Below are 129,231 nucleotides of genomic sequence, written 5' to 3' on the forward strand. Positions count from 1 at the left end.
GGAACTTCTACATCTGGACCTACTGCCCCCATGTCCTAATAGGGCAATCTTTGAAGGCGGCTAATGCAATTTACCCCATCAAACCATATATTTTTGAAAACTAGACACCTCAAGGTATTTCAAATGCTGGTATTTTAGCCCTTTCCCTGCATGAGATGTTACCACCAGCCTTTGCCAAAGTTTATGGTAGTAATTGTTTTGGTATTTTTCTCACACAAATTGTACTTCAGGTATGAATTTATAGCTCCAGATATACATCACTATCAAACACCACCTCAATATGTGTTCAGCAACATCTCCCGAGTACAGTGATACCACCCATGCATGGGTTTGTCTGGTGTTTGGGAGCTAAAAGGCCACATTTGGGAAGTGCGCTTTTTTCCCCCTCGTTTTGGTCATTCTGTGCCTATGCCCTATCTTTGAGCCCGGCCACTCCAATTTACCCCATGAAATTTCTTTTAAATTAGACACCCCTTCGGTATTTGAAATGCTTTTACTTTAACTATTTCCATGTCAAGATTTTTGGGACATTGACATCGAGGCATTACAGCAACACCATCGTATATCACTTCCTAAGCATGTTTAATGAAATGACGTGCCAGGCACGTCTGTTGGCTGAATTAATGGTCAAATTCTCCTCAGAAGAGTTTTCATTTATTTAGATCATCCGCATAATCGAGACAAGGCACACAACACACATACATCGAAGAGTTGTCTAATTACACGTTTGGACTGCATGGTTTATATAACCTCTTATCTACTTCTAATAGAATGCATCATTCTGATTGGTTACTTTTCAAGCAGGTTACACCTTCTAATCTGCATAATTAAGAATGGTCTAGACTAGAGTAGATGTGTTGGAGCGAACTCGTGCATATATCATAGACTAGACATTTTCTGCTTTCTTATGTCTTTGTCAGCAATAATATTTCCGATAACATAAGCATTTTTCTAACAACATCATTGGACATTAAGGGGTTAAACTGATTGATGATCACTGGAACCCAACTATTCTCCTGCAGTGACATACAAAATCAATTCTCCATTTGTAAATATTCAATCTAGCACAACCTTCTTCCTTGTTGGCTCTTCCACAAATTGGCTAAGACATAATCCCTTTAAAGAACATTGGATGTGTCTACCCTGGCTGACCCAGTTGTTTTTTCTACCTCACCTTTCATTGACATCTTAGCTATTTCTTCAACTTGCAGATGACCACAAGCCCTGTGCTTGCAACTATTTTAACACGGGCACCTTGCAAGATATCAAAGGTATTCAATTTAATTTGGACTACTTTGGCAGACCTACAAGCAAGTTAGTTATTTAATAATTTGTCTTATGCTTGTTTTCCTGTATTCAGACCAAATATGTATTTTCGGGACATTGGTTTTTTTTTTTTAACAAAATGTTGTTGCATAGTACTTTCCTCCTGATCCCCTCTGCCTCTGGCCTCCTACAATCATAACTTTTTAACCAGGGTTCCATTTGTTTCTGCCAATGCTGAGCTAATGTCACTGCTGGACAATTCTGAAGGGTAGAAGCATGACATGTCTTTCATCTACTGCACTAGGTTTGCTTGACTGACTACTGTGTCAACGTTTACCAACTTTGTGCTTCTTCAACAGAGCTTGAACAGAACATCTAAAAAGCCCTGCCTGCATTAAAATCTCTGGGGGGGACCTTGCTGATGCAGTATAACTACCGTGTGTCTTGTTTCTGTGCTCAGTCCTGCCACAGTATATGACTTTTACATTAAACTGTCTTCAGCAACCTCATCTTGTTAGTTCGGCTTTCCCAGCAAATGGATCTAATAACTACCTAACTTTCCAGGACAGCCCCAGGCTGACCCGCTAAGGATCTAGCCGGGTCTGTCGGACTATGGGTCGGGGTGAGTTGTCATAACCCTGGCTTGCAGCGATCTATTTATTTTGTTTATTGTTATGTGGTTTCTGTTCTCCCCTTACCTCACCACCATACTCATATCTCTAACACTGGAGCACAGTTTGCACATACTCTTTTGCCTGACCGGGTCCTGGCCATAATCCTCTAGAACTGTTTCTCAGCTAGGACCTGAGCTTTAACCCCTAATAACCCGGACACCATTGACCCCACCAGAGCGCTCTTTTGTAGGGTTAACCCACAGGTGGTTGTGTATAGGCAAGGAGTGGTTCGGAGAGGGAGCCCCCCATGGAACCCCACTTTGTACTACTTCCAGGAGAATGGGGGTCCCACCCGCGGACCGTGTCACTTTTTGGACAGAATACTCTATCCATCGGTAACCGGGTATTGCCGCTGCTCCCTTGAGATCACCACGAAAACAGCGGTTTGGGGTTATACTGACATTGCTGGGCTTGGTGGCTTGAGTATGGAGCCAGGCTGTCTGGGCAGGGTATTGTTGGGTTTCTCAATAAAGTGTTGGTGTTGCTGTTCACCTTGACCTTGAGGGACCAGCTATATCACTCATTGTCTTTTTCAAGACAATTAGAACACCGTATTGGCTACAGCTCAGCGGGCTACCGTGTTACTATACTGAGGATACAGGGTCAGTTCCCAATTCCGTCCTCGCAGTATCGTCTAGCGCTGGAAGTGGTTAACCCTTGTGGTTCCAGGAGGAAGCAGCAAACAGCTGACGGGTGTACCCAGTCGGGATACAGGGCGTCCTGTCACACACTTCTTTCCCAATGGACTAATTCTCCCAAACACACTGAAGTACATTCACTTGATCGGATTTTCTATCTGGTTTCTTCTCTTCCTACCCAGTTTCTGATCACCATTTTCTCAAATGCCCTGCCTCACTGGAACTTGTGCTACCTTCTATGTAAACCATTTTCTGTCCAAAAACAGCAGCCTCATTTTACAACATACTTACCTCATCTTTTTTTTTAGTATTGCTCCAATTACCATACACTACTCCCGAAGACTTAGATGTTATTGTCAGAGTCATCATCTGTCAGCCCTTACTGGATGCTGGAGTCCAGAGTGCAGGAGTGTAAGGACGCACACAGTAATAGACACACACACTTCACAAATGAGACAAAAGCTGAATGTTTGAATATAGGTATATTAAACAAAGCAGACACGTCTCACCCTAAGTAGAAGAGTAGGAGGCATATCAAGTATACAGACTGCTGGGGAGTATGAAGTTAGAATAATCCGGGTAACAATCCTAAAGAATTTGGGACTGGTAGCAAACAAAAAGGTAAATCCAATAAGCAACCCAGGTCCAAAAAAGGTAACAGGTAGGCAAAATGGTAAATCCAAGCGTTAGATCCAGAGTTAGGTATGAAATATAGCTTCAGACAAAGTAACATATTGAACTCACACCTGCATTATTGAGCGGCAGAGATATAAAGCCTGATGATTAGGTAAAGTGTGTTAATAACATAGGTTTCAGGTAAGGGAGGCAGGGTTCAGTCATATGAGTTAACCAAACAGCGAGCTGTGGACAAGAGTTCAATTTCAGGCTTTTTGCAGGGCCGAATCCTGACAGTTATACTAATGACATGTACTTTCTCCAGAATTACTGATGCTCTTTATTCTCTCCTAAAGTTATTTTAAACTCCTACAACATTCTACTGAAAAGACTCTACCACTATTCACTTCTCTATTCTAATACTCCTAATTTATGAGAGATGACATAAGATGCAGCTGTCTTTGGATCATATCCTTCTAATCATTCCTTTTTTGTCACTTTCTCCAAATAAAAATCTCTTTCAAGGATGTTCCTGTATTACTCATTGCTTGTCTGCTATTTCCACTTGACTGTCACAATGCTACCTGAAAATTAATCTCCACCCTAGTATCTGAATTCATAATATCCATTAACACGACTATCTCCCCAACTAAGCAGGCTAGATGACTTGGTCATTTTTTATTCAGCCATCACCTTCATCCCTCACATGCAATCCTTTGCCACATTCTGTCACTTCGCACCTAAAAAACATTATTCGCATCCATCCTTTCCTCACGTAAAAAGTCACTGGCTTCCTATTTTGTATAGAATTACATGGAAAATCCACACAATAGCAACATACAAAGCCCTTCATGGTACTGCTCTACCATATCTTTCTGCCCTCATAAAAAATATAAATAGGAAATGTATATATTATTTAGCGGAATGTAGAATACGAAATTATCTTAAGGGGAAACATGTAGGCATAACAGTGGATCATCATTGCCCCTAAACAAGAATCGGTCCTTCCCAGAGTTTAGGGGGGATTGGGAGAGAGAACACCTAAAGAAGGAAATCAAGGAACGTCAGTTAAGTAGGCCTTGGAGATGCATTTGCTTTAGGTGGAGGTGCCACCCAACAAGCTAGGACCAGAGTGCTTGGGACTCAGGGTACATAGTTACATAGGCTGAAAAAAGACATGTGATCATCAAGTTCAGTCTTTCCCAAATCTGTTAATTGCTGTTGATCCAAACGAAGACAAAAAAAATAATAATCCAGTTTGTATCTCTTTCCAATTCTGCAACATACTAGGACAACAAATCCTTATTGATCCCAGAATGGCAGACCTCTCACGGATCAAGTCTCATTAGTTGTTATCCTTACTTCACTACCGTTTAGAGGGTGTAAGTTGCTTGTACATTCCTAACCCCAAAGTGCATAACTTTGCACTTATCTACATTACATTTCATCTGCCATTTGTGTGCCGTCTCTCAGTCTATCTATATCTGTTTGCAGCAAAGTAATATCCTGTCCACATTGTATTACTTTACAGAGTATTGTGTCATTTGCAAACACGGAAAGTCTGAACCCAGGCAGTAACATGGAATATGAAAGCAAGTTGTGAGGTTTAAAATTACCAAGGAAAGATAAGGATTAATGAGGATACTTATTTGGAGTGCTTTGAAGGCTCATGGGTGGTAGTGGGGATAAACTCCCACTATCCATAAAATGGCCCTAAGGCATGCACCTTCAATACGCCTGGCCTTCACGTGTGTCTTAGCTTCTAAGTGAGAAGAGGGCAAAGGTGGGTGTCTGGTGCCTCAAAACTAGTTGCTTCGGCTAGGTGGGACTCATCAGCTGGGAAGGCAGCCTACCTAGTAGAAGGAAACTCTGATTTAAACCTCCTCTGCCTTGCAGTAATACTCACTCATTAATGGAAGGACTAGGAAAAAAACAGGATTCGAAGCCCTAAGGTGGTCTGAGAGTCTTTAACAACATTACGGCAACTCCTGCGTCGCTGTTGGTGCCAAGGTGTTTCAACATTGTCTTTCCCTTGGAGACCTCAGTCACCAATAATAAACTAGCACGACTCCAAATCAACATTGTCTCACTGCAGGAAGGGACTCTCACAGATAAGGACTACACATTCTTCTTGCAAGAAAACATTTCTGAAGAAACTATCTGCTGGGGATGATCCATGCAAACAGGGAACCGTGTGTAATTTCTTTTGTTTTTTACACCCAGATAAATATGCTCATCAGCAGGATCCCCACTCCCGGAACTATGCTCATACAACCTCAACATCTTCTCCCAGAAGAAGACCCAGCACAAAGTGTCCTAGAGACACCCTGATCATCATCAAGTGGTCTGAGATGCCGAACCCCTCCCACCTTCATGAACAGCCTCTCACTGGACTCAACCAGAGTCTGAATCTTGTTCAGACTATCCAAAAGAGTGTGGGGCAACAGTTTGATGACAACCAACACAAAGGTCACTGTCTATCGTGTCTGTGTGCTGAGCACTCTCCTCTATGCCAGTAACCCTGTATATCATACAAGAAAAAAAGACTAAATCCCTTCCACAAGCGCTGCATTCGTTGCCTACTTGGGATTACACGGAGTGATCATGTGACAAACAACAAGGTGGTAGAACATGCTAAGGTCAACAGCATGTTCGCTCTGTCAGCGCTGCCTCAGATGGCTAGGCCGCAAAAGTCATATAGACAACGTGGAAGACTTGTGTGCTGAGCTTACCTCCAGAAACTCTACATGGTGTCGGCAGGGGGGCCACAGAGGGCCATGGCCCCTCAACATCATGTTGTAACCCCCTGTGTGTCCCAATTGAAACGCCATATTTTCATTTTTGGTGCAGCAGCAAGGGAACACTGACTGACGCGGAGGAGAGAGAGAGGGGAGCCAAGCGGTCGCTCTCCTCCACGAGGCCTTTAGCTCAGTCGCAGTGCCTGCGTTTCAAGCTGAGCACCGGAATACAACATCATATAAGGTCAGTTGTTTTACAGTAAATTAATAGTAGCTAAAGAAAGCCTTGTCCTAAAAAGACAGTATATAATTTGTGTGGGTACACTAAATGAGTAGGAAGAAAATTATAGCTAAACACAAATACCACAAAAGAGGTAAGAGAGCCTCCGTCATGGTCCATAAGTGGTTAATATTAAACTCTACCTTGCTCCTCTTGGTTATTACATTGTGATACATTCTAAAAAGGAAGTATTTTGCAAGACTATATTTGCCTCACCTGTAATATTTTATATCAGGAGTCGTGCAAGGTTTGCGCTTCTGCAAGATTGTCTGTTCTGTCCCAAATGCTGGCCACGTAGAAATATGGCCACTGTGGCATTCATTGATGAGCTGCAACATTAAACAACTGGTTAGTATTACCCCCAAACATGATATTTACACTTCTATGAGAATGGAGATACTAGTTTTCTAAAAGCTACTAAAATTTTGGTAAATATGATATCTTTAATAGGTAACCGAATTGCATGTTTCAAGACTACTTAGGTCTCGTCTTCAGACTTCTTCATGACTACCACAACTAGATAAAGGGACTGAAAATTAAAATTAGATTAGCACCAATATCTCAGAGGGAAATGTAAGTTTATGGTTAGACTCTTTATCAATGTTTAATTCAGTATTAAGGGGAACATTTTGCATGCATTTATATTCCATATATTCTTTCCTATCTGTATTTGGAAATTCCTCTGTAATGCAGCGTACTGTGTACAGTTTTCTCACTTTTTATTCTTCACATATTATCTATGCAAGATCACCTACTGTCTTAGGGTCAAGCCAGTTTTGCCTACATGTGATCCTACCAAAATAGTGGTTTCAGTTGGAATACTTCTAGATTTTGTAGAAGTAGAAGTCTCCTAACTCAGCGATCTAGGCTCTCCTTGGCTCCAGTTGCATAATAACAACACTGACTGGGAAACAAGGGAGCACGGCTAACTAAATGTTCACATTTTGTTTATCTTTGGCAAAAATACTTCTTGTTTGGAGGTACTCTCAGTGGATCCTAATCAATAGTATCTATTACAGTGGGGCAAAAAAGTATTTAGTCAGCCACCAATTGTGCAAGTTCTCCCACTTAAAAAGATGAGAGAGGCCTGTAATTTTCACCATAGGCACACTTCAACTATAAGAGACAGAATGGGGGGAAAGAATACAGGAAATCACATTGTAGGATTTCTAATGAATTCATTGGTAAATTCCTCGGTAAAATAAGTATTTGGTCACCTACAAACAAGCAAGATATCTGGCTCTCACAGACCTGTAACATCTTCTTAAAGAGTCTCCTCTGTCCTCCACTTGTTACCTGTATTAATGGCACCTGTTTGAACTTGTTACCAGTATAAAAGACACCTGTCCACAACCTCAAACAGTCACACTCCAAACCCCACTATGGCCAAGACCAAAGAGCTGTCGAAGGACACCAGAAACAAAATTGTAGACCTGCACCAGGCTGGGAAGACTGAATCTGCAATAGGCGCTTGCCTATTCAAGCTGCTTAGCTTGGTGTGAAGAAATCAACTGCGGGAGCAATTATTCGAAAATGGAAGACATACAATCTCCCTCGATCTGGGGCTCCACGCAAGATCTCACCCCGTGGTGTCAAAATGATCACAAGAACGGTGAGCAAAAATCCCAGAACCACACGGGGGGACCTAGTGAATGACCTGCAGAGAGCTGGGACCAAAGTAACAAAGGCTACCATCAGTAACACACTACGCCGCCAGGGACTGAAATCATGCAGTGCCAGCCGTGTCCCCCTGCTTAAGCCAGTACATGTCTGGGCCCGTCTGAAGTTTGCTAGAGAGCATTTGGATGATCCAGAAGAGGATTGGGCGAATGTCATATGGTCAGATGAAACCAAGGTAGAACTTTTTGGTAGAAACTCAACTCGTCGTGTTTGGAGGAGAAAGAATGCTGAGTTGCATCCAAAGAACACCATACCTACGGTGAAGCATGGGGGTGGAAACATCATGCTTTGGGGCTGTTTTTCTGCAAAGGGACCAGGACGACTGAACCGTGTAAAGGAAAGAATGAATGGGGCCGTGTATCATGAGATTTTGAGTGAAAACCTCCTTCCATCAGCAAGGGCATTCAAGATGAAACGTGGCTGGGTCTTTCAGTATGACAATGATCCCAAACACACCGCCCGGGCAACGAAGGAGGGGCTTCGTAAGAAGCATTTCAAGGTCTTGGAGTGGCCTAGCCAGTCTCCAGATCTCAACCCCATAGAAAACCTTTGGAGGGAGTTGAAAGTCCGTGTTGCCCAGCGACAGCCCCAAAACATCACTGCTCTAGAGGAGATCTGCATGGAGGAATGGTCCAAAATACCAGCAACAGTGTGTGAAAACCTTGTGACGACGTTTGACCTCTGTCATTGCCAACAAAGGGTATATAACAAAGTATTGATATGAACATTTGTTATTGACCAAATATTTATTTTCCACCATAATTTGCAAATAAATTCTTTAAAATCAGACAATGTGATTTATGGACTTTGTTGTCTCATTCTGTCTCTCATAGTTGAAGTGTACCTATGGTGAAAATGACAGGCCTCTCTCATCTTTGTAAGTGGGAGAACTTGCACAATTGGTGGCTGACTAAATACTTTTTTGCCCCACTGTACTTATTGGAACTTATTAAATGCCTTTTCATGTAGGAGATGCACTCACCCACACACAAACAGACTGCTTGATTGACTTTAAAAGTGTATAATAATCTTGGATTATGTTTTATCCACTTTTGGTTTGAGTATGAATCCCAAGAAGGTGTCAGCACGTACCATTTAAAGCCTTACAATGATGGTGGTTTTCTATTACAGATTTATTAAGGGCTTTTCCAAAACAGTGCCACTTATTACCATTTTGACCCATGAAGGCTCCAATCCACAGAATTGGTCCATCGAGGCCACGTGCAACCTTTAAACATTTTGGAAAGTCTTTTGACTCTGTGCACCTTTTGATGCATCGCTTTTAGCAAGGAGAATCTGACGTGAAACAACATGAGATCAAAGGCTGGAATCCTTGTGTCACTGTAACCCCGACACTGAGGACACATGGGTGTAGGTTTGAGTTTGGTAGGGGGCCATGACGGATTCATGGAGTGACTTCCCAATGCTCTCTTATGTCTAAGCTACCCTATCCTCATTGGGTTACTGGGTGACTGGGAAACCTCCGTCTGGTCGGCCCTAACCAGACCTTCATGGACTACCCGGCTACGGGGGCTCTACATGGCCGGAAACGCTCCATTCGCCTGCCTGGATCATAGCCGCAAATCAATGGAACCGTGCGGCGGTTAGGAACAGGAATTATGCCTGACAACATTGGAACGTAGTCGCTACGGACTTCCGTTGTCCTACCACATCCCACTTTTATATCAGCGGTTGCATTGGACCCACTGGCCAAACCACAGGATTCCAGAGGCATGACTGCGTCCGCTACCGTACCCCAGCATTATTCAGGGGACCCTAGTGAGTGCAGTGGGTTTTTGAATCAGGTTGGCATTTATTTTGATATGGTCCCACAAGCCTTCCCTACTGACAGGGCAAAGGTACAATTCTTGATTTCCTCCTCACTGAGAAAGCCTTGACTAAGGCCAATTCCCTGTGGGAATAAGCCTTAATAAGCCGATAGTTTAAAATTACACAGCATTTGAGGCCTTTCAGCAGGGTTTTTGATGTTCCGGGCCCGGTCCACCTCAGATGCCAAACAATTAATGCCCCTCCGACAGGGTACGAGACCAGGTGCCAATTATGCCATAGAATTCTGTATTCTGGTGGTGGAGGTGGGATGAAACAAGTCTTTTGTAGCTGCCTTCTTCCATGGCCTCTCCGCTTCTATCAAGTATAAGGTAGCAGCTAGGGATCTCTCATCAGACTTAGAGGAGTTAGTGTTATTTCTCCTGTTGATTGACACCAGAGGTCGGAAGAGGCACTCATTTAGGGAGAGCCTGTGGAGGCCTTCCATCTGATTTGCTCCGTCTTTTTTTTCACCCCCCCCCGTTCCTCGCTCTCATCCCACACCTCCTGTGATTGGTGCTCGTGATGAGGATGAGCCTATGCAGCTTAGAGCTACCCGTCTCTCCGAGGCGGAGAGGGCCTTTAAGAGGAAGGAGGGCCTGGAAAAATTAAGATGCTAAGTAGCAGACAGATACTGCTAATCAAATGCCCTTGATTAATTGATCAGTTACAAAAAAAAAAAAACCTCTCATTTATATTATGTTTATATATTTGTTGCCAACTTTATTAGGGTAAGAAGCGCAGACAGTTTTTGTTTTTTGTATACATTGTACAGCCAATACACTGTTTCTTGCTGCATGCTTACACCTGTTTGGTAGGCCTCGTATTACATATTTGTATTATTTGAGCCTGTGACTAGCTTAGCGCACCGACATTTTTTCTTTTCCCTGTTTGCACATATTTGAGGTTGTTGGCTCCTCATCAGTCTGGTTGCAGCTTGCTGTCCAGGGGTTAATGGGGAGGATGTTTAATTGCACCTCCCCCAACACATTATTCTGGTTTTGGTAGCAGTATAAACTGCTTTGTGTGTCCACTATGTAGGAAGTGAGAGTAGGTTCTCACCCTATTGAGAGTGTGCCTTGACGTGGCGGGTGAGCTTAATTATGCTTTGGCCAATTCATATAACCAAAACCTCTCATTTATATTATGTTTATATATTTGTTGCCAACTTTATTAGGGTAAGAAGCGCAGACAGTTTTTGTTTTTTGTATACATTGTACAGCCAATACACTGTTTCTTGCTGCATGCTTACACCTGTTTGGTAGGCCTCGTATTACATATTTGTATTATTTGAGCCTGTGACTAGCTTAGCGCACCGACATTTTTTCTTTTCCCTGTTTGCACATATTTGAGGTTGTTGGCTCCTCATCAGTCTGGTTGCAGCTTGCTGTCCAGGGGTTAATGGGGAGGAGGTTTAATTGCACCTCCCCCAACACATTATTCTGGTTTTGGTAGCAGTATAAACTGCTTTGTGTGTCCACTATGTAGGAAGTGAGAGTAGGTTCTCACCCTATTGAGAGTGTGCCTTGACGTGGCGGGTGAGCTTAATTATGCTTTGGCCAATTCGTATAACCAAAACCTCTCATTTATATTATGTTTATATATTTGTTGCCAACTTTATTAGGGTAAGAAGCGCAGACAGTTTTTGTTTTTTGTATACATTGTACAGCCAATACACTGTTTCTTGCTGCATGCTTACACCTGTTTGGTAGGCCTCGTATTACATATTTGTATTATTTGAGCCTGTGACTAGCTTAGCGCACCGACATTTTTTCTTTTCCCTTAATTGATCAGTTTCCTGGTCTGACGCATTTATCAGCAATGATCTTAGGGAAGCAATTGTTGCTGCCCATCAATCTAGGAAGACTGATAAGGCCACTTCCATCATCAAGTCTATCATACTACAGCGGAAAAGATTATTCAAAAGTGCAAAACATTCAAGACAGTTGCAAATCTTCCCAGGAGTGGACATCCCAGAAAATTCACCCCAGGGTCAGACCGTGCAATGCTCAGAGAAATTGCAAAAAAACCTCAAAAATTACATCTCAAACTCTACAGGCCTCAGCATGTTAAATGTTAAAGGTTTGTGACAATACAATTAGAAAAATACATGTATGGTTTGTTTGGAAGGGTTGCCAGGACCCTCTTTGCAATGTTGCATCTGAACAAACCACAAGAATTATTGAACAATGCCCTTTGACAGACAAGACCAAAGTGGAGATGTTTGGCCATAATGCACAGGATCAGGTTTGGCAAAAACCAAAGACAGCATATCAGCACAAACACCTCATAGCAACTGTCAAGCAAGTTGGTGGAGAGGTGATTTTTTGGGCTTGTTTTTCACCCACAGGACCTGGGAATGATGATAAGTATTCTAGAGTCAAATAGAGGTCATCAGTCCGACAGCTAAAGATTGGCCGAAATTCAGACATGCAACAGCATGATGATCCCAAGCACACCAGAAAATCTTCAACTGAATAGCTGTAAAATAGAAAACTCAAGGTGTTGCAAAGTCCCAGTCAAGCGCCAGACCTCAAACCTATTGAAATGCTGTGACGGGACCTTAAGAGAGCTGTGTATAAACAAACGCCCATAAACCTCAATGAACACAAGCAATGTTGTACAGATGTTGTACAAGGCCCAATGCCTTGCGGTCATCCTTGACTCTAACCTTTCCTTCATCCCTCACATTCAGTCCCTCGCCAGATCCTGCCGCTTGTACCTAAAAAACATCTCTCGTATCCGCCCATTCCTCACCCAAGAATCCACAAAAACTCTGGTTCATTCACTTATCATTTCCCGTCTTCACTACTGCAACACTCTTCTGGTCGGCTCTCTCCTCTACAGTCTATCCTAAATGCTGCTAGGCGTATCTTCCTTGCACGCTGCTAGGCTTATCTTCCTTGCACGTCGCTCCTCTTCTGCTTCCCCACTCTGTGAAACCTTCCACTGATTCCCAATTACCTTTATAATTAAATTTAAAATCCTGGTACTGACATATAAGACCATCCATAATACTGTTCCTCCATACATTTCTGACCTTATTAGCAAATACTCTCCTACTCGATCCCTACGTTCTTCCCATGGGCTAAGGCTCTCTTCCTCAGTTATCACCTTATTCTTTTCCTGTCTACAAGATTTCACTCGAACTGCCCCATATCTCTGGAATCTACTCCCAAGGAACCTTCAGCATTCACCCTCCCTCCCGACATTCAAGAAACATCTCAAAACCCACTTCTTCAGAGAAGCATACCATCTTAGCTGCTAGAACTTCCTTGTCATCGATACAACCACCACACTACCTCTCACCCTTTCTCTGTGGCTTATGTTTGTCACCCCATTCCCTCAAGATTGTAAGCTTGCGAGCAGGGCTCTCTCCACCTAATGTATCGGTTTGTCTTAGTCTGTCAATTCTTGTCTTTTCATACCCCTTGAAAATATGTATTGTATTAAGCGCTGCGTAAACCATTGGTGCTATATAAATAAAAGATAATAATAAGAGTGGGTCACAATTCCTCCACAACCATGTGATAAAATCATACAGAAAACAATTACTTCAATTTATTGCTGCTAAAGATGGTTCTACAAGCTATTTTTCACACATGGCTTCTCCATTTTGGCTTTATTTTTCTTTTTGAATAAATCATGACATAGTTTAATATGTCATGTGTTGCTTTCATCTGAGGTTGTATTTACCTAATTTCTAGACCTGGTGATGAACAAATGATTGTTGTTATGCCCTAGTATGTAAAACCATATAATTCAATGGGGGGGAACTGTCTTTTTCACACTAATGTAGACTTCTAACACAAAATAGAAAGAATAAATTCAATTAAGTCTATATTTTATACCTCCCATTCTATCCCTATTTGCTTCTGTGGTTTCTTTTTTATACTTTCCTTTTCAGCCCTCTTCTTTGAACCTTTTCAAAAGGTAGGCCCTCTTTTCCAACATAGTTGATTATGCGTGTTGTGGCATACCTCAAACAAGTTATTACCTACTCCTGGGTGTCTTCCATTACCACCCACAGACAGTTACCACAAGTAGTTATTTTAAATATGTATATGCTATACACAATATACCTTTATATGTATACTTACTAGGTTGTTCTTAAAACGGACATCTCCTGGCCTTGATAGTTTTTCTTCCTGACAGTTTCCAACATGGTAAGACCTGCTAACAGATTGATGTAATTTTAAATTTATTATATTATTTATTTATCATCACAGGTAAGTAATGTGTGTATTTGATGCCTGTTGCTGTCTACCCGTTAATATATGCACATACAGTAGATAATGATTGATGAATAGTGTATTCAAACATACAGTACCATATTTCCCCATGTATAAGACGCACCTTTTTTAGAAAAAAATGGGGTCTAACTGGGTGCGTCTTATACAGTGGTTTGCTCAGCAGTGTCTCTTGTTCCGTCGAGGCGACAAAGGAACAAGTGGAGTAACGTGAATGAACATCACATCACATGACTCCGCTTCGTTCCTGTTCGAGCAACGCAGAGGGAAACAGCGGCCCCCATGGAAGTCTGGAAGCAGCACCAGAAGATCTGCAGTTCAGGTAAGGGTGGGTGTTAGCGTAAGTGTGTATGTATAGCACTACAGTCAATGTGTATATTTTTATATACAGAGTGTTACAGTCAGTGTGTTGAATAATGTGTGCATGTGTGTAAGACTGCAGTGTTAGAATATGGTGTTGCTTGTTACAGTATGTAGTGTGTGGGTATTAGTGTATGGTGTTTGTGTTACTATAATATATTAGTGGTTGTGAGTAGATGATGTTAGCATGTGTGTGTCCGTAAGTCTGTAAGTGTATGGTGTTAGTATGAGTCTTTTTGACTGTTAGTGTGTGTATGGTTGGGAGTAAGGATATAGTGCCATCATGTGTGTTGTTGGTTGTATGGTGCTGGAGTGTCATGTGTGATCTTAGGGTTAGTTGCACCTGGGAGATGAAGAGGAGGAGCAGGGGAAAAATGTTTATGTGTAGTGATAGAGTGAGTTTGCATGTTAATATGTATGCATGTTATTTATGGTGGGGGCACCAAAGAAATACCACACCAAGGTGCCATTAACCCTAGGCTCACCCCTCCTCTGATAAGGTGTGCTTACGGGAGGACCATAAGGCAGGGCAATGGGTGGAACATGGGCGGCACGATGGGTTGATGAGAGAGGCATTAGGACCCAGGCTTTACGCCTGTACTGGGCCACAAGATTTCTGATGGCGACCCACTCATTCTCTTGGGTGCTGTTTGCATTATATCAATCTACCGTTAAAGCTTAATTAGCACTACTTATTTGCATACCAGGGAACTCCCAAGTTTCACAAGGAATTTCTGGGTGAAGTACTTGTTGGCTTCTTTGTTGTCAATGTGGGAGAGCTGCTTTTGGTCACACCAACTCACCCACTTCCACTAAAGGCTATTTGTGGATAGTACTGCAAAGAACCCAGATATGCTTACGTGCTATGTTAGAAGACTAAAGTCAAGATACTGGCATATTATTCATCAATATATTTAATGTACAAATACATCTAGCTGAATTTCACTTGGTGACATTATTGGACCAGAGGATACATTGGCTAAACGCCAATTAGTGTATCAGAATTATTTCATTATTATATTTGGGAAGGGTGTTATTTATTAATATATTTGTCTGCATTGTGCCACTTAAGTTTTGTTTTAATGCGCATTTTACCTTACAGTACGATTCATATGCACAGAAATCATTACGATACCATTAATTAGATAATCTTGGATTAATCTTTTCAATAATTTTAATTTAATCAAATATTTTATCATGCTAATGGTCATCACTTAAACACTATGGCTCTATTGTTTTCAATCATACTTTTCTACATAAATGACAATTTTTTTTATGGACAAAACCATGATTTAGTATGTAAATAATTTCTAAAAAAATTGGAATTATGAAAAGCTGTTCACCTATAAAAACTATACACAGAGAAAGCAAATTATATTTAGATATATATATATATATATATATATTTAGATATATCTATCTATCTATATATATATATATATTTAGATATATCTATCTATCTATATATATATATATATATATATATATATATATATATATATATATATATATACACACACACATATACACTCACTGGTCACTTTATTAGGTACACCTTGCTAGTACCGGGTTGGACCCCCGTTTTGCCTTCAGAAATGCCTTTGTCGTGGCATACTTTTTACAAGGTGCTGGGAACCTTCCTAAGAGATTTTGGTCCATATGGACATGATGGCATCACACAGCTGCTGCAAATTGGTTGGCTGCACATCCATGATGCAAATCTCCCATTTCACCACATCCCAAAGGTGCTCGATTGAATTGAGATCTGGTGACATGTTCAAGAAACCAGTTTGAGATTATGTAATCTTTGTGACACGGTGCATTATCGTGCTGGAAGTAGCCATCAGAAGATGGGTACACTGTGCTCATAAAGGGATGGACGTGGTCAGCAACAATATTCAGGTAGGCTGTCGCGTTTAAACAATGCTTAATTGGTAGTAAGTGGCCTAAGGTGCGCCAAGATAATTTCCACCACACCATTACACCACCACTACCAGCCTGAACCATTGATACAAGGCAGGATGGATCTATGCTTTCATGTTTACTCCAAAGTCTGACCCTACCATCTGAATGTCACAGCTGGAATCGAGACTCATTAGAGCAGGCAACCTTCTGCCAGTCTTTCATTGTCCAATTTTGGTGAGCCTGTGCGAATTGTAGCCTACGTTTCCTGTTCTTCGCTGATAGGAGTGGCACCTGGTATGGTCTTCTGCTGCTGTTGCCCAACTGCTTCAAGGTTCGATGTGTTGCGCATTCAGAGATGGCATTTCCGTCCACACAACTGCCGCTCACTTCATATTTTCTCTTTTTTAGACCATTCTCTGTAAACACTAGAGATGGTTGTGCAGGAAAATCCCAGTTTCTGAAATGCTCAGATCAGCCCATCTGTCACCAACAACCATTCCACGTTCCAAGTCACTTAAATTCCCTTTCTTCCCTATTCTGATGCTCGGTTCGAACTTCAGTAAGTTGTCTTGACCATGTCCACATGCCTCAATGTATTGAGTTGCTGTCATGTGATTGGCTGATTAGCTATTTGTGTTAACAAGCAATTGAAAAGGCAAATATATATACACACACACACACACACCGCATTTGCTCGATTATAAGACGACCCTCCAAAATCTAAATATTAATTTAGGGGAAAAAAAGCTTGAATATAAGACTACCCTATAGGAAAAAATGTTTTACTAGTAAATATGAATTCATGTAAACTATTTTTTGATATTTAATAAAAGCTATGATTGAGAAAAATATTTCCTTTTATTTGCCAACCTGCCCCCCCCCACAGTTATGCACATATGTCCCCAGGCTTGCCACTCTGCCCCCAGAAATGCCTTATACCCCCCTATATGCCACTCTGCCCCATGATGTGCCTTTTAACCCTCTATATACCACTCTGCCTCCAGAAATGCCTTATACCCGCCTATATGCCTCTGGCCCCAGCAGACATTTTTTTCCATTTCCATCTATTTGAGGTCTGATTATAAGATGACCTCGATTATAAGACGAGGGGTATTTTTCAGAGCATTTGCGGTATATATATATATATATATATATATATATATATATATATATAAAAGCGCAGTCATATTCCAAGGATGTTTGGTGTGAACGTCTCTTGATGTCAGTCCAAAGCATCTCTAATGGGTTATGGTCTGAGCTCTGACTGGGCCACTCCAAAAGGCAGATTTGTTTTTAACCATTACTGTAGTAGTAGTGCTGCACGGAAATATCGGCGGCCGAAACATATTGGGAAAAATGGGAAAATGTATTGGGAAAATGCAGAAATAATCGTCTGCAGGGGCCCTGCTGCTTACCTGCACCGTACCACAGTGTGTGCGAGCAACATCTCTTGTTCTGACCCTGCTCCGTTATTGCTTCCCTTAGGCGTAACAAGAGAAGTTGATTGCACAGAGTGCGAGAAACACAGAGGAAGGCAGCAGAGGGCCCCTACAGAAGTCTGTAAGCAGCACCGAGATCTGCAGTTCAAGGGGTGGGGTGTATGTGTGATTGAGTATCTGTGAATGAGTATATGATTAAGTGAATTAATCTTTGTGAATGAGTAAATGAATGAATATGTGTGATAGCATGGATATGCAAGGGGGGCACATGGCACAGGGATGCTGTAAGTGATGTGCAGACCCCATACTGCTAGCAGCATCAATACACAAGGGGGGGCAGCTAGCCAGGTTTCATCATGTATTGGCTACTTGTGCATGACAGTAGTGTGATTGCTATATTAAATATAATATTAAATGCTAACAGCAATCACACTCCTATCATGCCCAGGCATACCCAGATTCCAGCATGTACTGGCTGACTTACCATGCCCAGGTTCCAGGAGTGTGATTGCTGTTAACAATAATCTATATTAGTATTGTTTTGAATTTTTTTTTATTATGGTGTGTGGTCATTTTCGGTTTGGGCCAAGTGAATCCTTAATTTTCGGTTTCGGTCCAGAATGTTCATTTTGGTGCATCCCTATGTAGTAGATTTCAGGTCATTGTCCCATTGCATTAAACAACTTCTACTGAGCTTCAGAAGGCGGACAGCTTGGGAATTCATTGTCCCCTTGACAATGGTAAGCTGTCTAGGCTGCAAAGCAGCCATAAATCATGATGCTCACTTCACCATTGACATGAGGTTTTCATGTGGGTATGTGGTTGCCTTTTAAATTCATCCTTAGTTTAATCAGTCCACAAAACATTTTCCCAGTAGCGTTGTGTAGTGTCAAGGTGCTTTTTGCCAAAATGTAGGCAAACTGCTAGGTTACATTGGACTCTATACCTGTTGAATGTTTTGCATATGGTAGACTGATGAATAGAGATGTTAACCAGTTCCAATGATTCCTTCAAGCCTTTAGCTGTTACTCTAGTGTTCTTTCTTTACCTCATTGAGCATTTTGTGTTGTGCTCTTGGAGTCATCTTGGCTGGGTGTCCACTTCTAAGGAGAGTAGCCACAGTACTCAACTGTCTCCATTTATAAACAATGAATAAGTGTTTACATTTTGCTAAGATGGACAGTTTGTTTGTACAGTCCCTAATCAAACAGTTGGGCTACTAGGTTGTAGCTGCCTAATTTCTATATATATAAAAAAAATATTATATGCATATTCTGATCGGAAATGGGTCAAATGTGTTACTTAGCATGTGTAACTATAATATTCCACCCATAATCCCCATGAAAAAATAATAAAATGCCCATATTCTTATCAGAAACAGGTCAAATGTATTCTTTGGCATCTGTAACCATGATATTCTGTCCATAATCCCCCATGTAAAAAAAAGATTATACCCATATTCTTATCAGAAATGGGTCAAATATGTTATTTAGCATGTGTAACTATAATATTCCACCCATAATCCCCATGTAAAAATTATAAAATGCCCATATTCTTATCAGAAACAGGTCAAATGTGTTCCTTGGCATCTGTAACCATGATATTCCACCCATAATCCCCATGTAAAAAGAATATTATTATTATTATTATTATTATCTTTTATTTATATAGCGCCAACAATTTACGCAGCGCTTAATACAATACATAAGTTCAAGGGGTATGACAAGACGAGAATTGACAGACTAAGACAAACCGATACATTAGGTGGAGAGAGCCCTGCTCGCAAGCTTACAATCTAGAGGGAATGGGGTGACAAACGTAAGGCACAGAGAAAGGGTGAGAGGTAGTGCGGGGGGTATCAGTGACGGGTGAGATGTAGTGGGGGGGGGTATAAGGCACAGAAAAAGGGTGAGAGGTAGTGCGGGGGGTATCAGTGACGGGTGAGATGTAGTGTGGGGGGTATAAGGCACAGAAAAAGGGTGAGAGGTAGTGCGGGGGGTATCAGTGACGGGTGAGAGGTAGTGTGGGGGGTATAAGGCACAGAGAAAGGGTGAGTGGTAGTGTGGCGGTTGTCTCAATGACAAGGAAGTTCTAGCAGCTAAGGTGGAATGCTTCTCTGAAGAAGTGGGTTTTGGGATTTTATACCCATACCCATATTCTTATCAGAAACAGGTCAAATATGTTCCTTGGCATCTGTAACCATGATATTCCACCCATAATCCCCATGTAAAAAAAAATATACCCATATTCTTATCAGAAATGGGTCAAATATGTTATTTAGCATGTGTAACTATAATATTCCACCCATAATCCCCATGTAAAAATAATAAAATGCCCATATTCTTATCAGAAACAGGTCAAATGTGTTCTTTGGCATCTGTAACCATGATATTTCACCCATAATCCCCATGTAAAAAAATGAGTATACCCATATTCTTATCAGAAACAGATCAGAAAAAGGTCAAATGTGTTCCTTGGCATCTGTAACCATGATATTCCACCCATATTCCCCATGTAAAAAAAATATTATACCCATATTCTTATCAGAAACAGGTCAAATGTGTTCCTTAGCATGTGTAACTATAATATTCCACCCATAATCCCCATGTAAAAATAATAATATTCCCATATTCTTATCAGAAACAGGTCATGTTATTTAGCATGTGTAACTATAATATTCCACCCATAATCCCCATGTAAAAATAATAAAATGCCCATATTCTTATCAGAAACAGGTCAAATGTGTTCTTTGGCATCTGTAACCATGATATTCTGCCCATAATCCCCATGTAAAAAAAAGATTATACCCAAATTCTTATCAGAAATGGGTCAAATATGTTATTTAGCATGTGTAACTATAATATTCCACCCATAATCCCCATGTAAAAATAATAATACTCCCATATTCCTGTCAGAAAAAGGTCAAATTTGTTCCTTGGCATCTGTAACCATGATATTCCACCCATAATCCCCATGTAAAAAGAATATTATACCCATATTCTTATCAGAAACAGGTCAAATATGTTCCTTGGCATCTGTAACCATGATATTCCACCCATAACCCTTACAAAAAAATTACTGCAGTTTTTCTGAAGTAATAATGCAGTTTTTTGGACATGAAAAAACTGCAATACTGCACTTTTACTGCAGTATTACTGCACATTTACTGCAGTATTACTGCATTTGTACTTCACTGTACTGCACATTTACTGCACTTTTTTTTTTTATATTGCAAACCTACAGTTGTACTTCAATGTACTGCAGCTTTATTGCATTTGTACTTCCGTACAAAAATAACTGCAGTAAAACTGCAGTACAGTGAAGTACAAATGCAGTACAACTGCAGTAAATGTGCAGTAATACTGCAGTAAAAGTGCAGTATTGCAGTTTTTTCATGTCCAAAAAACTGCAGATTTACTTCAGAAAAACTGCAGTAATTTTTTCGTAAGGGAATCCCCATGTAAAAAAATATTATACCCATATTCTTATCAGAAATGGGTCAAATATGTTATTTAGCATGTGTAACTATAATATTCCACCCATAATCCCCATGTAAAAATAATAAAATGCCCATATTCTTATCAGAAACAGGTCAAATGTGTTCCTTGGCATCTGTAACCATGATATTCCACCCATAATCCTCATGTAAAAAAATATTTAAAGCCATATTCTTATCAGAAACAGGTCAAATGTGTTCCTTAGCATGTGTAACTATAATATTCCACCCATAATCCCCATGTAAAAAAAAATATGATACCCATACTCATCAGAAATGGGTCAAATGTGTTCCCTAGCATGTGTAACTATAATATTCCACCCATAATCCCCATGTAAAAATAATAAAATGCCCATATTCTTATCAGAAACAGGTCAAATGTGTTCTTTGGCATCTGTAACCATGATATTCTGCCCATAATCCCCATGTAAAAAAAAGATTATACCCAAATTCTTATCAGAAATGGGTCAAATATGTTATTTAGCATGTGTAACTATAATATTCCACCCATAATCCCCATGTAAAAATAATAATACTCCCATATTCCTGTCAGAAAAAGGTCAAATTTGTTCCTTGGCATCTGTAACCATGATATTCCACCCATAATCCCCATGTAAAAAGAATATTATACCCATATTCTTATCAGAAACAGGTCAAATATGTTCCTTGGCATCTGTAACCATGATATTCCACCCATAATCCCCATGTAAAAAAATATTATACCCATATTCTTATCAGAAATGGGTCAAATATGTTATTTAGCATGTGTAACTATAATATTCCACCCATAATCCCCATGTAAAAATAATAAAATGCCCATATTCTTATCAGAAACAGGTCAAATGTGTTCTTTGGCATATGTAACCATGATATTCCACCCATAATCCGCATGTAAAAAAATGAGTATACCCATATTCTTATCAGAAATGGTTCAAATATGTTATTTAGCATGTGTAACTATAATATTCCACCCATAATCCCCATGTAAAAATAATAAAATGCCCATATTCTTATCAGAAACAGGTCAAATGTGTTCCTTGGCATCTGTAACCATGATATTCCACCCATAATCTCAATGTAAAAAAATATTTATAGCCAGATTCTTATCAGAAACAGGTCAAATGTGTTCCTTAGCATGTGCAACTATAATATTCCACCCATAATCCCCATGTAAAAATAATAAAATGCCCATATTCTTATCAGAAACAGGTCAAATGTGTTCCTTGGCATCTGTAACCATGATATTCCACCCATAATCCCCATGTAAAAAAATATTTATAGCCATATTCTTATCAGAAACAGGTCAAATGTGTTACTTAGCATGTGTAACTATAATTTTCCACCCATAATCCCCATGTAAAAAAATGAGTATACCCATATTCTTATCAGAAACAGATGAAATATGTTATTCAGCATGTGTAACTATAATATTCCCCCCATAATCCCCATGTAAAAATAATAAAATGCCCATATTCTTATCAGAAACAGGTCAAATGTGCTCCTTAGCATGTGCAATAGTATAATATTCCACCCATAATCCCCATGTAAAAAAAAGAATATTCCCATATTCTTATCAGAATAGGTCAAATATGTTCCTTAGCATGTGTAACCTTGATATTCCACCCATAATCCCCATGTAAAAAAAATATTATACCCATATTCTTATCAGAAATGGGTCAAATGTGTTATTTAGCATGTGTAACTATATTCCACCAATAATCCCCATGTAAAAATAATAAAATGCCCATATTCTTATCAGAAATGGGTCAAATGTGTTCCTTGGCATCTGTAACCATGATATTCCACCCATAATCCCCATGTAAAAATAATAATATTCCCATATTCTTATTAGAAATGGGTCAAATGTGTTCCTTTGCATGTGTAACTATAATATTCCACCCATAATCCCCATGTTTAAAATATATATTCCCATATTGTGCCAATCAAAACAGGTAAAATATGGTGTTGCACATTCATGTACCATATTAAATCAATATTTTGATTACATAACATTTTTCTGTTATTTCTATAGAATTTACCATGATTCCGTTATAAAACTGTATATATTTCAGCAAGTAAATAGTTAAACATTTGCAGCTTCTTTTTGCAATGTATTCGTTGCAATTTAGTATCAAAAACTACCTAAAAGAACATACTTTGATTTACCATGAGTGAAAAATGTGTACTGACACCTATTGATAGTGTTGAGCATTGCAGCCAATCATCCCATCATCCCATCATCCCAATATGCTGTTTAGTACGTCCCAATATTGACAAACGTTTAATGTCAGAGACTGTAAGGAAGGTTAAATAATCTGGTAAACCATCATTTTTTACGAAACAAAACACAAAGTTTTGGTGTTTTTTTATGGTAGAGTTAGTTAAAACTAGGAAGTGTGTTTCTAACAGCGGGTGAACGTACAATGATAAACAGTGTAAAAAGGAGGCTAAAATATGCAGTGACACATATTTGTAATGCTCCTAATATATATCTAGTGAAATAACGATTACCCGGCTTGTGTCAACGACGGTAAACGGTCCGCTCGATTAGCAGCCATCCCACTCAACTCCTTCGCTTGTTACAGACCGTTTGTTTACAACCCAGTTTCCACGGCTACCAGAGGGGTCACGTGGATTTTTGTGAAGTTGGGCCATCTTCCAATCCGGTTTAACGATCGTTTGACGTCAGCAGGCCATGTGACTTCTGCAATCTCACCATAGAGAGAATTTAATATAAACGAATAAGAGCGAGCTGTGCATGTTTTTTTGCGTGAAAAGTGGGGCGATGTAAACATAAAAAAATAACTACACTTTATCATTTTATATTATTCCTATCTTGCTTTCCTTTGAATCAAGCAGCACTGAAATGCAGCGCGAATGCGGGCTATAGAGCTTACCTTGTTTTCAGAAATGTTGGGGTCCTCCAACGTTGCATGCACGTCACACATATCCCCCTCTGTAATATATAAGAAAATTGTATGATTTTACTGTAGAATTTAAAGATAAAGAGCACAACATATCAGCTTATTTCTTGGATTTTACATTTCCCAATATTTCTGCACAGGCTAAGAAGAAAAATCTCACAACGGACCACATTGCATGAACTTCTTACACTTCCCCCTCTATATTAGCAGATAGTATGACTTCACTGTGGAAATTTTAATATATAGAGCCTCAAATACCAGTCTATTGGTTAGAAACGGACATTTTGCAAGGCTTCTGTATGGGGTAAAAACAAAATCTTCTATTTGACCAATATGTTTACAATGTAGATATGTCAAACGTCAAGATGTACTCAATTGGTACTAAGGGGGCCAAAGTGTGCCAAGAAAAAATCCCCCACACCATTGCACCACCACCAGCCTAAACCATTGATACAAGGCAGGATGGATCCATGCTTTCATGTTGTTTAGTCCAAAGTCTTACCCTGCCATCTGCATGTTGCAGCTGGAATCGAGACTCATCAGACCAGGCAACGTTCTTCCAGTCTTCCATTGTCCAATTTTGGTGAGCCTGTTTGGATGGCAGCCTAAATGTTAGGCTGGTTAGAGAGGTCCGTGATGCCCCCAACCAGTCCTGGAGGATGCAGCTGCCGATCAGGCAGCTGTGCTCCCCCTGGCCGCACCATTCCTATGGCACTGATCACGGTCACTCAGAAACATTATTTGTGATTATATTTTTTATATTTTTTATTGTTTATTTTTTACTTTATATTTTGTAGTGGGTCTATTATTATTTACTATTGCACTTTATAGCACGCTCAGGGGACCTCCAGTCTCTGAGCCTGCTTCATTTTGTCACTTGCGCAACTACACTGTAGTTTTGCACTTTAAGACACCAATTTATTTCGCAGTGTATATATCGTTGCATGTTTTGTTTTTAATAATATCAATGTATTTTTTAGTCTACTCAGAGTGTGCACTTTATAGCTCACTATTTCTAATATATCACTAGCATACCATTATTGCCACTTGTTTAGATTTTTGTGGTGTGTTTATTACTCAGTGCTCAGTGGACTTTTAGACACAGAGCCTGCTTTATTTTGTGACCATTTAGACTTTTTTGTTATTTTACTATTCATTTATGTTTTAGCGGACTGTGCGCTGGAGTTCACTTTCTTTGCATCTAACTACTATAACTGTTTAATTTGAGACCTGAGTGTGTACAGTATATCTCTTTATATCCTATTGTATGATTTATTGGGACGCGAGTTATCACCCACCCTTAACTTTTACCTTCAAGCCTTAAGCAATGATGACCTAGGATGAATCCAATAGTGGCAACCCATTTTTCCCCATGAGGGAAGCCAGGAAGAGGTAGAGGCATTAGACAGGCATCACATTGTTTCTTTCCATTTGAAACTGTGTGACAAACTTACCATCTTTTCTTTAGTTGCCTTATATCACAGTTTGCTGGGTATTAAACACTACTTTACAAAACTCAGGTGCAGTTAAATATCCCTAGAAGCAATTAGCAATCTTTTTTTTTTTTAAATGATACATAAATAAATTTAGAATTTTTAAATTCACCTTAAGTACTAAATTTAAATAAATATAAAGGTACTGAACTTAGAGGAAAGTTGAAAATAATTAATAAGGAGATGTGCACAACTGTTACGAAAGATATGGTATCATTCAGGCCATTAACAAAGATGGTGGGTATGTTCCCAGTGTCCATTTGGGCCATCTTTCGAGGTCCTTTACATTACTGGGCTTCTTTAAGACTAAAAATGTTACATATACAAAAGAGCTTAAAATATTTAGATTTGATTCCATTGTCAGTGGTGGAATTCACACTTCATTTCAATTGTCTAGAACTGTAAGCAGATCATTGACTTTGAAGACCTTTGTAAAAGACAAAGTGATTTTTTGAGAACTGTTTAAATGGACAATATTTAAACACTGAGATATATCAGTCGTTTAGGTCGGGCCAGATCCATATAAATGGCTGATCTGGTGAAAGACTTTTTGGCATTTTTTTTCGTGGATCAAGGAATCACTTTACAGTTAGAATATTTCCTAGGATTACTGCAGATTGAATCTCCAGACATCTTGTGCATTGCAGAGATTGGAATTTTATGGAAAATTGGCAATAGCCAATTACAGTCATTTTCAAGAAGAAGAAGCAAATCACATGCTGGTTGCCAAGGACAATATTTGTAAACACTCTGATCAGTCGGTGTCAGAGATTTATTGTTTCCACTGCTAAGCGCTCTTAGAGATTTCTGTTTGTGAAAAATTAAAATAAAATTATTTTTTTTTGTGCCTGATCAGTGATCACTCTGTTGTAGAGTGATAAGCAGCCTTTGTGCATATTGCATATGCACTTTTTTGCTCAATAAGGTGCTTATTGTCCTATTGTAATAAGAACAAGTGGTAGTGAGTTTTTACATTTGAAACATTATATATATATGTATACATTATTTTTTAAGGGTAAATTGGAAGACAATGTGTAATCATAATGTCAATGAGAAGATAATTGTTTTTTGTATGTCAACTTTAAAGCAACCTCAGACATATACAGGTTTTGAAATGTAGCAGATACTCCACTTCAATCTCAAAACAACGCAGAGTAAATAGTTCTGAATGGGTTGCACAAATTCGGCATATTCTATACATTTCACAATGTTGGTACAATATGCAATAAGTATACATGCAGTATATTCATGATGCAGGGTATTTATGTCATACATGACCTACATGTCGTTTGTTGGTGTATAAATATTCACGTTCTTTGCTCTATATAGCCGTAAACACCGAAGCATGACAACTTCGCACTTCTCAGTTATACTCATGTGAACTAAAAGCCCCAGAAGACGCTAATAGAAAACAATTGACTGCCTCCCGAAGGACGCACTGTATTGTGGTAGTTGTAGTTTTGTCGTAAACCAAAAAGCCTACGCTGAATGTGGATTACTTGCTCTGTGAACACTAACTCCCGAGTGTCCATAGCCAATGTGACTGTGTTCACGGCCCGGTCATTGGTTAGTAAGGGAAATCACACTTTTGGTCATTGACATAATAGTATATCCAAGATGGCGGAACGGGGGTCTGAATGCTTACAAGGAATAGATCTGCTTCAAAATTTTCAGGAGCAGGATGTAAGTGAGAGATTGAAGCGGCTTTACCCGGCTGTTAACGAAGATGACACCCCTCTGCCTCGTTCGTGGAGTCCTAGAGACAAATATAATTACATCGGTCTGTCACAGAACAACCTCCGGGTGCATTACAAAGGTACATGAAGTGTTTATTTTTTTCAGGATTTACGATTAAAATAGATGGCAGGTCGGTTTAAGTGTTCAAATTAAAGATTTATTTTACGCTACTTAACCACTTTGTAAACCATGATGTTGTTTTTTTTTTAACGTTGTGTGGTAAACCAACACGGTTGTGCAGACAGCTATTTAATAATAACGGTAGATCCGGATTACATTCGCTGGTCTGTGTAAATCCTTTCTTGGTATGAACTAAAAAGCTCATCCAAAAGAACGCCGTAGAAAATCTTTTGTATCACTCTGAATACGTAGTTTTATGGGGGGGTTTTGGCTTGAAATTTGTTCCTAAGTATAGCTCGTTAATTGAGCCATTCGTACCATTTTAGGTGCAGCTTGTCGGAAGGCTAGTGTTTTAATGGTTCTATACGTGTATGGCTAATAATGTTAGTAAACCCTTCCAAAATCGTCATGTGATCTCTGTATTTAGAAACTGGCAGTAGGATTTTTTAGCGTCTTCATGCCAGATATAGTACTGTGTACAGTGGCATAGGCCTCGATGAATTTAACTAGACACCATACTGTTTTGTCGCCGTACTAATGAGGCAGGTAGTATATAACATGGATGTAACATTGTTCATAGCTCAAATTATGCGGTTATGCAATAATCTGGTTCTGTTAGGTGGCTAACAGTAAAGCTGTTTATATGAAACCGTATCTTTATTAGTGTCTAAAATTCTGGGCCCTGCTCAAGGTTTGTCGGTGTGAGGGAACGTTGAAGTGTTTTGTTTTAGTGAGCGGTCTGTCAAGTGAGCCTCTTTAATCTCACGGACCCGCCTACACTCCATCAAAACGTTCTAAACGGGCGGTTACTGTTGTGTGTTACAAATCATCTTCTAGCTGAGCGGTCCCGTGGACATTTGCGGCAGGTGCAGCTATTGATTCGCGACTCTGTTCGAATCAAAGACTGAATCTGGACTAATGTAGGCCATTCCGCAGTCAGTGCTGCGTCGTATTTGTGTGTCGCTAAATCTGGCATGTGTGAGGGGACGTTGTTTGCCTAATGTGTTTCATTTGCCCTTTTCAATAAAGTTTTATGCCTGTGTTAGCAAATAGTCAAACAGTACAAATATTTTTTTTCATTTTCCAGTGTCAAATATAAGACATGAGGGGAAAAGTTGAAGCAAAGCTTTTATAAGGAATAATCAGTATTGTCCCTTTTCTTCTGGACTTCAAAGTATCCCTATAGGAAAAAAGTTTTAGTAAATATTAATGTAAAGTATTCTTTTTTTCTACCTGCCCCCCCAGTTATGCACATCTGCCCCCAGGCTTGCCACTCTGCCTCCCTGATATGCCTTATACCCCCCCCCCCCATATGCCACTCTGCCTCCCTGATATGCCTTATAATCCTGGTGACGGAACGACCAGGGACCTCAGGTTGTCCCTCTCCGCCAAGAGCGACTTCTCCTTTCGGGACAATAATTCCCCGCAATCTGTCGGCAATAACCCCAAGCAAAGTAAGGGGATATCGCTATCCAGTACCCAAATAACCAGGCAAGACTAGTCTTTAGGTGCAACAGGTGAAGAACTGATTTATTTTAGACACAGACTGCTGGATATATCCAGCAAAACGCACGTTAACATAAAACAAGATACTGGAATACAAACCGCCCCCTTAATCTGCCTCCCAGAGACAACGGGCAGTGAAGGGATTAACAATACAATAGGGTCCCACTGCCTATTACTGGCCCAAATCAGTTCCAGAGATGGCTGGGGTAAATTTCTCTAGTGGTGGAACTGGAGGAGGGTGGGGGAGACTGATTTATACAGCATTAAACTAAAACAATGGTGGTCACTCCCTGGTTGCAGATCCTGGCTGTCTGCCAGAGATAATCCCCTCAGCAAGAAGTCTTTGCAAAATCAGGGCCAATAGTCAACAGGGAGGAGGCTGGCTCTCAGGTCTCTCCAGTGGCCCCAGGGATGGAGGGTTCCATCATGCCCCCTATATGCCACCCTGCCTCTCTGATATGCCTTATACCCCCTGATATGCCACTCTGGCTCTAGAAATGCCTTATACCCCTATATGCTACTCTGGCATATAGGGGGTTAAAAGACATATGGGAAAGAGTGGCATATAGGTAAAATTATTTACTGTACGCTTAAGTCGTGATAACCAAATAAGTGCATAAATTTGTTTTAATATATTACAATAAAACAGTAAAAATAACTCATGGTTTTTAGAATCTCTGGCTTCATTATAAAGAATGTCGCACAGATTTGCTATTTTAACCCCTTCATAATTAAAGTGCTAGGCACGTCATGGATCACTTTCTTGCGTTGCTGTAATGCCTTAATATCGAGGCATGTAGCAATGCTGAAAACTGTCAGGGGGCACTGTGTGATCGCCAGGGCTGGTGCATGGATTATTGTTACCCAAGACAAAAACTAATTTTGCTGCCTCCCCTTGTATGCAGCTTTTGGGAGCGCAGTCTCAACTGAGTGCATCATACACGTGACCCCCCCCCCCCCCCCCGGTCGCACTCTAAGGCCAGGCCCAGCACCAAGATCTCCTCCTATCTTTGGTTCCCTTTTCTTCCTCTATTTTCTTTATCCTTATTTCTCCACCTCATTGTCTCTCCCCATATTCATTATCTCTGTTTTTGATTTTCTCTGCAACTTTTCATTCTCTCCTTTTTCACCCAATGTCTCTTCTTTCTCATTATCTCCCCATCTCTCCCTTATATCTTTCTCCCCATTTTCTCACCAGAATCACAAATAATCAACATTAAAACTCTCCAGTCCCCCTGCGGGTTATATAGGTAGTGCATTCAACCATGCGAGCCAATAAAGCCCATCTTACTAATCGCAATATATTTAGTAGACTATCCTTTTAAGGAGCAGCTTGTGAATGAATCTTTCTATAGACTAGAATTAATATGGATGAATTAAAAATACATTTAGCTTAATGTTTTACCATTCTGCAAAGAGGTATTATAAGTTTACAGGAGTGTGGAATAATCACTGGTTTAGGGCAGCAACTAACGATTATTTTCATAATCGATTAGTTGGCCGATTTATTTTTTTGATTAATCGGATAAAAAAAATGAATGTACATTTTTAATTTATTTAAAATTTAATAAACAAATGATGTTAAATACAAACAGCAGAGTAAAAAAAAACTTTGATAAAATGCATTTCTTGTTTTTATTTCCCAACCTGCCGCCCCCCCCCCCCCCGTTATGCACATTTGAGCCCAGGCTTGCCACACTGCCTCCCAGATATGCCACTCCACTCTACCCCCAGATATGCCTTATACCCCCTGATACACCACTCCGTCCTCCCCTGATATGCCCCACTGACTCCCAGACATGCCACACTGTCCTCCCCACATATGCCTTATATACCCTTTATGTCTTATATGCCCAGATATCACTCAGTCCTCCCCAGATATGCCTTAAACCCCCCAGATATCCCATAGTGTTCTCATAGATTCACAGACCCGTTCACAGCACACTGATACCATACTTGTATAAATAAATACATTAATAATCTTCACTGCCCCCAGGATATCGATTCCCCTCAGTTTGCCCCCCTTTACCTCTAACCGCACCTTAAGTTAACCTTATTAAATTAACCCTCAGTCCTCATCATTAACCCTAAACACCCCATTAACCATAACTGCCCCTAAATTAACCCCCACCTCCCCTAACTTTCAGCAGCCCAAATATTAATTTTATACTCAGATGAGTGTCACAGCCATGTGGGCCTGGGAGAAAGGAAGGGGCGGGGCCATTTGTCAGACTTACTGCAGGGAGGGACTGTAAGTAGTAACTGCTGTTAGTCACTGAAACAGATTATATAATGAGGGATATTTTTCAGAGCATTTGCTCTGAAAAAAACGTCATTTTATAATTGGTTCAACTTATCGATAATGAAATTCGTTGGCAACGATTTTCATTATCGATTAGTTGTTGCAGCCCTACAATGGTGCCGTCACTAGCAGTCCCAGTCAGGTGCTAACGACGGCACCATGTGGACCCCCATCACCACCTACCTCGGCAATCTGCCCCTCACATTGAAGGGCATCACCGGGGCCATCCGATCCGGCCGGTGACGGCATGCGCAATGACACGATGACGTCACCGCGCAACTTTATTAATAACTGACAATTGTCAGTTAAATCGGTATGGGGGAATGCTGCTGTATCTCAGGCATCTAAGCAGCTACAGACCCCCAACCTATACAGTTGGAAAGGTAATCGCCTTTTCTTGTGAAAAAAGAATAAAACATTTTAAGTTAAAAAAATAAAAATGTACAAAAAAAGTAAAAAAAATGATTTGGGGGTCTCTAAAGGAAGATAAAAAGGCCTAGAGACCCCCAAATTAAATTATCTAAACATAAACTAGTTTAACTTAAACTTTTTTTTTTTTTTTTAAGTATTCTATCTAAATGATCACTGTGGTAGCCAATGTTACCACAGTGATATAGCTATGAAAAGTCACATTCCCTTTTTAAAAATGGCCGATATTAAATTTTAACCCAATGATCCCTTTGACCATGGGGTTAAATTTAGCCTATGGTAGAGGAAGGCAATTTTTGAAATCCTGATGAACTGTAAATATTATTAAAATCAGCCATTTAGCCTGTGCGGTACGTGAGTAACCATCTCATCCCAGGAGCTCCTTGCATTTTTACTGCAAAACTTATTTTTGCTGTAAAAGTTAATTTTTTTTTTTTTTTTCTCCCTTTACCATCATTTCTTTCGGATTGTAAGGGGAAAGAATGGTGTGTGCTTCTGTGAGTGAATGTATGGAAAGTATGGTGTGTGCTTCTGCGAGTGAATGGAGATATGAAAGGCGTGTGAATGGTCAGTAATTAGGGTTGACGCCTTAACGTGGCATTACTGCTCACCTAAGAAGTTAAATTATGGCACAAAAAGTACATTTGTAAAAACTACACCCCTTGGCGCATCAAATGAGGGCCTGCATGTGTTTCTAGTCCAAACCTGGAGTGCGCAAGACACAAAGGAACATGTCGCTATGGTTAGAAAAAACATATTTTCTAGCCAAAGCGACACATTCCATCATTATTTGTGCACTCAACTTTTGTCCTAGAAATACATGTAGCCCCTCAATTGAACCGTCAAGGGGTGTAGTTTCTTGAAATGTGTACTTTATGTACCGTAATTTAACTTCCCAGATGTCTAGACCAGGGCTCGACAAATCCCAGGCGCCATGGCGACTCAGAATTTTGTCCTGGCGCCTAGGAGTTTGTCAGCCTCTTACATCCAAAAAAAATCCCCCGCGTCACCACGGGGGGGCGCTGCTGCTGCTGTCTGCCCAGGAGTCTGGGCAGACAGCACAGCCACTCAGAGCCCACCCCCGAGCCTGAGATCACTCCCACGGAGTGATCCTGTAGGCTGAAACCGCGATTGCAGGAAAACCTGCAATAGCGTTTTCAGCTGTCACAGGCAGCTTCAGGAAAGGGGGTTCAGTGTTGATTGGGTCCCCGCACAAGTGTGGGGACCTGACACAACATCCCCCTGCTGCCTGGTCGCTCCATGAGAGCGACAGGGCAGCGTTAACCCCTTCAATGCCGCGGCATTTAGGAGTTAATTCCCGTTTTGTAAGGGGCTCTGCTGCTGGTGGTCTGCCTGGAAGCCCAGGCAGACCAGCATCAGCAAAAACCAGCCCCCACAAGCCCTTTGACTCTTGTAGGCATGGAAGCCTACAGCAGTCATCAGAGACTCCCCCCTGCAATGGCTGGTCTATAGACCAGCAATTGCGTCCCAGCTGCCAGAGGCAGCTTCAGGGACAGGGGGAGAGGGTTCTTTGGTCTCCACATGAGTGTGGAGAGCAGCCCCAACCCTCCCCTGCTGCCTGATCGCTCCCTGAGAGCGACAGTGCAGCGTTAACCCCATTCAATTCCACAACTGTCTATAACACATTTGTGGCATTGCAGGGATTAACATTTGTCCCCACAGGCTTGTGGGGACTAAATATCAGTCAATGCTGTGCTCCAATGGAACATCAGCATTGAAAGCGTTATGTATATATATATATATATATATGTGTGTGTGTAAATAGAAGTATTATTAAACACCCATCTACACACACCAGACAAGCCAGAAGGCTTGCTTTTCCCTCAGAAATCTCATGGTGCTTTCACAACCACAAGGGATTCTGGGTAGGCACATGCAAACAAGGTTAACAATTATCACCTTTGCCTCTATATCCACTTTATACATGGATTCCTTGAAAATAGTTGCCCGCTGTACAAGACAGCCTTTAGACAAAACTCAGAAAGAGGTACAATAGCCAGATCACCACTCATGGACAGCTGTTTCGTCCTTCATGGGACTCGTCAGCATGAGGTTGTGATACTGGCTTAATAGTATGAGGCTTGGGGTAGCTAAGAAATACCATTACATAAGTTATGGTGGGTAAAAGGTGATGGAAACCCTTCCACTTAAATTTAAGGGGTAAATAGAAGTATTATTAAACACCCATCTACCTCTTTCTGAGTTTTCTCGTCTTATAATCGGGGTCGTCTTATAATCAGACCTCAAATAGAGACTAATTATGAGACTAAGATCCAGATCCCCCGCAGCGCTGCTGGGGACCTGGATCCTCCTGTCTGGTAAACCCCCCCCCCCCCCAAAACTTACCTGTGCGTCGGACTCCCCGATGTGTTGTCCGGGCAGCGGGTAGACGTCTATACGATTCGCATAGGCAACTTCTGCTGCAGCCGGAAGGAGGTACGGTTAGCAGTGGGGGTTGCCTGTGTCCATCGCGCAGACCTTCCCCGGCTGTCAGGAGTGTTCCTCACACCGCTGCGGGGAATTCTCTCTGACAGTCGGAGGGTGTATGCGCTATATACCACTCTGCCTCATAATATGCCTTTTAACCTCCTAAATACCAGAATGCCTTATAGGGGAATAAGGCATTTCTGGACGCAGGGTGGCACATAGGGGGTCAAAAGGGATATCATGGGGTACAGTGGCATATAGGGGTATAAGGCATTTCTGGGGCAGAGTGACAAGCCTGGGGGCAGATGTGCATAACAAAAAAATATTTTTCTCAATCATAGCTTTTATTTAAAAAAAAAAATAAAAATACGGTAGTTTACATAGTTTACATGAATTAACATTTACTAGTAAAACTTTTTTCCTATAGGGTCGTCTTATATTCAGGCCTTTTCTTTTCCCCCCCCCCCCCCCCTAAATTAATATTCAGATTGGGGGGGGGTCGTCTTATAATCGAACAAATACGGTATTTGTCTTGATTATAGAATGGACGAAAGGGATCACTTTGCTGAATTGTGTTCGTTTTTTAATTTGTGTTGCATGTTAGATCTGGTCAGAATGGCATTACAAGTAAATACAAAGTTTGAGTTCCTCTAAGAGGTGTGGTAGAGCATCTCATCAGAAGTTGTAGAGGCAAACATTGAGGGAAAATTGTGTACGTTTTTCTGTCCAATTGAGATATCCGCATAAATATCCATATATTTTCAGGAGAATGCAGTGGGTCTACCTTTAAAAGGTGATTGTAGTATAAAATGTGAAAAGTGGACTTTGGAAACCATTTAAATGTAGCTACACAATAGAATTTTCCTTTTCGTATCCATATTTTTATTAATGTATTAATATAAGCCACAATGAGTCTACCTTCATTTTTTCTTCAGGTCATGGAAAAAACCATAAAGATGCAGCCTCCGTGCGAGCCACGCATCCCATCCCAGCTGCGTGTGGTATCTATTATTTTGAGGTCAAGATTGTTAGTAAGGGGCGTGATGGGTAAGTTCAAACCTGTTGCCTTATTTTGCTACTCCTTAACTCCATTGTAAACTTAACAAAACAAACATTTAATAATGCATTTCCACCAGGGCTTTGTGGGGGCCATACTATCACTTGTAGAATTTCTTGGTATTCTTTATGATTAAAATAGTTCTTAATGACTTTGGCTGTACGATGGGGTCATTGTCGTGCTGCAGAATAAATTTGAGGCCGGTCAGATGCGTCCCTGGTGGTATTGCTTGATGGATAAGTGTCTGTACTTCTCAGCATTATGGAGACCGTTACCATATTTACTTAATTTACTCGATGACCCTGATTATAAGATGACCCCCCAGAATTGGAATATTTAAGAAAAAAAAAGAAAAAGCCTGGCTATAACACTACCCTATAGGACAAAGGTTTTACTAGTTCACATGTAAACTATTTTTTCATATTTAATAAAAACGTATTTCCTTTTATTTGCACACCCTGCCCCTGGTTATGCACATCTGCTCAGTTATGCAAATCTACCCCCAGGCTTGCCACTCTGCCCCTCAGAAATGCCTTATAGCCCCTGATATGCCCTATATGCCGCTCTGCCTCCCTGATATGCCACTCTGCCCCCCCAGAAATGCCTTATACACCCTATATGCCACTCTGCACTCCAGAAATGTCTTATACCCCCCTATATGCCACTCTACTCCCCAGAAAAGCCTTATAGCCCCTGATATCCCCTATACTCCCCTATATGCCACTCTGCCTCCCTGATATGCCACTGTGCCCCAGACTTACCAGTGCATCGCCAGACTTGTCCACCGTGCTTCAGACTCCCTGGTGTCTATTGGGGGCAGCTGGTGAACGCCTGTGCAATGCACGTAGACAACCTCCACTGTTTCCGCCGGGGCTGCTAAACCTGAGCACCTCAAGGTCATGTGCTCCATCATAGAAGCCCCAGTGGAAGTGCTGGGCTGAAGTAGAGGTTGTCTCTCTGCGCGATGCACATAATCACCAGCTGCCAGAGAGGAGGATCCAGGTCCCCTACAGCGCCGCAGGGGATCCTCCTCTCTGGGAGCCGGTGAACGTGTGCGCTATGTGCGGACACAACCTCAGTTTCATGCCCGGCACTTCCGCTGGGACTTATATGATGGAGCATCGGAAGGTCATGTCACGCTGGCGCTCAGTCATAAAGGCCCTAGAGGCAGTGCCTGCAGCAGCGGAGGTTGTCCGTGCGCATCACGCAGACGGTCACCGGCTGCCAGAGAGGAGTCTTATAGTCAGACCTCTATTTGGGGCCTGATTATAAGACGACCTCAAATATAAGACGATGGGTATTTTTCAGATTATTTTCTGAAAAAAAAACCTTGTCTCCGAGCAAATACGGTAATTCTGACAAAATTCCCAACTCCATTTGCAGAAATGCAGCCCCAAACTTCCAAGGAACTTCACTGGTTGCCTGCAAACACTTTCTTTTACTGCTCTCCACCAGTTTGATGAACAAACTGCCTTCTGCTACCATAACAAACCATGTATTTGATGAACAAACTGCCTTCTACTACACCCAGATAGCTCAAATTTTCACCAGTCCAGAGAACCTGCTTCCATTTTTTATACATCCCGATTCCTGTGTTTTTTCAAATAGTTTCCACATCGGATGGCTTTCTGGTTACAAATCTGCACCTCATCCTGCTGTACTCGGTCTGTGTTGATATGGTTTTTTTATCAGATTCTCCCCTCAAATAAAAGCTGATCATAAACTTGAGAATAATTTTTTCATTAATAGCAAGCTTTCCAGGTCCCGAGGCAGCAAAGCAGGTAAAGGTACCATGAGAGACCTAAGTAACCTCTGTGTCTTTGCTGTTATTTTACAGAAATCCAATCTAGTAAAAAGTATACTATGAAAGTTCCAATTAGGTAACCTGGTGTAAATGGTGACCGTCATCCCAGAGTAACTTAATATGGGATCCAAATATTTCTCACAGGAAACACTGTTTAATTTGTGAATAATATAGAATAATATAATGTAATTGTAATTATAAAAATATAATTCTAATGTAAAACTGTAACCATGCTGGACAGCACTCATGATTGGAGAGTAGGACTGCAACTTCCAATTATTTTTTTTATAATTGATTACCGGTAGTTGGTCGATTTTTTTTTTTTTTTTTTTTTTTTTTTCTCTATTAATCGGATAAAAAAATATGTAAATTCCTTTGTTTAAAATAATTAAATGAACAAACTGGGTGTTAAAATCAAACAGCAGAATAAAAAAACTTTGGAAAAAAAAATGCAGTTATGGACATCTGAGCCCAGGCTTGCCACTCTGCCTCCCTGATAAGCCTTATACCCCCTCTGATCCAGATCCGTCGTGGCCTTGCAGGGGACCTGGATCCTCCTCTCTGATAGCTGGTGAATGTCTTGTGTGCAGACAACCTCCGTTGCTGCCCGGCACTTCTGTTGGGGCTTCTATGACCGAGGGCCGGCTTGATATGACCTTCCTGTTCTCCACCATAGAAGCCCCTGCGGAAGTACCGGGCAGCAGCGCAGGTTGTCTGCGTGCAAGACGTTCACTGGCTGGTAGAGAGGAGGATCCCCTGCAGGGCTGCAGGTTACCAGGATCCTCCTCTCTGGCAGCCGGTGAACGTCTTTGCGATGCGTGCAGACAACCTCCACTGCTACTCGACACTTCCGCCAGGGCTTCTATGAGGTTGCACCGGCATGACATGACCTTCTGGTGCTCAGTCAAAGAAGCCCCGCTGCAGGTGCCGGGTAGCAGCAGAGGTTGTCTACTTGCATTGCACAGACGTCCACTGGCTGCCCCCACCAGACACCAGGGAGTCTGGAGCATGGATGAGAAGTCTAGGGATGCATCGGTAAGTCTGGGGGGGGGTAGAGTGGCAAATAAGGGGCATAAGGCATATCTGGGGGACAGAGTGGCATATCACTGAGACACAGTGTCATAGGGGAGTCTAAGGTATATCTGGGGGGGCAGAGTGGCAAATAGGTGAGTCCAAGGCATATCTGGGGGGCAGAGTGGCAAATAGGTGAGTCTAATGCATATCTGGGGGCAGAGTGGCAAATAGGTGTGTATAAGGCATATCTGAGAGGCAGAGTAGCAAGCTGTGTGGCAGGTTGGCAAATAAAAACAAGACATGCATTTTTAAATATAAAAAAATAGGCGACGTGAATTAATATTTTCTAGTAACTTTTTCCTATATATTCAGGGTTTTAATTTTTTACTAAATTACCGTATTTCCCCATGTATAAGACGCACCTTTTTTAGAAAAAATTGGGGTCTAAAAATTGGGTGCGTCTTATACATTGGTGGTAGATTTTTTTTATTTTTTATTTTTTTTTTTTAACTGCTGCTTACCTTCATCCGCCGCGGCTGCACAGGAACCCGGTGGAGTCACGTGAATGCACATCGCATCACATGACTCCGCTCAGTTCCTGTTCCTGTGCAGCTGCGTCGAGCAAGGCAGAGGGAAAACAGCGGCCCCCACGGAAGTCGGCGAGCGGCAGCAGAAGATCTGCAGTTCAGGTAAGGTTGGGAAGTAAATGTATGTATGTACTGTATTTGCTCGATTATAAGACGACCCCCCAAAATCTGAATATTAACTTAGGAAAAAAGCCTGAATATAAGACTACCCTAAAGGAAAAAAGTTTTACCAGTAAATGTTAATTCATGTAAACTATATTTTTTTTTATAAAAGCTATGTTTGTGAAACATTTTTTGTTTTTATTTCCTTGTATTTTCCAACCTGTCCCCCAGTTACGCACATCTGCCCCCAGGCTTGCCACACCAGTATGGCACTGTGGCCCATGATATGCCTTTTAACCCTCCATATGCCACTGTGCCCCATGGTATGCCTTTTGACGCCCTATGTGCCACTCTGCCTCCAGAAATGCCTTATACCCCTATATCCTATTCTGGCATTTAGGGGGTTAAAATGCATATTATGGGGCAGAGTGGCATATAGGGAGGTATAAGGCATTTCAGGAGGCAGAGTGCTCTATTAAATGCCCCCTTAACGCCACTCTGCCTCCTGAAATGCCTTATACCTCCCTATATGCCACTCTGCCCCATAATATGCCTTTTAACCCCCTAAGTGCCAGAGTGGCATATAGGGGTATAAGGTATTCCAGAAATGCCCTATGCCCCCATTTAACACGCACACACACAGACTTACCGGTGCTTCCAATTTCCTGCTGTATTGCCGGAGTTGGCAGCGGGGGTTTGTCTGCGTCCGTCACGCATACCTTCCCCGGCTGTCAGAGATCAGAGTTCCCGGCACCGGTGCAGTCGGGGAAGGTATGCGCGACGGACGCAGACAACCCCCGCTGCTAGCCACACCTCCTTCCGGCTGCAGCGGACGTTGTCTACGCGGATCGCGTAGCCGTCAACCCGCTGCCCCGTCAATACAGCAGGAAGCACCGGTAAGTGTGTGTGGGGGGGTGTTAAATGGGGGGGGGGGACAGGAGGATCCAGGTCCCCTGCAGCGGTGCGGGGGATCTGGATCTTAGTCTCATAATTAGTCTCTATTTGAGGTCTGATTAGAAGACGACCCCGATTAGAAGACGAGGGATATTTTTCAGAGCATTTGCTCTGAAAAAAAACCTTGTCTTATAATCGAGCAAATACGTTGGCATGGATCCGTGTGTAGTGATGTGAAAGTGATGTGCATGTACTGGCTGCCTGAGCATCATAGGAGTGCGATTGCTAACAGTTGCTAGCAGCCAACATCAGTCACACTCATATCATGCACAGGCAGCCAGTACCATAACTTTATGTAATATATATATATTTTTTTAACTTTGGCCCCCAAAAATATACAAGGGAGCGTCCTATACTTGGGGAAATACGGTGATATTCAAACATTGGGTGTTTTGTCTTATAATCACATATATAAATAAAAACAACGTATAGCATGGCAGAGGTTTACACCATTTTGGATTCCAGTTCAGATACAAGTAGGGCTGCAACAACTAATCGATGGCAACAATTTTCATTATCGATTAGTTGAATCGATTTTTATTGATTATAAAATGAGGGTTTTTTCAGAGCAAATGCTCTGAAAAATACCCCTCATTATATAATCCGTTTCAGCTCACAGCAGCAGCTCCTACTTACCAGTCCCTCCCTGTAATCACTGTGACAACTGCCCCCGCCCCCTCCTTCTGCCAGAACCACATGTTGTGACATTCATCTAACTGTAAGTATAAAATTAATATTTGGTCTGCTGAAAGTTAGGGGAGGTGGGGGTTAATTTAGGGACAGTTATGGTTAATGGGGTGTTTAGGGTTAATTTAGGGGCAGTTATGGTTAATGGGGTGTTTAGGGTTAATTTAGGAGCAGCTGTGGTTAATGGGGTGTTTAGGGTTAATTTAGGGTAGTTGTGGTTGATGGGGTATTGAGGATTAATTTAATTAATTTAATAAAGTTAACTTAAGGTGCAGTTAGAGATAAAGGGGGGCAAACTAAGGGGAATCCTGGGGGCAGTGAAGATTAACCCAGTACTTATTTATAAAAGTATTGTGTCAGTGTGATGCGACTGTGACTCGAGGGGACTAGGAGATATCTGGGCGGTATAAGGCATATCTGGGGAGGACGGCGAGACATATCTGGGTATATATGGCATATACGGTATATAAGGCATATGTGGGGAGGGCAGTGTGGCATGTCTGGGGAGGATGGAGTGGTTTATCAGGGGGTATCGGGCACAGTGGCATATGTGGGAGGCAGCGTGGCAAGCCTGGGCTCAAATGTGCATAAATTGGGGGGGCTGGTTGGGAAATAAAGACAAGAAATGCATTTTATCAAAGTTTTTTTTTTTATTCTGCTGTTTGTATTTAACATCATTTATTTATTAAATTATTTTAAATAAATGAAAAATTTACATTTTTTTTTATATGATTAATGGAAAAAATAATCGGCCAACTAATCGATTATGAAAATAATTGTTAGTTGCAGCCCTAGATACAAGTCTCCGTTATTGAGCCCATTAATGTCCCTAAGTGGCAGTTCAGGGGGCTCTGAAGCCAGCCCGCAAGTCTACATAGTCTATGTCTATGCGTCATGAAAATCTGTGGGTGCCACCATCTTGACATACCCCCCCCCCCCAGTCACTGCAACCCCTAGCATCAAGTGACCCATATTGTGCAGATTTTACTCCCTAATTAATTATCCGAGGCCAGAGAGTGGTCACTAATGCCTTCGTGAGAGATTTTGCCTCTCATAAGATGGCTGCGCCCATTAAAATATATAAATTAAATCTAGCACAATATCATCAGACAAATTCTTGCATGGAAAGTGTTAAAATACTGGCATTTTAAATGGGGTTTTTAGAAAATGTATGATTTGGTGGTCTAAATTGAATTGGTTGGGTTTAAAGATGTCCTAGAAATAGGACATGGATACACTCTGACCAGATGTCGAAATTCCAAAGCAATGCACACCTTGCAAAGTTGGCCTTTTACCTCCCAAATAACCCAACAAACAAATTCATGGGGATATCTCTCTACTCGGGATATATTGCTGAACATTTATTGTTTTGTTTGACAGTAACATATTTAGGGCTCCAACTAACGATTATTTTAATAATCGAATAGTTGGCCGATTCTTTTTTCGATTAATCGGATAAAAAATGCAATTTTTTTAAATTTTAAATAATGTAATAAAAAACGTACAATTTACACTTTCAGCTCTTTATTGCAATGGCCTCTCGCTATTCACCTTCTTATTTTACTGACATAATAAAAGCTACAAGAACCCAAACACAGTGTACAAAGTTATTAGTAAATATTAATTCATATGTTAACTATTTTTCATATTTAATAAAAACTGAGAAAAAAGCCTTGTTTATATTTTCTTTTATTTACCAAACTGCCCCCAGTTATGCACATCTGACCCCCAGTTTGCCACTCTGCCCCATATATGCCTTATACCTCCTATGTGCCAGAAATTCCACTGTGCCCCTGATATGCCTTATACTCCTTATATGCCAGTGATATTCAACTGAGCCCCCTGATATACCTTTTACCCCCAGATATGTCTTATGCCCCCCTAATGTGCCTTATAACTTCCAATATGCCACTCGCTCCCATTTATGCCTTATACCTCCCGATATGCCACTCCGCTCCCCATAAATGCCCTGCACCACCCTGAAATTCTCCCTGATTCACACTCTGCCTCCCCCAGATATGCCACTCTGAAATTCATTATACCCCCCATACACCACTCTACCTCCTCTATACACCACTCTAACTCCCCCAGATATGCCATTCTGCCTCCCTGAAATTCATTACACACCCATACACCACTATAACTCACCCATACACCACTCTGCCTCCTCCCCCCTCCCATACTCCACTCTGCCTCCTCCCCCCTCCCATACCCCACTCTAGTTCCTCCCCCTCCCATACGCCATTCTGGCTCCTCCCCCCTCCCATACTCCACTCTGCCTCCTGTCAGCAACGGAGGTTCACAAGAGAGGCAGAGTGGCGTATGGGAGGGGGAGGAGCCAGAGTCGTGTATGGGAGGGTGGCTTCCATACACCCCTCTGACTCCTCCCCCCTCCCATACACCACTCTGCCTCTCTCCCAACTCCCTGGTATTTTGTGAACCTCCGTTGCTGACATGCACTTACGCTGAGGCTTCTATGAAGCTGCAGTGTAAGTGAAGGGCAGTAACGGAGACCCCCACCAGCTGACAGAGAGGATGATCCTCTGCAGGAGACCTCGATTCTCTGTCAGCCGGTGGGGGTCTGCACGATGTGCACAGACAGCCTCCGTCACTGCCCTTCACTTACGCTGAGGCTTCTATGAAGCTGCGGTGAAAGTGCCTGTCAGCAACGGAGGCTCACAAAATACCAGGGAGTCGGGAGAGAGGCAGAGCAGTGTATGGGAGGGGGGAGGAGTCAGGGGTGTATGGGAGGGGGGAGAGAGACGGAAGTGAGAGACTGTGTGAGGGGAATCCAGGTCCCCTGCAGCGTTGCGGGGGATCTGGATTCTAGTGTTATAATTAGGGCTGCAACAACTAATCGATATAATCGATAATGAAAATCGTTGCCAACGAATTTCATTATCGATTAGTTGAATCGATTTTTATCGATTATAAAATTAGGGTTTTTTCAGAGCAAACGCTCTGAAAAATACCCCTCATTATATAAACCGTTTCAGTGACTCACAGCAGCAGCTCCTACTTACCAGTCCCTCCCTGTAATCACTGTGACAACTGGCCCCGCCCCCTTCCTTCTCCCAGAAGGCCAGAACCACATGGCTGTGACACTCATCTAACTGTAAGTATAAAATTAATATTTGGGCTGCTGAAAGTTAGGGGAGGTGGGGTTTAATTTAGGGGCAGTTATGGTTAATGGGGTGTTTAGGGTTAATTTAGGGGAAGTTATGGTTAATGGGGTGTTTAGGGGCAGCTATGGTTAATGGGGTGTTTAGGGGCAGCTATGGTTAATGGGGTGTTTAGGGTTAATTTAGAGGCAGCTATGGTTAATGGGGTATTTAGGGTTAATTTAGGGGCAGTTATGGTTAATGGGGTGTTTAGGGTTAATATAGGAGCAGCTGTGGTTAATGGGGTGTTTGGGGTTAATTTGAGGCAGTTGTGGTTAATGGGGTGTTTAGGGTTAATTTAGGGGCTGTTGTGGTTGATGGGGGTCTTTAGGGTTAATTTAGGGGATGCTGTGGTTAATGGGGTGTTTAGGGTTAATTTAGGGTAGTTGTGTTTGGGGTATTTAGAGTTAATTTAGGGGTAGTTATGGTTAATGGGGTGTTTAGTGTTAATTTAATGATGAGGACTGAGGGTTAATTTAATAAAGTTAACTTAAGGTGCAGTTAGAGGTAAAGGGGGACAGACTAAGGGGAATCTAAATCCTGGGGGCAGTGAAGATTAACCCAGTACTTATTTATAAAAGTATGGTGTCAGTGTGATGCGAACAGGTCTGTGACTCTGAGGGGACTATGAGATATCTGGGGGTATAAGGCATATCTGGGGAGGATGGAGTGAAATATCTGGGTGTATAAGGCATATACGATATATAAGGCATATGTGGGGAGGGCAGCGTGGCATGTCTGGGGAGGATGGAGTGGTGTATCAGGGGGTATAAGGCGTATCAGGCACAGTGGCACATGTGGGAGGCAGCGTGGAGTGGCACATGTGGGAGGCAGCGTGGAGTGGCACATGTGGGAGGCAGCGTGGCATATGTGGGAGGCAGCGTGGCAAGCCTGGGCTCAAATGTGCATGTGGGAGGCAGCGTGGCATATGTGGGAGGCAGGGTGGAGTGGCATATGTGGGAGGCAGGGTGGAGTGGCATATGTGGGAGGCAGGGTGGAGTGGCATATGTGGGAGGCAGGGTGGAGTGGTATATGTGGGAGGCAGCATGGAGTGGCACATGTGGGAGGCAGCGTGGAGTGGCACATGTGGGAGGCAGCGTGGAGTGGCACATGTGGGAGGCAGCGTGGAGAGGCATGTCTGGGAGGCAGCGTGGAGAGGCATGTCTGGGAGGCAGCGTGGCAAGCCTGGGCTCAAATGTGCATGTGGGAGGCAGCGTGGAGAGGCATATGTGGGAGGCAGCGTGGAGTGGCATATGTGGGAGGCAGCGTGGAGTGGCATATGTGGGAGGCAGCGTGGAGTGGTATATGTGGGAGGCAGCGTGGAGTGGTATATGTGGGAGGCAGCGTGGAGTGGCATGTCTGGGAGGCAGCGTGGCAAGCCTGTGCTCAAATGTGCATAAATTGGGGGGGCTGGGTGGGAAATAAAGACAAGAAATGCATTTTATCAGTTTTTTTTTTTTTATTCTGCGTTTGTATTTAACATCATTTGTTTATTAAATTATTTTAAATACCGTATTTGCTCGATTATAAGACGACCCCCCAAAATCAAAATATTAATTTAGGAAAAAAACAAAAAGCCTGAATATAAGACGACCCTATAGGAAAAAAAGTTTTACCAGTAAATATTAATTCATGTAAATATATTTTTTAAATTTCCTTTTATTTGCCAACCTGCCCCCCCCAGTTATGCCACTCTGCCCCCAGAAATGCTTTATACCCCCCCTATTTGCCACTCTGCCCCATGATATGCCTTATACCCCTATATGCCACTCTGGCATATAGGGGGTTAAAAGGCATATCATGGGGCTGAGTGGCATATAGGGGGTTAAAATGCATTTCTGGAGGTATATATGCATATCATGGGGCTGAGTGGCATATAGGGGGTTAAAATGCATTTCTGGAGGTCCAGAAATGCATTTTAACCCCCTATATGCCACTCAGCCCCATGATATGCCTTTTAACCCAGCATGTACTGGCTGCCTTGGCTTGATAGGAGTGTGATTGCTGCTAACAGCAATCACACTCCTATCAAGCCAAGGCAGCCAGTACATGCTGGAACCTGGGGATGATAGTAGTGGGATTACAGCCTCCCTATGCCATGCTACAACCCCCACCCCCCTTACACATCCATGCTATCACACACAAACACACATTCACAAACATTTAAATACTCATTCATTCCATTAATCACACATACTTCACACATTAATCACACATACTTACCCCAAAACCCTCCCCCACCCCCTTACCTGAACTGCAGATCTCTCACTCGAAGACTTCTGCAGGGGACCGGCTGTACCAGCAACTTCTCTGGCCCCGCCCCCAGAGGAGGGAGGGGGAGAAAGAGTTCTGTGAGGAAGCTACAAGCTTCCTGTCCTCCTGCTTCTAACGGAAGAGACGCTGCTCGCGACCGGTAAGCAGCATGGCCCCAGCCATTTTTTTGGGGTCTGATTAGAAGACGACCCCGATTATAAGACGAGGGGTATTTTTCAGAGCATTTGCTCTGGAAAAAACCTCGTCTTATAATCGAGCAAATACGGTAAATGAAAAATGTACATTCATTTTTTTATCCGATTAATCGAAAAAATAATCGGCCAACTAATCGATTATGAAAATAATCGTTAGTTGCAGCCCTAGTTATAATCCGATCTCTGTTTGAGGTCGGATTATAAAAGGATAAAATCGATAAAAATCGATTCGACTAGTCGATAATGAATATCGTTGAACGATTTTCATTATCGATTTTATCGATTAGTTGTTTCAGCCCTAAACATATTCCAGGACTGATAACTGTATACCTAATATCGCCGGTAAACAGTTTTCAGCTGCCATAGGCAGCTTTAGGGAAGGAGGTTGTGTGTTGATTGGTCCACAAGATTCCGATACTGCCTGATTACTCCATAAGTGATTGAGGCAATTTAGGGGTTAATACCCTTTTTGTACGGGGCTATGCTGCTGCTGGTCTGCCTAATCAAGACCTATTTTATTCTTTTGCAAAATAAACGTTAAAACTGCAAAGTGGATGTGAAAAAATTTTTTTTTGTTAAACTAAATTTGGAAGGCGTCGGTGTGGAATCAGCTGCATGGGACAGACCAATATGACCCTAACAAGATTCCCTTGTCTTGTCTTGTTTTTGGAAATATATAGGTTTAGAGGGTTAAAATGAAATATGGGACATCTACTGTGTCTCAAATGAGACCTGGACCCAACAAACTACAGTTTTCAACCATGTAATTTTGACAGAGTACATCTTCCAATTTTGAACTCGCAGTGCCAAAGAGACATACCCGACCCATGCATATGGCGTATTCCTTTACTCAGTGGACGTTTCTGAATACAAGTTGTTTTAGTAATTTTACGTACCCAGGGAAAAATTTTTATGAAAAACTGTGTTTGGATAGAATGGGTTTGAAAAAAAATGAAATTTTACTGCAATGTTTAGGACAGACTGGCACTAAAATGGTTAAATCAAATAATTCTGTTACCTTTTGCACCTTATTAGGCATACCATGATCAAGTAAGCATAGCTGCAGAGTGCTGATAATACTATGCATTTAGCACAATATTTAACAAAACCATATGATCTTTATCATTGTATCTTACAGATACTTGGTCATGAAGTGATTGAATGCCATTTTATTAAAAATCTTATGAAGACATAGTATTTTGTCTAACATCATGTATGAAGAGCTAACCCTATCACACCTGGTGATCTGGGACAACGAACGCCTGGCGTAAGCATTAAATACCAAAGTGGAGGTTTTCCTTTCTCTGATCAAGAGGGTATTGCTTGAGTGCGAGGATGTTTTCCTGTAGGACTGGGACTCCTCCAGGATTACAAGAGTTCTAAGGATGACGGTGCCTTTAACATGTTCCTGACAATGGATGTTTAACCCCTTGATGACAATTGCCGGTCCGGGCACGTCACCGAAATTCAAGTCGTTAACGACAATTGACGTGCCAGGACTGGCACGTCTTTAAACGGGTGCAGAAATCGATTTATTTTCGCTTTCTGCACCGAAACGGCGTTGCTGTAATGCCTCGACGCATTCAGCAACGCCATGATCGGCACAAAGGGGCCATCTCTGGCCCCTCCCCGGGGCATCAACATCCGCCATACTTTGTATGGCGGCGGACGCCCGTTTTAAAAGCGTTTAGGAGGCGATCAACGATGGAGGCATCCAGCGACACCAAACACGTCAAACTCTCCGGAGAGCGGTCACAGCCGCAGCTGCCTGTGATCTTCGCCATCAGCAAGATGGCGGCGGCCCGAGAAAAAACCCCAATAAAGATTAAAAAGTTTGCTAGAGGGTCTCCAGACCCTCTAGAGAACTCTGGCTCCACTTGCAGGTTGAATACAGGTACTGCATTCAACCATGCAACTCAATGGAGCTCAGCTTTCTAATCACAGTGTGATTAGTAAAAATACATTCAAAATAAAATAAAATTAATAATAATTAGAAAAAAACAGTAAAATTTAAAAATATTTTCTCACTGATGTCACTATCAGGGGAACCTTCAAGTTGAAAAAAAATTTTAAAAAAAAATTTAAAAAGCAAAAAAAAAATATATAAAAAATATATTTTTGTGAGCAAGTCCTAAAATTAGCATATTAGCTTAAAACAATTCTCGCATGGAAAGAGTTAAAATACTGGCATATTAAATGCCCATGAGGTGTCTACTTTTAAAAAATGTATGATTTGATGGGGTAAATTGAATTGGCCGGGTTCAACAAGGTCCCAATTAACACGGGGGGAAGGATGGCCACACATTTAATTTCCAATTAGAAAAATGCACACGTACCAAATGTGGCCTTTTAGTTCCCCCAAAAAATGACAAACCCATGCATGTGGGGTATCACTGTACTCAGGAGATGTTGCTGAACACATATTGGGGTGTGACAGCGGCATATACCAGGAGCTGTAAATTCATACATAAAGTAGGTGTGTGTGGGAAAAATACACACACAAAAATACTACTGCAAACTTTGAAAAAATGCTGGTGGTAAAATGTGTGCATGCCAAGAGTTAAAATACCAGCATTTAAAATACCCTGTGGTGTCTAGTTTTCAAAAATATATGGTTTTGTTGGGCATACTGAAATGGCATTTTCATTCATGTGTGGTATCACTGCGCTCAGGAGATGTTGCTGAACACATATTGGGGTGTTTTGTGACATATACGAGAACTTTTTAATTCATACCTGAAGTAAAATGTGTGTGAAAAAACAAATGCAAAAAAATTACTACCACAAAGTTTGACAAAGACTGGTGGTAGAATAAGTGCTTGGAAAGGGTTAAAATACTAGTTTTCAAAAATATATGGCTTTATTGGGCACACTGAAATGGCCCGGCTCAAAGATGTACCAAATAGGGCATGGGCAGTGGATCCCCAAATGCCAAAGTTCAACATTGAAAAAAGTGCATGCCCCAAATGTGGCCCTTTTGCCCCCAAACAGCCAGGCAAAATCATTCATGTGAGGTATCGCTGTACTCAGGAGATGTTGCTAAACACATATTGGGGTGTTTTGTGACATATACGAGAACTTTTTAATTCATACCTGAAGTAAAATGTGTGTGAAAAAACAAATGCAAAAAAATTACTACCATAAAGTTTGACAAAGGCTGATGGTAGAATAAGTGCTTGGAAATGGTTAAAATACTAGAATTTGGAATACCCTGGGCTGTCTAGTTTTCAAAAATATGACTTGATGGGCCGGGTTCAAAGATACCCGAAATGGCACATGGGGGGAAGAATTACCAGATTTGGAAAAAATGGCTTTGAAATAGCAAAACGCTACCTGTACTTATTGCTCCATAACGTGCAGAAAAAAGCAAAAAAAACATAAAAACATTGGGTATTTCTAAACTCAGGACAAATAGTAGAATCTATTTAGCAGGTTTTTTATTACCTTTTATAGATGAGTAAAAGATTTTTCAACTAAAAGTTAGAAACAGTCATTTTTTTCTAAATGTTTCACCATATTTTATACTTTTTTTAATAGTAAATAATATGATACAATCAAAACAATGTCATCTAAAGAAAGCCCTTCTTGTCCTGAAAAAAACAATATATAATGTGTGTGAGTTCAGTAAACGGGAAAGAAGAGAATTACAGCTAAACACAAGCAGCGCAGAAATGTTAAAACGGCCATTGTCACGAAGGGTACAAAAAGTAAAATCAGCCTTTGTCACGAAGGGGTTAAACATTTCTGAGATGTTTGTGTTTAGCTGTAATTTTTTTCTTATTTACTGAACCCACGCAAGTTTATTATTATTATTATTATCTTTGTTATATATCGCCAACAATTTATGCAGCTCTTAATAAAATACATATATTCAAGGGGTATGACAAGACTAGAATTGACAGACTAAGACAAACCGATACATTAGGTGGAGAGAGCCCTTCCCGCAAGTTTACAAGAAGGGCTTTCTTTAAATTATTTTGATTGTATGATATCATTTACTATCACAAAGTATAAAATATGGTGGAAAATTTAGAAAAACTTTGTCATTTGAATTTTTTTTTTTACTCATCTATAATAGCTAATGAAAATGCTAAATAATACAATGCGTCCTGAGTTCAGAAATACCCAATGTTTTTTTTTGTGTGTGTGTGCAGATTATAGGGCAATAATTTACAAGTAGTGTTTTTCTGTTTCAAAACTTTTTCTTCCCCAATTCTGGTAATTCTGCCTCATGTGCTATTTGGGACATCTTTGAAGGCGTAAATTGCATTGGCTCTCTTTAAACTATGTATTTTGGAAAGCTAAACCCCCCAGGTTTTTTTCAAATGCTAGTATTATAATGCTTTACATACTAATCCTACTGCCAGTCTCCCTCTACACACATTTTAGTTCAGGTATGAATTTACAGCTCCTGGTATATGTCACTGTCAAACATCCCAATATGTGTTCAGCAGCTTCTCTTTAGTACAGTGATGGGTTTGTCAGGGAAGTGTGTGTTTTTCAATTTGACATGTTAAAAATATTGCCCTGTGTCCTATTTGAAACATGCTAATTCAATTTACTTCATCAAACAATATATGTTTGGAAACTATACACCCCAGCGTATTTCAAATGCCAGCATTTTAACCCTTTCCATCCACTAATTTTACCAGCAACCTTTTTTTTGTCATGGCTCAAGATATGCCTTGCAACATTGTTAAAATAGCTTAGAGGAACACACAAACTATAATTCCCAGGTCTACCCACTGACCTAAGATTAAAGCCTTGATAGAGGTTATGAAAAGTAAATTTACGATGTAAAATATTGGTAGATCTCAGTAAAATTGTGATCAGGGAGCTAAAATGTTTTCTCTTTTCTTGCTTCACCATCGCAGTGATGTACAAAGATAGCTACAGTTATTGCCAGTGTTTTAATACATTAGCTGAAGTGTTCACATAAATTAGCCACCTATCCTCACAAAGGTAGACAAAATTACATAATGTTCACCTTCTGAGTGATTTAAAGCAACATAACTCTTTCCCTGGATTTTTGGGATGCAAATAATTGTGTGTAGATACTCATACAAGTCTAGAGATACGTGGTCACATTGTATTAAGGTAACCTCATTTGTTAGTGGTATGTGACTCAAGTGCACTCAAAAAAATCATATCTGTTGAAACCTACTAATAGTTACATCTGGATGTGCAGTGTGTGTTTTATCAAGGGATCCAATGATTGACATTTTGAGTTTGTAGAAGGCCGGAGAGAAATACTTTGTCTCGCGTGGATGTTGCAGTGGATTTTTAAGCCTTATGGTATAATGTGTTCAAGCAGATAAGTGTCTGGTACAACTTTGCAACTTTGTGTCATGGAACAGTATTGTTCATGTTTCGGAAGTCCTCTCCGTTCCAGTCAATATAAGTAAGTATAAGAAGCTAGTGTCATGCGTCCAGCAGTCTTTTATATAGTCAAACTGGACAACCTGTCAGATAAAAATGAAAACTCCAGTGGAATACCGAATAAATATTTTAATAGGAGTTTGGAATTAAGTTCCAATCAGTGTAATCCAGTTGCAGATTTTGAGGGATAGAAAAACTCCCCCCAACATCAAACCAATGATCAATTAATCAAGGCAATTTAATTAGCAGTACCTGTCTGCTACTTAGTATCTTTATTCCTTTGAAAGTAGTAAAGAGTGTACTTCTTCAAACATGGCTTCTCCATTTTGGCTTTATTTTCATGTCCTGATATGTAAAACCCCATAGACTTCAATGAGTGTTTTCTTTCTTTTTCACACGACTGTATATGAAAGTTAATTTACATCGGTCAGCCATAACATGACCACCGACAGGTGAAGTGAATAACACAGCTTATGATGTCACCTGTCAGTGGATGGAATATATAAGGCAGCATTTCGTCCTTAAGGTTGATGTGTTAGAAGCAGGAAAAATGGGCAATTGTAGAAATCTTAGCGACTTTGACAAAGGACAACTTCGTATGGCTAGACAACTGGGTCAGAGCATCTCCAAAATGGCAGCTCTTGTGGGGTGTTCCTGGTTTGCAGTGGTTAATAACGTTGAAAAGTGGTCCAAGGAAGGAAAAGCGGTGAACCAATGAGAGGGTGGGGGCGAAAAGGCTGCCATGTCTGGTCTAATCCAACAGATGAGCTACTGTAGCTCAAATTGCTGAAAAAAAAATAACGCTGCTTCTGTCAGAACACACAGTGCATCACAGTTTGTTGCGTATGGGGCTGCAGACCAGTCAGGGTGCCCAAGCTGACCTACTTGTGATCATATGAACTGGACCATTGAGCAATGGAAGAAGGTGGCCTGGTTTGATGAATGTTTTCTTTTGCATCTCGTGGATGGCCAGGTGCGTGTGTGTCACTTACCTAGACAATATATGGCACCAGAAAGCATCCATGGAGGCCTTACCTCGCAACTTAAGGGATCTGCTGCTAACGTTTTGGTGTCAGATACCACAGCACGCCTTCAGAGGTCTAGTGGAGTCCATTTATAACAACTCTCTGTACTCTCACTAAGCCAATGTTCAACCCAAGAAAAATAATTTGCATCTAGACCACTTTCTTTCAGTTTGAATACTAACCTATTGTGCGGAACCATGTCAAACACCTTGGCAAAATCCAAGTAGATTACATCCACTGCAAGACCCTGATCTACACTTCTACCTACTTCTTAGTGGAATGCAATTAAATTAGTTTGACATGACCTATGTTTCATAAAACTATGCTGATATTTACTAACACTGTTCTTCCCAATGAATTCCTGAATATTATCCCTTAATAACCCTTCAAATACTTTCCCAGCCACAGAAATTAAGCTCACAGATGTATAATTTCCATGCAAAGAGTTTGAACCCTTTTTGCATATAGGAACCACATTTGCCTTCCTCCAATCCTCTGATACAACTGAAAAAAAGAATCCCAGAAGATTAGAAACAAAGGTTCACTTATTTCCAGACTCAGCTATTTAAGTACTCGTGGGTGAATACCGACGGGCCCGGAGCTTTATCGACATTAACTTTATTTAGTTGCTGCAGCACCTTGTCCTGAGTCATCCAATCACAATTTGTCATTTGTATTTCCATTGCCATAGGTTCTTCCTTAATATATACGGAGTGAAAATAGTTATTTAAAGTTTCTGCTTTTTCATGGTCCTCGTTAACTAACACTCCCCTCTCTGTTTTTAGTGTACCTACGCTTTCCTTTTTTGTTTTTCTAGAATTTATATTTTGGGATTGGTTTTGCTCTCTTTGGCTATCCCTCTCTCGTGTTCTAGTTTAGCCCATCTAATCAGCTTTTATATAGGATGCCTCTGATTTGTCTGATTCAAATGCTTTAAAAGCCCTTTTATGTTTCCTTATTTATTTCAGATACATGGGAATTGGACTTTCAGCCCAAGGTGTCAATATGAACAGATTGCCAGGTGAATCATTTTTTTTTTTTTTGGTGGGGGCATTCTTTTTAATACAAATTTATTATAGGATCTGCAGTTAAAAGCTTCTGAACACTGTGTGTCATTGCGATTTTATAATTATAATGTATAGTTATTAATGGCACAGTTTACTGTCCCAAGCTGCCTCACCATTAAATAATTTATGTTAAAGTACATTATAAATACTTTATAATTTACCTGTAGGAAGAGAGAGAGCCACTCCCATTGAAATATTTGGGAGCACTTTCTGTGCATGTGTGGTGGGGGGGTCTCTTTAGATCTTCTGAAACTCATGTGAGCCAGCTGGCAGTGAGTATGCCATGTCTATGCAAGTAGGAAGAATAGATAAGTACCGTATTATAAGACAACCCCCCCAAAATCTGAATATTAATTTAGGGCAAAAAAGCCTGAATATAAGACGACCCTGTATGTTTTACTAGTAAATGTTAATTCATGTAAACTATGTGAACTATTTCTTTCTTTCTTTTTTTTTTTTTTTTTTTTTTTTTAATAAAAGCTATGATTGAGAAATTTTTTTTTTTTTTTATTTCCTTTTATTTTCCAACCTGCCCCCCCAGTTATGCACATCTGCCCCCAGGCTTGCCACTCTGCCCCAGAAATGCCTTATACCCCCTATATGCCACTGTGCCCCATGGTATGCCTTTTAACCCTCTAAATGCCGATGTGTCCCATGATATGCCTTATACCCCTATGTGCCACTCTGGCCGTTAGCAGCGGGGGTTGTCTGCGTCCATCGCGCATGCACCCTTCGGCTGTCAGAGAGAATTCCCCTCAGTGCTGCGGGGAACTCTCCTCTCTGACAGCCAGGGAAGGTCTGTGCGATGGACGCAGACAACCCCCGCTGCTAACGGCACCTCCTTCCGGCTGCAGCGTATCGTGTAGACGTCTACCCGCTGCCCCGACTACACACCAGGGAGTCAGAAGCACCAGCCGCGGAGGTAACCAGACAGGAGGTCCCCTGCAGCGCTGCGGGGGGATCGGGATCTTAGTCTCATAATCAGACCTCTATTTGAGGTCTGATTATAAGACGACCCCTATTAGTATGAAGTCCTCCCCTATTAGTGTGTTTCAGCATCACTGGCTCCAATCTCATAGTTTAGGTGGAAAGCAACATCTATAAAGACATGGTTAGATGATTTTTGTGTGGAAGAACTTGAGTGGCCTGCACATTGACCCCATGGAACACATTTGGGATGAATTGAAATAGAGATTGCGAGACAGGCCTTCTGCAACATCAGTGGTTGACCTTACAAATGCCTTATGTGACCCTTTTGATCAACATGTTTATAGGATTGCCTGCAAGTGTTTTTGTAATTTGAAAGAAAGCCGAGCGGGAAAAGGGAAAAGAGGAGAGGAAGCCATTATATCTTCTCGACTTGCAGCAGTTAAACAATGTACATTAAAGCAGTAATTCTATTCTAAGGGGAACAAAGCAGAGACGTTGTTAGCCATTAAGCTGAGTAGGCTTGCAACACAAACTAGAAATATTACTTTTTGCAATGGGCGAACGAATCTTAAGAATGTCTCCGATGCTTTTATGGATCACTTTAGTAAGTTAATACTCCTTGATTTACACTAATCTTTCCCAGCCATGTGACAGATGAAGGCTTTTCTGGAGTGATTTAAGCAATCACAATGAACAGTAATACAAATTTTTTTTTTTTCTTTTTTTCAATTCCGTTTATTGCAACGAGAACCACAACGGCACACAGTCACAAAGTGAATGAGCGTACGAGGAACATAGGTACAATCATACAGAGGTGAACGATACATGACTTGAAACAAAATCAAAAGACAATAGGCAAAAAGGCATACATGACAAATTACCCATATCCATAGCGACAGAGTGTCACCAGGTAAGTAGCACAGTATGTGGTCCGATGGAGAAAACAAAAGTAGTGTGTGCAAAGGTCTGTGAGGATCGAATAAGCACTGGCAGTAATCGTGTGCATACCGCCTCAGTGTGTGGAATCACAAAACGTGAGGTGAAAAATAAAACAAACGAAAATAACCCAGAAACAAAATAATAAGAAAACATAACACCATCAAACGTCAAATGTGAGCGGCATCGACAGCAATATCAAAAATGAAAGAAAAAGTCGAAAGCAATAGGTAAGTTAACAAGAGTATAAGGGAGTGTGTGTGCGAGGTAGGGAGAGCTGAGCTCTCAGAGAGACCGTGGAGCATCTACACCCACTATGGTAGGGAACTGCGGAGACAGGAGGAAGGTCTTCCAATGAAACCAACGCAGTTCGTGTTTATGCGACAAGCCCTTAGAAGCCATAACCAGGGACTCCATGTGACAAAGTTAATCTTCTGTAGCCAGAGCCTAATCGGAGGTATGGAATGGGATTTCCAGAGCTGAGGAATTAGGGCCCTGACTGCGTTCAAAAAGTGTAGGGTCAGGGAACGCTTATATGGACCAATCGGAATAGGAGGGGCCTGTAGCAGAACCAGCTGAGGCGTCAACTGGTAGTCAGGGTCACAAACCTCTTTGATAACCGCACACAATAGACCAGAATGGATGTACCAAGGAACAATCCCACCAAATGTGAACATAGTAACCTGTGTGCGACTCGCAGCGCCAACACTGCGCCGAAACCTGAGGCAAGAACTTGTGGAGTTCAGCTGGGACCCTGTACCATCTGGCGAGTATCTTAAACGCCAGTTCTTGCGTTTTACTAGAAATGGACCCCTTGTGAGTAAGGTACGCAATGTTACTCCACTCCTGGTTCGAGAATTGGACCCCCAGCTCGTTCTCCCAGAAACTATAATAATACGGTTTGGTCTTACAAGTGGTGTCCAGCAGGGCTGAATATAAGAGAGACAGGAGGTGAGGGGTCTCCTTGCCAACATCACATAGGGATTCAAAGGCCGTGAGAGGACGCAGCACCCGGGGATCTCTGAGCAAGCCTGAAACAAAATGTCTAAGTTGGATATAAAAGAAATTAAAGTGTTAGGGAACAGGACAGAGTTTGCAAAGATCAAGAAGCGGGCGCAAAGAGGAACCCGCGAGGACATGATGCAGCCGGAGCACACAGGTCCCGGCTGGCAACAATGCCCTCAGGTGTGCAAGAGACAGACCTGGGACAAAAGCCGGTTATGTGAGATGGGCGTGAGGGGGCCACGATGTGTAAGGAGATGACCCCTGGAGAGGACTCTCTTAAGAACCCTCAAGGTAGGTGAAATGGTAGGGTGACGTGGGATGAGCGTAGTGGCTCAGGGACCCAAGGTATAACGGAGATATGTTGGTCAAAAATCGAATGTTCCATACCGATCCAGAGTTTAGGCGCAAAGATGGACCACTCGATAAGCTGCCGAAGATGGGAGGCCATCCAATAAAGCTCAATATTAGGGAGCCCCATACCACCTAACAATTTGGGTCTAGTCAAATGAGAAGAGAGCCTAGGGGCCCTACCTCTCCAAACATAACTAGTAAAAATCCGATGATAGGCACTAAAGAACGACCTCAGTAAGGAAAACAGTAATACAAATTAACCCCTTCAGTACCGGGACGTACCTGGTACTTCCTGGTTAACAGTCACTGGTAGACCGGGACGTACCAGGTACGTCTCCCCCAAAAAACGCCCCCACATCACCACAATCGCGGTGATCGTGGGGGCGCTGCTGCTGCTGTCTGCCCAGGACTCCTGGGCAGACAGCACAGCCTGTCTAAGACCGCCCCCAAGCCTACGATCACTCCCACGGAGTGATTTTGTAGGCAGAGACAGCGATTGCAGAAAAATCTGCAATCGCGGTTTCAGCTGCCACAGGCAGCTTCAGGGAAGGGGGGGTGTTGAATGGGTCCCCACACTTGTCCAACACCCCCCTGCTGCCTGATCGCTCCATGAGAGCGTCAGTGCAGCGTTAACCCCTTCAATGCCGCGATCGCGGCATTGAAGGGGTTAATTCCCATTTTGTAGGGGGCTCTGCTGCTGGGTGGTCTGCCTGGAAGCCCAGGCAGACCAGCAACAGCAAAAACGACCCCCCCAGAAGTCCTCTGAGACTCCTCCCCTACAATCTCCAGTCTATTGGAGATTGTGTCCCAGCTGCCAGAGGCAGCTTCAGGGACGGGGAGACCAGACCCCCCCACCCTTCCTCAGTTAACCCCTACCCCACCTCTTCCTCAATTAACCCCTTCAATGCTGCGATTGTGTATGACCCCCATCGCAACATTGCAGGGGTTGATATTAGTCCCCACAAGCTTGTGGGGACTACATATCAGTCAATGCTGTGCTTCAATGGAGCATCAGCATTGAAAGAGTTAAAAAAAAAAATGTAAAAAAATTTAATAATAAAAAAATTAATAAAATAATAATAATAAAAAAAAATAACAGCACTGACCTGAAAGTCCAGGGTGCTTCCGGGTCAAATGCTGGGCTGGGCTGATCAGATCGCTCCTGGCCAATAGGAGTGATCGGATCATTATGGCAGCCCGCGGATGACCCTGCTCTACAAAGAGAGAGGGGTCATCTGGGGTAATAATGAAAAAACAAAAATTATTAATAAATGAAATAATCATAATTATTATCTGATCACTTGTCGGTGACATTTTAAGTCGCTGATTATTGATCGGTCTCCCTGATTGATGTCAGCGGCCTAAACCTGTCACTTACAAGTAATCTGATGAAAAAAATATTTAAAAAAATGTAAATGCACATGTTCCAGTTTTGCCCTGATAGTTTCCTCAAAAAGTGCATGAACCATGCATGTGAGGTCTTGTTGGAATAAGGGGATCTTGGTGAACAAAATGTGGTGTTTTCTTCCACTGTTGCACTTATGGTGTGCAAGAAATTCAGTGCAACATTGAAATGTATGCGTTAAAAAAGCAGTAAAATAATTTCCCTGTGAAGTTTGGCAGACATAAGTGAAGAAATGGCTAGCTGAAAACTGTCAAAACTACCCTAGTTGAACACCTTGACTTGTCTACTGTTCATAAATATATACTTTTATGTGGTAATTTACAGTGGGGGGGCTTCCAAAATGTCCCAAATGGGATATGGGCCCAGGAAACCAATTTCTGAAAATTCCAAATGTGAAAACGAAAATGCGCATGTTCCAGTTTTGCCCTCATAGCTTCCTCAAAAAATGCATGAACCATGCATGTGAGGCCTTGTTGGAACCGGGGGATGTTGGTGAACACAATTTGGTGCTGCAATTTCTGCAGTTGCACATATACTATACAAAATATAATATGAAATCTAAAGCAACATTGCAACATATGCAAAAAAACAAAAAAATATAAAAATACCTCAAAATTTGGCAGCAATTGGCGATAAAATCCCTGTTTGAAAAGTGTCAAAATGACCCTAGTTGTACACCTTGACTTATCTACTTTTCATAAACATATAATTTTGGGGGGATAATCAGTATCTGTGACAACTATTGCAGTTATTAGACTACCATGCCAAATTTGAAAAAAATTACATTTCAAAAACGTGATGCATGCCTTGCAATATTTGCCCTATACTGGTCAAAATAGATAAAAATCCTGGCCATGTTGGGTGGTTTCCAAATCAGGACAACTTAATGAATATATTTGGGATAATTTTTTCCCATTGGTTCAATGTGTGTACAATTCGTATGTATACAAAACTGTAAAAAAAATGCGTTTTTTTCATTTTTCCCCCACTTTTTCCAGTTTATTTCAAACAAAACAATGTACTACCCAGCTTAATATTCAAATGAAAGCCCTACTTGTGCTGAAAAAAACAATATATGATTTGTGTGGGTGCACCAATTGATAAGAGAGAAATTACAGTTGAAGAAAGACATGGCAAAAACACAAAAACGTCTCCGGTCCTTTAGCAACACGTTAGTATCAAAATCCAAAAGGGGTTAATATGGCTGCCTCACCTTTTTTACTGCTCCCTATCTTCTCCAAAACATACTAACTTACCCTCCATACAGGCTTTAAAATTTCTGCAAAATGTATTGACCCCCTGGCTTGCTGCACCAGTGAAACTATTCCGTTTCAGAGGATTGCTCTTCAGCACTGAGATGCCAAGAGGATTACATTTACAGTCATGAGTCCAAGCAAGGCTTCCATGCAGGCCACAGCAGCAGAACCCTGTACAAAACGGGTGTTAACCCCTAAAATGCCACGATCGTGGCTGCATGAGACCATCAGTGCAACGTTAACCCCTTCAATGCCGTGGCATTTTATGAAAAACTTTTGAGCCGACAAAATCACTCCGTGTGATTGATTGAAGGCTCAGACACCCGAGCAGCAGCAGCAGCGCCCCCACGATCACCACGATTGTGGGAACGTGGGAGCATTTTTTTTTTTTTTGAGATGACGTACCAGGTACGTCCCAGTCTCAAAGGGGTTAAATCGCTTGGCTTCTTTTGGAAAACTAGCAGGGGATGCCATTGGGGGGGCAAAAATGTAATAGACATATATATCTTCCCACAAATAATCTTTTACCTGTGGACCAGCCTTCACTGAAAGAGACTTACCCAATTACAGTGGTCCAGAGTAGGAAACAGCAGGTGCAAAAGGTCAGACCAAAAGATACCTGCTGCCTAATTCCCATCCCCAAGCATATACCTACATAGCCGCAAGAAAATCTAAACTCCCCAATTGGCCCCATCAGAGTGGTCCTGTGTAATGCCAGATCAATAAGGAACATGACTGCTGATATTGCTGACCTTATTGAATTAATAGATCTGGCTTGCATCACTGAAGCCTGGTTGGATGAAAATACAGGCCCCGTCTTGGAAGCAGCTGTGCCAAGCAATTATTCAGTACACCGTTATTCTAGGTCCAACCGCAAAGGAGGAGGAGGAATAGCAATCTGCATCAAATCATTTTCACGTTCTAGGTCACTGTCACTTAGTACACCAAAACACTTTTAATGCATAGTATTTCCATAGTAAAAGGGTTCGGGATTCTATTAATATATAGGCCGGTGATGGGAATCACAGAGCGTATCATCTGGAGTATGCTGTTCAGCTCCCACAGTACTAACGTGTGGAGTACCACAGGGATCTATTCAATCTCCCACTCTATTTGCCAAATCCATCTGCCACTGGGGGACATCATGGTTTAAGATATCACTGCTATGCGGATAATACACAACTTTAGCTTTTCTTTGCACCAGGAATTAAGGATTCAACACCTCTAAGAGATGCTTAGCAGACCTCGTAAAATGGATGGAAACTAGTTGGTTAAAAGTAAACCCTGATAAGACAGCATTTTTACTGATCAGAGGAAAGAGGATCATTTCCCCAATCCAGATAATTTCCCAACCCATTGGGTGTAACACTTGGTCATTCAGAGCTATCCAGATCAAGCAAAGTGCGACACCTTGGACTGTTAATTGAGAGTGGTTTGTCACTTAAAAATCAGATTTCTGTTGTGTCAAAATCTACTTTATTTCATCTGTTGAACAAGATATAAGCACCTAATTTCACCTGAGGACACAGACACCCTAATCAATGCTTGTGTGACCTCTCGTCTGGATCACCGCAACGCACTATACCTAGACCTCACAGAAAAATAACTTCATCACCTACAGATGATCCAAAATGCAGCAGCCAGGCTATTAACAAATCAGCCCTGCTTATGGCATATCGCACACTTTGTCCTATCTCTGCATTGGCTTCATATTAAATAGAAAATCTATTTTAAGGTGGGCTTGTTGACATTTGAAGCCCTAAAGAACCAGGGTCCCTGTTATTTAAAAAAGTTATCACCTTACATTGCCCCTTTGATCTACACATCTTTCTCTTCTTTCAGTGCGCACAAAACCAGACGCCAATGCATTCTGCCATGCTGCTCCTACAGTCTGGAACTCTCTGCCACATTCAGTCAGGGAAGCACCATCTTTAGAGACTTTAATTGAAAGTCTTAAAACTCAACTTTCCCCCAAGCATTCAGCTAATTCACTTTTACTGTTCTCATTAATGTCCAATTATGTAAGTAAATTAAGATATATATATATATATAATCATATTTGCTCGATTATAAGACAATGGTTTTTTTCAGAGCAAATGCTCTGAAAAATAACCATCGTCTTATGTTTGAGGTCGTCTTATAATTAGGGCTGAAACAACTAATCGATAAAATCGATAATGAAAATCGTTGACTATTTTCATTATCGATTAGCCGAATCGATTTTTTATCAATTTATAAAAAGAGGGAACTCCTCTCCTTATATAATCTGACCTCAAACAGAGATCGGATTATAACATTAGAATCCAGATCCCCCGCAACGTTGCAGGGGACCTGGATTCCCCTCACTGTCATCCGGTGGGTGTCCGTCTCTCCCCTCCCCTCCACTTCCACTCCTATGATGCGGTGGCAGCATCACATGATGTAGAAGCCCTAGCGGAAGTGAAGGTGAGTAACGGAGGCTGTCTGTGCGCATCGCGCAGACCCCCGCCGGCTGACAGAGAGGATGATCCTCTGCAGGAGACCTCGATTCTCTGTCAGCCGGTAGGGGTCTGCGCCATGCGCACAGACAGCCTCCGTTACTGCCCTTCACTTACGCTGAGGCTTCTATGAAGCTGCAGTGAAAGTGCCTGTCGGCAACGGAGGTTCACAAGACACTAGGGAGTCGGAAGAGAGGCAGAGCGGTGTATGGCAGGGGGGAGGAGGCAGAGTTGAGTATGGGAGCCACCCTCCCATACACCACTCTGCCTCTCTACCCGGCTCCCTGGTGTCTTGTGGACCTCTGTTGCTTACAGGAGGCAGAGTGGCGTGTGGGAGGGGGGAGAGAGGCAGAGTGGCGTGTGGGAGGGGGGAGAGAGGCAGAGTGGCGTGTGGGAGGGGGGAGAGAGGCAGAGTGGCGTGTGGGAGGGGGAGAGAGGCAGAGTGGCGTGTGGGAGGGGGGAGAGAGGCAGAGTGGCGTGTGGGAGGGGGGAGAGTGGTGTATGGGGTTATAATGAATTTCAGGGTAGCAGAGTGGTGTATGGGGGTGTAATGAATTTCAGGGAGGCAGAATGGCATATCTGGGGGAGTTAGAGTGGTGTATAGGGGGAGGTAGAGTGGTGTATGGGGGGTATAATGAATTTCAGGGTGGTGCAGGGCATTAATGGGGGGCAGAGTGGCATATCAGGGTACACAGTGGCATATAGGGAGGTATAAGGCATAAATGGGGGCGAGTGGCATATTGGAAGTTATAAGGCGTATCAGGGGGCACAGTGGCATATAGGGGTATAAGGCATATCAATATTAGTCATATCAGGGGGTATAAGGTATATCAGGAGGCTCAGTTGCATATCACTGGCATAAAAGGAGTATAAGGCATATCGGGGGCACAGTGGAATCTCTGGCATATAGGAGGTATAAGGCATATCTGGGGGCAGAGTGGCAAGCTGGGGGTCAGATGTGCATAACTGGGGGCAGTTTGGAAAATAAAAGAAAATATAAACAAGGCTTTTTTCCTCATAGTTTTTATTAAATATGAAAAATAGTTAACATATGAATTAATATTTACTATTAACTGTATTAAAACTAGGGCTCCAACTAACGATTTTAATAATCGATTAGTTGGCCGATTATTTTTTCTATTAATCGGATAAAAAAAAAATATGCAAATTTTTCGTTTATTTAAAATTTGGGTGTTAAAAAAAAAAAAAAAAAAAAAAAAAATCAAAAAGACTCCTGGGCAGACAGCAGCAGCAGCGCCCCCGTGTGGTTACTCAGCCTCTTACATCCACAATTTTTTCTGGATGTAAGAGGCTGACAAAACCTAGGCGCCAGGGCAAAATTCTCTGTCGCCATGGCGACCTGGCGCCTGGGATTTGTCGAGCCCTGCTTTAAGCTGCAGGAAGTGGAATGCCTGAACCTCAGTTTGGTTTACATCAGTGTAAAGGTGTTCATACTGAGTGCTATTTTACTGGGTATGCTGGCTCTACCAGAAAGACGAGAGACCCACCAATATCTGGAGCTGCAGTTCAGTTTATAACCCATGTATAACCCCCCAAAAAACCATTTTTGACATACTTGGTATGTCAGCAGTTGTATTACTGTTGCATTTGTAGAAACTGCAAATATGCCTTTTCTTATACTAGATTAAAAGTTGCGGTTTTAATAATATGAAGCATTTGTATTTGTTTTTTCTATACAATTCACTGCATACCTCCCAATAATAAGTTGGAGGAGTATTTCGAACACTGTCATGGTTAGCTGTTCCACTCTCCTGCTTTTGTGGGGAGACCCTTTATCTCCCTGGTCCATGGAGGTGAGTAATCAATGGAGGTCTATGCTGTTTCAACACAGACCGCCAATGCAGCTGCTATGTGCCACAGGCTGCTGAATGGCCATGCCTCAGCCTCTTGCTGGACTTCCAACACAGATGGGCCTGACTTTGACACCTGAATTGTTGGGGCTATGTTACTATTATATTTTTCTAAGGCATTTAATAAATGCCATTTGAATTGCCATGCACCCTTTTATATGACTAAGCTATTCAGATAATGTTATGTAGAAAACAAGCTTGTGTTCCTTATGGACAGATAAATAAAATGATTTGTGTTTCTATTTACTAGGTTGGGATAAACATTCGTATGGCTACCATGGAGATGATGGCCATTCGTTTTGCTCTTCTGGGACAGGACAACCCTATGGACCCACATTTACCACAGGGGATGTAATCGGCTGTTGTGTCAACCTCATCAACAACACTTGTTTTTACACTAAGAATGGACATAGTCTTGGTAGGTCAGAATGCATAAACATTCTAGTACTTTCTAATTATCATCTACATTAAATGTTTTCCTGTTTGCGTTTTTGTGCATTCTCATCGAATGCCAGCAGCTTCTATGCTTTCCCCTTACATTACTTGATGCTCGATCAGGCACAGCCCATACTCGAACTACAACATCTTCCCTGTTTCATGCTTTTCTTCACCTTTGGTGTTTTCTGCTTTTCTGCTTGGTCCATAATTTTCCTTCTCATTTAGTGTAACCGCACAAGTTATATATATTAATATATAGTATGAAATTAAAAAAACAAACATTTATTTGCAAATTTTGTATTCAGAGTTACTAACTTCAATAGCGCTCAAAACTGCAATATAATCATATGTTTCTGAAAAGACGACAACAGGGTATAGCAGTAGGATCGTTTTGATATATCTTGTACATCCACTTCCCTAGCAATCTCATCCAAAGTTAACCCCTTCAATCCCAGGGGTTTTTGGTACCTCAAAGCCCAGAGCAATTTTGCCATTTTTGGGGTATGTCGGTTTAGCGATGATTTTCTCTTTTCCTGTGAATAGTGTACCCATGTAAACTATAAATTTATAATGAGAAATTTAGTAAAAACTAGCGAAGATTAGAAAAATAAACTATTTTTTTTTTTTTTACATTTTCCCTCTGAATCCTCACAAAATTAGGTAAAGTGATGGAAAATCCCCTCCAAGTTTATTAATTCAGGTGTCCTGATTTCAGAAATACCTAATTTATATAGATTTTCCAGACTTTCCCAGCACCAGGGAGCATACTATTAGGTGTACAATTTTGTATAATTTGTATGCCTATGGTTTAACTGGTTGGGGGGTTGTGAACGGGGGCAGGAGGGTTATACTGGCTAGATGTTATGCTAGGGCAATGGGAAGTAAGGTTTTTTAATCATTTATTATCTTTTTTTATATTTTTTTTTTGTAATTTTTTTTTTATTTACATTTTTTTACATTTTATTTTTTATATATTATTTTTACACAGAAATGGTTAGAGGTCCTCCTAGGGACCTCCTGAACATGCCAGTGATTTCACAATGACATCACAGCTCACATCTTTTTTTTTTTTTTTTGTATTTATATTATTTTAATGATTTATTTAATATTTAAATATTAAATTTAAATGGACTAACGGGTTTTTTTCTGCTTTTTTCTTTCAGGATGGGGGGGGGTGAGAGACATGGTTTCTCACTCCCCTCCCCGCGATCCCCCTGCACCGATCACACTGTGATCTCTATGCAGGTCCTCACAGACCTGCATAGAGATCGCAGCGTCTCTGTGCCTCATCGGAGGGCAGGATATCCCTGCAGTGATGCAACCCGGAAGGGAATGCCCGATCGCGCGTTTGCACTTTCAACTGTAACAGCTTACCGGCTTTCATTCCGGAAGCTGTTACAGGAGATCGGGCAGCAGAAAGACGGCAGGGGGGAGTCCAGGGTGTCAAACGACAGCCTGGTCTCCCGTGCAGCGGCAGGGATGTGTCCCTGACGCTGCACGAAGGGCTGGACGTACCGGGACGTCCATAGGGGTTTCTTAGTGGGCGTTTTTTGGACGTCCCGGTATGTTTATAGGGGATTGAAGGGGTTAAAAAGGTTGATATTGAGGCATTCAGCAACCCCCTCCCCCCAACTCCCTGTGATTGCTTCGGAAAGCGACCAGAAGCAACATCAGTGACAGACATGCTGCCTCTCAAAAGATGGCGATGCAGGTTTAATACAGGTACTGCATTAAACCACACAAGTCAGTGAAGCCTAGCATTAACACCTTCATACGTACTGGTACAGCCAAAAAACACATCCCAAGAAACCCCAATGGACGTACCGGTACGTCCTGCCCTTCTTGCAGAGACAGGGACACATCCGGCAGCCTGGACTCAAATCCCCCCCCCAGCATCCCTGGCTTTCTGCTGCCCGATCTGATGTAACAGCTTCCGGCACGAAAGCCATAAAACTGTTACATTTTTAAACGCCGATCAGGCATTCCCTTCCCCGTAGGTCATCGGAGGACAGGATATCCTCTGCAAGGATATCTGATCGCTCCGATGAGGCACAGACACTGTGATATCTATGCAAGTCTGTGGGGATCCAATCGATCCAATCTAATGGAACTATGCCTGAACTTAAAGAATCCCTGAAGATCAGTCTTCAGGGATTCTTTACGTCATCACGTCCGCCATCGACCTTCCACCGGAATAGTCAATGCTTTTATGTTTTATTTTTTTTTGCAAGTTAGGGCAATAAGTATAAGTAGCATATTGCTATTTTAAAACCTTCTTTTTCAAATCTGGTAATTATAACCCATGTCTCCTCAGCCAGCCCCTTAGCTGAAGGAGCATTATGGGAGATGTAGTCCTGCAGCAGCTGGAGGGCTGCAGTTTGAGAACCCCTGATTTACACCTTTGAAACAATATATGTTTGAAAACTAGACACCCCTGAGTATTTCAAATGCATATATTGTAACTCTTTCCATGCACTAATTCTGCTACCAGCCTCTGTGAAACTTTTTGGGAGTAATTTTCTTTTGTGTGTTTTTTTTTTTTCCCCCACACACATTTTACTTCATGTATAAATTTACACCTCCTGGCATATGTCACCATCAAACACCCTAATATGTGTTCAGCAATATCTCCTGAGCACAGTAATACCACCCATGCATGGGTTTGGGTTGTTTGGGGGGTAAAAAGGTCACATTTGGAAGGTGGGTGTTTTTAGAAAAATTGGAATTTTGACATGTGGTCATTCTGCCCCATGTGTTATTTGGGACATCTTTGAAGCCAGTAAAACTGACCCCATCAAATCATATATTTTTGGAAACTAGACACCCTAGGGTATTTCAAATGGCTGGTATTTTAACTCTTTCCATGCACACATTTTACCGCCAGCGTTTGTCAAAGTTGATTGCTTCCTAACTTTTCAACAGATATAGACATCCCACTTGCCTTTCCAAGTGGCCCACTGTAACCACAAATCTAATGGGAACACAGGAATCTGAGTTTTTTTTCTTTACTTTCACATATGTTTCGGATGGGTGTTTCACACTAAACTACCTGGAAGAAAGAAAACACAACAATAAATCTCCTGCTTCTCTTAAACACATAAATACCACATACAGTGTGTGTGTGTGTGTATGTATGTGTGTATATATAATATATATATATATATATATATATATATATATATATATATATATATATATATATGTATATATATATATAATCTCCAGGATGGCACATCAATGCGAGCTGTGGCAAGAAGGTTTGCTGTGTCTGTCAGCGTAGTGTCCAGAGCATGGAGGCGCTACCAGGAGACAGGCCAGTACATCAGGAGACGTGAAGGAGGCCATAGGAGGGCAACAACCCAGCAGCAGGACCGCCACCTCTGCCTTTGTGCAAGGAGGAGCGCTGCCAGAGCCCTGCAAAATGACCTCCAGCAGGCCACGAATGTGCATGTGTCCACTCAAACGGTCAGAAACAGACTCTGAGGGCCTGACGTCCACAGGTGGGGGTTGTGCTTACAGCCCAACACCGTGCAGGACGTTTGGCATTTGCCAGAGAACACCAGGATTGGCATATTTGCCACTGGTGCCCTGTGCTCTTCACAGATGAAAGCAGGTTCACACTGAGCACATGTGACAGACGTGACAGAGTCTGGAGACGCCGTGGAGAACGTTCTGCTGCCTGCAACATCCTCCAGCATGACCGGTTTGGCGGTGGGTCAGTAATGGTGTGGGGTGGCATTTCTTTGGGGGGCCGCACAGCCCTCAATGTGCTTGCCAGAGGTAGCCTGACTGCCATTAGGTACCAAGATGAGATCCTCAGACCCCTTGTGAGACCATATGCTGGTGCAGTTTACCCTGGGTTCCTCCTAATGCAAGACAATGCTAGACCTCGTGTGGCTGGGGTGTGTCAGCAGTTCCTGCAAGAGGAAGGCATTGATGCTATGGACTGGCCCGCCCGTTCCCCAGACCTGAATCCGATTGAGCACATCTGGGACATCAAGTTTCGCTCCATCCACCAACACCAAGTTGCACCACGGACTGTCCAGGAGTTGGTGGATGCTTTAGTCCAGGTCTGGGAGGACATCCCTCAGGAGACCATCCGCAACCTCATCATGCCATGCCCAGACGTTTTAGGGAGGTCATACAGGCATGTGGAGGCCACAAACACTACTGAGCCTCATTGTGACTTGTTTTAAGTACATTAGATCAAAGTTGGATCAGCCTGTAGTATGGTTTTCCATTTTTATTTTGAGTGTGACTCCATATCCAGACCTCCATGGGTTGATAAATTTGATTTCCATTGAGAATTTTTGTTTGATTTTGCTGTCGGCACATTCAACTATGTAAAGACGGAAGTATGTCATACGATTAGTTCATTCATTCAGATCTAGGATGTGTAATCTTAGTGTTCCCTTTATTATTTTGATGTGTGTGTATATATATATATGTGTATATATATATGTATATATATATATATATATATTTTTTTTTTCCATTTAAAACCTTTTATTAGGATATATAAAAAAAAAAATATATCAAACAAATGATGTATACCATATTGTGTTGGTTTTGAACCCTACATCCTCCCCATTGTTCTTTTGTAAGATAAAATTGCATTGATTAACAATCAAGTTACAAGTGTAGTGTGTAATTCTGATCTCTAACATCTCTCAACCCCCCCCCAAAAGAAAAAAAATAAACCTCAAAGAAAATCGTGGGGTTCCCACTAGGAAACCTAATATTTTGTCACTCTGTCTGTTGTCTTGTCATCAATAATATCGCCTCGGCAACAAGGGACTCTACCTTTAAGCAGTTGTGCACTGAACCAGGAAGTGGCCTCAAAGGTTTGTTTGACTTGTTGTTTAAGTGTGTCTTCCAGTGTTCTAATAAAGCATTCCCATTTAAAAAAGTTTTGTATTTTTTTTTTATTTATTGAGGTGTCCAACCACTCAATTACTGTATTTGCTCGATTATAAGATGACCCCCCCAAATCTGAATATTAATTTATGGAAAAAAGCCTTGAATATAAGACGACCCTATAGGAAAAAAGTTTTACCAGTAAATGTTAATTCATGTAAACTATGTGAACTATTTTTTTTTTTTTTTTAAATAAAAGCTATGATTGAGAAAAATATTTTGTTTTTATTTCCTTTTTTTTTTTTTTTCAACCTGCCCCCCAGTTAGGCACATCTGTCCCCAGGCTTGCCACTCTGCCCCAGAAATGCCTTATACCCCCTATATGCCACTGTGCCCCATGATATGCCTTTTAACCCTCTATATGCTACTGCCCCATGATATGCATTTTGACCCCCTATGTGCCGCTCTGCCTCCAGAATTGCCTTATATCCCTATATGCCACTCTGGCATTTAGGGGGTTAAAAGGCATATTATGGGGCAGAGTGGCATATAGGGAGGTATAAGGCATTTCTGTAGACAGAGTGCTCTATTAAATGCCTTTTAACCCCCTTAATGCCACTCTGCCTCCAGAAATGCCTTTTAACCCTCTATACGCCACTCTGCCTCCTGAAATGCCTTAACTCCCTATATGCCACTCTGCCCCATAATATGCCTTTTATATGCCAGAGTGGCATATAGGGGTATAAGGCATTTCTGGAGGCAGAGTGGCACATAGGGGGTCAAAAGGCATATCATGGGGCACAGTGGCATATAGAGGGTTAAAAGGCATATCATGGGGCACAGTGGCATATAGGGGGTATAAGGCATTTCTGGGGCAGAGTGGCAAGCCTGGGGGCAGATGTGCATAACTGGGGGGCAGGTTAGAAAACAAAAGGAAATAAAAACAAAATATTTTTCTCAATCATAGGTTTTATTAAAAAAATTGTTTACAAAGTTTACATGAATTAACATTTACTGGTAAAACTTTTTCCCTATAGGGTCGTCTTATATTCAGGCTTTTTCATTTTTTCCTAAATTAATAATCAGATTTGGGGGGTCGTCTTATAATTGGGCAAATACAGTAATACAAAAGGAGGGGGTGGCTGGGGGTAATACACATGGCAGTGGGGGGCATCAACAATAGACAAGTGTGCTTCACATTAACCAATACAAAAGTGTTAGGGGCATCAAGGGTGGGGGGGTTAGCTGGGGCTTCACAAATTAATGCTGGGGGGGCAATACACAATGGTGTGGGGGAATAAATGCACAAAGGGGGAAATACACAAGGTTGTGTTGTGAGGGGAAGACAGTAATCAATACTAAAGGGGGACCTGGCTGGGGCATCAATACACAAGGGGATTAATGACAGGGGGAGTTAATGACATAGAAACATAGAAAGTGACGGCAGGGGGGGCGTGGCCAGACGATCTCCAAGATGGACGTGCAGTTAACCTGCTCCTCCACGACGCCCTACAATTAGCACTGATAACGGCTACTTACCTCGATTTTCCGCACACCATTCGATAGCTGAGACGCCCGGCATGACTGGGGGCTCTCGCAAGCTGCCGAAGAGGAAGACACCAGCGGCCGAAGTTCCCACGCTTCCCATGATGGCGCCGTCGGGCCCAACCAACGACGACGCCTCGGTATCCTGTACCAAGAGTGATGTGGAGGAACTTAAAGATTTGGTCTTATCGGTCAAGAAAGACCTGATGGATCACATGTACGCTGAATTACGCCAACTGACGCGCGACATCACAGATATTGGTTCCTGCACAGACGTTCTGGAGCGCACCCATACTGACTTACGACGTGGCCAGCACTTGCTGGAAACAGAGGTGGCTGCTGTTCGCCATGAAATCGACACGCTGCAGGATGCCCAAGAAGACCTGGAGAACTTCCATATTCGGGGTGTCCCGGAGACGTACCAAGATACCGATGAGGTGTTGGGCCGGATTCTCCAACAGCTCCTACCTGATGTACCGTGGACAGAATCCACAGAGTGTTGCGGCCTAAACCTAAAACAGCTGACAACCCCAGGGACATTATTGTCAAACTTCGAGACTACGCACTCAAGGAGGACATCATGAAGGCGGCTAGATCCGTACAGTTGCGCCTTGATAATTTCGAGCTTCAACTTTATGCGGACTTATCGACCAGAACGCTCCAACGGCGCAAAGCTCTCCATCCTGTAACGGCTCACCTATGCACCCACAATATGCCATATAGATGGAGATTCCCTTTCGCACAACAGGTCCTCAAGGAGGGTACCAGCTACATTCTCAAGACCCCATCGGAGGTCGCAGAGTTCCTTCACTCATTGGGTCTTCCCCCCTTAACATCGAGCCGCAAAAGAAGCTGTATAGACCGCGGACCCAACACACCTGGCGACTGGACGCGCAGCCCCGTAGGCTGTGATCTCTCACGGCTCCGTGGAACATCGACCTTCGAGATGGCAGCTCTTGATCGTTCCCATTATCCTGCTGGCCCGTTCATCCCGAGTACGACCACTCTGACCACCTGGCTGCAGTACATTACACTCCTGGTACCCACTCGCCCTTCAACCGACCTCGTCGCAGACGCGTTCTCCTGCCTGACCATCGCTCCGGCATTTCGACCACCTCGAGGAGACCCATAGCATTCTAGGACTCTCCGCTATTTAGGTATCCTTTGGGGTATTCGGGGGTCATAGACTTCCGCGGACTCCGTCCACTGCGCTGTAGTGGGAAGGCCCTAAAGTGTTGCTGCTATATGTACCAGGCTACATCAGGGTGGCTTTGATATTGGGGCCCGCTCCGGTTTAATATAGTTTGTTTTTTTTTCGGGATATCGCGTTATTATTATTATTTTTTTTATTTAACGGCATTTGTTCGGCGTACCAAGTTCGTTAAAGTACACACACTTGTCTTCCTCTGGCACACACCTGTACTTCGTTGCCTAGAGGTAGAGTCATGTTATACAGGGCCGCGGAGGCCATTGAGGTAGAGCTTGCCGCTAGTTCCCCTTTAAGACTGATGCTGGTCTTCACACAGTCTGGCGCTATGACTCTTCTACCGCCAATACATCAGCGAAGGGGTTTGATAGCCAGGTTGATCCGTTGCATACAGCCTAGCACATTACATATTTCGAAACATCTCAAAGACTTAGCAACGACATCAGCCTTAGTTGACGTGTGGCGCCTCCTCAACCCGCGGACGTTGGATTATACTTTTTTTTTCTCATCCCCTCCAATCCTACTCGAGAATAGACTACCTGTTCGTGGCCCAGCATCAGGCTAATATTGTCTGTTCCTCGAAGATTCACCCTATTATTTTGTCTGACCATGGAGCTGTTGAGTGTGTCTATCGTCTCTGTGCCTGGCATCCGGGCCCCAAGCAATGGAGACTGGACGAGTTTCTACTTACAGATCCGTCGGTGCTGGGGGAAATCTCAGGCGACCTAGATGAATTTTTTTTCGTTTAATGAAACCCCTGACATGGACCCGCTTTTGATTTGGCAGACGCATAAAGCTTATATTAGAGGCTCCTTCATACGTATAAGGGCCCGCCGCAAAAATCTGCGCCAAGAGGCAATAACATCCCTCACCAGTAAAGTGAGCGCTTTGGAAGCGGCGCACAAGACCTCCCTGGATGCTGCTCCACTACGCGAACTGATCCAATTGAAAGGGGAACTGAACCTTCTCAGTAAGGATGTTCTGTACTCGCTGAATGCCACTAAACAGAGATTCTTTGAAAAGGCCAATAAACCCGACGATGCTGGCTAGGAGACTGCGCTCCCAGAGAAAGACACAAAATAAGATTATTGACTCGAATAACAAAAGCTGGTTCCACCCACGCGATGTAGCAAATCAATTTGCGTCTTATTACCAAAGCCTCTACGATGGCAAAAAGGCACCACTTACAGCTCAGGACCCGACTCACCTCCATGCTTTTTTAGACTCGGTGTCCCTGCCCCAGCTTTCGACGTCCCAGATGGAGCGACTTGGAGAACCCTTCAGTGAAGATGAGCTTCGTGACGCAATTGCCTCTCTCAAGGCTTCCAAAGCCCCAGGGCCTGATGGCCTTCCAGGCTCTTATTATAAGAAATTCCAACATCAGTTACTGCCTCGTCTGCTTTCAGTGTTCAATATATTCCTCACAGGGGTACCTCCGACACGAGAAATGCAAATGGCCAAAATTATCGTCATCCACAAGGAGGGAAAGGACCCCGCTAGCTGCAGTAGTTATCGCCCCATATCCCTCATCAACACGAATATCAAGTTGTTAGCGACCCGCCTGGGGGCTGTCCTGCCTTCCTTGGTGCATCCGGATCAAGTGGGATTTGTTCCCAATAGAGAGGCCCCAGACAATATTCGCCGCACGGTCGATCTGATTGAAGCCGCCAAGCTCACAAACCAAGAATCCCTGTTGTTGGCTTTAGACGCCGAGAAAGCCTTCGACAGGGTCGACTGGATGTACATGTGGGAGGTATTGCGGAGATTTAATGAAGGCTTCCTGAGGAGTGTCCGTACGCTCTATGACCAACCGTCAGCCAAAATTGCCCTGATGGGCTGTGAATCTTCTTCCATCGACATCAGGAACGGTACCCGTCAGGGGTGCCCTCTATCCCCGCTCCTGTTCGCACTCTGCATTGAACCCCTGGCAGCGGCCATTCGACAACACTCAGATATTACTGGGATTGTGATCCGGGACACTCCGTACAAATTAAGCCTTTTTGCTGACGACGTTTTGCTTACACTTACTAACCCTGTGGTGTCCCTACCCAATCTGTACAGCACCCTTCGAGAGTTTTCACGGATCTCCGGCTATAAAATTAATGAAACCAAGTGTGAGGCGCTGAATGTCAACTGGAAGGATCCGATCCGATCGTCTATTGCGGCTTCTTTTAAATTTACATGGCAACCATCCAGGTTGAAGTATCTGGGTATTTACCTCACCAATGACTTTCACTCACTCTACAGGACTAATTATCCTCCGCTCCTCACAGCCCTACGAAAGGAACTCAAACGCTGGTCCCAATACCCTATCTCGTGGCTGGGACGAATTTATGCTATAAAAATGAATCTCCTGCCCCGTCTCCTCTACCTTTTCTGTGCCCTTCCATCACCAGTTAGGCGGGACAAGATTGACTCTTTTCAAGCATCTGTTTTCCGCTACATATGGGGATCAAAGAGAGCGAGGATCAACAGACCCTCCGTGTATAAATCAAAACACTCTGGAGGATTGGCGGTTCCCAACTTTTACCTGTATTACCTGGCGGCTAGGATATTCCAACTGGAAGCCTGGTCCCTTCCACCAGGTACTCTCCCCTGGATTGACATAGAAAGGGGATTTATACCTTGCTCTGACCTTCATGTGGTGCCCTGGCTGGATCCTCTGGTACCCCCGGAGGCTCCCACTTTACCTGCGATAACCACTACTCTCACCATCTGGCTCAAATGGAGACGTAAGCTATCCCTCATGGGCGCCATCTCCCAGCTGACGCCTTTGTTGCACAACCCCCTCTTCCAGGACGGTGTGCATGTGTCCAAATTCAAGTGGTGGCGGGATGCGGACCTGGCCAGACTCGGAGCATTGGCCAAGGGGAATAAGGTCCTCTAATTTCAAGAACTCCAGGAGACTAAACATGCCCCCGATTCGGAATTGTTTCGCTACCTTCAGCTGCGGCATTTTGCTCAATCACTGCTTCGTGCCGGGGATCTCTCGGCCCTTACGACCTTTGAACAGCGCTTTTTACTTCACAAGCGACTCCGAGGTTCTATATCGTTGCGCTATGCTCACTTTGTGTCAGTGCTCTATCCCCAACCGCCGGCCTACAGATCTCTATGGCACAGGGAACTCCAGGAGGAAATCCCCGATTAAGCGTGGGACGAGGCCACAGAGCACATCCACAAATTCACCGCCAACACGATTATCCGTGAAAGATCTTATAAAGCTGTAGCCCACTGATATCTGTCGCATATGAGACTTTCGCGCATGACTCAGGAGGGCGCCCGCAGTTGCTTCAGAAATTGTGGAGAACCTGGTACTTACCTCCACGCCTGGTGGATGTGTGAACATCTTCGCCTGATCTGGTCCTCCTGTTTTGACATGTTATCACAAGCTCTCGGCGTTGTCATTACGCCATCCCCTGAGCTAGCCTTGTTATTCATGGACACAACGGACTCCTTGTTCCCCACCGCTTCTCGCCTTATCCACCGCGTATGTGCGGCGGTCAAACAAGCAATTCCCCGACACTGGAAGGGCTCTCCCCCCACTCAGAGAGAAATTAACACTAACATCTGGCATATTTTCACTATGGAGAAAATGACAGCTACCCTACGAGATGAAGTGCCAAAGTTTGAGGCGATCTGGGATCCTTGGATATCTACCTTTATGGAACCTGATGGAGTCCACTCCGCTCTGCGCCTCTAGGCGACTGGAGACATACCCTTTTTCTTTTTCTTTTTTTTTTTTCGTTCTTATTTCTTTCCCTCTCTTCTCTTCTTTTTCCCATCCCCTCCTTTCTTACCCTCTCACCTTCTTCATCTCTCCCCCCTCCCTCAGGAATAGTCTTTTGACGTTTCTGTATAAAACTAGAAAATCGCTTTGTTGTCACGACACTATATACTTGGTCGTTCACATATTACTGTGGTTGGTCCTTACTGGTCCATTTCTGTGCCTCCGACATACCACGCCATAATCAACATTTGCTGTCATGTGCATTCTCTATATGTCTCTGACTCTGTGCGTTGAATGTACTAGTGCATTACATGTATGTTTCTGACTATATGCGCCGGATATACTTGCTCAATGACCATGCGACTATTGATTTTTCTTTCATTTATTTCTGCTTTGTGACCATTGCTAATAAAAAGATTTTAAACAAAAAAAGTGTAATGAAGAATACTGCATAATGAAAAATAAAGGAAAACTGGAGATTTAAAAAAAATAAGTGACGGCAGATAAGAACCAGTAGGCCCATCCAGTCTGCCCAACCTCTGAGTACTTTCCTTTAGTACTTGCCCTTATCCTATATCTAGCTTGGCCTTATGCCTATCCCATGCTTGCTTAAATGACTTTACTGTATTAACATCTATCACTTCTGCTGGAAGGCTATTCCATGCGTCCACTACCCTTTCCGTAAAGTAATATTTTCTGATGTTACCATTAAACCTTTGCCCCTCTAGTTTATGGTTGTGTCCTCTTGTTGTGGTAGTATTTCTCCTTTTAAATAAACTATCTTTCTTTACCTTGTTGATTCCCTTTAAGTATTTAAATGTTTCTATCCCGTCCCATGTCCCGTCTTTTTTCCAGGCTATATAGGTTAAGATCCTTTAACCTGTCCTGGTAAGGTTTATCTTGTAATCCATAAACCATTTTAGTAGCTCTTCTCTGCACTTTCTCCAACATTTCTATATCCTTCTGGAGATACGGTCTCCAGTACTGTATACAATACTCCAAGTGAGGTCTCACCAGTGATCTGTACAACGGCATGAGCACTTCCCTCTTTCTACTGCTAATACCTCTTGCTATACAACCAAGCATTCTGCTAGCATTACCTGCTGCTCTACTGCATTGTCTGCCTACCTTTAAATCCTCAGAAATAATTACCCCTAAATCCCTTTCCTCACACGTTGAGGTTAGGACAGTATCAAATATTCTATACTCTGCCCTTGGGTTTTTATGCCCCAGATGCATTACTTTGCATTTATCTACATTAAATGCCAATTGCCACAGCTCTGACCATTTTTCCAGTTTACCTAGATCGTTTGCCATTTGTCTTCTTCCCCCAGGAACATCAACCCTGTTGCAAATTTTTGTGTCGTCAGCAAATAAACATACCTTTCCATCAAGACCATCTGCAATATCACTAATAAAAATATTAAAGAGAATGGGTCCAAGTACAGATCCCTGAGGTATCCCACTGGTAACAAGACCTTGTTCTGAATATACGCCATTGACTACAACCCTCTGTTGTCTGTCACTCAGCCACTCCTTAATCCATTCAACAACATTGGGATCTAAACCCAGAGATTGCAGTTTATTTATAAGTCTTCTATGTGGGACAGTGTCAAAGGCTTTACTGAAATCCAGATACGCAATGTCTACTGCACCACCTTGATCAATCACTTTAGTCACCCAATCAAAAAAATCAATAAGATTTGTTTGGCATGATCTTCCTGAGGAAAACCCATGTTGTGACAAAGCAGTGTAGAACATACATGTTTTATGCTTCAGTGTGGCAGAGGCTATCCTGGTGTGTGTATGTCTGAGTGTTGGTGTGCACGTACAGTGCACTGTAGTAAAAAATTGATTTATTTAATGTTTACTTATCCAGAGATAAAACGCCCTCCTGAATTTGTAGTCACTTCAGAGGACAAAACTTTCTAGGTCCAGAAATCAGTGAGAGGAAAAGTAAAGGTATTGTGTTATTTACTCTTATTTTAATCTGCATATTTTATTATCACAAAGGATTAATCGCAGACACTTGAATGGTGGTTGGGATATTCAGAGTGAAACCCAATTTAGTTTTAAGGACCAATTTCATTATTCCCTTTGGTTTCACAGTCCTTCCCCTTACGAGAGGACCTTTTACATAAACACACTGACAGACCACTGTGCACCATGAACTGTGTGCATTTAAAAAAAATAAAAATTAATAATGTATCTGGGCTAAGGTATTCTTTGGATGATGCAGTGCTAGAACAGTTGTGGTGGTATTAATAGCCGAAAGTTTCTTACAAGAATATCGTGAAGAATAATGTGATCACTGTTTTTTTCCACTGAATAAAATGGAGCTTTTTCATCTAAAAATGTTTGCAGTAGCAAATGTTTTGATTTCATTTATTAGGGCCTTTTAACACGTTTGCTTTCTGGCATTTTAATACAAATAATGTGATACAAAGATTGTTTTATAGTTATTTGTATGGCAAATAGTGTGACTCGGGTATGTATTAGGGGTGCGTGTGAGTATAAGAGCTCGGCCGCGAGATAAACTATATGGGGCTGATCTCCAAATGTTTCCAGGGCTGCTTTTCATTCCCAGTCCGGCCCTGGATATAACATTGTTGTGAAACAAGGATGTAGATGGGTCTCCAGATATATCCATTGTTCCAGGATATATTTCCTAGCTACTGCCAGGATTATGCATATTAAGGTCACATAACATATTCCCTCAGTGGGTATAATGCCATGAATGTCTTCCTCCAGTGTTTGGTAGTTTCTAATGTGTAACTGTTTTCAAGAAACATTGAATAGATACTCAATACATTTGTATTGGAGGGCAGGTCCAAAAATTATGGAACAGATCAACAATCATATGTTTTATACTTTGGGCAAGAATCAGTAGACTTACTTTATTTAAAACTATGTGGGGAGAGATAGGCTTGGGGTACAATTCTAAATTACATTTTAATATACGAGCTAGAATGTCCCAATCTACAGGTAGCCAATGTACTTTTGAGCAAGTTCTCTCTGAGTGTTCAAGAAGTGCTCACAACACACCCACGCATATGGGCTTGAGAAATTTGTTTGCATTAATCTAAAAACTAATTTTGTATGATGTATGAATCGTGGATAATGAGTGTTGGGAGTAGTGTGTGTGAGAGGGCAATGGAGGGGCTGAGGTGTCTGTATAATTCAAGTATGAGATCCAGTCCGCCGCATACTGGTATAGAACCACTACATTATAATCCCTAATTGTGGGTAGATTCAATACTAACCTCTGTTTGCCCTCTCGGAGATTAATAGCTGCAGTTTAAAATCTCTTATTATTCCAAATACAATTTCAAAACATCGTAGACAACCTCTTAAAAAAATAAATAAAAAAAAAAGGGATTCTGATTCCCAGGTATCAGATGGATTTGGCACTCCATTGTATACCTAGGTTAGGCATATTAGACGGCCATCTGAGTGGGTTTAAACCCTGGATATCCCTGGATGAATTGATCAATTGTAATAGTGGATCCGGTGTTAAATTAAATAACAATGGCAAAAGTGGCCTCGCTCCTTGTCTTTCTAATTGGAGTAGAATCTAATCCATTGGTGGCTCAAACCTTCTTCGGCCGGGATGAGTTGCTGATCTGGCTGTCTGTAATGAAGTGTTGAGGATGTCATGAAGTCCAGGCCTCAGGATTTCACGATGGAAAGTCCTTCTTCCAATGATGTGGTGGCGTTTCTGTACATGAAAAGGCGAATAGGATATCTTCAACGATAAGGAATTTGGTGAGAGCGGAGGAGCTCTGTGACGGGAGCAAATGTTCGTCTTTGTTGAAGCGTGAGCTGTGAAGGATCTGTTAATGTTCTGAAAACGTATTGGCATGTCAGGTTTGCGTCTTGCGTATATATGTAACGGGATCTTCTCCAAGGAGAAATATGAAAAGTTATCGGACAAACTTAGGTAATGCCTCCTGGACAGTTTCCTCAGGTATGCCCCTGAGATGGATATTGTTTCGACGAGAACCATCCTCTAGGTAATTCTGATAGTGTATTAATCGGATCATCTGCCATTGCATTGTAAGCTACGGTGAACTCCTCCATCCTATGATCTAATTGGTCTGGAAATATAGTTATGTTCCACGGCCCTGCAAGATTTTCTGTTGTCAGGAAAAGATTCTTACGATTATTTCTCTCTGAAAACTGAACAATATTTTCAAGAGAACCTGAAAGGCGATATCAGCCTAGGCAACGTCTGGGGTGCCTATAAATGTGTCATGCGAGGCCTTTTAATTAAAAAATTATATTAGAAATAATAAGACTTTTCCTAATGGTATGTTGGAGGCATCGATTCTTCCTATTTTAAAACCCGGGAAAGAGGCCTCAAATATGGCTAATTATAGGCCTATATCTTTAATTAATGTAGACGCAAACATATACTCGGATATTTTGGCCGAAAGATTAAAAATTATTAGTCCATATTTAATCCATAAAGATCAAACTGGGTTTATCAAGGGTAGACAATCGAATGATAACACGCGGAAAATAATTGATCTCGTGGAATATGTATCTTCATATAAAATCTCTACTGTGTGTCTGGCCCTGGACGCTGAAAAAAGTCAATTGGACCTTCCTTGAAGAGTCATTGCGATGCTTTGGGTTAGGTGAAGGATTCATAGACTCTATAATGTCCTTTATATACAACTCCGACTGCTAAAGTATCAGGCCAAGGATTTAATTCTGCTTGGTTCAGTATTAATAATGGTACCAGACAGGGCTGCCCCTTGGCACCTCTTCTTTACGTTCTAACTATAGAATCTTTTGCGTCTAGGGTCAGAAACAATGTGGATATTAAGGGAATTAAGATAGGGGACATAGAAAATAAAATCGGCCTATATACAGAGGACGTTCTGATTTCTTTATACGATCCTGAGCTGTCCTTAAAAGCGTTGCTCGAAGAAATTTCAGAGTTCAGTAAACTATCAAATTATAAGCTTAATATGAAAGTTTCAAGCAGCGATTATAGGCATTAATGACTCTACAAGAATGAAATTGGAAGTTGAATATGATTTCACATGGGAAAAGAGTAAGATTGATTATTTGGGCATTATTATACCTTTAGAGATATCTAATATTATTAAAATTATAACAAATGAAAAATTGAATTTCTAAAACAAATTGCAGCCTGGAAGGGATTATTTGTGTCCTGTTTAGGTAGAATAAATATTATTAGATCTTATATTATTCCTAAATGGCTCTACATGCTTAGAATGATACCGATTAGTCTTCCAAAATATTGGATACAATTATTTCAAAAAAATATTGAAAACTTTATCTGGGCAAACAAAAAACCTAGAATTTCTAGGAAAATTTTATACGCAAACAAAAAAAAAAGGGAGGCTTAAATGTACCCTCCCTGGAAAGATATGCACAGGCTAGTTTGCTCTTACATATCTTAAAAATCCAATACACTCACAGCCTTGAATGCTTACTATGGCTGCATCAAGATAGATTTCACAGAATATTTAAATCTCTCCCAATTACTCTTAAAAGCTCATTTGAATATTGGTATTCTCTTAAATCGCAAATAGGCCTGCGTAATAAAATTATTCCCTCTGCTCCATTAGAAATATTACAAACAAATATTTCTCAGTTGAATCTTCGGAAGTGGTGTAATCTCAGAAATAACAGAATTAGAGGTATTAATTGGAAATAATATGAAATGCTTTACCCAAATTTATGAGGACTTTAATCTTAATAATATTGAATTACTAGATTTTGCTAATTACATGACGTAAAGTCATGATTTATAAAGACACGGAGGCGAGTATTATGCATAACTCTTTCTTTAATTCCCTCAACAGCAAGAAGGAAAAAACATTTTTTTTTTTTTCAAACAAATCACAACACACTGCTCAGTAAACACTCCTCCCATTATCAACAACACTGACAGCAACAATACACTCCTCCTCTTTCTTGTAAGAACAAGGTATAAAAGTCCAACAAATGTAAGTCCAAATATCAACAAGGTAAAAATACAGAAAGGAATTCCTCAAAAAAACAAAAAACATTAGCAAGTCAGATATCCAGACGATGATGCGATAACATTGCAAACGAAGATCTGGAAACATGTCTTCATACTGAGAGGAGACAAAATAAATATGGTAATACAGGTATAGACAAATAATTTCCAACAAAACTGATAACTGATATACACAATCAGTATGGTAATCAAATCATGTATACAATATTCATTTAATCCCTTCAATCCCAGGGGTTTTTGGTACCTCAAAGCCCAGAACAATTTTGCCATTTTTGGAGTATGTCGGTTTAGCGATGATTCTCTTTTCCTATGAATAGTGTACCCATGTAAACTATATATTGTTTTTTCAAGGAGAGATAGAGCTTTCGTTTGATACCATAGTTGGATGATTAGCTGAAAATTTAGAATGAGAAATTTAGTAAAAACTAGCGAAGATTAGAAAAATAAACTAATTTTTTTTTAAATTTTCCCTCTGAATCCTCACAAAATTAGGTAAAGTGATGGAAAATCCCCTCCAAGTTTATCAATTCAGGTGTCCTGATTTCAGAAATACCTAATTTATATAGATTTTCCAGACTTTCCCAGCACCAGGGAGCATACTATTAGGTGTACAATTTTGTATAATTTTTATGCCTATGGCTTAACGGGTTTGGGGGTTGTGAACGGGGGCAGGAGGGTTATACTGGCTAGATGTTATGCTAGGGCAATGGGATGTAAGGTTTTTTTAAGAATTTGTTTTATTATCTTTTTTTATATATTTTTTTTTAATTTTTTTTAATTTTTTTTAACATTTTTTTTATTTTTTATATATTTTTTTTTAAACAGTAATGGTTAGAGGTCCTCCTAGGGACCTCTTGAACATACCAGTGATGTCACAGTGACATTACAGCTCATATTATAATTTTTTTAGTATTATTTATATTATTTTAATGATTTTTTTAATATTATTTTTAAATGGACTAACGTTTTTTTTTTTCCCAGCTTCTCTCTTTCCGGACGGGAGGGGGAGTGAGAGAGATGGTTTCTCACTCCCCTCCCCGCGATCCCCCTGCACCGATCACACTGTGATCTCTATGCAGGTCCTCACAGACCTGCATAGAGATCGCAGCGTCTCTGTGCCCTGCGGGGATATCCTGCCCTCCGATGACGTAACCCGGAAGGGAATGCCCGATCGCGCGTTTGCAACTGCGCGATCGGGCAGTTTACCGGTAACAGCTTTACCGGCTTTCATGCCGGAAGCTGTTACGGGGGATCGGACAGCAGAAAGCCGGCAAAGCCGGCTTCTGCTGTCAGTGGGGAGTCCAGGCTGTCATACTGAGTGTAGACTTACCGTAAGGGCGTTTTGACTGATAAGAGCCTCTAGCCCCTCGGTTCTGCCAAGGACGACTCCTCTGTGGGAAGAAGGGGGTCGCTGGAGTCCGAGTCTCTTGAAAGGACCCTCTGGAAAAACTGGGACCTCGGGAACCATGGACTGGTCCACGTTGATAACGGCCGGCCAGACGGCCCCCACCTCTGCCGGCCCTATCGAAAACCTTGGGCTGGAAGACTCGCTTCATAGTTGCCTGGGCCTTGTCCAAAGCAGTGAATGTTTGTAGGAAGGAGCCCAGCTCCTTCACAAAGCTATCACCGAATAGCATGCCATTTGCCTGAGGCCCAGGCTCGGAGGTAGCCATTGCCACCAGCTTGGGCTCGATCTTAAGGAGGATGGCTTTACGCCTCTCTGTAGCCAGGGCTGTATTGGCGTTACCTATGACTCTAGGGGACCCCATATTTCCAGAATACTGCGGAAAACATTGGGATGGAGTCGCCAATCGCTTGGGTCCCGTAGAAAGCGTGAATTCCAGTCTGCGTCCATATTGGAGCTTCCTGGGATGTGAACTGCTTGAATGGAGATGTTGGAGGCTAGGCAGAATTGCCAGAAGTCTGGCTTTACAGGAAACCTTGCGGCCGGTTGCACCGGTCAGGTTCACCATATCGGTAGCATCAATACCTTCCCCTGAGGCAGGATCATGGCAGCTCTCAGGGCAGATGTGATGAAGTCAGCAATATTAGATGACATGAGCCCCATAGCAGTCTCAATTGCCTGTGTGACAGACCTGGACATTGTGTTATCTAAAAGGCTGTGGAACTCCTCAGAGTTCATTAAGTCAGCAGGTTGATCTATAGTGCCTAGAGATGGAGGTTGTCTGGCCTCATGGGCAGACCCTGAGGAAACAGAGGCAGCAGGGTGAAGAGAATCCCTATGAGGCATATTGGCACATATAGTAGATGGGAACTGAAAAGAAAAAACCTGTAGGTGTAAAGTAAGGGGGAACCAATTACTTACAGCACAAACAGTCTAAACAGTGGAGAACACACTAAAAAGGGTTGCCAAGCACAAGGACAGTGAAAGGAAAAAACGCCTGCACTGTGAACAACTTATTCATGCATTTAAACAGTGGATCTGCACTGTAAATAAGCAGGAATAAAAAAAAATGAGCTCCAACAAAATGGCCGCCGCGATTGTTGGTCTCCAACAAAATGGCCGCCGCACACTACTGGGCATGTGCAAAGGCCAAGAAACCCCAAGAAAAAAGGCAGCATGGGAACAGGGGGCTAAAATATCACTAGAAAACAAACCACAAAAGAGCAATAACTATAACAAAAGATGCCTAGAAGGGGACACAACCGACCCCAGGTGTAAAACAGGCCAGGACAGACCAAAAAGGGGTGAGTCACAAGGAAAATGAAAAGAAATAGTATAGTCTGACAGTAAAGGTCATAGAGATAGAATAATCCTAAATCAATAGACTAAGAAAATACTTAGTAAATACAATGGCACAGTAAGACACAAAAATGATGTGGTACTTAACTGAGGGAAGCAGCAAGAAAGAGGAGGAGTGTATTGTTGCAGTCAGTGTTGTTGATAATGGGAGGAGTGTTTACTGAGGAGTGTGTTGTGATTTGGTTTGAAAAAAAAAACTAGGCACCCTATGGGCATTTATAATGCCAATATTTTAACTCTTTGCGTGTGAGAATTTTTTGGGAAGATATAGCGCCAATTGTAGGTAGCACTAATTGTGCGTAAAAAACGTATACATATATATCTATTTGCACTTTTTTCGTGACAGTAGGGAATTATTTTTACATGTAACTATATATCTATATATATCTATATATATATATATAAATAAAATCCAAGATACGCAATTGCACACCAACCTTAAATACTCTTCCAGGTGCCTGGTAACTGTAGCAGTAATGCATATACGTTCCAAAAATAGCTTCTGGCACTCGTGGGACTTGATTTAAATTTCAAGAAGCTCTGTTTCACAAGTCAACGTTTCAGTCTTTTATTTTCAGACTTTCATCAGGACATAACAGAGAGATAATGTGTCTAACATTTATACTGTGTGTAATTACAAATAATTAGAAACAGAACTTACCGCACCTGTAGTGTTCAAAATCACCGGACTCGGTGTGTGTCGCAACAATGTGCGCATGCGCGTGATGTCATCGACACGCCCGATACTCGGACGTATAGTCAGAGTGCCGGGTAGTCATAGCAACGTTTACTAGCGTTAACTAGATAGTCAGCGTTATGTACATATATGCCGATCGGGGGATCTATGTTAGATGCCCATAAGTAATTAGTGCGTAGTGATGTGATGCCTTGTCAGAAGACAAGACTCATCGATATGTTAATTACCGTGAAATTTTATACTTGGGGCAAAACATAAGATTAATTGGCAATATAAAGTGGCCGTGTATTGTATTAGTGACCTAATATAGTAGAATACTATTTATTTTCTGCATGCGTCCCCTTGCAGCACCCTTTTGCCCTCCAAATAAAGTTTTTCTCTGCAAATTTTTTTGTTATTCAACTGAGGAGACGGTTAGGAGGGGCATGTCTTTATTTCCCTGCCATACCTGGAGGAGAAGTTGCCTAACCTACATCATTGCTGCCGGGGATGCACAAGCAAAAGGAATTTCCAGGAATGTCATTTTTTGTAGATGTATACAATGCAGCTGAAATACTGAAGTCACATTTTCTTTTGGTGTGGTGTATGGTTAAAGGTCATTGATCTTTGTAAAGGGAAATATAGATTACATTTTCCTTATTTTCTTCTGCAACAGTACTTTTTTTTTTAAATTCACTGGAATTTAAAAAAAGATTTTGTATTGTATATTTTATTTTTATTTGAGGCATGTATGTTCTTGCTATATTACAATTGTACATATTATGAATTATTTATATCAATGCGTTGTACAGGCAATTTACAACAGCTATGACATTATTGTTATTTTTCTTTTGTTTTTGAGTATGCAATATGTGTGTCTTTTCTATTTGAAAGACACACAATTTCAGGGTTCCTCAGGTTGGACCTGCCCATGTACACTAAACTTAATTTAGAAAGCTTGGAAAAACATGAATAGATTTCGATTCCTAAATAATGTCCCTTACTAATATTTAACATCTTTCTCACACAGGTATTGCTTTCACAGACCTACCTGTAAGTATAAAGGACAAGGTAACTTTTATTATCTTGATCGAAAACAAAACATCATTTTATGATATGAATAAAAACAAATGCATTATAATGGTTCCCTTATGCATTTAATGCGCTGCCTTTTAAGTATTCTGAACAGTTTATTAAAGATCATACCAAAAATTCTGCATGCCTATGCTAAGGGGAAAAGGGACAAGAGCCTTCCTCTGAAAAGCACAGCAAGCAAACTCAAATACACTTATGTCTATGTTTCTAAGACATGCAATGTACAGTTAGGACCGAAAATATTTGGGCACCAACACAAGTCTTGTTTATTTTAGCTGTTTACCAAAATAAATGTAAGTTACAGTTCAATAATAATTAAGGGCTTAAAGTGCAGTCTCTCAGCTTTAATTTGAGGATATTCACATCTAAATTGAAGAAAATGTTTAGGAATTACATCCCTTTCAGGGGACCAAAGTAATTGGACAATTAACTCAAAAGCTGTTTCTTTTTTTTTTTTTTTTTTTGTAAATCAAAATTTTTGTTTTTAAACGTTTTATAACACCAAGTGAGAAGGAGAAACAAAAACATAACGGGGAAGGGAAGGAAGACAAAAAGACAAAAATGGACAGCGCATGGCAACAGAAATACATCACGAGACCCTGACGCAGCAGGGCTAAGTACATCGACACATCTACAAACAGTAGAATTATAACAGGAAAAAGAGACCCCAACAACGGAGTCCCAGTTCCCTAGCTCAATTATGACAATAGCAGTTGGGTGGAGGGGTCCAGAAAGTAGTGGGACCAGTAGAACCAGGTCCGCCTATGTCGCTCACCCTGTCTATCAGAGCGGGCCACCAACTCCTCCAGAGTGCGCGCTCTCTCCACCCTTAGTATCCACTCCCTAAACGAGGGTGGGGTGGATCCAGGGGAAACTGAATGGAGAACCGCCAAAGTAGCCAAAAGAAAATGGTGACCCCCCCGCCTGCATCCGAGCCACAGACGGCTCAAGTCACGAAAGCACCTGTATCGGGACAGATGCGGCAACTGCCTCCAGAGTCGCCCACAACTTTTGGGCAGGGCGGTAGGTCCACTCCAGGGTACGCAACAGGTGGCAAGCAAAATAATAATTGCGTATGCAAGGAAGGCCCAAGCCCCCCGCGGCTTTAGGTTTCTGCAACAAGGCCAGAGCCAACCCAGATAAAGGAGAGGAACATCGCCCTTAATGAGGAAAAGAAAGCACGCGGCAAAGCTATCGGTAAGGCTTGGAGCAAATACAGCACCCTGGGAGTATTCACCCTGCCCACCCACGAGACAAACAGGGAACCCCAAGACCGAAGATCTTTCTGAATCGCATCAAGGAGAGGGGGGAAATTTAATTTATATAAGAGGGATACATCATCCGTCAGCCAGACCCCTAAATGCCGTAGTTTACTCTCACCACCTGAATGGGAAGGAGGAGGCCAACGTATCTACATCGGTCGCAGGAAGGGAGATGTTCAAAATTTCAGACTTCCGACAAGTTGATTTTCAAATTAGAAAGACAACCGTATCTCTTTAATTCGGCCAGCAGCACAGGTAGGGACACACGCGTGTTCACGAGCGTGAATAACATATCATCCGCAAAAGCCACCGTTTTATGGTGCGCGCCCCCACCTACCACACCCGTAATGTCCGGATTAACCCGAATGGCCTCCAGAAAGGGCTCCAGAGAAAGGACAAAGAGCATAGGGGACAATGGGCAACCCTGCCTAGTGCCATAAGAGATAGGGAACTGGCCTGAGAGGGCTCCGTTAATACGTATCCTAGACGACGGGCAAGTATAGAGAGCGGACACCCATCCCAGCATATGCGGACCGAGTCCCAACGCCCCCAGCACTTCAAGCATAAAAGTCCAATCAAGCCGATCAAAGGCCTTCTCGGCATCAGTTGATAGTAAGATAGCCTTGGTACCCAACCGCTTGATTAAGTGTATCAAGTTCACCGCCCTCAGGGTCCCATCCCTACACTCCCTACCAGGCACAAACACCGACTGGTCCGGATGTATCAAGCCAGGAAGAAACCGCCCAACACGCATAGCAAGAACTTTGGAAAACAGCTTTAGGTCCACATTCAGAAGGGAAATAGGCCTATAATTCCCACAAAGCTCCGGATCCCGACCCTCTTTCGGAATCACAGAGATCGTAGCGGCCAAAGTGTGGGGGTGGAAGCTCGCACCATCCAGGATGGAGTTAAACACAGCTATCAACTGTGGGCCAAGAACATCAAAAAAAACCTTATAGTAACTTAGACAATCCATCTGGGCCAGGGCATTTCCCTGGTTTAGAGGACTTAAGCGTATAAGCCAATTCCTCTCTGGAGATCGGAGCCTCCAGTTGCTCAGAGTCGGCCGGGGACAAACGGCGCGGCAAATATTGCGATAAATATTGGCGAATGGCCAATCTGTGGCTCTCAAGCGCCTCAGGGGCGTCGTGTGTAGGGGAACGATTATAAAAGGTGGAATAGAAAGTAACAAATTCCTCGGCTATAGCCGACGGGAGGTATCTCATGTGGCCACCCGAGGAACGAATTCTGGGTATGTAGGATAGTTGCTTCTTCTGACGCAAGGCGCGGGCCAAATATTTCCCTGGCTTATCCCCATGCTCATAAAAGATGGCTTTGAGCCTATCATAATGCCGCTGAGACTGACTATGAAGAATATTGGCGAGATCCGCCCGAAGCACGAGTAAACGTTTAAAGTCGCTATCACGCAAAGTATCTTTATGAACTCTCTCCAAGTCTGCTATCTGCACAGAAAGATCACTAAGCTTCTGAGCATAGGCCCTCTTCCTCTCAGCCCCCATCTGGACAAACCTGCCACGAATCACACACTTATGGGCCTCCCAAATCGTAGGAAGGGGCACATCAGGGGTAACGTTGGTCAGAAAATAGTCGTGGAGAGCCGTGGCTGTCGAGTCCCGCACCTCCACATCAGACAGCAAGGACTCATTCAACTGCCACGAAATCTGAGTGGGACGAGTCAACAGGGATGCAAGTGTCAGAGGGGCATGGTCCTACCATGTAATGGAGCCATAGCTGGCCTCCTTCAAAAGGGACAAATGGTAGTGCGTGAGAAAAAGGCAATCGATACGGGAGTATCGGTTATGTGGGATGGAATAAAAACTAGTCTTTGTCCGTCCGGTGGAGGGCCCTCCAACAATCAACCAACTGGTCAGCAGTGAGTAAGGCATGAATTCTCCGCAAAACCCTGGAGGGGGTCTGGGACGCACCCGTGGAAGAGTCCAGGTTGGGGTGAAGAGCCACATTGAGGTCGCCCCCAAAAAGCAACAAACCTTCCTGAAAGTTACAGAGTTCCCGCAACGTCTTAGAGAGCCACGTATGCTGTTTCACATTAGGGACGTAAACATTGGCAAAGGTATAGGCCTTACCGGCCACCCGTCCCTTGACAAAAATAAATCTACCGTCTGGATCAGCCAGGTGCACAGCGTCAGTAAGCGGAAAATGTCTCGAAAACAAGATCGCCACCCCCTTCGATTTAGACTGAGGAAAGCAACAGGGTAATCCCGGGATATCAAACTAGGGTGGGACGAGCCCCGAAAATGTGTTTCCTGCACAAAGGCCACCGAGATATGCTTACGCTTCAAGTCACGAAGTAGAGCCGACCGTTTCTCCGGGACATTAAGGCCCTTAACATTGAGTGACAGTACAGTATGACCTACAACCGTACAGACAAACAAACAAACAGGGAGGGAAAGGAGAAAGAGAAGAAAAGAAAGAAGAAAAAAAAAAGGTGGGAAAGGGGGGGGGAAACAAAACCCTCCCTTCCAAAAAAAAAAAATTATACCAAGGGCGTCAGCTGGAAAAGAAAACACTGGAAGGTCCAGAAACAACAGAACCACAGCGTACTACCAGCACGGCACGACGCCTACGGTCAGAGGCGGAGTAACGGCCGAAAAAGAATCCGGACGAAACAAAACAAAAACTGTGAAAGGAACAACCAACATGAGACCACTCTCCGGTCCCCGGTATGAAAGGTAGCTCGTCGTAGCAACAGCACAACTCCCTCCCCCCCCCGTGGCTACAGCAGAGAGGGGGCGCCCAGGATAAAGACAGCACCTCAAGTATAAATGAACAAGTGTAAGTGTTGCCCATAATTAGAGAGAAGTGAGCAATCGCGGCACGCTGCACTCCCATATAGATGGCAGGTGGCAATACCGATATATCAGCGCAAAGAAAAATAAAAAGGAAAACGTAAACCCCCCCAACCCAACCCCCTCCCAAAAGTGCCGAACCCCCCAACCAACAGGAGACCACTCTCATATGTAAGTGTAAGTGCTGCCCGTAATTAGAGAGAAGTGAGCAGTCGTGGCACACTGCACTCCCCCATAGATGGCAAATCAGAGGGCAAGTGGCAGTACCAATATGTCACCGCAAAGAAAAATAAAAAGGGAAAACATAAACCCCCCCTCCCAAAAGAGCCGAACCCCCCAACCAACATGAGACCGCTCTCATGTGCAAGTGTAAGTGTTGCCGTTAATTAGAGAGAAGTGAGCAATCGCGGTATGCTGCACTCCCACATAGATGGCAGAACCGAGATATCAGCGCAAAGAAAAATAAAAAGGGAAAACATAAACCCCAACCCAATCCCCTCCCAGAAGAGCCGAACTCCCCCCCCCATTGCAATTAACATCGCCTATAGCCAGCATACGGATACCCAACACATAAGCCCAGGGCCCAGAACATTGACAGATGTAGGAGCCGGACGGCAGCAAATGCAATGTAGACAATGAAAATAAGAACTCTAACCCCCCCCCCCACGACCCGTGTAAAAAGCAAAAGAAAACAAACAAATCCACCCAAAATATAAATAAACTTGCGCGGCGACACGACAACAGGCGCTGCACGATGAGAGGGGCGCCCAGGATCAGGAGAGCGTCCACAAGGGCGGCAGGAAGACCCAGCCAGGAGCCCAGGTCCAACACAGGTGCCGGGCAAAACACCAGAGACACACCTCCAGGTGTTCACTGTCCCCTCCGGAATCCGCACAGGCAATCTCCCACGACGAAAAAACGGCCCGGCGTCTGCTCCTCCCGACGTGAAGATCCTCTAGCGCCAGCCACATGATCTGCCGGGATGGCGGGCAAATTCCAATCTGGAATCCGAAGTGCAGGTTGGTGAAGGTCCCGGAGGAACGCAGATAACTCCCGATGAAAGCGGAGCGAGAAAATAGAGCCTCCTGAGCGCACATTAAGGCTAAAGGGGTAGCCCCAATAATACTGAATGCCACGGCTCCGGAGTTCGGCTGTAAGGGGTCGCAGCACTCTCCGATTCTGGAGGATGATATCGGACAGATCCTGGAAGAGGGTAACCGCAGTGCCATCATAAGTCCAGGAGCCCACCTCCCTCGCGCGCCTCATAATCTGCTCCTTCAGCTGGAAGTCGGCCATGCAACAGATAACATCCCTCGGAGGTGCTGTCGAGGGACCCCTAGGTCTCAGAGCCCTGTGAGCCCGATCCATAGAGATCACAGCCTCAGGAGGCCTCCCCAAGAGGCTGTTGAACAAGCGGACCACAAGACCCCTAACATCTTCAGGGGTGCCGGAAGTGTCCTCCGGAAGGCCCCTGATCCGTATGTTGTGCCGTCGGCCCCTATTATCGAGGTCCTCCAAACGCCTCCTATAGTCGGCCAGATAATAAGCATGATGAGTGGAGGATAGCTCCAGGGCAGATGTCCTCTGGGCCTGTTGAGCAGATTCCGTCTCCCGGAGCGTAAGGCAACGGTCCACACCATCCAGGTCGGCCCGTAGGCTCGCCACGGCATCGGTCACGGTCTGTTTAAGCTCCGAGAGCAGCGTGCTAAAGTCCTCCCGCCACGGAGCCAAGGAGAAGAGCTGTCGAACATCCGCGGAACAGGTAGGCACACTCCGGCATCCTCGCGCCTGTCTCCGGAATCGCGGGAACTCGAGGGCGAAGCCGCCTCGTGGTCTTCAGGCGCCTGCGAGGCCAGCGCCGCTGGGGTACGAAAATACTCCCTAAGGGACGCCACTAACGACATGGCACCCTCCCCAGGCACCGATGGCGTGGAGGACTGCCGTCTATTTCGCACCATGGTTGCTATTGATGGCTAATAAGTGCTAATATCATCGGGGGACCGACGGAGCTCAGGTCTCAAGCAGCCATCTTCTCCAACGGCCGGCCACGCCCCTCTCAAAAGCTGTTTCATAGACATGTGTGTGCAAATCCTTTTTGTTATTGTCACATTTTGAAGCTGTTGTTGTGAACCCACAACATGCGGTTTTAGGAGCTCCCAATGCAAGTTAAACAGGCCATTCTTAGGCTGCAAAAAAGTAAAAATCCATGACAGTGATAGCAGGAACATTAGGAGTGGCCAAATCAAAATGTAATGCACTGGTGAGCTCTGAACCCCTTGAATTAAAGCTGAAAGTCTACACTTCAGTTGCATCTCGTTTGTTTATTTCAAAACCATTGTGGTGGTGTACAGAGTCAAAATTATGAAAATTGTGTCTAGACTGTACCTAATATTTTAGAAATGAGAGGACAGGAACCAGGTAACACAGGTACAGAGTTGAAATACAGCGATTATAGCATATTACCGCTGACAAACCCAATATTGAGGTAAAACAGGAACTGACATTATTAGCAGCACACAGATATTGATAATAACATGATTATATTAAGACGGACAATACTCTGCCCAGACTGCCTGGCATCACAGACCAGTCACCATAGCCAGCAATACCCGCGCAACAAAATGTCACTGACATTGGGGTGATTCTCGATGGGGTGGTGGAAATCCAGGGGTACCCATGGCTAGCTCAGGGGCCTAGGATGTCTCAGTCCCCAACCCCCCCTGATCCATGGGCAGGACGCCGAGCAACAATGATGGAATGGTCCCCAGGTGCGGTCCGAGATATAGCCAAACAAGTTCGATGTCCATGATTACTAAACCCTGGTCTCCAGGTGGCATGAAGAAAACAAAGGTTCCCAACTGTAAGCCTGAATCTGTGTGTTTCTAGCCCAGGATAGTTCCCATCACAGACAGCCTTTGAGGGTAGCATAGGGCTGAGCACACTTATCTCCGTCCCTTTATTTAACAGCTTTTAACAGAATATTTAATCAATGACTCTTTAAGGCACAGATCATTGATCAGTCTCACCAATGTCAGTGACCTTATGTGTGGTGGATGCATATTATACACAGGTACTTTTCTTCCTGCTAAATTGAGTTATACTCGCATATTTTGCCCAAGATTCTGGTTTATGTAAATATTGGAAATGAGTCAAATACAGACCTTGTGTCTTTGTGTGTCAGGGTTTGTATTAGTGTATTTTATTTTGCTTGCTGTGTATTGCTGAATGATTCTATGTAACTATAAGCTTGCTGCACTTTATAATCTTTGGATACTGTTAAATTCAAGTTGTGTTCTTTTAATATTACATATCCACCAGCCCTGTAGCATGCTGGTTAAAAACTTTCTCATTGTACCGTGTTTAAATTATCTGCTGTCTTTGGGAATATGTATTCGTGGAATCATATGTTTAATAGCATTTATCAGTTTTTTGTAGTTAGGTACTTTAAGTACTCTATTTAAATAATTTTCTGTACCACTGTGAAATTCTGGTTGTAATATTTACAAAATAGAATTAAAAAATACCCTTTCATAAATAATGTGAAAGCATAAATATTTAGCCAGCATTTAGAATCAGCTGGAGGTATTAGGGCAAACTTTACACATAACTAGATGTACAGCTACAGACCATGCTGAATGTTATGTTAAAATATACCATTGTTAAGGCATTCATAATCTCATTATTTCCTCAGTCCAACCTTTACCCTACTGTGGGTCTTCAGACTCCAGGAGAAATTGTGGATGCAAACTTTGGTCAGCACCCCTTTGTTTTCGACATTGAAGACTACATGAGAGAGTGGAGAGCTAAAATCCACAGCACTGTCAAACAATACCCAATAGGTGATCGCCTGGGGGAATGGCAGGCAATGCTACAAAAGTAAATATATTTTAATGAAATCATTAATCAGTGTGACATTTAGAAAAATCTTATCAATATAACAGTGCATTATACAAGGTCAATCCTTCTTGCAGATGAAACAGACCAGATGTCACCCTTTATGCGGCATAGTAAAATAAAACATCTCCCATTATTCCTTTCCATTAATACAGTATATTGCTGTTCTTTTGTTTAGGTTAAGCTTGTTAACCCATTAAGGCAGCCTTCGTAAGAGTATGGTGACCCCGGGGCTTCCCACGCTTTGTTTCTGTGCTTCTGTTTATTGATGTATCTATTGAACTTTTGACGCTATATACATTATTGATTTAGTTCATTTAGTAAAACTGGGCTGTTACTGCCTTTGCACATGTTAGGGTCTGTAATCTGAGTAACTTCTCTTTGTAAATTAAGGGGTTTCTTCTAACGATAAAAATTACAAATATAAAAATGAAGAACTGTGGTTACCGTGTTGGCTCGATTATAAGATGACCCACCAAAATTAGAAAATTTAGAGAAAAAAAATGCTTCGGACGAGTTTTCTGTTTGTTTTTGGCCCAATTGTTTTCAGGGGAACTATTTTTGTTTCCTGCCCATTTGGTTCGGCCAAAAAATCGGGGGAATTTTTAATTGAGGAACCAACTTCTTTGCCTGGTGCCCGCATTCACTCTCATTCGATCTTTCTTCGTCTCCATGGACATAGCTTCCGCAAAAATGGTGACGTCATCTCCCCAATCAGGGCAGAAGGACGTCACCACAAGTGCCGCAAAAAAAAATCCTACCCTATAGGAAAAAAGTTTTACTAGTAAATATTCACATGCAAACTATTTTTTTATATTAAAAACGGATTGAGAAAAATGCATTCCTTGTTTAGATTTTTTGCCCCACAGTTATGCACATCTGCCCCCAGATATGCCTTATACCCTCCTATATGCCACTCTGCCTCCCTGAAATGCATCTCTGGTCTTGTCCCCCATGCTCCAGACTCCCTATTGTCTAGCGGGGGCAGCCACTGGACGTCTTCGAGATGCGCGCAGACAACCTCTTCAGCTACACGACACTTCCACATCTATGGTGGAGCACCGGTGGAATTGTGGGGTAGCAGTGGAGGTTGTCTGCACACATCGCGCCGATGTCCCTCGGCTGCCAGCGAGAAGGATCCCCTGAAGCATTTCGGGGGGTCATCCTCGCCGGCATCTGGTGAATGTCTACGTGATGCAGGCAGTCTTCCCCAGAGACTTCTATGATTGAGCACCGGAAGGTCATGTCGCGTCAGCGCTTCATCATAGAAGCCCCGGGTAGCAGTGGAGGTTTTCTACGCGCATCGCCATCTGAAAAAAACTTGTCTTATATTCCGGCAAATACGGTAGTATTAATAACATAATGTATGTGATTGAAGTTAAAATGTATCGTAAGATTTTTTCTGCCTAATCTGAGTTATTTCTAGTGGTGAGCGCATGTTCTGTTAGAGGATATCTGGCATTTTTGAGTTAACAAGCATTATATATTTTTGGAAATTAACTTAACACCTGTTTTCTCCATTGTCATGTCTAGTATGGTATCTTCCTATCTGGTTCATTATGGCTATTGTGCTACGGCTGTTGCCTTTGCTAGAGTGACTGAAACAAAAATCGCAGAGGAACAGAGTGCCATTAAGAACCGACAAAGTAAGATTCTCTGGTCATAATGATTAAAGAACTATATGTGTATATGTGTGTGTGTGTGTGTGTATATATATATATATATATATATATATGTATGTGTGTGTTTGTGTGTATATTATTGAAAGCACAGTAGTGCTGAATCAGTCAAAAAGTCTGGCCAGAATCTATTCAATCCCTGCAAATTACTGTATATGCAAATCCTTTTCTGAGACCCAAACTGCAGATTTTATTTTCATATGGCCTTGAAAACTTTTGTCAGATTTACAGCCAAACCCTCTAAATGGTTTGCCACCCATAATCCCAAAGCAATGCTCTGTTTCAGCTGCCTGTTGGGAGTACCAGGATTTTCCTATCCTACCCCAGGAGCCATGAGCCCTAGTTATGTCTCTTATTTGTGAACCTACTTTTGGAAAAGGGTAGCCTAGAACTGTAGACATTGAGAATGCTTATTTATTTTTATTTTCCTTAGGAATACAGAAGCTGGTTCTAGCAGGCAGAGTGGGTGAAGCTATTGAAGCGACACATCAGTTGTATCCTGGACTCCTAGAACACAACCCTAATCTTCTCTTCATGTTAAAGTAAATGCACAATCCTCAAATTCAAAGATGGGTACAAGATGCATTGGGGTATCAGCATTCATAGTTTGATTTCTTCATTGTAATATTGATGTGCTTATGATAGATACTTTAATCTCTATGGTAGAGAATCTTCTTAAATGGCACTTGATGACTGCTTTTGAATGGTTAACAGAAGAGGAATCATGGAAAAAATCTTGGGCTTAGTGTGCTCATCTAGCTGTGTACATTTTGTATTGTATTTTTATGTATTTTACAATTTTTTCCATACTAAATGATACATTATTAAATATTGCTTCCTTTAGCATTTACAGAAACATTTTTTTAATTAAGAAATATCTAAATGCTTGCATTGTTTTGTTTTTTTTTGTTTGCATCCACACTCCTCCTTTTTAGATTTTAATATTAAAATGCAATAATAATGAAATGACACCTTTCATTCATTTTTATCTGTTTTACATGGAAATATAGTAGAGAAGCAGTTGTATTGATCAGCATACTGAATTAATCAACTTTATATGCAGAAATGCAAACTTCCTAGTCCCATATGTGAAATAAAATGCCCTTTTGGTATAAGTTTGGTTCTTAAAGTCTTTGAAAAAAAGTATTATAAAATATTTAAGAACCTAAACTAATGTAATATTAAATTGATGGTTTCCCTTTGATTAAATAATCTCATTTTAAAATTGATTTATTTCCTGGTAATGGATGGCAGAAGGTATCCATAGCAAACTATATCCATTAGACATGTGAAAATGCTTCGGAAAAGTTTTTCTGTTTGTTTTTGGCCCAATTGTTTTCAGGGAAACTGTTTTTGTTCCCTCCCCATTTGGTTCAGCCCAAAAATCAGGGGCATTTTTAATTCAGGAACGAACTTCTTTGCCTGGTGCCCGCATTCACTGTCATTCGATCTTGCTCTCGTTCACACTCTCTCTAAATGTTTCCCTACCTTCTCTGCTGACCACTGCTGACAATTTCTGCATCTTCTAACTTTTCCCTTTTTTCTCTTATCAATAATCTTCTTTCTTCGTCCGCATCTCCATGGACATAGCTTCCGCAAAAACGGTGACGTCATCTCCCCGATCAGGGCAGGGCGATGTCACCGCAAGTGCCGCCATATTGTCCTTAGTTGGTGCTTTCAGTGATGCCCTCTTCCCCAATTGGATGAAGAGGGAGGACAACACAGCAGTGCCACCATTTTAGCGGAAGTTGCTGTATTATATCCGCGAAGATGCATGGACTCAACTCAGATTTTCTGGCACCAAGACCAAGCAGCAGATCCTTTAAGTCCTCTCAGTTGTGAGGTGGGGCCCCCCCATGGATGCATCCTGGTGTCATGTGTTCTCCAGTTATGGAACGCACACACCCTCAGCCATCCACGTGATGTAAAAGAAAACGTGATTCATCATACAGGCCACCCACTGTAAATGCTTTCGACAGTGGACAGGGGTCAGCATGGGCACCCTGACTGGTCTGTGCCTACGCAGCCCCAAACTGTGAGGCACTGTGTGTTTTGACACCTTTCTACCAGAACAAGCATTACCTTTCACTGGTTCACCACTAATCCTTCCTTGGACCACTTTTGATGGTACTGGCCACTGCAGAAAGGGAACACCCCCCAAGAACTGCAGTTTTGGCGGGGCTCTGACCCAGTCATCTGGCCATCACATTTTGGCCCTTGTCAAAGTCGCTCAGTTCCTTATAGTTACCCATTTTTCCTTCTTCTAAGACATCAACTTTTTAATTTTTTTTTATTATTATTTATTTATTTTAAACAAATATAAAAAAGTAAAAAGACATCAACTTTAAGGACAAAATGTTCACTTGCTGCCTAATATTACCCTCCCACTAAGAAGTTCCATAATAACAAGATTATCGGTGTTATTAGTTTCACCTCAATGGCCATAATGTTATGGCTGGTGTATATTACAATTCAGTAATATGTAGCCTTTTAGGTAGCCGTTGATATTTTTTAAATGCTCTTTAAAATACCCACAAGATTTCCTTTCTTGCTTTTTTGATAACAAATTTTAATGAAAGTTTATTTCAATGTTCATCCAGTGTTCATCATTTTCATTAAATATTTCTATGTTTTGTCTCTTATGCAGGTGTCGTCAATTTGTAGAGATGGTAAATGGGTCAGACAGTGAGGTCCGGTGCTTCAATTTGAAAAGCCCTAAGTCCCATGGCAGTTATCCTGACTCACCAAATCTCAGTCCTAGGCAGGGAGCTAATAACCTACACTCGCACATCATAGGTAATCTCGGCCAAACCACAAATATGAATAAAATGCATACACATGATATGTCAACCTGTGTTGCCATTTATACGTTTGCTTTTTTGTGTGCATGAACCAAGCATAAAAAGTTCCTAGTTATTATAGAAAAATGTACGGTGGAGGTTTAGCATTTTGTTTACCATTGATCTTTAGCACTGTTGTATAAGTTTCTGTTTCAAAATAATTTGTAGCTTTGTACAATATTGGTTTTGTTATTTGCAGTGTTTATTTATACTGTTATGGATCATATCAGTATTATGGTCACGGAGTCCTTGAGAGACCAAGTGGTTATCTAATTGCTTCTGGTAGATAATATACCTGGATGTTAATTTCCGACAGTTACCATGTCCATATGTCTATAGGAAAATGATTTGGAAAGGACTTTATAAGCTCTACCATAATACAGCACAATGTCATGTATTACCTTTTAACCAAGGAGGGCTTGTAGTAATATATGCAATCAACTTGTAGGGAGAGTCCTAGTGGGCTTTAACCCCTTTTTAACCCCTTAACGACAATTGACGTGCCAGGACCGTCATGACTTTAAACGGGTGCAGAAAGCGATCTACGGCCACTTTCTGCACCCAAAGGGTGTTGATGTAATGCCTCAATCGGCATCAGAGGCCATGTCTGGCCCCTCCCCAGAGCATCAACATCAGGCAAACACCCGTTATAAAAGAGTTTAGGAGGCGATCAACAATCACCTCCTAAACTTCAATGGTGTCGCTAAAATGCCTTGATAGCGAGGCATTCAGCGACATCGAACACCCACCCCAGGACCTCGAGGCATTCAGCATTCATGTCTGGCCCCTTCCCGGGGCATCAACATCTGCCATTCATTGTATGGCGGCGGACGCCCGTTTTAACTTAAATGGTGTCGCTGGAATGCCTCGATTAGGAGGCATTCAGCGACACCAAACACTTACCCCAGGACGGCCGCTGCAAGTGATCTTCGCCATCCGCAAGATGGCGGCCGCCCGGGAAAAAAAATAATAAAGGTACTGCATTCAACCATGCAAGTCAGTGGAGCCCAGCTTTCTAATCACAGTGTGATTAGTAAAAATAAATTAAAAAATAAAATTAATAATAATTAGAAAAAAATAGTCACTGATATCACTATAAGGGGGACCTTCAAGTTTAAAAAAAAAAATTTCAGACAAAAAAATATAAAAAAAAAAAAATATATATATATATATATATATATATATAAAATATATTTTTGTGAGCAAGTCCTAAAATTAGCACATTAGCTTAAATCAATTCTCGCATGGAAAGAGTTAAAATACTGGCATATTAAATGCCCATGGGGTGTCTTTTAAAAAATGTATGACCTGATGGGGTAAATTGAATTGGCCGGGTTCAACAATGTCCCAAGTAACACGGGGGGAAGGATGGCCACACATCTAATTTCCAATTAGAAAAATGCACACGTCCCAAATGTGGCCTTTTAGTTCACCCAAAAAATGACAAACCCATGCATGTGGGGTATCACTGTAGTCAGGAGATGTTGCTGAACACATATTGGGATGTCGTGTGACAGCGGCATATACCAGGAGCTGTAAATTCATACATAAAGTAGGTGTGTGGTGGGAAAAATACACACAAAAAATACTACTGCGAACTTTGAAAAAATGCTGGTGGTAATATGTGTGCATGCAAAGAGTTAAAATACCAGCATTTAAAATACCCTGGGGTGTCTAGTTTTTAGAAATATATGGTTTTATTGGGCACACTGAAATGGTTTTCAAAGTTCAACATTGAAAAATGCACATACCCCAAATGTGGCCCCTTCCCCCCCCCCAAACAGTGAGGTATCGCTATACTCAGGAGATGTTGCTGAACACATATTGGGGTGTTGTATGATAGTGACATATACCAGAACCTGTCTATTCATACCTGAAGTAAAATGTGTGTGAAAAAACAAATGGAAAAAAATGACTACCACAAAGTTTGACAAAGACTGGTGGTAGATATGGTGCATGGAAAGAGTTAAAATACTAGCATTTGAAATACCCTGGGGTGTCTAGTTTTCAAAAATATATGATTTGATGGGGTAAATTGCATTGGCTGGCTTCAAAGATACCCGAAATGGCACATGGGGGGAAGAATTACCAGATTTGGAAAAAATCGCTTTGAAATAGCAAAACGCTACCTGTACTTATTGCCCCATAACGTGTAGAAAAAAAGCAAAAAAAACATAAAAACATTGCGTATTTCTAAACTCAGGACAAACAGTAGAATCTATTTAGCAGGTTTTTTTTTATTATTAGCTTTTATATATTTATATAGTAAATAATATGATACAATCAATACAATGTCATCTAAAGAAAGCCCTTCTTGTCCTGAAAAAAAACCAATAAATAACTTGTGTGGGTTCAGTAAACGGGAAAGAAGAAAATTACACGAGCAGCGCAGAAATGTTAAAACGGCCATTGTCACGAAGGGTACAAAAAGTAAAATCAGCCTTTGTCACGAAGGGGTTAAACACTTGTGTACTTGAATCCAAGTCAGCGTGGCAGCTGTGTATCAAAGATATGCTGAATAAAGAAGTTGGTTTTATCTTAAATGAGTGTACAGTAGAGGATAGTCACTATGCAAATGTATCCACAGGACAACCAGATCAAATTCCTGAGATAACTGGGATCTCTTAGTAGGGCAGGGTCAACTGACCTATTAAAATAAAAATAATCCCCCAGTTCCACGTTATTTTGTCCCTGCCTTGCCCAAACTAGACAATGAGCCTTTAAAATGTGGGTTTTTTGGGGGGTTTTTTTGTAAATGGAGCTCTAGGTTAAGCCAGGGACATTTCTTGCGCAAAGCATCCACAGCCTTTCCTTGGTTATAGAGATTCAAGATATAGTCCACATTACCCCCCACCCAGATTGACAGGATTCATTGCTAGCTTTCAGTTGCAGATCAGCAGCTTGTACAGCACTTCTGGCTGGCAAACACACGACCAGAAATCTTTAGGTAGCCCACCAGTGTTTTCTTCTAAGACATTCTGTTCTTCATCTGAAGTTGCTTTTCTGGAACTTTCTTTGCTCAACATATCAAAAAAGTTTTGCTTTACTTACTCCCAGCTGAAGTGATAGAGGCTAAACATGCATGGGATAGGCATAACACTATGCATTACAAGTTCTATGTTTCTATGTAACATCACTCTGTAGGGGTCATCAGATCTAGATCTGGAGAGAATGCATGTCTGGATCAAATTGTGCAATCTCTTTTGTAATGTAAAACTATTTTACATATTTTAATTTTGGTAGGGATATACAGTCAATTATTAAAGGGACAATTTAGTATCCCTGACACCCTCACCAAAGAAGAACGCATATTAATGGTGTCTTATACTTATGGATTATTTGACCCCTTTAAGAGCAGGGATTTTCCAGGGTCAATGACTAGAGTAATTTGTTTTTCGTTGTTGATATGTGGTTGTTTTTGAGGTCATTGAATGCACCCATACAAGTTATATGTTGTTTTTTTTTTAAAATATATCTAGAGCTTTCTTTGGATATTCCAGCATCATCCCCTAAATAAAGTGATACCACTCTTGTATGGGTTTGTTGGGTGGTTTGGGGGTGAAAGGCCACATTTCAGACATTTTGACACCTGGTCATTCTTCCCCGTGTCCTGTCTTGGACATATTTGAAGCTGGCTGATTCCCATTAACCTCTTACTAATTATATAGATTTTCAAACTAGACCCCCTGGTATTTCAAATGCTGATATTTAAACTTTTCATCCAGCCTTTGTCCACATTTTTGATAGTAATTTGTTTACACACATTGTAAGTCAGGTATGACTTTTCAGGTCTTGGTATATGTCTCTGCCAAACAACCACCAATATTTGTTCAGCAACATCTCCTGAGTTCACGGATACCACCAGTTTTCAACTTGGAATTATTTCATCTGATCATCCTGTGCTGATGTACTATTTGGATGTTACATAGAAACATAGAACTTGACATCAGATAAGAACCATTCGGTAAAATTAGTCTTCCCTGGTCAGACCATTGGTTGAAACAAATTTGAACACTTTTTACTGCTCCTTGAGCTGATTGCCTGTAATTATATGACATACTATGTGTTCAGCCAATCAAATGTCCTGATTGGGAAATGGTTGGGTGCGCTGAGAGGGGAAAGTTTTTTCTTTTTAATGTTTTTATTTTTTACTTTACAGTATGTGGTACAGTGAACATAACTTGTTGCATTGTATAGAATTGGTATTTTGCTTGCTAACAATGGTTTAGTGTTAGTTACTAATGTAAAGCTTACTATGTTGACTTCACTACTAATAATTATATTTTCTTCCCTGGTGCAGGCAGTCTGACTTGCAGCAATGGCGTGGCCTCAATGAAGAGCAAACAGTGTCATAATAAATATGTATCCCTGAGCTCATCATCTTCCTCCTCCTCATCCTCCCCTTCATCTGTAAACCTTTCTGAAACAATTTCTACAGATTCCACCAAATCGCAGCAGCACAGTAGCTCAAGTAATCAGGACAGCAGGTATGAAATAGAAATAAATCAGAAAAACTGAATGCCAAGAGTAAAACACATAAGATAATCTGCTCAATTGTAAGACGAGCCCCCAAAATTTGAATGTTAATATAAGAAAAAAAGAAAAAGCCTGAATATAAGACTACCCTATAGGAAAAAAAAGTTTTACTAGTAAATATGCACATTTAAACTATTTTCTCATATTTAATAAAAACTATTTCCTTTTTATTTGCCCCCAGATATGCCTTATATCACCCTAAATGCCACCCCCCCTTGAACTTCTTGAATCTGAAACTGGTAGTAACAAAATGGTAAAATATGTATCTTAGAGGTACCTTTTAGTTTCTGTGGTGTCTGCTTCTCAAATGCATGGGGGAAACCCTGCAGATTCCTATATGCATTTGCCCTTTGCCCTGCACCTCTGCTCCCAGCTGATTCCAGTGTAAGTCCGGTCACTGGATATTAAATTGTTATGGTAGTTTTTCAAAACTTTATTTTTTTCCTTTGATAATAATCTCTAACACTAATGCGCATAGATTTTTCATCCCCCAACTTTTTTTTTTTTCTCGCAAGTGATAGTGATATGGAAATGGAGGCAGAACACTATCCAAATGGCGTACTTGAGAATATAACCAGTAGAGTAATGAATGGCACATACAAGCATGAGGAAATCCTGCAGACTGATGAATCCAGCATGGGTAAAGTTTTACTTGTTAAACGGGTTTTCAGAGTACCTTTTTATTGCTATGAGCAGTAGTATGTTTTTTTAATCTAATACAGATCCAATGTTCATTATTGTTTCTTTTCATTGCTGCAAAGAGTACCTCACTACAAAGTGTTCAGAATATCTTAAATGCATGAACTCGCCTGTTTCGTCACATCAGACACAATTGTGCTAGAGCAGTGACTCTCAAACTTTTTTGCCCCATACATGTCAGAATGTCACACTCCTTTCCAAGATTGACTCAAAAGTTGCATTTCGAGTAATGCATATAATGCTGAAAATCTCCTTTTTTCTATATTGGCACACATACATTTACTTATTTTTATATTGAAGTTTTACATATTTAATAGCAATAAAACATCACTAATTTCTTCTTACCCAAAAAGAAGCGCCTGTATGTATGTATGTATGTGTGTGTTTGTGATGTGTGTGTATATATGTATATTGTATACACACACACACACACACGTGTATATAATATACATATATACACACACACACACAAACACTCTCAAAGGATGGTCAGCACGCCAGGTCTTCAAGTTAACAACTTTTCTTTATTCAGACAGTCAAGTCAACGTTTCAGTCATTGCTGGCGTTCATCAGGACATACCCAGTCAGCAATGACTGAAACAAAATTCACAATTTGAATTGTTTGATCCAGCTCCGCCAGCGAAGTGTTTTTAAGGCCAGTGCCTGACGATGGATCATACAATGAATGCCTTTCACTTTTGGAACTCATTTTTTCACACTTGAAATCCAGATTTTCCCCCAACATAGCTGGTGCTCCCTCTGTACAGCAAAATATTCAAACCTTTTCCAAAATATCTGAGGTCTTGGTGGTAGTTTCAAGACAAGAACAAAAGAGAAACGCCTCTTTAAATTAACCTGGGTGAACATATCTTGCCACGCCAGCAAGTGGGAACATGGTGCCACATCAGTCGAATCATCATGTTGAATTGAAAAAACAAACATCAGAATAAAAGACTTAAAACTTACATTGATGTGACTTGAAAGGGGCGGGACGAAGATCTCCGATGTACTGCCACTGGGCGGCACAGTGTGCGCACACTGGCCGCTTTTATTTCATTAGGCCGGTGGAGACGGTCTACCACTTCGAATCGCACAAGCACACGTTTTTGGCCGATTTACTAAATTATTTATCTAGTTATCATTTCGTTTTTATCATGGAAAACATGCAGCTGACAAAAACTATGCCGACAGTTTTTCCATCAACAAAATTAACACTGCCTTCCACCAGGAGGGAATTCTCCCCTGCCTGAGAACACCTTAGCTAAAGCATGATCTGAGACAGCAAAAAATAAGAAGGTAAAAGCGCAAAGAACAGTAAAAACAGCAATAAAAATGTCCGTAAGTACACTTGGACAAAATAAAATGTCCTAAAATGCACTTTGGTGAAATCAAAGTCCTATAAATAGCAGCAGCCCACTCGCCAAGGTTTCCTCTTCTTGGCTTGATAAAGAACTTGGAGGTCACAGGGGATAGTGCTTGCGCATAGACGAGAAGAAAGTCACAGTAGTATAATATGTGGCACCGTGTGGTAAAGAATTAAAGAATGGGTACTCCCATTTTTGGGTGAATTTAGCAAATAGTCCCACAATACTTGCATGGGTGATACAATCCTTGCCTGGGGATATCTTTAACAGCAGTCCTGTGCCGTTCTTTCTTTCGTTCTCAGGATAAGGTGCACATTAAAAGTTAAACAGAAATAGACAATGCTTTCTGTATATGTAAAATGAATAAAACAAATAAAAACAGTTCACTATGTACTCACAATATGGTGAGCAATAAATGGATTGCTCACACCTTCTGTCGTAGGTGGAATGATCCCCACCAAGGATATAGTGGTCGCAGGTCAGATGTTGGCACTTGCGTCTTTAAAACATTAGACGGATACCAGGAGCAGAAAATGTTTTTTTTTTTAAAAACTTATTTAGTTTCAGCTTTCTGGTTAAAAACTGTTAAAAGTTCAGTAAAAATATAAAATTAGCACTGTGCTAAGAGTAGTAGGAACGTAGCATTAATTTTTTCTTTTTTTTTTTAAATTGAAATTCAGAATAAAACATTGCATCAGAATCATACAAAATATAAATAAGCTTACAAAAATGTAGAACATCCACAAAACGGATGTTTAAAGTTCACATACAATTAATGATGCAACCATTTACATAAGAAGGTTTATACATTAAATAGACCAGAGCTACTACATACCGCCTGGTCTAAAATCACCATAGAATAAGAAAAAAACGAGAGAGAAACAAATTCCATCACACTACCCCACATTCACACCATCCATACTGACCATTCTTTCAGATGGGTTTATTGTTATAAATTTGAAAACTAGAAATATCATGAAGAATGTGGGTACTTAACCAGCCAAGGCCTCCAAATATTATGAAATTTGTGAAGTCTCTGAAAAGATTGGTAGGCATTGATATCGGACTTGGTTAACTACATGATCTAGATTTACTGGCCTTGTTAGTAGCCATTGCCTAGCAATCACGATCTTCATTGCCGGTAAACATTGTATAATAAAGGCCCTTTGATTAAAAGGAATACTATTCAAATTGAGATGCTGGCAGTGAAGATTAATCCAGTATTTATTTATAAAAGTATTGTGTAAGTGTGCTGTGAATTTATGAGTGCACTATGGCATATCTGGGGGGTATAAGGCTTATAGGGTATATAAGACATATGTGGGGAGGGCAGAGTGGTATATCTGGGGGTATTTGACATCTGGGAGGTAGTGTGGCAAGCCTGGGCTGGGCTCAGATGTGCATAACTGGGGGGGGGGAGATTGGAAATAAAAACAAGAAATGCATTGTTTTTAACATTATTTTAAATAAATGAAAAATTGACATTTATTTTTTGTATCCAATTAATCGAAAAAATAATTTGTCAACTAATCGATTATGAAAATAATCGTTAGTTGCAGCCCTAGTTGAGAGAAGGTTTTTATTTTATCCTGAAGCATGATACTTTTGATTCTCTTACTCCTGAAGTAAGACCGATCTCTCAAGTTTACCGTATTTCCCCAAGTATACCGTATTTCCCCAAGTATAAGACGCTCCCCTATTTTGGGGGGCCGAAATGTGATTGATGTCAGCTACTAGCAACTATCATGCGCAGGCAGCCAGTACATGCACATCACTTTCAGCCTCCCTACACACGGATCCATGCTAACACACACACACATTCATTTACTCCCCCACCTTACCTGAACTGCAGATCTTCTGCTGCTGCTTGCCAACTTCCGTGGGGGCCGCTGTTCCCCCTCTGCCTTGCTCGAGCAGGAATAGGAACTGAGCGGAGTCATGTGATGCGATGTGTATTCACGTGACTCCACTGTATAAGACGCACCCATTTTTAGACCCCAAATTTTTCTAAAAAAGGTGCGGAACTGGGGAAATACGGTAACTGAGAGATATTGTTTTGGAGAATTTCTAGCGGAGCTGATAAAACTATTTTATTATAAAGTCCTAAACAGTGCTTTAGAGAGCCCCAGAATTCAATAGAGCTTTTGAGGTAAATGGTAATTGATTTTAGCTTATGGTGCTGGAACCACAATAGACACTCTAAATTCGACATTCCGGTTAGCTCTTGTTCTATCTGAAACCAGCCTTCATTATTGCTATTCTTATATTGCAGCTTCGATATGTGCGTAAGCATGCTAGCCTGAACGTATCTACTTAAGCATGGAACATTAAGTCCTCCCTTGCATTTACTGGCAGATGGTGTTTTTCTTGATATTTTAGGTTTTTTACCTGCCCAAATAAACTTTTCAATATTTTTGGAAAGGCTAGAATCCAAGTAGTCGGGAGCCTGAGTGGGATCATTCGGAGCAAATATAACCTATGTATGATCTAATTACATTCATTCTCCCGAGCCAAGAAATAAAAAGACCTTTCCACTCCTTAGTTTGTTTCATCAGTTCATCTTGTAGTTTGCTGTAATTAACCTCAATAATTTGGGATATTTTAAGTGGGATTACAACTCCCAAATAGTCAATCTTTTGAACATCCCAGGTAAAATCATATGATTTCACCAAACTTGTTTTTATTACATCAGAGAGGTTCACCATTACAGCTTGTGACTTTTTAATATCCAGTTTATAATTTGAAAACTTGCTAAATAAATTGATTTCTTTCATCAAGCTTTCTACAGAGTTTATCAGATCGTACAAAGATGGAATTTTATTTTCCAAGTCACCAATTCTTATACCATTGATTTCATTATTAGACCTGATTCTAGATGCTCAAGAGTGAGTGTATATATAGTATGGTGCCAACAGGAAACCCTGTCTGGTCCCATTGTTATTGTTACAGTGCAGAAAGTCACACATGGAATGAGGCTTTAGCCAACTACATTCAGCAGTGCCGGAACAATGTCGTAGGTGTCGCGTTACAGTCGTGTGCCAGAGTTGGAAACGTGAGTGTTGTGAACAGCGAGTAGTAACTGGGGCTACATCCTCAAGAGCAGATGTGAGAGTGGAGTTAAAGAGAGGTAGCGTTGTTAGAGCACGACATGTTTGAGATGAGAGGGCGTAAACTGGTTGAGAATTTCTGAAGGTTAATAGAGCTGAGGTCTCTGGTTAGGCGAGGTTGGGGTGCAAGGGAGCGAGTAGGAGGCAAGGTTAGATAGCAGGAAAGGAAGTGGTGGTCAGAGGGGGAAAGGGGAGTTAGAGAATTTAGTGAGAGAGCACATGCTAAAAAAAAAAAAAATAAGGTCCAGGGTGTAACCCTCATCATGAGTAGGGGAGTTAATATGTTGTGTGAGATCAAAAGAGGAGCTAATAGAAAGACATTTCAAAGCCATGTGACTCAATGGGGTGTCAACTGGGATGTTGAAGTCCCCAAGGATAACAGAAGGAACATCAGAGGAGAGGAAGCCATGAGGAGAAGTGGTCAAGAAAGATGTTAGCAAGACCAGGGGGACGGTATATAACAGCAATGCGTAAGGAGATGGGATTAAATAGTCGGATAGCATGGACTTGAAATGTGGAGAAAGAGATTGATGGAGCAGAGGGAATAGGTAGAAAAGTACAAGTTGGGTAGAGTAGGAAGCCTATCCCACCACCCTTCCTGTCATCAGAGCTTATGGAAGTTTCTGGAATGTTGACTAGGAGAGGATGGGGAAGAGCACCAAAGGAGGACAGGATTTGGGGAAATATCCCCTGCTGCTAAAAGAGGTAGAAAAGAGTGAGAGAAGGTAGGAAATAGGACTTGTGTGAGCGGACAGATTTCTGGGAGTGAGAGGAGGTGAAGTTGAAGACTGCTTGGGATGAGGGAAGGGGAGAAGAAAGTAATGATGGTGCAATACAGGCATAGTGTGGAGGTGCTTGTGGTTGGAGGAAGATAACTGTTCTAATAATAAATGAAAGTGAAAGGAGGAACAAGAGGATTGTGCGCATGGCAACTAGCGAAAGATGGCGATGGGAATGGAATGGTGGTAGAGCAAACACAATAGGTGGAAGGCAAAAATTGATGACAGTTCAGTGGAGTATTGATTGAAGGGAGCCTCTTTGTCCTTCCTTGGTAAACTCCAAAACAGTGGCACTTAAGAATATTGGCACTTAGGTGGAAAGTGCGACACAGATGGAAAGTGGCTTGTGCTCCAATGTCAGTTCTGATATACCTATGGCTGCTTGTTAGGTATGTGCCAATTGATTAATTACCCTGCAATAACATCACAGACACATGGGGGAGAGGATAGCCAAAGTGGAATACGTGGACAATGAAAATTAAAATAATGGAACTTATGATCACTTCATTAACATAGAAAATGTAAAAATAAAAAAAATGTAGATAAAACGTCAATCAAAATGGTTTAACCCCTAAAGGACCCCAGGTGGTTTTTACCTTTTGTACCCTTGGGACCGAGGCTGTTTTAACACTTTTGCGGTGCTTGTATTTAGATGTAACTTTCCCCTCACTCATTTAGTGTACCCACACAAGTTATATATAGTTTTTTTCAGGACAAGAAGGGCTTTCTTTGGATACCATTGTCATATTATCTAATTTCCCATAAAAAAATAATAAAAATAATGAAAAATTGAAAAAAAACTAAAACATTTTCTGACTTTTACCCGAAAAATCTTTTACTCATCCAAAAAAGCTAATGAAAAAACCTGCTAAATAGATTCTACTATTTGTCCTGGGTTTAGAAATACACTACAATGTTTTTTTGCTTTTTTCTGCACGTTATTGGGCCATAAGTACAAGTAATGTTTTGCTATTTTAAAGCCATTTTTTCAAAATCTGGTAATTCTTCCCCCATGTGCTATTTCGGGTATCTTTGAAGCCGGCCAATGCAATTTACCCTATCAAACCATATATTTTTGAAAACTAGACACCTCAAGGTATTTCAAATGCTGGTATTTTAACCCTTCCCATGCACCAATTCTACTACTACCCTTTGTCAAAGTTTGTGCTAGTAATTTATTTTGTTTTTTTTATCAGTAAAATTGCTCTTCGGGTATGGATTTACAGCTCCTGGTATACATCACTATCAAACACCCCAATATGTGTTCAGCAACATCTCCCGAGTACAGTGATACCCCACATGCATGGGTTTGTCAGGTGTTTGGGGGTTAAAAGGCCACATTTGGGAAGTGTCGTGTCCCCCCCCCCCCCCCCATTTTGGGAAATCTGTGCCTATGCCTTATCTTTGAGCCCGGCCACTCAAATTGTTTGGGACGTAAAAAGTCACATTTAGGAAGCGCGCATTTTTTAACTTGCAACTTTTACATCTGATCCTACTTCCCCCATGTCCTAATAGGGCCATCTTTAAGGCCGGCTAATTCAATTTACATCAAACCATATATTTTTGAAAACTAGACACCCCAAGGTATTTCAAATGCTAGTATTTTAACCCTTTCCAAGCCTTTGCCAAAGTTTGTGGTAGTAATTTTTGTATGTTTTTCGCACAAATTGTACTTCGGGTATAAATTTATAGCTCTAGGTATAAATTAGAATTTACCCCATCAAACCATTTTAAAAAAAATAAAAAAAAAAATTAGACACCCCTTGGGTATATGAAATGCTTTTATTTTAAATCTTTCCATGTCAAGATTTTTGGGAAGATACAGTGCTAATTTTAATTTTAACTTGGGCAACGATTTTCATTATCGAGTATCGATTAGTTGTTGCAGCCCTCGAATAAATCTTGGCTGTGAACAATAAGCCATCTGAGATCTAAGAGCCAGTACTAGTATTCTTCTTTTTTTTTTTTTTTTTTTTTAAATCATATTGATGACCTAATATTTGTCTGGAAGAGGAATGTGTATACAGTAGATTTTTTGGTAAGTTTTCTTTTTTTTTTCCAAGTCTCCGTTTATTGAAAAGGTAACATTGCATAAGTTGGTGGACATAGTACATCAGGAATCAGAACACAATTGTACGCATCGGGCGAGTATTACACAAGATGGTAACAGTTCGAAAAGATATATCTGATGACAATTATACATCAAATGCGACAAAGGTTGGTGTACCATACAAAAAAGATACAGCGTGCATAATATCATAGGTACAATGTCACAAGGTATGACTACAGATGAGCTTGTACCGGAGAGTTGCCGAGATGAAACAAGTGAGAAAACAAAAATAAAAATGAGAGAACAGAAACAATAACATCAATAACACTGCACGTGAATAGACGGGTGGATGGATGGTTCAAACGGCGTCAGCGTAGTTCAAACGGCGTCAGCAGTCTGGTCAAGTCGGAGGTAGGGGATAGGGAGGATAGAAAATGCTTGATTTGGTGGTAGAGAAATGCGGCCCCAAAGGGAACCGGGGTGGTAAGTATAAAGTCCGAGATGGGGCGGACCGAGTCCCCAGTGAAAAGGTGGGAAGCCCGGAGCACCCGCTCCCGTGCCGGCAGGAGAAACTGTATGTCTGCCTGGTTTAGGCCCGGGGGGAAGTCAGGGTTAGACGAAACAGGGGACAAGGGGCCAGGGGAAGTTGCGAGGGGGTACTTGGTGAGGGTCCTCTGGAGGACGCGGAGCGTTGGAGTGACAGTCGTTTGGTAAGTTTTCTTAACACAAATGACTGTAAACTAAGATTTGCATATTTGAATCAGGCATTCATTTACTAGATATAACTTTCAAAAGTGATATTGATGATTTCACTAAACTAAGAATGCATACAAACTAACTGAGATGCTAGTTTGCAGCTCTTACAGTTGGATAAAAGTTGGATGGTTTTCTGACTTTTAACTGTAATGTCTGAAATTGATGACTTGATTGCCATAAAAGTGTGAACAACCATTACACGTGTTTACACATAAATTTTTTTGCTACTGATTAGATGTATCCTACCAAAACTTACATCTGTTGTAATACAAAAATATTATATATTTAATCACTTGTAAATCCTTTGGGACAACACTTTCACACTTTACTATATATTACTAAACAATTCAAGTTATCTGTTAGAGATGGAAATGCATTTCTATCACAATGCCAATGTGAGGCATAATGGATATTTACATTATGCCTCACATTGCCCCTAGGTATATATCACTATCAAACCCCCCAATATGTGTTCAACAACACATGGTTAGGGACCACTTCACATGTTTAACACGGGGTGAATATTTACATATACCCACACTGAGTTCAGCTAATTTATTTTTTGTGTGTCCATATTGTCTAAGTTACAGCACACATTTTTATAAATTATATGTATTTCTTTGTGATAGAGGATGAATGTGCACAAAGGCAGCTTTGTGGGGGTAACCAGGCAGCCACAGAAAGAATGATCCATTTCGGACGGGAGCTACAAACTCTGAGTGAACATTTGTGCCACCAGTATGGCAAGAACGCCTCACACAAGAAGATGCTACAGGTTCAGTATTCTACTTTATGTGTGTATGTATCTGCGATTTGTGTGCGGTTAAGGCGAGTTTATATACGGGAAGTTGGTGATTGGTTAGTGCGGGAGGCTTAAGGACAAGTAGCTTCTACTTCACACTGTCAGATAGATTTAGTGTACAGGAGGCTATCCATTCCTAGTGTGTGTGTGTGTGTGTGTGTGTGTGACAAGAGCCCCTCTTGGTAGTGCTGAAGGCTGCTAATTCACACTGAGGTGGAGTATAGAAGGCTGCTTATTTATAATGTGAACATTGAGGGTGGGTTGAGGTAATCGTGTATTTTGGTTTTGTGCTGCCCTAGGCAAGACTAAACTCGGGGACCCCCCTAATCTAAAATTGGCCCACCCCTAACCATAACTGCCCCTAAATTAACCCTAATAACCCCATTAACCGTAACTGCCCCTAAATCAACCCTTAAGACCCCATCAACCATAACTGCCCCTAGCTGGGAATATGTGTGTATGTGTGTGTAATATATATATATATATATATATATATATATATATATATATATATATATTTATATTTACACAAATATATTGGCAAAAGCACAGTATTTCTAATATCATTCATACTCATTATTTCACTCTAAACTTCTGCAGGATGCTTTTAGTTTGTTGGCCTATTCAGATCCTTGGAGCTGTCCTGTTGGCCAGCAGTTGGACCCCATACAAAGAGAGCCTGTTTGTGCAGCATTAAATAGTGCAATATTAGGTAAGAATTTGACAAATGCAAAATTATGCTTATGTTTCAGTTTTTCCTGATGTTGGCCTCATATGAAATAAATTTTAAAAATCCCTCACACTCATGTACATACAAATATACTAAATAAATGTTTGTTAGGTTAAAAATAGTCACACACACAATCATTTACTAAATATTCTGTAAACCTTTCCTCTATGATTAACTAAAAAAAACTTTACATCAGGGGCCAATGGGGGCAGGCTCTGCCACACCGACAACCAAACACACACACACACACCAGGACAGGCTCTGCCACACAGACACACAAACAACAGGACAGGCTCTGTCACACCGACACCCAGACACACACACCAGGACAGGCTCTGCTACACTGAAACACACAAACAGCAGGACACAATCTACGTCACAGACGTCTACATCAGGATGGATTTTTCACACTGCATTGTCGTTTATACCCCCCTTAGTGTTTTTGCCCCTTGTGTATTGATGCCCCTGCTGCCCATATATATTAACATTAGCCCCAGTTGCCGATAGCAGGTATAGATCAACACATTAACACACAAACCAAACTTTGCGTGTATAGATCAACTGAAATTCACTTGTGATCTCAAATAAACAGAATCAGACATACAAATCCTATATTTGCAGGTATACAATAGTATATGAAACATAGCATTGCAGGTATAGATCAAATAAATACATGGAAACAGCATTGCAGGTATTAATCAACTGAATAAGACATATTAACCCTGCATTTGCAGGTATACATAAATAATGTATGGAAACATAGCATAGCAGATATGGATCTACAGAATAACACACAACCCCAGCTTTGCAGGTATAGATCAATTGGAATTCACAAAAAAAACACGTCATTAAAAGGTATATTTAAAACCCCCTAAATTACACGGATAGATCACAGGTTGCATACCCCAAAGCCAGCACTGGCGTCCACACTGCAATCACACTCCTGTCATACCCAGGCAACCAGTAAATGCTGGTACCTAGGCATGATGGGACTGTGCTTGCTGTTACCAATCACACTCCTATCATGCCAAGTCAGCCAGTACATGCTGGTACAGGGTGGCTGTAAGTGATGTGCAGACCGCATACTGCTGGCAGCATCAATACACAAGGGGGGGAGCTAGCTAAGTTTCAGCATGTACTGGCTGACTTGGCATGATAAGAGTGTGATTGCTAACAGCAATCACAGTCCCATCATGCCTAGGTTCCAGCATTTACTGGTCGGATGTGTAAGTGCTGGAACCTAGGCATGATGGGACTTTGATTGCTGTTAGCAATCACACTCCTATCATGCCAAGTCAGACAGTACATGCTCGAGGTGCGGCCCGCGTAAGATCGGTTGCACTGGCTGGCGATCTTACGGCCGCATGTTGGACGCCCCTGCCTTATCACTTTCTAACCCCTTCTCCCTCCCTTATCACTTTCTAACCCCCTCTCCCTCCCTAATCACTTTCTAACCCCCTCTCCCTCCCTTATCACTTTCTAACCCCTCTCCCTACTCACTATCTACCCTCCCCCTTTGTAGTTCTCTCACCTTTAGGTCCAGCGACGGGAGCACGAGGCTTCTGTCTTCGTTCTCTGCTGCGGTGGCCGCTGCTTTACTGCTGAGCGCCGAAATATGACGTCAGGATGAAATGCCGGCACCGCGACGGAGGTAGAGGCCTCGTGGAGGAGAATGGGGGGCGCCGAGCGGTTGCTAGGCGCCCCTCTCTCTCCTCTGCATTAAAAAACAAACAAAAAAAAAACGGCATTTAAAGTCGCATTGCGACTTTTTTCCAAATTCGGCAGGGGGGCAACCTGTAGCGACGCCACTGGGTGAACTAGATATTACCACTTCCCTATGATTGTTGGAGAATAGACAGCAATTCTTCCAACAAGCACCTATACAAAAAAGTTGCTCCTACGATGGACAAATGTCAAAGATCCCAAAAGCATCTTAAATCAATGAAATTAATTTAAGTGAGCTAATTGAGCATGCTGGAAAGCATTGGTCCTGCAAACACATGTTGAAGGGAGTTTGCCTAGTGGCATTGCTTGTGATTTCTGATACCCTCTCAAGGTAAAGCATGAGAAGACGTTTTAAATCACAGATATCCAAATACTCAAAATACCCAGCTAATATATATAGCTGTGTATTGGGCAAATGAATGGATATAGAATGAAGTCTATGTCACAGCAGGGAGTAAGGTAGTCACTTAGCTGTCAGTGCAGTTTCACTAAAGGTCTTGTAGTACCTCAGTAGACACTATCCTATCTTGGGCACATTTCTGCTTGCTATTCATGGCCAAAGAATTAATCCTCCTCAGATATTGATCCTTTTAGTGATTCTGGCTGCCCCTAATCAAGTCATCATTTGAGATGTTCTTTAAGATACATCCAAAGAATTAGCGTTATTTTGTAATTCATTCCTACCATACCTATATGGATGTAAATTACACAAGTTGAAATAGCTGCAAATATCCTCGGATATTTTAGCCGGAGCACTATATTTTCTTGTTGTGGCGAGCCTTAAGGCACTTTTGGTGCCAGAGGAGGCCCTTGCCTTTCTGTTGCAAACTAAAGGTCTCTTTACTTCTCTGTTTTGTTTTGATCTTAAGACTCCTGTCACAGCTTTTCAAGTTTAGTTGAACATTAGCAATCAGCTAGTTAATAGCAAAACGTTTTTTTTAACCGCTGACAGAGACAGTTAGGGATCTCTGTCAAATGTACATGGCCTGCCACATTCAATGACTCTGGCACACCTGCCAAAGAATATTGCAGAAGAAAAATTACATTTGCCTGCCTATCCACTAAAGTAAGTAAAACTCTATGCACATCTATTAACATTCATCATATCACAATGTGTATAGGTATATGTGTGTATGTATGTATATGTGTGTATATATATTTATATATATATGTATATATATATAAATTTCCAGGAATATTTGGATACTGACACAATTTTCATAATTTTAGCTCTATACCCCACCACAATTGATTTGAAGTGAAACAAATGAGATGCAATTGAAGTGCAGACTTTCAGCTTTAAGAATTGCAACCATTTTCATACACAGTATCCTTATTTCAGGGGCTCAAATGTAATTGGACAAATCAACTCAATCACAAATAAAAAAAATTTAACAATTTGTCTAGAATCTTTTGCAGGCAATGACTGCTTGAAGCCTTGGACATCAACAATTGCGGGTTTTCCTCCTTTATGATGCTTTACCAGGCCTTTACTGCAGCTGTCTTCAGTTGTTTGTTTGCCTTAAGTCTTGTCTTCAGCAAGTGAAATGCATGCTCAGTCATGTTGAGAACAGGAGGTTCACCCAGGCCATTGCATGATATTCCACTTCTTTGCCTTAAAAAAAACCAAAAAAATCCTGGGTTGCTTTTGCAGCACATTTTGGGTCATTGTCCATCTGTAAAGTAAAATGCTGTGCAATCAGCTTTGCTAAATTAGGCTAAATTTAAGCAGACAATATATCCCTATACACTTCAGAATTCATCCTGCTGCTTCTGTCTTCTGTTAAATCATCAATAAACGCTAGTGACCCAGTGCCATTTTAAGCCATGCATGCCCATGCCATCACACTTCCTCCACTGTGTTTTACGTGTGTCATGCTTTGGATCATGAGCTGTTTGAAGCCTTCTCCATACTTTTTCTTCCCATTATTCTGGTACAGGTTGATCTTAGTTTCATCTGTTAAAAGAATGCTGTTACAGAACTGGGCTGACTATTTTAAATGTTTTTTTGGCAAAGTCTAATCTGGCCTTTCTATTCTTGTGGCTTATAAATGGTTTGCACCTTGTGATGAACCTTCTGTATTTGTTCTTGTGAAGTCTTCTCCATATGGTAGACTCGGTTAATGATATGCCTACGTCTTGGAGAGTGTTCTTCACTTGGCTGGAAGAGGTTTCTCTTTACCATTGAAAGGATCCTATTATCACCACTTTTGTTTTCCATGGATGTCCAGGCCTTTTTGTGTTGCAAAGCTTTTTTAATTCTCAGACTGTTGGCCACTCCTAATGTTCCTGCTCTCGCTGATGGATTCTTTTTGCAGCCTAAGGATGGCCTGTTTCACTTACATTAAGAGCTCCTTTAACCCTTGGGTTCACAACAACAGCTTGCAAATACAAATGCCACACCTCAAATCAACTCCAGACCTTTTAACTGCTTAATAATGAAGGAATAGCCCAAACCTGTCCATGAAACAGATTTTGAGTCAATTGTCCAAATACTTTTGGCCCCTTGAAAAAGAGGGGGGCTACATGTTAGAGCTGTAATTCCTAAACCATTAACATTCAAATTGGATGTGAATACTCTCAAATTAAAGATGATTATTATTATTATTATTATCTTTTATTTATATAGCGCCAACAGTTTACGCAGCACTTAATACAATACATAAATTCAAGGGATATGACAAGACAAGAATTGACAGACTAAGACAAACCGATACATTTGGTGGAGAGAGCCCTGCTCGCAAGCTTACAATCTAGAGGGAAAATGGGGTGATAAACATAAGGCATAGAGAAAGGGTGAGAGGTATTGTGGGGGTATCAATGACAAGGATGTTCTAGCAGCTAAGATGGTATGCTTCTCTGAAGAAGTGGGTTTTTAGATGTTTCTTGAATGTCGGGAGGGAGGGTGAATTCTGAAGGTTCCTTGGGAGCAGATTCCAGAGATATGGGGCAGCTCGAGTGAAATCTTGTAGACGGGAAAAGGAAGAGGTGATGAGTGAGGAGGAGAGCCTTAGCCCATGGGAGGAACGTAGGGATCGAGTAGGAGAGTATTTTCTAATGAGGTCAGAAATGTACGGAGGAGCGGTATTGTGGATGGCCTTATATGTCAGTACCAGGATCTTAAATTTAATTCTAAAGGTAATCGGAAGCCAGTGGAGGGTTTCACAGAGGGGGGAAGCAGAAGAGGAGCGACGTGCAAGGAAGATGAGCCTAGCAGCAGCATTAAGGATAGACTGTAGTGGAGAGAGTCGAGACAGTGGAATGCCAGCCAGAAGAGTGTTGCAGTAGTCAAGACGGGAAATGATAAGTGAATGAACCAGAGTTTTTGTGGATTCTTGGGTGAGGAATGGGCGGATACGAGAGATGTTTTTTAGGTGCAGGCGGCAGGATCTGGCGAGGGACTGAATGTGAGGGATGAAGGAGAGGTTTGAGTCAAGGATGACCCCAAGGCATCGGGCCTGGTTAGTAGGAGAGATTGTTGTGTTGTTAATGGTGATAGAGAATTCAGGTAGTGGAGTGGAGATGGAGGGAGGGAAGATAATGAGTTCCGTTTTAGAAAGATTAAGTTTCAGGTAGTGTTGTGACATCCATGAAGAAATAGTAGACAAACAGCTGGTGATCCGGGACATGAGAGATGGAGAGAGATCAGGAGAAGACAGGTAGATTTGGGTATCATCTGCATATAGATGATACTGGAGGCCAAATGAGTTGATTAGTTTGCCAAGAGAGGAAGTATAAAGAGAGAACAGCAGAGGGCCAAGGACTGAACCTTGGGGGACACCAACGGAAAGTGGAAGGGGCGAAGATGTGTTACCTGAGAAGTTGACAGAGAAGGAACGGTTAGACAGATATGAGGAGATCCAGGAGAGAGCTGTATCTCGAATGCCCATAGAAGCAAGTGAGTCAAGAAGAAGGTGGTGATCAACAGTATCGAAAGCAGCAGAGAGATCCAGTAGAATTAGAATAGAGAAGTGACCTTTTGCTTTGGCAGAGAGCAAGTCATTGGAGACTTTTGTTAGAGCTGTTTCAGTAGAGATGAGAAGTTATTTCGGTAAATAGCAGAAATAACAAAACTTGTCAGTGTCCAAATATCCCCAAACCTGAGTGTGTTTGTGTGTGTGTGTGTGTGTGTGTGTGTATGTGTATATATATCTGCAGCTATATCTCTGTTATAGCTGCAAAGGGGGGCACCAACTCCATATTAATGTCAATGTATTAAGAATGCAATGTCATAAAGGTCACTACTGGTGTAATCCTCAGGTGTTAATAATTTGTGTGTGTGTATATAATGTACACAGGTTGAAATGATACTACATTCTACAGTATCTTTATTTTTCAGTATTTTTATGTTGTGTTTTTTTTCTCTCTTTAGAATCCCAGAACCTACCAAAGCAGCCTCCTCTAATGCTAGCACTTGGCCAAGCCTCTGAATGTTTGAGACTCATGGCACGCATAGGTTTGGGCTCCTGTTCCTTTGCCAGAGTGGATGATTATTTGCACTAACTACAATTAGAATATAATTTTTTTCTTCTTCTACTGGTCACCTTGTTTTCTTTTCAACTACCAAATTGTATACATGGGATATGTCATAACACCATAATCTAACCATCCAATATTATATAATTGTGTCACCAGAGAGTATGCTGTGCAAATTATTAATAATTTCATGTCACATCTGTGATTTCAAGCCAAATTTGTCTATTCTAAGATAACAATTCTATAAATATATGTGCAAGCAGTAAATGTATCTCAATAGATTACCAGGAATCACAATTTGCAAGCAAACCTCTCTTCCAGACTCAAAATCAAAAAGAACCACACAGAAGAGTCACAGGTGTTGTGTGAGATTTATCCAGCTCAATGGTGTTGCTAATAGTCTTTATTTTGCTTCTGTTTGAATGTTTTATAATTTATGCTATAACAATATATATATATATATCCCAGTTTACCAAAACTGGCATTTGCATAAGCTAAAGTTGAATTGAAGTAATGACATTGAGTGCTACATTGGAATAATTTCTCCTACAGTTATTATTTGGTTATGTTGATTGTGTGATGATTTACATAAATTACTAGATTTTTTTTTGCTAAATCAGCACTTTTTAAAGGTGTACTTAAACAATAACAAAACATTGAATGACTGCCAAGATGTAATCTATTCTGGATCTTCATTAGTAATTTGTAATTAACCAACACCTTGCTTCTATAAATATAAAAGTACATCTCTAGGTTGAGAAGTCTATGTACTTGCAAAGGCTATTTTTGTTTGCATCAAATCAATGCATATACAGTTAGCTAGATTTGAAATCCAGGTGCTGGTGTAGTATATTTACAAACTGCAACATTGACTTCACTATGCATAATAAAATGGCAATCCAAGTGTTATGCTGGCAATCCACATTGAATAGTTAAATCTGTGATGTGACAGCAAAGAAAGATCCCCACAATATCTGTGCGGTTTTTCAGTGCTAACTAGGCCCTTCTTATAGGAGACATAATCAGGGATTAACACTTCAGATTGCATAGTGATGTCTGAGTTTAAAGTCAGGTGCATTTTCTGTAAAATATTTATTTTGTGCAGAAACTCTCAATAAGTCAAAAGTTATACTTTTTAAGAAAGTATGCCATTCATAAAATAAAAAGAATATTGATCAGATGTCTGAACCATTTAACACTGGCAATGCTTTTATCTTTACAACTTCATATATCATTTAGTTTGGTCATATTTGATATTTACTTTTTATTGGATGAAGTTTCAATTGGTGTCTTATTTTATTTACTGTTTCTAAAAACAATAAACTGTTTTATGAATGCAACTGGCCAGTCAACGTGTTAATTTGCAATTAAGTTTACATTTCCTTATTCAAATCAGTTTAATGGATTTCATGTGAAATGAAAACAATGAAATAAAAGTTTTATCTACGCTAACATTCTTGCAACGTTGGTTTATGTAAAGGAATGCTGTTGGAGAGAAATCAGAAAGATGTTGTACCACATATTTTGCTATATTTTATAACTTTGTAAGTAAAGGCACTGATTGTTTCCATACAAACTGAGTGTTTTTTTTTTTTTATATTTTGTGTGTGTACTATATTAGTATTGTGCAAATGTTTTAGGCAGATCAATCAAATCAATATTTGTTGTGGGCCACCAAAACTGCATCATTTCTTCTAAGTACAATTGCACAAAGTCAGGGATTTTGTAGGCAAATAGTTAGGTTTATTATTAAACAAAACATATCACACAGGTGCTTATGATTAATTTAATATGTAGGTTCAAACACAATCATAAACATAAACACTTGTGTAGGTGGAATAAAACTGGGTGAGGAACAAGTAAAGTCACTAACAAGTGTGGCATGACTAAGCAAGCAACAAGACAAAAAGGGCCTCTCGCAACAGAAATTTCAAGGCAGACAGTGGTTTCAAGATTTTCTATCCCAAGCTCTTTTGAAGAAGCACAAAGAAATGGGCAATTCTGAGAACTATAGAGGTGGGCTAAGGAAATGCATATCATGCTTACTTCTCGGCAACTGGAGGATGCCCAGCAGTGTCACCAGCTTGGCATTGGCATTAAACAGTGGAACCCTCGTACACCCATCTACTGTCATGAAAAGTCTGATCAGAAGTGGTCTTCATGGAAGACTTAAGCCATACCTCCAATGTGGAAACAAGGCCAAGCATTTCAACTTATCACAAGAACCTGGGTGAAGGAAAATGGTACCTGTTCATTGAAGGTCTGGAGAGTAGAACAATAATTAGTGTTTGCAGTAACCATGGTGGCGCTTTCTTTCAGGTTTAAGGGGTTCCTTTTTACAAATGGAGTTGGGGATTTGCTCCGAACTAACGGTCTCCTCAATGCTGAGTATAAGTATCTATCATGCAATATCAGGGATGCATCCGAATATGGAAAAAATGGTGCAAATGTACCTAGAAAAATGTATGCTATTTTGATGGGAAAGTGTGGTTATCAAATATTTGATTTAGCTTTTTTCTATTCATTCTTTTGATAAGTAATAACTATTAACATGTCCATTTTTTATAGCATTCATAACAATATTTTTTCCACTCCTGCCTAAAACCTTTGTACTGTGTGTGTGTATGTATATATATATATAATATTTATATTGTAACTGAACGTCCTTTAAAGCACAAGGAATCAGTCAGAGATCTTTCAGAAACGCCAGTTCCAGATAAAATCGAAATATTTATTTTCTTCAAACCAGCAGCTTAACCCCTTCAATCCCCTATAGATGTACCGGGACGTCCAAAAAACACCTATTAACCCCTTAACGACCTTTGCCGGTTCAGGACCGTCATGGAAAAACGGTCGCTTAATGACCTTTGCCGGCCCTGAACCGTCAAAAAATTAAATAAGCTTAGAAAGTGATCAACGATCACTTTCTTCGCTTAAACGGCGTTACTGTAATGCCTCGATGTCAACAGCCGCCATACATTGTACATCGTTGAACTTAAATGGTGTCGCTGGAATGCCTCGATCAGGAGGCATCCAGCGACACCAAACACTTACCTCTGGATGGGCTGTGACCGCTCCGGAGAGCGGTCACAGCCGCCGGTGATCTTCGCCATCAGCAAAATGGCGGCGGCCCGGGAAAAAAAAACAATAAAGAAGAAAGAGTTCGCTAGACGGTCTCCAGACCCTCTAGAGAACTCTGGCTCCACTTGCAGGTTGAATACAGGTACTGCACTCAACCATGCAAGTCAATGGAGCCCAGCTTTCTAATCACAATGTGATTAGTAAAATATTAAAAAAAATAATAAAAAAAAAAAATGTGCTAACATTTAAAAATAATTATGCAGTGATGTCACTAGATGAACCATCCAGTACCAGCAAAAAAAAAAAAAATTACTATTACAAAGTTTGACAAAGTGTAGTTGTATAATTGGTGCATGGAAAGGGTTAAAGTAACAGCATTTGGAATACCCTGGGGTGTCTAGTTTTCAAAAATATATGGTTTGAATGGGTTAAATTGAGTTAACCGGCTTCAAAGATGTTCCAAAGAGGAGATGGAGGCAGACTGACCAGATTTGTTAAAAAAGATTTGGAAATCATAAAACGCTGCTTGTACTTATTGCCCTATAACTTACAAAAAACAGCAAAAAAACATAAAAACATTGGGTATTTCTAAACTCAGGACAAGTAGTAGAATCTATTTAGCTAGTTTTTTTACTTGCTTTTTAGGTGAGTAAAAGATTTTTCAAATAAAAGTCATAAAATGTGGTTTTTTTTCAATTTTTCACCATGTTTTTTTTTTTTTTTTTATTATAGTAAATAAGATGATACGATCAAAATAATGGTATCTGAAGAAAGCGCATCTTGTCCTGAAAAAAACAATATATAACTTATGTGGGTACACTAAATGGGTGAGGAGAAAATTACAGCTGAACACAAGCACCACAAAAGTATTAAAACAGCCTCGGTCCCACAGGGTACAAAAAGAAAAAACGAGCCCGGTCCTTAAGGGGTTAAGAAACCCCTATGGACGTCCCGGTACGTCCAGCCCTTCGTGCAGCGTCAGGGACGCATCCTTGCCGCTGCACGGGAGATCAGGCTGTTTGACAGCCTGGACTCCCCACTGACAGCAGAAGCCGTCAATTTAGCATTCACTTGACTGAAACTGGAAATGACCCCACACACCTTGAAAAACAAAAAAAAACACTTATTAAAAGTAACACACCAATATTAGACCAAAAAAATCAATAACAATATATATATATAAACAGCAATCACACTCCTATCATGCCCAGGTTCTAGCATGTACTGGTTGCTTGGGCATGATAGGAATGCTCAGGCAGCCAGTACATGCTGGAACCTGAGCATGATAGGAATATGATTACAGCCTCCCTATGCCATGCTATCACACACTCATTCACAAACATTCAGTTTAAACTACAGCATAACACCCATCACTCTCACACACTTACTAATTCACTCTCACAGAATGTTTTCCTACCTGTCACTTTTCCTCCTCTTCTGTGTCCTCTCCTCCCTTTGCAGTGGAGGCGGTGGGCGTGGCTTCAGTGCTGTGCGCCGGGATATGACATCAAATCCTGACGCACAGCATCAGTTGCAGCGCGCATCGAAAGGGAGCAGGATCGGAGGTTTGCATTAACAGACCTCCAGCTCCCTTGATTTTTTTTTTTAAGACGGTTAGAGGGAGATCCTTGATCTCCCCAACCGAGCTTGCTCCTCTAGCAGCGGACATTACTGTTAGTCTCTGGAGGGGTGCCGTGCGCACAATCTGTAGCGGACCGCCCCCCCCCCTTCGGTACGCTACTGGTTTTTGTTTGTGTGCGCACCCTCTGAAAGCTACGTGCGCACAAGCGCACAGCTTAGAGGGAACACTGGTTACCACCACCTCTCTCAATAAAGGTGAAGAACCCCCACTTAATTCGCTGTACAGTAACACCAGGATGATATAGAAAAAGGAATACAACATGGCCTATATGTATCTCTAGACAAAGTATCAAGTTCAGTAATCAATCCCCCTGCTTGATATGTTTGAAACCTGCGTATCCACTCTGTTTCTGTACATTATCTCCACCTCGCCAGGATTTGGCAACCACATCGATGTCTATATTAAGGAATGAATCCAAGGAAAAAAGGCTACACCCATTGCAGTGTTTTGGGACACTGTTTTTCACTTTTATTTCTGATCGTTCTTCCTATATACCACATTTACATTGTAGTAAATATTAGGGCCGCAACAACTAATCGATAAAATCGATAATGGATAATGAAAATCACTGCCAACGAATTTCATTATCAATTAGTCGAATCGATTTTTATAGATTATAAAATGAGGGTTTTTTCAGAGCAAATGCTCTGAAAAATACCCTTCGATTTATAATCCGTTTCATTCAGTGTGACAGCAGTTACTACTTACAGTCCCTCTGATGATTGACCCCGCCCCTTTCTCCTCCCAGTCCCTCCCTGCAATCATACTGTTGATTGGCCACGCCCATTTCCAATAGCATCCACATGGCTCAGACACTCATCTAACTGTAACTATAACATTAACCCCTTAACGATCACTTTCTTCGCTTAAACGGCGTTGCTCTAATGCCTCGATGTCGAGGCATTCAGTAACGCCGAGATCGGCATCAGGGGCCATGTCTGGCCCCTCCCCGGGGCGTCAACATCCGCCATACACCTCCTTAACTGGTGTCGCCAAACACTTACCCCAGGACCGGATAGCGGTCACAGCCGCCACTGCAAGTGATCTTCGCCATCCGCAAGATGGCGGCCGCCCTGTTAAAAAGAAATTATCAAGTTGAAAAAGGTCGCTAGAGGGTCTCCAGACCCTCTAGAGAACTCTGGCTCCACTTGCAGGTTGAATACAGGTACTGCATTCAACCATGCAAGTCAATGGAGACCAGCTTTCTAATCACAATGTGATTAGTAAAATATAAAAAAAAAATAATAATAAAAAAAAACAACCCATTATACTGCCAGTGTTTGTCTATGGGGGTGGCATGTTCAAATAGAGGTCGGACTGTAAGACCAAGATTCAGATCCCCGCAGCGCTGCAGGGGACCTGAATCCTCTATGGCAGCCGGTGGGAGTCTGCGCGATGTGCTCCGTCATAGAAGCCCGGCTGTAGTGGCAGGCAGCAGATGTTGTCTACGCGCATGACGCAGACGTTCACCATCTCCCTCCACCAGACACCAGGGAGTCCGGAGCACGGGAGCTAGTCTGGGGATATATTGGTAAGTGTTGTGGGGGCAGAGTGGCATATCAGGGGGGTTTAAGGCATATCATCGGGTAGAGTGGCATATAGGGAGGTATAAGGCATACCAGGGGGTACAAGGCTGGGGGCAGGTTGGCAAATAAAAGGAAATAAAAACAAGACATGCATTTTTCTAAATATGAAAAAATAGTTTACATGTGAATTAATATTTACTAGTAAAAGTTTTGCTTGGGTACACATGGAAACAGCACGTGCAACTGAATAACACATAAAAACCCTGTATTTGAAGGTATACATAAATAATGTATGGAAATATAGCATTGCAGATATAGATTTGGCATGCCATGGCCCCCTGTGCCGACACCACTGACTGGCCAGCTTCAAAGATACCCGAAATAGCACATGGGGCAGAATGACCAGATTTGGGAGCAAAAAAATTTTAAATAGCAAAACACTACTTGTAATTATTTCCCAATAACTTGCAGAAAAAAACATAAAAATATTGGGTATTTCTAAACTCAGGAAAAATGGTAGAATCTATTTAGCATGCTTTTTCATTTGCTTTTTTTTTTTTTAGATAAGTAAAAGATTTTTATATGACAGAGGAGAAAATTGCAGCTAAACATGAGCACCACACAAGTGTTAAAACAGCCTTGGTCACAAAGGGTACAATTTTTTTTTTCAACTCAAAAAAAAAACACCCCAGCCTGGTCCTTAAGGGGTTAAATTCTTTAATATGCATTCCTCTTCAGTGCTGATGGCAAGGACAGTAAAGTAAACCGTCCCTTTATTATATCTTTCATAGTCAGTGTCTTTTTAGCAATAGGCATAATTTAGCTGAGGCAAAAAAGAAAGGGTTGAACTATTTAGGGCACTGTCTAAAATGAGGTGGCTTATGAAAATTATATCACGCAGCGTCCCAATCACGGTAATGTTGGCATTAAGTGACAGCACTTTAAACATGTAACGTAAGTTATTTGAATGCCGTATATATCCATTTTAAGGATGTTTGCATGCTAAGAGTAAATATTACACCTGCGCACATAAAACACCCGTTGCCAGAAAATATTTACTGCCAATGCTAAAGAAAAGGTTCCCACTGACAAGCCATAGCAGCAGCACTGACTGAACTAATTTTCCCGCAAGTAAATATCAGAGGCAGCAGAGAAATTACGTTTCCGAACAGACTCCGCCCATACATTCTCTTCTCCAGGCCAGAGCCTGGTTATTTCCTGATCGTTCTTTCCCAGTGGTACGAAGAGCGTATATCGCATTGGAGCTGCATTTATTTGGGTTTAGAAAATTAATTTTGGAGCGCGGTTTGCAAGCGGAGACTATAAATACGCTCTACAACTTCGATATATGTGAGTATATTTCTTCTGGCAATGATGGTTTTTCCCTGTGTATGGAATCGTATGTTAAATGTTATGAGGGATTACAGCAGGGAATCATTCTTAAAATTATATGTTTTGTTATCAAGAATTCGTGCAGAAGCGGTAGAGGCTACTACTGTGAGGGAAGCACGGGAGAGCCCTATGGCTGTCAGAACATAACACAAAACCAAGGATTGTATAAGGGTTGGGTGTTTCTGAGAGGCCAAGTGGTTCTTATCAGCTGTCAATGTTTATATGAAACCCTGTGCACATTGAGTAAGGACAAGACTGTTTTCTTTTTTTTTTTGTATCCAAGGCTGTTAGGGCCGGAATTTATTTTTTTAACCATGTTTGGACTAAATGACCAGAGCAGTTTTTGTGCCTTTGCTTTGACTTTATTCAACTTTGATTGCCCACTAGGTCATTTAGTTCACCCTCACAGATTGTATATTGATTTTTTTCAGCACATTTAGTATGACAAATATATAAAAATGTGGGGAAAATTAGGAGAAAAAGGAAATGTTTTCACCTATAAAAACTATACATAACCAGTGCAAATTGGGGGGGACTCCAAAAGTGTATTTGGGGATTTGACCTGTTTTTGGAAATACCACATATGCCTGGTATTTTCATTTATTTTGGTACTTAGAGGGTTAAAGATGAATGACGTGCATTGCTGTTTCTAGATTTTTTTTTAAATGTGGTATGCTGGGAGTTGCGCCCCAATAACATATAGTATATATTTTTTGAAAGTTGACATCCCAAAGTATTTTACTAGGGGCGTTTTATCACTTTTGATTTAACCATTTTAGTGCCAGTCTGCCCTAAACATTGGAGTAAATTTTTTTTTTTTTAACAAACCCATTCTATCCAAACACAGTATTTCACTGGAGTCAAGCTATCAGACACTTTCAAATCAGCGGTCATGCCATCAGACGCTTTTTCTTTAGATTAGCAAAAGGTGCATTAGACCTGGAAATGTGATAATAATCATATAATGTTACAATTTTTAGTGGATTTTGCAGAGTTCTCACACAAATATATCTCCCTGCAAAATTAGACACGTTTATTAAACAAATTAAAGGTAAATATCCGCTCATATCTAGCAAATTACCTTTTATAACATTTTTGCATATATTACAAAATTCCACCATTGGACCAACACATTTACACTGCACATATCTCACACACCCCTATATAATATCTTACAATATGGTGCATTTTTACTGTTGAAATTTAAAGATATAGCACCCCAAATAGCAGCGCAGTACTTGATAAATGTCATATTTCAACATTCTACATGGGGTTAAAAAAAAATTCCCCATTGGACCAATACAGTTACACTGCAGATATCTCAAACACATGCCCCTCTATTATTTCTGAGAATATGGTGAATTTTTACTGTGGAAATTTAGAGCTATAGTGCCCCAAATATCAGCCCAGTACGCAGCAACCGTCATTTTTCAACATTCTACATGGGGTTAAAAAAAATTCCCCCATTGGACCAATACAGTTACACTGTATATATCTCAAACACATGCCCCTCTATTATTTCTGAGAATATGGTGCATTTTTACTGTGGAAATTTAACGCTATAGTGCCCCAAATATCAGCCCAGTACACAGCAACCGTCATTTTTCAACATTCTACATGGGGTTAAAAAAAATTCCCCCATTGGACCAATACAGTTACACTGTATATATCTCAAACACATAACCCTCTATTACTTCTGAGAATATGGTGCATTTTTACTGTGGAAATTTAAAGCTATAGAGCCCCAAATATCAGCCCAGTACACAGCAACCGTCATTTTTCAACATTCTACAGGGGGTTAAAAAAAATTTCCCCATTGGACCAATACAGTTATACTGCAGATATCTCAAACACATGCCCCTCTATTATTTCTGAGAATATGGTGCATTTTTACTGTGGAAATTTAAAGCTATAGTGCCCCAAATATCAGCCCAGTACACAGCAACCGTCATTTTTCAACATTCTACATGGGGTTAAAAAAAATTCCCCCATTGGACCAATACAGTTACACTGTATATATCTCAAACACATAACCCTCTATTATTTCTGAGAATATGGTGCATTTTTACTGTG

At 41.5% G+C, this 129,231-nt stretch overlaps 1 protein-coding gene across 2 annotated transcripts; it reads left to right on the forward strand.

Annotated features, from left to right (window-relative positions):
- Positions 1-27,256: 27,256 nt before the first annotated feature.
- LOC149298592 (ran-binding protein 10-like) lies at positions 27,257-119,544 on the forward strand. Of its 2 annotated transcripts, none has more exons than XM_089487346.1 (14): positions 27,257-27,401; positions 35,063-35,174; positions 53,333-53,385; positions 63,913-64,080; positions 85,926-85,948; positions 93,772-93,956; positions 95,508-95,620; positions 96,087-96,195; positions 98,301-98,446; positions 102,785-102,980; positions 103,545-103,669; positions 112,414-112,559; positions 113,187-113,298; positions 119,414-119,544. In XM_089487346.1, the coding sequence occupies exons 3-14, from the start codon at positions 53,337-53,339 to the stop codon at positions 119,542-119,544; spliced, it is 1,503 nt and encodes a 500-aa protein (XP_089343472.1). In that variant the 5' UTR covers positions 27,257-27,401; positions 35,063-35,174; positions 53,333-53,336. The 2 variants fall into 2 exon arrangements, with proteins under 2 accessions (XP_089343472.1, XP_089343473.1); XM_089487347.1 differs by having other exon boundaries at positions 27,263-27,401; positions 103,545-103,674; positions 112,416-112,559.
- Positions 119,545-129,231: the final 9,687 nt, after the last annotated feature.

The sequence above is a fragment of the Sceloporus occidentalis genome, unplaced genomic scaffold, assembly GCF_023333645.1.
Source record: "Sceloporus occidentalis isolate IW3139 unplaced genomic scaffold, rSceOcc1.0.p SCAF_32, whole genome shotgun sequence".
NCBI classification, from domain to species: Eukaryota; Metazoa; Chordata; class Lepidosauria; order Squamata; family Phrynosomatidae; genus Sceloporus; species Sceloporus occidentalis.

Excerpts from the sequence above, each read along its gene's own strand:
- LOC149298592 (XM_089487347.1), top strand. The coding sequence starts at position 53,337 with ATGGGAATTGGACTTTCAGCCCAAGGTGTCAATATGAACAGATTGCCA. Across the intron at positions 85,949-93,771 it reads TTGCTTTCACAGACCTACCT|TCCAACCTTTACCCTACTGT; the intron begins GTAAGTATAAAG and ends TTATTTCCTCAG. Across the intron at positions 93,957-95,507 it reads TGGCAGGCAATGCTACAAAA|TATGGTATCTTCCTATCTGG; the intron begins GTAAATATATTT and ends TGTCATGTCTAG.